The 144,179-nt window shown below is 39.8% G+C and overlaps 1 protein-coding gene across 1 annotated transcript; it reads left to right on the top strand.

Annotated features, from left to right (window-relative positions):
- Positions 1-37,295: 37,295 nt before the first annotated feature.
- Positions 37,296-136,513, top strand: TRPC6 (transient receptor potential cation channel subfamily C member 6; the record flags this gene model as incomplete). Its single annotated transcript, XM_084271844.1, has 12 exons — positions 37,296-37,438; positions 102,778-103,552; positions 110,401-110,586; positions 111,934-112,098; positions 116,159-116,372; positions 118,190-118,417; positions 121,754-122,018; positions 124,514-124,709; positions 125,584-125,787; positions 133,333-133,416; positions 135,688-135,763; positions 136,362-136,513. 12 exons carry the CDS (start codon positions 37,296-37,298, stop codon positions 136,511-136,513), a joined length of 2,688 nt encoding a protein of 895 aa, XP_084127970.1.
- Between the last annotated feature and the right edge of the window lie 7,666 nt (positions 136,514-144,179).

Genomic DNA, 144,179 nt, shown 5'->3' with positions numbered 1-144,179 from the left:
CCCCCAGTCCACACTGTGCACACTGCTGTCATTTGCAAAGCTGGCCAAATAATACAATCCATTGCTGATATTACCTTCTCTACTCTCCAATCTCACTGCCCTACCCAAAAAAATGTTAAACTAGTCCTGGAGCCACACATGGCACATACGTGCTGGCTCTGAGCTCTCTTTTACCTTGGGTCACTTGTCTTCTATTGCATGTCACCTGTCTCATGTACAATGTTGGAGTCCTCCCCATTCCTCATCAGCTTCAGGCTGAAGGAAGGACTGGCAGTGTCTCAATTTTCTTGGCAAATGCTAATTATTCTGAAGGGTTAATTCTATTTTCTAGTGGGAGTCCGCACATCTGCCTCTCCTGTGGCCATCCAAACCAAATCTAATTGTTTAGCCACAACACTGTCCTAATGACTGAGAGCTGGTAAAAATAATTGTTAAAAAATCCACACTAGAAGCGTAGCTACCCTCCGACTTCTTGCTTTTATGCTGCAACCCACCGGTGGCAGATTTGGAGTGATGTGAGTAAATCTTCTCCACATTTCATGAATGTAAAAGCCAGCAGAGCTTTTACCCTCACCAGTCTTTCTCTCAGGGTGTTGTTTTCATCACCATAAAACTGACTCCCTATTATTTCTTACTGAGCAATTTTAAAAAGGCATTTCACCACAGGAGCATGACTCATTTCCATCTAAAATAATTTGTCCTGAACATATCTCAAGGTATTATGTTGCAAAAAATTTCCAGGCTGTTGATTCTACAAAGTACAGACAGAACTGCTTAAAAGCTTTACTGCAGCAGGGTCGCACATCCTGTGAAATGAAGTGCTGGTATCATCCTCTTTACATTTCTTTAGATCTGGCACGGTTATAAGAGTTTAACTTCACCTACCAGTGATTATGTCTCAGTTAATAGCAAAGTTTAATTACTTAACCATTTAACAAATGTGTTCTGATTAGTGTCCACAAAGGCGCTTTACCACTCTATACATCAAACTCCTAATTTTGATCCTCTGATGAGGAGACAGTAGATGTGTCATTCCCTTGAATCCCCCATTTAGTATGCAAGTCCTGGTCCCCAAACAGCCATCTGTTTGCAAAAAACATCTCTGTGTTGAGGCATCATGTTGCCAGTTTGTGCCGTGAGTACAGGAGGCAGTAATTTGCCACAACATGATCCACAGTGAAGTCTCATAGAAATATGTACCTCATATTTATTACACAATATAGTGACAGAGATTAAAAATCCCATTTTAAACACGCTTTGGATATTTTACTCAATTAAGGGCAGGTGATAAAGATCTAAAATAACTACATCAGTGTTAATGAAGCAATTCATCCTCAGCAGTATCAGTTCTTTTTCTTCTTCCGCTGTTATTTACAGAGCATTTGACATTTTTGTAGAGTTTTATCCAAAATTAACTAGGAAAATCATTGAGTAGTTTTAAGAAGTTGAGTATTGTGATGATATCTACCACTCCAGGTGGATGTGAGCATGAGTTCACCTGACATTCCACTGAATCAATAATGCTTTATGGGACAGTAGTTAAACATCTCCGTACTTCACATGGGGCTCCCTTAGTTCAGCTTAGTGGACTTTTCAGTAAGCCTCGCTATAACAAGTTATACCAGTAGTAAAGTCAAAATACAAACACTTAGAGAAATAATGCCATATTTTTCTCTGACTGAAATTAAGAATTCATATTTTGTTTACTTTGATTACAGCTCTTTCTTTGGTTTTTCTTTTTTTCTTGCCTGCGAGCAAGCCTTATGCCATAACAAGATTTGTCTAGTTTTTTCACTATTTATTGTCTGTTTGTCTGGTTTTTTGACTGTCACGAGAGCCTTCTTAAATTGCCAACTTGCTCAGCAGTAACAGTTTTAGTAGTGTGTAAAGTATTGGCCATAGTGCCTATATGAAGCGGTCCAAATGTTTTCCCAACTTGGCACAAATCACTATCTTTTAATCATAGAGTAAACGTTTCAGCAGCCAGCATAGAAATGAGGATACCCCAGTGCTATACAAAACATACATACATTTAAATATTTTAGTGTCACGTACACATACAGAATTTGGGGGGGAAAAAAATCAGAGTAAAAAGCAATTTATAAAAGCCTTCTATTGAAATCCTGATGGTACAGCCATCACTGGGTCTCCTTCCACTAGCATGTCTTGGAAAGATGATGGCTGTCCAGGTTTCCAGATAGGTCTAAGCTATCCGCAGTCTTCAATTATCTTCATAAAGTGCAGCAATTCCTTTATACCCTCCCCATAAGATGGCTCCCATTACTTTCTAACAGTGTGTGCATTCCCTGTTTGCTTCTGGGGCAAACTGCAGAGAACAAGAAGCTTCCCCAATTAACTTGACAACCCAAAGTTGTGCAGCTGCCATTTTTTCCAGTGGTTTCATTCAAGAAACAAGGCCATGATAAACACACATTGAGCATGGGGAGTTCCATGTGAACATAAGAGAAAACATTTTCGCTGTGAGGTTACAGAGCCCTGGGACAGGCTGCCCAGAGAGATTGTGAAGTCTCCTTCTCTGGAGACATTCAAAACCCGTCTGGACCGTTCTTGTGTGACCTAACCTAGGTGATCCCACTCTGGCAGGGGGGTTGGACTAGATGATGTTTTAAGGTCCCTTCCAACACCTGACATTCTGAGATTCTGTGATTCTGTGATACCCAATCCTTAGCCCAACAACTTTTTATCCCCTTTCATCTTTACTGCAGGAATTCAGATTTTGCTTGTCCAGACATGGGCTCTGTTTCCAGCTGAGGTACATGACATGCTACAAGCTTCCTTGGGGTTGGTGTCCATTTGAAAGATTAAAAGGCCTCTGGTCCTTCTTTGGGGCTTTTCAGAAGTCAGTTCTTAAGAAAAATACTCTCTGCTTCCTATGTCAGAGTAGCATCGTAGAGCTTCAGACATCTTCAGGAAACACTGTTTTGCATCTATTGCAAATGCCTTATGGATCATTCAAGAAACAATGTTGTTGAACGTGGAATAGAATTGTTGACTTTGGAAAAGAAAAAACAACTACAGCGTTCCAGATTGATTTCAGTTCACAACAGCAGAGTTGGAACCATGCTCTTCTGCTGAGACAAACCATATACATACATCAAAATATACATATAAGCAAGCCCACTTTAGAAACTTTCCATGAGCAGTTGATGACTTCAGAGCATATGCACTTGCAGTTTTTTGCTCCATTCAGTAGCAAATGCTTTTACTGATGCCAGAACAAGGGCTGCTATAATGAATGTTTTGTCCTCTTCACTTCCCCCCCCCCACAAAGCAACCTAAGAAGTACAAAGTTATCCTGTCTCTGCAAAATCTGAAGTATTTATGGCCCATCTGGGACAGCATATTTTATTTATAGTAATGTTTTAATCTACTGCTGTAGAAATAGCTGGATGCAGATGCTACACTATACTAACATATTCCTCACAATCAATGACAATGACGTATGGCAAACTACAAAATTGATCAATAAACAATTTTTGGAGTATACATTTACTAATAATCACTTGAAATAGGCTTGAAGAAGACCTCCTGCATCATTACACTTCAGCTATTGAATTCACCATGTCATATAATCTTCATCATAAATGTATTATTGAATTTTACCTAAAAGTAGGTTCATTTTTTATGCCTCTCCTCATAGCTCCAAGACTAAACTGGTGGCCATGTTTAAGAAAAGCCTTTGGATTTTCAGCCATAATGTAGTCATTTCCATCTTATTCTTACCTGGTTTCATACATCTGCTCACCTTACTCTCACCTTGCAGCATGTGCCTTAAAGATATTTATAAACAGTCACAAGGGATTCTTTTTCCTGGAGGTTACAGATAGATGGAGTGAGTCTGCTTACTGTATAAGAGGTCATTTTTCCTTTAATGTACACACATCATTCACAGACAAACATGAAATAATTTGCTACTGATTTTAAAATGACTGACAGTCTTAGAAACTTTGTATAGAAAAATTCTCTGAGCATCAAATGCTCCCTTTTGATGACTTTTTCCTCTTATATCATGGTTCATAAATATTCTCTGTACTACTCCTGTGTCCTGGTTTCAGCAGGGATAGAGTTAATTTCCTTCCTAGCAGCTGCTGTAGTGCCATGTTGGGGATTTAGGATGAGAATCATGTTGAAAACACACTGATGTTTTAGTTGTTGCCAAGCAGTAAAGGACTTTTCAGCTTCTCACACTGGAGAAAGTGGGGAGCACCCAAATAGCTGGAAGGGGACACAGCCAGGATAGGTGACCCAAATAGGTCATCAGGATATTGCATAGCCATGATGTTTTCACAGAATCACAGAATTGTAGGGGTTGCAAGGGACCTCCAGAGATCAACAAGTCAATCTCCCTGGCCAAAGCAGGTTCCTTAGAACAGGTTGCACAGCTAGGCATCCAGTTGAGTCTTGAATATCTCCAGAGAAGGAGACTCCACAACCACCCTGGGCAGCCTGTCCCAGGGCTCTGTCACCCTCACTGTGAAAAAGTTCTTCCACATATTGATGCAGAAGTTCCTGTGCTCCAACTTGCAGCCATTGCCCCTTGTTCTGTCTCCACAGATCACTGAAAAGAGGCTGGCCACTTCCCCCTGCGTCCCACACTTGAGTTATTTCTAAATATTAATAAGATCCCCTCTCAGTCTTCTTTTCTCAAGGCTGAACAGGAGCCTCTCCAGGAGGTCCCTGTCTTTTTTATACCAGGGAGCCTAGAATTGGACACAATGCTCCAGGTTGGGCCTGACCAGGGCAGAGTAGAGGGGGAGGATCACCTCCTTTGACCTGCTGGCCACGGTCCTCCTGATGCACCCCAGGATCCCATTGGCTCTCTTAGCCACCAGGGCACACTGCTGGCTCATGGCCAACCTGTCATCCACCAGGACCCCCAGGTCCTTCTCCACAGAGCTCTTCTCCAGCAGGTCATCCCCCAGCCTGTACTGATACAAGTGGTTGTTCCTTCCCAGGTGCAAGACTCTACATTTGCTTTTGTTGAACCTCATCTGGTTTCTCCCTGTCCAGCTTTCCATCCTGTCCATGTCTCACTGAACGGCAGCACAGTGTTCCTGCGTGTTTGTCGTGTGGGGTTTATCGCTGGGAGTGGGCTGAGGGGCTGTGCAGCTGTTGGGGAGCTGGAGTGTCAGTTAAGGGAGGGTCTTGCACAACATTGAGTTTGGGGTGATGGCTGAACATCTGCTTGCTGATGGGAAGTGGGAAAATGATTCCTTGTTTTGCTTTGCTTGTACTTGTGGTCTGAGAGCCTGGGCAGCTTGGGGGTCTCATGCAACAGTAGCTGGGGGTCTCATGCAACATCAGCTTCAGGTGGAGAAAAGTTGTGCTGTTCATCACTTGTTTTGTGTATATATTAGTAGTATTTTTAATTTTTTTTCCTTTCTGTGTGTCCCATTAAACTGTCTTTATCTCAGCCTACGAGATCTCTCACTTTCACTTTTCTGATTCTCTGCCCATACTGTTGGAGGGGAGTGAGCAAGTGGCTGCATGGTGCTTAGTTGCTGGCTGGGGCTAAACCATGGCACTCTGTGATCGATGAAGATCCAGGCTAATAGAGATATTTTATGACTTTCTGAAGTACTCAGACCAAAGGGTGAACATTTCCAAGGGAGATAAATCACATCTTTAATGGAAGCCTTTGCTGTTCTTCTGCAAGTCACAGAAATTCACATCTGTGTGGCTATGTCTGGTTTTCAGTACAGCATGAGTGGTTGAGACTGTTTTGGGATTATTGGTGGACCAGACTATCACGTGCCTAGCCGTAGGGGGAAGATTTAAGAAAGAGGGAAATTGCAGCAGGCCAGGAAGCCCATCAGCCCAGTTCCTCTCAGACCCATATATATCAAAGCCTGGTGGATGGGAACTGATACAATAGCAAGACCTCACAGTTCCTTCTCCAGTGATGAGCGCAGAAGGCAGACCAGCCCTCGGGAGGAGGTGAACTCTATTACAATCTGGTGGATCAAAGGGAAGAGCAATGAAAGACATTGATGGACAGGCCTAAAGCCCATGAATTTTGCACATGCTGTGCTTGTTTTGAAGACAACCCAGCTGGACTATAGAGCAACCCAAGTTACAGCACTGTGAGAGCTCAGTGTAATGCTCCCTTGCAGAGCTTTGCATTAGGGCGACAGCATCAGCAGCAGACACTGCAGGGCAAAATAAGGAGGCCTTTCAGAACAGAAACAGGAACAGGAATTCAGAAGTCTTGTGGTGAAAAGATGTGTTTTGTTGGTGCAGGCCAGGGCCTGACACCAGCAACAAGCAGCAGCACAAGTTATGCCATAATATCAGAGTTACTTCTTCACCCATCTCTTCAGACTTCTCTTTTTCCTCTGACAAAAATACCTGTTACAGCAATTTTTTAAGGCTTTTAAGGAAAATTCACTCATTTAGTATCAAAATATTAATTTAATTTCCCCTTATTCCCTTTTTGCTGGTGAGGCACAAATCAGCATGTTAGCAGTAAGAAACCCCTTTAAATCTAAACCTGTCCCATTTTGCTTCCAGTCAGGTGCTGCCAGAGGGTTGTACACAGTATAATGAACCGTGGCTTTTGTGATTAAACACATTAATCTTCAATGTATATTTTATCCTGAACCATCTCAAGAAATAGGCTGGGAAACAAAGTAAGGGCACAAATAAGTCTTTAGGAATATTAAAACCACCCTGCATACCAACATCCAGCATGAGTACCTGTATATTGTCCAAAATGAGGTTTACTTGTTACCGCCATGAGTCCTTGAAGTACCTCTTCCAAAAGCATGGATCCAGCACAACAGTGCTAGAAATATTAGTCACTGTAATTATGGCCCATTTCATATGCAGAGATGTCAAGTAGGAACTGAATTTTTCCTACTTACCGCAGCGGTGGGTGATTAATTCTCACCTAATTACTTCTTGGAGCATATGTTTGTGGTCTCCAAAGATCAGGAAAAAAATCTTACACTGAGTTCAACATCATAGTTCCCCAGCCATCCCTGTTACTAGGCACACAGTAAAGAACGACTGATAAATCCTGACAGCAATCTCATGCAATTTACAGAGCTGCTACAATATTGCTTTCATTGGTGCAGTTTACCCCCTCCTTTAGTTACTCCGTTTCACTCTTGCTTCAGTGTTGTCTTCAAGCATCATCTGGTCTGCAATTAGCTTGGAAAACATGCTCCCAGTCCTGAGTAGGTTGCACCTGGGCATTTTCTGATTTTTGTTCAACACTTCACTAGCTATTATGTTTTAAATTGCAGCAGCTGGCACAGAGAAGAGTTCAGCAGAACCAAAAGATTAACAGCTAGTACTATAAAGAACAGCTTGGCCACTATGTGTCATTAGGATGTTACTGAGCTTTACTTTCATAGCACAGAGCTACGCCTTACTCCACTTAAACAGATACTTAAATCCACTTAAAGTGGATTCTCTCCAGACCTATCCCTGGGTGCTCTGTGGTTCTCAGCTTAGCTGAACAAGTGCTGCTGGATTCAGATATTCTCTTAGCCCATGGGATAATATGGAAATTAAAGTTCTGTTTCCCACAAATTTGTATAGTGATTTTCTTTCCTACAGTCTCCTAGGTTGATGTTGTGTCTAGTGTTTCCAGAAAACCCAATGCCTCCTTGCCTCCACCAAGTATTTACAGAATTGTCTGAAATATCACCAAGCTGCTCTGGGAAACAGCTAGAGAAGTTTATGGAAGCATCATCCAAAGTGCTGCAAGGATCCAGGCTGCTGTCTCTAGGGTAACAGCTCTTAGACTGTCCCATGTTCTCTGACTTCAGTCTCTATTATGAATTATTTTTCAAGGCAAAAGTCCCTATGCCCTCCAAAACCCACTTAGATTTGTTATTTTGGCCTCCTGCAGGAATCTAGTGCTGCATTTGCAGCTACAGAGATTTTTCAGGTGACTCCACGGACAATCTGATCTGTGTCACTTGAGCGCTGTAATTGCACATGAATTGAGGCACAGGATTTGCAAGAAGGAGCACAGGGAGAGATACACGTTGCAAAGTGGTGAACGTGTTGTCCAGCAGAGAGCAGAGCGGCAAGAAGGGGCTGGCCTCTGGGAAGGTGAGCACTGCTGGAAGGGGGGGGAGATAGAGTATGTGGCCTTGTCTCTGAGAAAATTGGTGAAGCTTTTAAGAGTAAGAGGGAAGTTAAAGACAGCAGACTCTTTGTTCAAATGTACCTTAAGAATGAGTTAGGCCATGATTTGCAGGGTGTTATTAAACATTTAGTGCATGGACAAGTCACTGGGCTGAGCCCGGACCTGACTCAAAAACATGAATAATGTGGGGTCATGTATATCAAGAACTTATAATTGGCTTCATTCTATAACAGCATGGTATTAATCTCTTTTCTTTCCCCCCACTTTTTAATGAAAAATCCAAGGAAAGGCTAACATAGCTAAAAATCTTTAGCATTTATTTGCAGTACAGGAGAATTAGGATCTAGTGTAAGATTTAAACTAGTGGTTTGAACCTAGATTTTGCTTCTATTTTAGATAAACATTGGGTAATTGACTCTTGTAAAGATGGACCTTCAGTTTGTCTTGTTGTTCTTTCCCACTTCCCTTTTTCTCTCTCTTTCATTCTTTTATTTTGACCAAAAATTTTCTGAACAGAAAATTTCATGTTTCAGGGCAACATTTTTGTTTCATTGAAGAAGTTCTCTTCAAGTCTATTTGACATTGCAAGAATATATTCTCCCCAGATATTCTGTGGGGAAAAAAAAATTAGTTTTAGACAAACACAGCAGAAGAATTTACCTCTTTGTGCTCTTGATTCACCCATTGGTGGTTATCGTCAGGGTACTCCACTTCTGCTTCTGTTAATGTCACTGGTTGCACTGGGAATTGTTGAAACAAACAGTTCTCATCTGTTGAGGCAATGCTGAAATGTTTTTGTTTCACTTTTTAAATCAGAAAAAAATACATGTTTTAGGGGCTTTTCACCACAGGATGTAACATTTTGCCATTATCAGACTAAAAGTTTTCAGTGCTGTCCAGTTTTTCATGATGGAAAAAAAAAATTGATCACACATTCCAAATTGAAATTAAATTTTAAATTGCATTTTATCATGAACTTTTTTCAAAGAGTTTCTCCTTCAGGGCCAAGTTAAGTCAATTTATTCCAGCTGTGAGAGGCAGAAGAAGAATTTACCCGTAGATCTACATGAGCAGTTTTAGTAGTCTTCTAGAGACTTCAAGGCTAGATTACTGCTCAAGGCCAATTTATGCTCCTAAAAAGAGGAACAGGCAAGTGGAGGAATTGCTATAATCCTCTGAAAGCAGTTAAATACTTAAACTGCTTTTGAAAATTCCATGGCATGCTTGCTCTACGTTGTTAGATACACACATACTTTTGAAAGACTCTCTATTAGCAATTAACAGTATGACAACTTCTTTAAGCTCACATTACCCCACATCTCTTTATAATAAAAATAAATATAATTTGGAATTTCTGTACTTTAAAATTTTGTTATTAATCATAGTTCATACAAGTGTGCAGGAGAATGGCTGAGCATAAGTTGTAGTTTCTTTTTTAATTGATTCAATTGAGGATTTGAGTATCTTTCTTCTTTTCTTAGAAAATGCACTTGTGAATATTATCCTGATAAAAACAGATATTCTTATGCATTTTAAGAGTATTAAAATCCTTGAGTGTTGGTACTGCTCTTTTCTGCAGTTGGCTGACAGCGGAAACATTACACAGTGTGTCTAAATCTTTCCTTTTTAAAAGATACCAAGTAGACAAAAATTGGTATTTTTGAAGGCTTTAAGAGCTTTTTACCAATGAGGATGAACATTATATAATAAAACCAAAAAGATCATCTTACCTTTCAGAACCCCTTAAATAGTGGCTTAAACTGGATGTGCAGAGTAATTATTTGGCACATGTTTCATTTTTCAGGCTGAGTACAAGAGTCACAGTGAAGATCATATCTTGCTCCAATAGATTATGTGTCAAACACCAATATTTTGACATACCCATCTCTGACAATGGGTTTCTCTGGAATCAGAATTTTAAACCTGAAATAATAGCCTAAAAGCTTGTAGAAGAGTACAAGCAGAAAAGCAGAGATGTGTGATCACTTGATATTTCAGTTTTCCAGCAAAATTTAACATGAAGTGTATTTGATTCACTCAATAAAAATTGCATCAATTAAATTAAAAAAAAAAAAAAAGAAAGAAAAAGAAGCCACCAGAAAAGTGTTATGTTCCTTTTTGGCCCAATTGCTCATAATAAACAGTCAGGAATTTAAAAATTTAGGATCAATTTTAACTCACCCAGGTATTCTTAAAAGTATCTTCCTTTTCCTATGCAAGTGGTCAAAATTATTGTGAGCCTGACATTTCCATGTTTTTTGTTGCCTTTTTGTTCCACCCTCTCAGAACAAGTAAGCATTTACTGGAGCACATAACTGGGCACTGAGGTCCCAGTATCTCATTTCTGCGAGGTCTGATCTAGTGGGGTAATGTATTATTTGCCTTTTATTCCCCCTGCACTCACTGAACATTTTATAAAAATTCTGAACCATCCAGCGGAGAAATTGAAATTAATAGTGAGCCGGCTAATGATGAGATGTACAACCTTCCTTAAACACAGAAGAAGAATTGAATCTAGGTGTTTAATGACATGGGGGTCAGGAACTGGAACAGGCTCCTTAGGGCAGTGGTCACAGCACCGAGCTTGGCTCAGTTCAAGAAGCGTCTGGACGATGCCCTCAGTCCCATGCTCTGACTTGGCTGGCCCTGCCAGGACTTGGGCTCAATGATCCTTATGGGTCCCTTCCAACTCAGGAGATTCTACAATTCTGCAATTCTCTCATATTCTGAATTTGTGATACAACCTTGTGGTGGGTTGACCCAGGCTGGAGGCCAGGTGCCCCCCAAAGCTGTTCAGTCCCTGCCCTTCTCATCTGGGCAGGGGAGACAAAAGGTAACAAAAGGCTTCTGGGTTAAGATAAGGACACAGAGAGAGGTCACTCACCGGTTACCCTCATGGGAAAACCAGACTTGACTTAGAGAAAAAAAATCTATTACCCAGCAAAACAGAATTGAGTAATGAGAAATAAAACCAAATCTTAAAACACCTCCCCCCCACATCCCTCCCTTCGTCCCAGGCTCAACTTCACTCCCTATTTCTCTCCCTCGTCTCCCCAGAAGCATAGGGGGATGGGGAATGGGGTTGGGGTCAATTCATCACACATTGTCTCAGCCACTCCTTCCTCCTCAGGGGGGTCACCTGCCTTGGCTGTGTCCCCTCCCAGCTTCCTGGGTGACCCCACCTTCTCATTTGCAGGCAGCATGAAAAGCTGAAAAGTCCTTGGCTGCTTGGTAACAACTAAAACATCAGTGTGTTATCAACATGTTTCCCATCCTAAATCCTAAACACAACATTCCACCCTCTGCTAGAAAGAAAATTGACTCCATCCTAGCTGAACCCAGGACAAATGTTACTAATGTTGGTTAGGACAGGAAACCAAATACAGAGGGGACACCTTAGAAAGGAATGTAGCAGAAAATCAGGAAACATGCCAAAGGCACTGGACTAGAGAAGTCTCTTGGGTCTAGGAGGTGAACATTAAGAATTAGTGATGGGAGTGTTCTGTCATGCAGGAACTAAGTGAACCAAGGAAGTCCTGAAGTCTTCTGAAATGTCACTTGTGCTTCACAGGAAGAACGGAATATTTTAGGGAAAGTACAGGGATTTCCTTTCATTCTAAGATGGATGAACAAGTTCTAAAAAATGGGATCATGACTGTTATTTTACTCAGCTTGACTCTGAGGGAAAAGCTCTTCGCTGATCTGCCGAATTAATTTCTGATGTAGATGGTGGTTTGTTTCTATTGCACATGACAAGATGAAAGATTCAGTTAATTCACCCAACAGAAATCTACCCATTAGTTAATTTTCTGCCAGGTTGTTCTGAATCAGCTTGCAGGAGGATCTGCAGAAGTTGCCAGAGGCAGCAATAAGGAAATAGAAGGTCAAGGGGATGGAGGAGTGTGGAGCTGAGATGAGGGATGGAACTACTTGGAGGAGGTGAGTAGTTTGGTTAGCTCATCTTTCATGAATCAGCATCTAGAGTTAGGTGACACAGATGCTTCATGCCCGGAACTGGATTTATAACTTCAGTTGTCTGTATTCAAACAAGAAAGTCCAGACATGTGACAAAACTGCTGTACATGGCCAGCAGTGTCCAGTTACTGGGCAGATGCTGTAAAGCAGACTCCCTGGCTCAGCTCTGAAGAGGGACAGAAATAACAATCACTCTAGTTTGACTTTGTTAAATATCAGGAAAACATTATTACATTTCGAATGGCCATGCATAAGTGTGCACTATCACTTCTCAGGTACCCCCAAATGATCAAATGAGATTCCACAAGGCTTTTTAAGAAATTGGGTTTTTTGCAGAGAAGGTCTTAAAGGGAGTTTCAGTTGACAGTATTGGGAAAGTTATGCATGACCCTTTTAGCAGACCCAATGACGAAGCACTGGACTTTGAGACAGGCACAGGTTTGTAATAGCTGCTCAGATTCACTAAACTGTAATAACAAGATTTTGAGAGCTTCATTAGGAATTTATTGATTTATACGGTGATGGGGGGTTTGGTGAGGTTGTCTTGGAAATGTGCTCAGCAAAAATGCAAGAAAATTTACAAAGGTGGCTGGTAATGACGTGTGATGCAGACATGAAGTGCCTTGGGGTCCACCATACAGGTGAGTTTACGTAAAACATAGAGCAAAGGTTGAAACAGTCTTGTCCTCCCAGCCCTTCTGGGGTGTGGGGATGGGACTAGGTCACAGACTTCGCAAGCATAAAAAATCTCAGCTGGAGCAAGTGCTACATGGCAATGGAACTGTGGGCAGGAAAGGCAGGAGAGCTGCAAATGCTTCTAGGGAGTTTTTATTGCCATCTAGCAGAGTTTCAAAGCATACTTTGGTATGAGGTACTATGTAGTTATACAATGTTGGCTTTTCCCTGGGGAGGCTGACCTCCACTTTTTAGATGTTATTGCAGACGCGACCACTTTCATGTCCATTTGCCTGTTATTAAAGGCAAACTCTGCTCCTACAAATGGAGAAGAAAATCCTAATTGTCCTGTGACATACCTGATAAAGTCCCACTGGATAAATATTTGCCTCTTTTGGACCTGAAAATGTTAATTTCATTCTGCAGTTATTTTCTTAGCTCTTTGCCAAAACTATTCAGTGAAATATTTCTCTGTCAGAACTGTCAGAGGCTTGAGGTGGGCACTGTCAGCTCTCTCAGCTTGGCTCACCCTCTCTAGATAGGGTGGGATGTGGCATACTCTCTGTAGGACTGGGTGACGTTTTTGCAGAAATTGAACAGGATTCAAGCGTTCTTGGGAGAAAGAAACATTTCGGGTTAATCTGAAAATAAGCTTTTAAGAATCTAAAAAAAAACCAGCTAAAATATTCCCATTTGATATCAACTTTGTTTCAGCTGTTAGTTTTTTTTTTTTTTTTTCAGTTGGGCATTGGACTAAAGAGGTATTATTCACACAGCTGTACATTTTAAGTCTCTTGTATATTTTACAGAACACATACCATCATAAAGAATAAAGACTTTTGTGTTTAGTCCTTTCTAAACATTGTATCTTACTGTGTTTGTAAAATGCAAGCCAAGAAAAATAATCCAGAATTTGAGTATTATGATATTGCTAGGAGAGATGAGCATTAGTATCTCTGGGTTTGCAGATGGAATGCCTGAAGTCCTTGGAGATAATGAAACTCTGGGCTACAAAGATAACCCAAATGGGACCCCACATCTGTGTTTGCTTCTCTGTAGAAAGTATAATTATAGAAGTTTATGCAGGTAAAATTTAGAGTACATGTCATTAAATGCTTTTTTGGTTTTGAGGGGTTTTTTTCTCCCTGAGGTGTGGGAAATCAACCTAAACAAGCAGCACATAGCAATCAATTTATGCTGAGTTTTTACTAAAGTCCACCATATTTTTTGGTATTACAAATTTTCTTTGTTTTATGAAATTGCACTCTGCAACTTCATGATTTGGATAAGAGTACATGAAGAGTTGATCCAGCTCAGGAAATGCATGAAGAAACACCCTTTCATCTTACTCTATGAAAAGTTTGTTTATTGACGGGTTTTCAAGCAAACAGAGGCTAGTGATGCATAGAAGCAGCCTCATACATTTCTTTATTCTTGTTTTACCTTTCACTGTAGTATTTCCACAGTCAACAATTTGATTTATATTTGTCAGTTCCCATTCTTTTCCTTTACAGGCAAACCCACTATTTAAAGGCTCTGTTCACTTTACGTGTATTACGGCCTGTACATTTCTATCCATGGGATGCATTTTAAATTGTCAGTTGAAAAAGCATTTCAAGAAGTACTAGAAAAATAAATTCAAATGTAGTGAAGCCACTGTCAGCTTGTAAAACATTTCATTTTGGGAATGTTTGTTTAAAAAGGAAGTTTCCAAAATACCACATGATTAACTGAAACGTAAGTGTAGCCTGCTACTCTTCCAAAGCACCACGACAACCAGAAGGAGGAGGGATAGTTCTGCCAGAAACATTACTGATTAATCATGGGTAAATCATGGCACTTTGTTCTTTCTCCATTCTTGGTTATAGACTGTAGATAGGCTGGATCTCATAAATACTTGATATGCTTAGAAATATATCCTTGTAATCCTTTATAAAAGTGGATATAGAATAAAGCTCAGATAGAGTTCGCATTCATTTTTTAGGAAATGATAAACTTTTAAAAAAACCCAAACCCACCAACTTTTTCAAGTTTTATTATTCTTTTCATGAGGAATATCTGTAATATCTTCAAAACTTCCAGAAACCATCTCCCCCCCAGCCCCAAAATGCTACATGTAACTATACATAAATTAAAACCAAACCCAGATTTATATAGATTGTATAGTTTGGTGTCTCACATGCTACATAATGATCTTTAACTCTCACCTAATTTTGAAAGATATTTGCTTGTGCAAAATAATATAAAAAATAGCAACAAATGATGGAGATTAAATTTCTGATTTTTTTTTCTTCAACAAATATTTTATCAACACCAAAAATGCTCAGCCACGTCACAGAACTATAAACATTTCAGGCCAGTAGCAGATCTGCAGAAAACCACAAAGCATGAAATAGTTTCAAGGAATTTGCTGAAAATTATTCTAAGGCAGTGAATGCTTCATCAAGATGGGAAAATGAGCAAAGATTAAGTCAGTAAAATCAGACTTTTGTAAAATATTGTTATCAGAAAGCTGCATTGTTGCATAAAATCAGTGGAAACAAATGTGTTCTTATCACTCAGTACTTGAATTGTTGCTGTTGTGTTGGTGCATCATCCACAAGTCTGTGTGCTGAAAAAAATGGAGCTGAGCTTCTACATCAGCCAAGCAACGGAATGATCTGTTCCTGCTGCTGTAAAGACCATTTGCAGCTCTGACCAGAGCAGCCCTTTCTGTCAGAGACCTAGGATGGATGATAAGGAACAGTTAAGATATATCCCTTTGGAGGACAAATAAGTCTGTCTGGAAGCAGGATTCCCTCTTAAGAAGTAGTTTTACACCTGATGGTAGCTATCTAGGCAGGGAACGGTTGCTGTTATCTGTCTTGGTTTGGGATTCACCTCAACCAGCCTCAGCTACCTGAGCTGTGCAAGTTGTCTAGTGTCAACAGCAGAATCAATATGCAACAGGAAAGGAGCTATGAAGAAATAATGGAAACAGAACAATCTTAATCCTTATGTGCCATCCAAAGGAGAAAGTAGACATACTTTAATGAAGTTTTAATATTTGCTTTTTAAAGGTTCTTTCTTAGCAAAACAATCTTTTAAAATTCCTTTAATACAATATAAACAAATATGCAGTGTCCTATTAAGCATCGAAGAACTGGTAGAGTTTAGGACTGTTGATCATAGCAACACTTCAAAAACACAAAGATAAACCTGAAAGAGTCGATGCGCAACAGCCTGCAGAAAGATAAGGCTTTAAAATTCTAATTACACAGTACTGTTGTGAATTAGTATGAAATTAGATAAACAATTCTTACAATCTCAGACAATCTAACTGGAAAAATTAGCTTTTCTTTAAGTCAAATGCTTGGTTTGTGCAAATCCCACACAGAGCATCAGCTGTTTCTGTTTTTCAAAAGCTAACTACTGAATACAGTGATGCAAGAAAATAGCAAGAAAATTTTAAAAGAGTAATGGTCTAAACCTGATGCTTTTCTGCTTTTTTATTCCTAGGTGGAAGCCCAGAAGAGAAATAAATGAAACATTTAGATGAATTCCTTAAGGATTTTCCCTACACCTCTGGGGGCTGTGATGATCCTGTTGGATTCCACTAGGCCCTGCACTCACAGGGAACAAGCATCTGTTTATTAGCCCCTTGTCCAACCCGTTGGCAGTTTGAATGGCAGCATTTTTCTGGAAAGCTTTCAGAGGAACCAGAAATACAGATTCACAGAGAAACAGATCAACACTTCTGGTTTGTGGGGTGGGGTTTTTTTGTTTTTTTCTCACCATGATTCTAGTAGTGAAGCATGAATAACAAAATGTCTCCAGGCTCTCTGCAGATTAATGAATTCAAAACACCCAGAGCCCTGAATTTGTGCTGGATTTAGATGTCTCCAGAGGAGGCCTGTGGAAAGGCCAAAATGAAGCAGAGAGAATGCAGTGTTGGCTTGTTCCCCCTTCTCTTTTTTCAGATCATATTCATATAGTGGATGCCTGATGCACAATCATCTGGACATGGGAAAAAACAGAATATGAACTTCAGAACCTAATTTAATACTTCATTATTTTAGTTGAATTAATTCAGAAGCCTTCACTTCAGTAGGCCAAAAATGGTTCTAACACAGTGGAATCTCGTTCCCCAAAGTGAAATTGGCATATTTCTCAGCACTAAGAAGATCAAGAGATGCTGATGAGTGAGTGGCAATTGGTTTAATTTTGAATGGCTTTGGCCTGATTATTTTGTTTCAGCTAAAGAATTTTATTCTTTTTTTTTAGTGAGAAAACAGGATCTCCTGAATTTAAGTGTGATAATTTTAAGTGCCTGGTTGTATCCAGATATGTTAAAGCGCTCATTGCCTGTCTAAAGGATTGAAACACATTTGTATGGACCATATTGCATTGCATTAGCAAAAGTGTGTGTGTGTAGCAGCTTTCTGGGTACCATGGCCTGAATGATTATGAAGGGGTAGGTCAATATTTTTTTTGGTGCATTTGTTTGATTATTGCTATGTTATGAAAAATATGTTTTCACTACATATATTACTATATTTGTCATAGATACCACATCTTTCCTATTTAGGGAAAATAGATTGAGATGTTTTGTTTATTATTTTAATTAGTACAATTACAAATCTGTTTACAAATACATGCATGTACTGGTTGCAAACTTTCTATGGGCCTTTATTACTACATGTTTTGATTTCATACCTAGTCAGCCTCTAGGTATAAAATCAAAATCTACCTCCCTCATTTGTCCCAGTGGCTTTGGGAACACAAAAGCAGGATGTAAATGATGTTTGCAATCCATTTCAAACAATTTTACTTCATTGAAGTGGTGGAGAGTGCTCTTTGTAGGAGAATCAGGACTGATGTATGTGGATATTTTGTAACGAATTTATCACAAACGTGATTATCGCTGGGACAATATTAGGCCAGCAGGAATGTGCTTATATATATAATTGAGGATTGCTGCATTTAACAGGCTTTTCAAGCAAACACTTATGTCTTATAGGAAAGATTTTTACTGCCACGTGGACAACAATGGTAAGTCATGAAATGGAAGGGACAGGAGAAGCTTTAGTATTCATAACAGAAACAGAGAAAATGTATTTGAGTGAGTTGCAAAGACAAGTAGGAATCTTGATGCAGACAATGCTGTTCTTCACTCTGTTCCTTGTTTGCTATTGAAATTTAGGAAATCAAAATTCTTCTGTGTGTCTTCATTTATTCATAATTCATTCCTGTCTCTCAAAGTTGCTTCAAAGATTCATTAATTAATTGGTGTTCATGTAGTAATTAAAGTCCTTAGCTGAAGTAATTTGTAAATGTTGTCATGAAAGAAAAAATACATACTGGATCTTGTAGAAACTGAGGGGGAAGTTCAGCAATAGTGCTTTTTATCAGATCTGAAAACAGGGATTGTGGGACTGAAGGCAGTTTTATTATTTAGATTGTGTGTGAATGGGACTATAAAATAAAAAAAAAAACAGATATAAAATTAAGGGAGTAATTGTATGTGGTGGAAACTAACCGTAATAGTGCACCAATTTTGATATTTTTTTTTATACATGGCATCTCTGAAATGCTAATTCCCCTCAATTAATTATATCACAGATGGTTGAGTTATTCAGGTTTAAGAATATAAAACCATGCATAACAAAACTTGTGGTGTGTTACACAAGAGGTGCTAAATCCTCTGGGACAAGCCCTGAGATTTTTGATTTGCCTTCAGTTAGGTCAAATTCTCAGTGGAAACTTTTAGGGGAAAATCTGTTGAATGCCAGACTGGAGCACTCTTGGAAGATTTTGCAAAAGCTGAAGAAGGTTTAGCTGAAAATCAATGTCTTTTGTTTAGGGTTTGATGACTAAGAGAGGAGAAACAACATTCTTAAGCTTTTCAGATCTAAGGATTTAAAAGAAAAAAAAGGGTTTGGCCAAGCTGCTCTTCTAATACCTTAATAATAATAATTAAGAATTAAGGTTTTAATATGACAGATTTAATGTGTATACGTAAATTGTGATGCAGCACTAAGCACATAAAACCCTGGAACAGACTCATAAAACATTGAGGAAGGAGTGAATAATAACTGTTTAATGCTGTGTTTCAATATCTTCAGAAACAGATTTCATAATGATGACTTACTGCTAATGGATGATTAATCAGGAACATAGATTGCCTTATTTAAATACCATATATCACGAACTCAATTAGGGCTGTTAAACGAGTTCGGTCTCTACTGTATACCAGAGGTAACATCTAAAAGCCTAGTAAAGCCTAGTAAAAAATAGTCAATATGCTTGGGAAATGGTATGATGGTATGAAAACCCACCATCATTTCTAAGCTTTTGTCACAGCCTCAGAACTGCCAGCGGTTTCTGCCTAAATGATACAATGAAATAGCTAACAGTACTTTAAATTATTAAGGGTTCTTATTCAGATAAACTTTGCTATCCCCTTTCTTTCCTTGAATAAGATTAAAAAAAAGCATCTAGTTCATTTTCAGTATTATTTTTTGGCATGCCTGAGACTGTTATCTGTGTTATACAGATGGAGAATTTAAAGCATGGAGAAACAAAACGATTTAACGTCACACAGCAGTTAATGGCAGAGTTGGGAACAGTTCCCAAGTCAGGTGCCAGTAGGTCCCAAGCCAGTGTTCAACACAGTCGACTGTGTTTCATCTGTTAGTGAATGCCTTTTGTGAAGTCCATATAAATGGCTTCAGAAGGAATGAAGATGAGAATGGGAATCCTTTCCATAACAGTCCTGAATGAAGGCTTTGTAATCCCTCTGTTGCTATGGTGGTAAATGAGAACCTGTGCATCCCATGAAAAAGAGGGATAAATATGGCACTCAGAATCCCTTTCTACTGAGGCAATCAGTATACTTGAACCTGAATATTAGTGTTTTACAGATGACCTTTTCCTCCTTCAATTTAACCTGTCACTAGCCTTGCCACAACTTGTCATTCCCCAGATAAGTGCATTATTTGGGGTCAAAAGGGAAGAAGGTGTTGCTGTTCAAATGAATCATATGAAAATCACTGCCACCAAAATAGCTTGGAGAGCTGCCATATGCCTGTTCAGCTCAACCCTCCACTTCAAGCAGGACTGCTGCAAGAGAAGGTTTTCCAGGTGGAAGTTGCAATTCCAAATGGGAATATAAGAAATTTCACTTAAAGTAAAATTTTCAAAAGCCTCTAAAGTACAGCTTCAGAAGCCAAGCTGCAAGCCTGTGACTGTACTGTTATTTGTACCTGAATAACAGAAAACTAATGCCAATACTCCTTTACTACTCTGTCATCAGAGCAATGTCTGATCTGTAGGCATTCCTTAGGAGATCATGGTGTTTTCGTGCATCGGTCAGTGCACAGGAATTTGTCCCACCTTCAGTCTGCTTGGGCTCCAAAATGAAAACATAAATCTTGAAATTGCTTCTTGAATGCTTTCTGAGAGTCTGTCCAAGACATATTTAACTGGGAGGGAGACAAGATACAGAAGAGAGTTCCTGATGTGTGTCATCCAAATCCCATGAGTATCATATTGATTTATCTCACAAGGGGCAATGGTTTCAGCCAAGCAGAATTTAGGAACACTTTACATCTAAAACTGAAATGAGATATGTAAGTAAGGAGCCATAGGAGAAGTAGAGCAGAACTAGGATCAAATTTTAAATGAAGAGGAAAAAAAAATCTGGGGAAAATGACTTCATGAAACCCCTTGCTAAAGTATTTATGCAGCAGAGCTGAGTGTCGGGATCATACCATCTCAGATAGATTTGACCAAGAGAACAGAGATACTGATGATGATAAGACAAGACCATGAGTTTCAAATAGCATCAAAATACTGAGGGCCACCAGCTTACATTCATGTCCTATTCCAAAGCCTGTGCTCCTACCCGGGCACTCAGTCCCCTTCGTGTTTTCCCCATCACAGTGTAGATGGCTGTGAAAATAACTTTATAGATACGGATGACAAGATGCTCTCACCTTTGGGTTCTCTTTGCTCCCCAGCTTGCAAGCTCCTTCTCTTCTGTAACCCAAATGAGTATCAATGCAGATATTTTCATACAGAATAGCTGTAATTGGTCTGAATAACATAATAATAATAATTCCATTCATACTGTGACATGACAAATAAAAAGATCAACAGGAGGTAAGTCCTGCTAATGTGCAAGAATGAACAGTTCTGTTGCAACAAACAGAGCTGGTGCATCTAACATGCTACACAAGTGTCAGTGATGATATATTTTTAAGATAATTGTTAATTCTTCTCCCTTTTTTCCATACAAACTCTGCTTGTTGCACCTGCCTCTTGATGTTATAATTTTGGCATCTGGAGTTTACATCACAAAATTTGATTCATGGGGTTTTAATATTTATATTCCTTTTTGTTGCAACTACGTGGGCATATTGTGATTATGATTCATCATTATCAAAACCCATTGCATCAGTTTGGAGATTTTGCACATCTTGCAAATTCTGGTTTGATTCTATGGGCCAGTGCCTATTCTTTTTCATGTTAAAGATGAACAGGAAGAAGTTTTCCTGCCTTCTCAGGATTTTCAAGTTTTCCAACATTGTGTTTGCTTCATGATGAAATTTTAAAACATTCTCCATTAAAAAATAATTGAGAATAGTTTTGTATCTACTCTTTGAAAATTAGATTCAGATCCCTTGTTTAGATCAGAGACTTGTGTTTGACTTTCATATGTTCTTTCATATTTTTCTTCTATTTATTTTATTTCATTTTTTAAAAATTCTACTTTCCAATCAAAAAAGCTAATTGGGGTTCCTCTCCTTCTTTTCACCAAAAAATTCCCTGCCGGTTGCACAACCTATTTTTAACATTTCCTTTTAGCATCTTGCCCTTAGAGAGAAGAAAGCAAGGAAATGGTCTGAGTACAGTAGGCATGGGTGAGGTAGTGAGCAGCCAATTCTCACAACCAAACATACTGCAAACTGAATAGAGCTATCCAGAAACACAATATATTTCCAAATGAAGATCAAGAATATTGACTGGTACGTAAGAAACAGGACAGTGTGCTGAATCACCCAGAAAGGATTTTGGTCAACTGGTGACCCTGATCACTTAAAAGGTATGAAAAAAATTTCAGTTGGCTTTCTGTGGTATGACATACTCTCTGCAAGACAGTGCTGGTTGCTGGTTGCTAGGCAAATTAGACTGAACACTCAAACTACTTACACTTGGAGAAAAAACTCCAACTATAGGGAAAAGATCTGGACATCCAACCAGATGCCAAAGAATAATTTTCAGTGATAAGAACAGAGAAGCAACAAATTATGAATTTTTTTAATGGTTTTCACCAGGTCTTATGGCATTCAATATCTGTGTTAGAAATCTTCAGTGTGAAGAGATTTAGTTATTACCTGTCCCTGAGAATACCTTTAAGCTACCTCAACATGATCAGGTACCTGTCCTTGCCACTGGGACCCAGAGCAGATGGGCTGTGAGCAGGGACTCCGGACACAGACATCCTAGAAACACAAAGAAAGCATGTCAGCTCAAAATACAAATTTAGCACTTCTTGCGAGCGTCTGGGCAAAGGGTCAGGGCTGAAGCTTTTCCAGCTGCACCATTAGGCATGGTGCATGTTCAGATAGCTGTTTACAAAACAGCAAGCAATTAAAAGGGGTTCACAAAATGATCACAACCATAGGCATATCAGCTCTGTTCATACCTTGGCTTGGGATAAAACTAGTTTTGGACTTCTGATCCACTTGCTGCTTATGGCTTGTGTCAGTTGTATCTGTTTTCTAGAACAGGTGAACTTTGCTCTCAGTTACTCAAGAGAAGACAAGGCACTTGGGGAGGGTGGGCAGCCTCACCACTGTGGTATGAGAACACTGGTGACACCGGCCAGTGTTAATTACAAAGGCTGCTGCCCTGTCAGTTCCCCTAGGAAGTAGTTCTGGATTATATTATTACAGATCTGTTTTAATCAGGAAGAAAGTCAAGAGTATAGGAGAAAATATTTACTAATATCGCTAAGAGGAGGATTTGGAACATATGAACTGGGGACTATCTAGTTGTCAGAGACATAAAGCATCACAAACGCAATATTACATTGTGTATTGTTATATTTCCCACTTGCATCCCATGTAACGGAGCAGTATCTCTGAGTTTGGAAATTTATACTTTCTTTTCTCCTTGATCACCCAGCTACAAGCTGTTCTCAGCAGGGCTGCATTGCTTAATGTACAATTTTAAGCAGAACTGTATAATTGTACTGACTCCTGATAAACTGTGTAGATTTTCTAAATCTATTTTGACGGATTGTCAGAGCAAGCTTAAGACTTCTCAATTTCACAACTGGAGATCCAGGTCTTTTGACTTAAATCCCCAAACCTGTCAAAAGAGCATCTCAGGTCATCTCAGTTGCAAGATATGGCTTTGAAGAAGTATTCCAGCTTTGAAGAAGTATTCCCACTTTGAACACACCACTTCCTAACTGAATGGAACTTAGTGCTAATTTTAAACTATGTGAAAAAAAGCTTCTCCTGAAGTACTGTTGGAAGGACTCAAAAAGGCCTTCTCATTGCTTCATCAGTGGGTAAGAACAGAGGACACACACACAAGGAACTTCCAGAGTTGTTGTCTCCAAACTGGAGGTCAATGGCATTTATTCCCCTTGTAACTGGAACCAGTTCCTGCTCTGCTTGAAGTCAAAATTCTTTTTAACATTAAAACCTCAAGATTATTTCTGACATTAAACCCAAGTGGATTCTTATTTTGAAGTCTGTCTTTGCAACCCAGAGGACTAGAAGCTTTTTTTTCTGTGAGAAACCTCATACAAATAAGATACCCAAGAGATGAATGAAGAAGACAAGCAGATTCTTTAAGACTCAAGTTTCTAAATAACAATTTTCAACATTGCAACACTCTGCTCAGAGAGAAGTAACAGTTGTCTTGTGGTTCAGAAAGCAGTACCATGGGAGTTTTATCCAAGAATTTATTAATCAGTTAAGCCAATTAAGTTAAGACAATTTATTGTCTCCAGTGAAAACAAACTTTGAAGCAAACAGTAGCCTGAAAAATCTTCTCAGGAATGCCATTGTGGTCTTGGAACCCTTAGAACTTCTTATAAATCTCAGTGTTTCAGAAAAAGAGAAAAAAAAAAGAAAGGAGCAGAATCTGAGGATTCATTTTTGTAGAGATTTCCTAGTTGCAGACTTGTAACTCACGTTCCTTTCCAATGGAACAATATAGACTCTCAGGAAAGTATTATAGTTGAAACGACTTATAAACTTTTATCCATTTTTATACCTCAGCACAGAAAATGCATATAACTCATTATTAAATATGGGATTTGGAGAGCAATTCCAAAGACCTTCAGTCCTACAAAGCTCATATATTTAGCTCTAAGCATGTACTTAGTGCCACCACAATGAGCAAGGTTGCCTACATAGACCTTAAAAACCCCTACTAGGTTTCAGGTATTGCTAGGTGTAAAATATCATGATATAGAAACCCATTAGGTACTCTGGAATGTGTTGGCTGGATTTACAGCTCATGATTCTGGAAACATCCATTGAACATTCCTGATTTTACAGAATACAACACTGAAAGCACAAATAGTTCATACGATGATAATTTTTAAAGTAATTTTCAACAATTCCCAGTAAGCAAGGCCAAAACACTAAAACAGAATTCCAGTGGGCTGCCTTGCAACCATGGGAGAGTTTTTGGTATTACTATGAATTGTTAATAACACAAAGATGCTGATCTGTTTCATCCAGGCAGCTGACATTTGCTTAAAGCTTTTGTCCCAATCCCGTTTTACTCAGGATAAACTATTTGTTCTGTTGTGGTCCATTAGTGGCACGATTTCCACAGATTCCGGTGGGATCAGAATTTCATATCAATAGTTTTCTGGTGGACTACCTAAGGATGGTGACAATCATTACTTTCTTTCTTTATTATCAATTCAAACAAATCAAACTGTCACCGTCTAATAAGATAAAAATCTTCCAGTGCTTAATTCATTAGAAAAAATAATAGGATTATATGGGCCCCTGAATTATTTCACTTTGAGAGGATTTGAAGTACTCTATTCTAATTTGAAATTTTCAAATGTAATTGCTAAAAATGAAAAAAGCTATCACACACAAACACAAATAAAATCAAGGGGCTACATTTTGAAGCAATCAAAGATGGCTGGTTTTCAGTTGGGGATTTAATTGCTTTCTGAGACAAAAAGAAATGCCAACCCACAACAACCGACCTGTCAAGTAATAAGTGACCATGTTGGAGACACTGGATGTGGTGAACGTGGAGAAAGAAGGGTTTTGTGTGAAAAGTTTCATCAGCTTTAGTCAGGATGTAATTGAAATTATGCAGATTAGCTTTTATATCTTGGATAAGATTCAGCATTTATTTAAGTTTTCAATATCTTTTCTTTATTAATCTTTCTTAGAAGTTTTTACTAGGGAGAGAAATTGCTTTGACAGAATAAATGTGTCTGCTTTTGTATGAATTTATTGTTGTTATTAATTAATATTATGAAAACTAGAGGCATTGCCTATTTGACACGTCGGATAATTTTGTGCGCTGTTTTTTTTCAGGCAGACACCATATAGAGTTAAAAATGCAGTCGTTCATCCACTTATATCAATGAGCAGGATTTTTCTAACCCAAAAGAGGATACTAACCCATGATGGAAGACCCAGACAGGATTAAAAATATATCCTATGACTGTGGCTGCATATAGGTGGCATGGAATTTCTAGAGTCAGGGCAGGACAGTTACATATTTTTTATTACAAATAAATATACTGGATCCCAGTAAAATGTAATTCAGTAAAAACATCTCAGAACCGAGCTGTGGGCAGTAGATCACTGCTGTAGTTTGCATACAGTTAATGTATTTTTCGCAGCCTGTTTTCTTAAGGAATCAGAAGACTGGTGAGAATCAGAACTGTGAAGTCTGGGACAAGATGTTTTGCAACTGCAACTTGTCTTGCAACTTCAGCTTGATGAAGAAAACACAGAGACCTGCTGACTAAACAATTAAAAATCCGTTAAACTTTACCTGGAAATAGTGAGTGAATAACTTCAGCTTGTCTCTCAGTAGGCCTGCTTCAGGAAAAATGATTTTTGAAAATTTTTTTATTCCCCAGAGAAAATTTCTCTGAGAGAGTTTCTTCAATGTATTGAACATCAGTACTCTTCTAAACATTGATCATGTCCATAAGACTTAACTTTCAATCCAATCTTGCTTTTTACATACATATTAATCTGTTCCTCGTTAATCTTACTTGTCAGGAATGAACTAAATACCCCAGATTCCTTTTGTTGTGTTTGTGCATATTGATACTTTGCAGAATCTCATTACTTGTTGTACATCTGGTCTCCGGGGATAAAAGAAGATTCCTGCATATTTATTGAAAAGGAAATGAGCATAACAATTCAATGCATTCATTTTCACATTTTATTTCTTTGCTAGTGTTATTTACTAATACACCAACCATAAAGACATTTGGCAAAACCTGAACAAAAATATATTCAACTAGATTTTAATAGTGCTGTTTTATTAATTACCTCTACCAAATGAGAGATCAGGATTTTGGGAAGATTTCTTACCACATATCACTTGTTATAAGAAAATGGAGAAAAAACCCAATTCTAAAGATGATTTTCTCCAATTCTTAATGAATATCTTTAATCAGAAGGAAAAAATATTATTCCCTATAGCTGCCGTGTTTGTCTTTCTACCCTACCTCATCCCACTCCTTCAGTAGCTTAATTCTGTGTGAAAAAAAGTGTCTACTAAACCCCAGAATTCTTTTTTTTTTCTTTTTTTTCCTTTTGAGGGTTAAGTGACCATGGCATGAAACACAGATAATATCTAACCATTGCCATGTGCAAAAGGGGACTCTGGAAACAAATACTCCAGTTTAACACATTTACTAGTTTTGGGTGTCATGATTTCACAGGACATTATCTATTGCTACAACTTAGTTTAAGTTTTATGTGATGATTATTGTGTGAGGGTATAAAAGATAATAGGTGAATGCTGAATTGTGGAGCAGAATTTATTTTGCTTAACTTTTACACATTTTCACTATAAAAGCATCTGCTTCTGAGGTAATCATCTAAGGAATCATTCTTCCCTGAAGATTGGTGGCAGGAAATTTCTGTCTGCTGCATGCAATTATTCTTAACCTGAATAGGGAGACAATTATCTATAGAAGAAGTCTAAATACCTAGATGACTATGTTGTAAACATCTAAAGGTAAGTGAAAATTACTTTCCACCCATATCATATTCTTAAAAGTCCAAGGATGCTTCCAAACATAACTTCCCTCATCTATTTCCAGGCAGTATCACGTCACTGATACTGCAGATGGTCTGATAAAGGGTTAGGCAGATGAACACTGCAACGCATTTTGTAAAGTCCATCAGGAGGAAAGTTTTCTTTAGAGAAACTGTGGATGTGCCATGGTCAGTTACATATTTTAACTTTTCTAGATTGAAATAAGTATTACTTACATGATGAATTAATGTAAGTACATGTGCAGTGAATGCATTTCTTGTAACTTCCCACGGACTGCAACAATTCTGTATATGCCTTAAATTTCTTAGTTCCATGTTACAGTGGAAATCCCTCCATACTATCAGTTTTTCACAGAACAAATAATAGCAAATTACTCAAAGTAAACTTCCTGACTGCACAATAGAAGCGATCCAGTTGAAAAGATGTCTTGTATTCTTCAGTGGAAATGAAAAGTCTATGTTAAAGAGAGGGCTGTTTTATGGGCCCTGCCCTTATTTCTTGGATGTGTTATGGAAGAAAACCCTCAAATCATTAGACTTTACCATTGCTTATAACATCACAGTTACATCAACACTGGAAGTAGCAAGCTTAAATTTATCCATAGTTGAGCCAATAATACCAGTGTAGGACATACACAATGGTAGAAGCAGCTTCACCTGAACATAGGAGTATAAGTCATTGCAATTTTTTTAAACTAAGTGATTTGGTCTGGATCAAAGAAATTTCACAAGTTTTATAAGTAGTGACCATCGTTCCTGAAGTGCCATGATGTACAAGTAGTATGAAAATGTTATGCATCGTGGTGTAGTTGAACCAGAGTCCTGTGACATCTGTGAATTACAAAAATAGTGTAGTCAACAACAGTATACAGTATTTTGTGACACAGTGGTGGCATAGCAGACACAACAAACCAGCATCTTGCATAAGTACGTCAACGATGTAACCTCTGAAGGGGATAATAATTTAATGTTTCAAGAATGATCATGTTTGACAAGATCAAGCAATCTGTCAAACCCAGTGTTCTGCATCTGACTATATGAGATGCCTGAAGACAGTGTAAAATAAGCCAAACATCTACATCACCACCATCCCTGTATTTCACAGAATCACAGAATGTTAGGACTTGGAAGGCACCTCAAAAGATCTAGCCCAACCCTCCTGCCAGAGCAGGATCACCTAGATTAGGCCACACAGGAACATGTCCAGGTGGGTTTTGAATATCTCCAGAGGAGACTTCACAATCTCTTTGGGCAGTCTGTCCCAGGGCTCTGGGGGCAGTGTTCTCCTATATTTTATGATTTAGCTCATAGAATTCAACAATTAATATAGATAACGAAACTAGAAATCTGGTTTTGTGGGTTTTTTTCTAAAGTTATAAGCAGCAAATAATTACCCTATTTATGAGATTATTTCTTATATGTGAATGAATGCTGGATTTTTTTTTTTAAGGAAAATAACAGGAAATGAAGGCTGGTAACTGTCTTTTTGCAAACACTTAGCCACATGTAATTGCTGATGTGTGATTACAGACATGAATTTTCTCTCAAAACAGATGATCTCCAGAGGTTCCTTCCATCCCCTACCATTCTGTGCTTCTGTGATTCAAACAAACTCTTGCTCATAAACAAATATGTGGATGCCAAATAATGGAAGCTGTGAATGTAGAGGAACCAGAGTCACTCAGAAGGGAAGACTGATGGTGCACCACATTATGGAGGGGAGACTGCAGAGCTGTTTTAGGTGATGCAACCCTTTATACAACACAACATCCTATTCCTATCTTCCAAACAAAACAGAATAGGCCAATCATCCACAGCAAGAAGATAGAGAAGATAGGGTGACAGAACTACACTGCAAACACATAGAATAGAGACCTGCCTGCAGGAGCCAGCAGGGAAGGCCTCCCTGATCATTGGCAGATATATAGCACCAACAAACAGAAGGACATGTCTGAGTTCAAAGACATTCTCTGCTTTATGCCAGTTGATACTTAGAACCTTAGAATTACAAGAAAAACAACACAGCATCTTATGTCTCAGGAGGTGGAATCTCCTAAATTAGTGCCAAGAGCATTAAAGCCCTCTATGACTGAAGTTACTGAATAAGATTGGCAGCATCTGCTTGTAGCAAAGGAAACAGAAATCCAAATTGGGAAATCATTCCAGACTGAATGTTTTTATTTCTTGTAGTATTGCTAGCAAGAAACTTGGAGTAGAAACTGATTTACTGTAAAGGAACACAAGGCACATATGTAATTCAGAAAAAAAAACATAAATAAGAAATCATTTGTGGATAACATAGGAAATACGTCTTAGACAGATAAACTGTTCTGAGGGTTTTTTTAATGCAGCAGGATAAAAACAGCGGGACATCAACAATTATAGACTCCAACTTGAAGGCAGCATTACAACACTAATATCCATCATGTCAGAAACTCTAAATGATAAAGTCAACACAGTAGTGAGATGTGCTCAGGGGGTTACAGATAGTCTGCTTTTCAATATAATAAGTCTCTTTTATTGGTATCCTGTCAACATATTTTTTACATTTTGTGTATTTATCTACTTCTCAAAGGAGGCAGAAAATTGCCAGTGTTATGCTAGGCAGGTAATTCATAACTGTTACAGGACTATCATCAAGAAGCATGGGGAACATCCCTCCCCAGACCATAAATCCCAATGCATGATATTTGGTTTGGGAACTAGAGTAACTACTGGTGTCATCTCTTAGTACCTGAATGTTGAACCAACTAGAGATTTCTAGAACTCACCAGAAAAAAATGACCATTCTTTTCTCATTATTAGAAGTTTCACACCTTCAACTTAAAAAGATCATTTAAAGTAAACTGAAGAGGAAATAAAAAGTGTTGAAACTGTTATGAACCACATCATTTATATGGCAATATGTGATCATGCCACACTAACATCTCATTTGTACAAATACACTTCTCTGCCAGTAAAGGTTAAATGTCAGCAATAGCTATATATATAATAGCTAAAGCTCTATTTTTTGTCTTTATTATACTTTTTTGTCCTTTATAAATTGGTAGGCCTAAATATCAAATCTCCAAGATGAGTGCCACATACTGGTTTTGTGTTCACATGAAAGGCTTTGATGCATCATGTTCTTTACTCCCGGGATAAAATTAGGCAACAAGTGGGGATGGTTTGAATGACTTGGGTAGGACACAGAGGTTAATATAGTATCTTGAGTGCACATGGAACCCATATAGAGAAGCTCTTATCTTAGTAATTAAAAGGACAAAGAGTTATTAAAAATATTTTATTTCTTGATGTGATCACACAAGACAGATAAAAGAAAAAAAATTAATTTTGATGTCGCTCATACTGATTTAATAATGCTTTAATTCTATTGATTTCTGTCAGATTACTCTTGCTTTTCACAACATACCTGACCTCTGGTCGAGGATCCCTTTACATACACACTCTTTCTGGAAGGTTAATACTTTTTCACTTGGAAACTTGCAAGATATTTCCCACTGAATTCTATCTAGTTTTGACTTCACATATCCTCCTACTCACTTATAATACAGAAGGAGTATCTTATTATCTGCAATGGGGATAGGGGCTTGATGACTAGTAGTGTTCTTTATCTTTGAGCAGCATGCCTCAGACTACTGAGTTGGAAACTTACTATTTATCCAAAACCTATAAAATTCTGTGTAATGAACCTGCAATGGATTTAATGACAATATTTCAGTTGCACTGACTGTCACAGTGGGTGTTAGTGCATTTCAGATCTTTAAAATTAATTGACAGTAATTAATTATACCATGTAAATCAAGACAAATGTAGCATGACAGACCCTATGTTTAAGTGTGTAGAGAAGTATGTTTCTGACAGCAAAAAATAGGATAAGAGCTGAGTGGGATCCTGTAAGTCCTGTGTGCGTACATGAGTATGTGATGGAGATAGGAGCATCCGTGGCAGTTCAGCAATAATGATGCTCCTAGAAACCTCTGTCTCCCCAGAAACTAGAGTCCTGAGTATAAGGAATATAAAGAATATGAAGAGAAACTTTTTCACCGTGAGGATGACAGAGCACTGGAACAGGCTGCCCAAAGAGGTTGTGGAGTGTCCTTCTCTGGAGTCATTCAAACCCTGCCTGGATGTGTTTCTGTGTGATTTAGTCTAGGTGATCCTGCTCTCCCAGGAAGGTTGGGCTAGATGATCTTTTGAGGTCCCTTCCAACTCATATCCTGCCCCTGAATATCCCAAAGGCTTCTTAGCCAAGAAAATTTGAGCAGCTTTTGAAAATGCTTCTACTGTTTCTATGATCCAGTCCCAGTGCTCTCATCTGGGTGCCAATATCCACTACCCATCTGAGCCCACCTCTTCATCGAGCTCTCCTTTACAGAAGAAAAGTCCAGCTATGATTTCTGACAGTGATTAAAATTTGCAGTTCAGTTTCATAAATGTATCCTGGCAGTATTCTGTAGGAAGAAATACAGGTATGAGAACCACATGTAAAGCAGTAGTTGGATCATGGCCGGAAGAGACAATTCCAGGGAAGATTTTTAGACACAGGGAAGGCTTCTTGGTGTCATAACATGATTTTGGCCTCATTCACATTTAGGCAAAGGAAGAATTTAGTTGTGATTAGAATTAGTAGTTGACAATGGTTACTCCATTTTTTATGGAGAGAACTAACAAGTAGCAATGATGCACTTTGCGGGTTTTTAAAAGCAAGTCTTGAGTCCAGTACTGTGCAGCAGGAAGGAATTCCAGCAGGCAGGTTACACATCTTTCACACCTCAAAGAAACCAGCATTTCTTCACTGTACAGCACACACCTTTCCAAGTGATGCTCACACCCACAGCAGTGATACTGCTCAGCCATGGCACAATTGCAGCGACTCGTCCCTTTCCTGCTTTACACAAGGGAATCTCTGACAGCCTTCCCAGTGCAGAACAGAGAGCCAGGGAACGGTGACTGTGGTGTCATAGTACCTTTGGTAGTGTGATCTAACCAGCTCACATAACGAGACTTTGGTTAAATACAAGTAACTACGCATCATTCTATGAATCCTTGAAAGTTTTCTGGCTACAAGTACAGGTTGAAGTTGCCATTTGCTTTTGTTCACGAACAGGTTTAGATTAGTCTGCAAGCGAGCAATATAATTGCACCTATATTTTGCTGTATAGAGATAACCTTTATGTAAGTTATTCAGTGAGGCTGAATCACAGTACTGTGCTATTTTGCATGACTTCTTTTGCAGCTTTCATTGCCATGGTACCCAAGTGACTTCTAGTAGTGCATTAAGCAATGTGCGTGTGTTGTGGTTTAACCCAGCAGGCAGCTAAAACAACCACACAGCCATTCCCTGACTGCCCCCTCCCCAGCAGGATGGGGGAGAGAACTGAAAAAGAAGTGAGAAAAGTAAAGTGTTGAGATAAGAACAGTTTAATAGGTCAGAAAATGCAGATAATAATAATTGTAATAATAAAAAACACCCCAACAACAACAACAATGCACAAAAGAAGTGATGCACAACACAACTGCTCACCACCTGGAAGCAACGTTCAGCCAGTTCATGAGCCATGTCACCTCCTGGCCAACTCCTCCCAGGTATACACTGAGCTTGACATCATATGGTATGGACTATCTATCCCCTTGGCCACCCTGGGTCAGCTGCTCTTGCTGTGTCTCCTCCCACCTTCTCTTTGGCAGCGTGAGAAACTGAGAAGTCTCTGACTGCTGGGCAACAGCTAAAACATCAGTGTGTTATCAACATGAGCCTCATCCTAAACCAAACCACAGCACTACAGCAGCTGTGAAGAAGAAAATTTATCTCTATCCCAGCCAAAACCAGGACAGCCTGTCAGGCATCAGGCAAGTTCACTTTGTCTCTCATCCTTTCCCCGACAGACAACAGGAGTTTTCAGTTTCTGGTTTTCATCTTCCTGAGCAAAATACCTCAGTCACTATATTTAAGTGAATGATGAAGATTGTAACTTGCTGTAATAAAACCAACTGAGCCAGTTCTAAACTAACACTTCTGTTTCACACTAAAATACATCAGTACCTTTTATCAGAGAAGACAGATGTATTTTTGGATTATGTAATAAAAAAGGTGGACATAAGGAAATATTAAGCAGAGAGATACTGCAATTTTTTTCTCGTCACTCAGGGTTATAAATCTTTTTTATTTCAAAAGAACAAAAGGTTAATATGTGCCCAAGTCAGATAAAGACTCAGAATAAAACCCTGCTCTTTCATCTAGTTCTGTATTCACTCTGATTTAAAATACATATCTGGTTGGGAAAGACTGAGGTGATGATCTGATAACTTTCTACAGAACACGTACAGTGATTTAATTGTAATTTGATTTGCAGTTTAAATATCTAATGAAGCACTGAATAAATATTCATCATGATAAATTAATTAAAAGTAGCGTATGTTCTTTATCTTTGCAACAGAAACACCAAGACATTAGCAAAACCATAAGAATATATAAATTTCATGTTGTTGTTGTAAAGATCTATAACTATAAAGAACAGTTAAAATGATCTCTTCTCTCTCTTGCAGCAAAGCACTTCTTGCTTGTTCCAAAACAATTCTCTGTAACCTCACTAGCTTTCAGATAGTTACCAAGCAGACCATCATCCCTAGATTATTACTCAAAGAAGGAAAGAGCTGAAAGTTCACTCCCATATCCTCAACCATTCAGGCACAAATGCATAAGTGCAAGAGGACACATAGTTTCACCTGGTTTTCCATCAACTTGTGATTTTTGGAAAATCCTGTGACCTCCAAATGGAGACTTTGACAACTGTTTTTGGCTTTTTTGTTTGTTTGTTTCATTTTGGCTTTGGTCTTTTTTCTTTTTTTTTGGGGGGGGGGGGGGTCGGGGGCGGGGTGGGGTGTTAATCAAGTTGTAAAGATTCAGAGTTTCAGCTCAGCATCTTTTTTTTCAAGGATGATGAACATTTTTCGTTCCTCTGACTCGATCTGGCTAATGCTTCTGAAAATTGTGACCTATTATAAAATTGTTTAACTTAGGAAGTCCTACCAGTCCTTGATGAAACAAATCAAAGCTGTGCCACACCGAGGTGGTTTCCTAGAGATAATTTGTGCTTGAAAAGCATGCAGGGATGAAAAAGCAGAGATACTTCATTTATCAGCAGAGTGAATTAAAAAAGACAATATCAGTACAAGCTTTTTTCACTGTTCCCAAGATAACAGGTACTTTTTCTATTCTAGAGAAAATGTATTGTCCAGTGCTTTGCAGTTGTCTCCCTGTAAAGATTCCTTTCTGTGGTGCATCTGGATAGCAGTGCTATGAAACACAAAGGATGGAATAAACCTACTTGTATTACAGAAAAACGACCCCAAGCATCACAGGCTGTTAATCTGAAACAGTGAAAACGCTTGTAACGAGATGGCCAAGAACTGGAAGAGTTCACAAGGCTGCCATGGCTCTGAGCTATCAGATACTGAGAAGCTGCTGTTTGGGGTTAACTTTCAGTAAGCACTCACTAAAAACACTGATGTAAGCTTCCCTGTTGAAGTTGGTTGATATTCTCATGGTAGAGTGTCATCAGTTCTGCAGCATGCACAAATAAAAACACCATGCTGTTTTATTTCACTTTTCATTAGTGCCACTGCTGTGGTACGATCTGAAAGAAACCATGAGAGTCATCACCACAACCTATGAGTGTGGCTTCAGAATTTGTGGAAGATTTCGGAGAGGTGAGAAAGTAAGAGTGTCTGGTGTGATATCAGAGTTTATGAGCCTGAAATAAGAATGACAACCAAGGAAGGCTTGGTATCTAGGGAGGGAAGCACCTGAGAAAATGACAAATGTCGCCTGGAAGCTGAGAGAGGTGCAAGAGTATCAGGGGAAGATGTAAAATAGTCCTAGGGGCATTCAAACTGTAAGTAAGTAGAAGCTTGAAAGAAGCAGCAGAAGAAAACAGAGAAAGCGGCTGAACACGGTCTGAAATCAAAGGATCTGCAAACCCATTAGCACAGTCAGTCAGTGTTTAAGAGGCATTTGAACAAAGCCATTAAAAACTACTTCAACATTTGGTCAGTTCTGAAGTGGTCAGGCAGTTGGACTAGATGGTCCTTGTAGGTCCCTTCCAGTTGAAAATATTTTATTCTATTTATTCTAAAGTTGTGTGGTATGAGGTGGGGTTTTGGTTCTTTTTTGGTGTTTTGTTCGTTTGTTTGTTTGTTTTTTTAATAAATATACCAGAGGATGAGCAAGAAAGAACAGGGAAAAAAAAAGACCTAGAAGAGGGAATTTGAGGCACCAGACTAGTATCAAATAGAGCAGTTGAAATAAAATGAAGAAATAAAAAAATCTGCAAATATTTGGAGAATATACAGAAAAGACCAAGCAGAGAAGCACTACGTCTTTGTAATTGAGTAGGACGAGTGAAACAAAAAGGTATGGACAAGGACAGTGGAACACATTAAAATTCCCCCCATCACAAAGCGCTCTGTCACTGGCAAACAACTGTCTCACAACAAAAACAGGCGGTATTATCCACAGCATATTTCTCAAATGCAAAGCCTGCACATCACTTTACAGTATCTGTTTTTACAGAAATAAGAACTAGCATGAGAACCATAAAATGCACATGGTAATGTTGCTAGTAAACCTCGTATTTAAAATAAAAAAGTTCTATAACAGAAGAAAAGGAAGTAATATTTTGCAAAGAAAGGAAGATTTCTAGAACCCATTAGAGTCTAATTTTAACAGCCATAACCATGAGGACAAAGACATTTCAGAAGCTGTGAGCAACTGTGCAATTACCAGTGACGGCGAGTGTTTCTGAACCTCATCTAAGGACCACGTAAAGACTGTCCTAACTGCAGCGAGTGTGGATCTCTGTATACACCTCTTCCTCTGGCAGTTCAGTCAGTGCACGGAGTCTCAGTGGCCGAGGCAGTCGCTAAACCTCAGGTCCAGCAAAAGCTGGTGGGGAGCCCGGGCCATGTCAGCAGCCTGCCTGCCTGCCCTGGAGAGTGTTGTGCTGGGCTTTGCCCGGAGAGTGCCTTGGGAATTGGGTGTGCAGGCCTGAAGAGGGACAGGGGGCACACTACTCAAACACAAACCCTGGCAATAGTTTCAGTATGTGGACAGGGCTGGGGACAAGGGAGAGATTTTACTTGGATGCACTTATTTTAACTGCACATATACATGTAGTTATGAACGGGTACGAACGATGCCCACAGGCCATACGTTATTTCTTCAGAGCCTTGCAGTTTTTCATAGCAAAAATGTAATTATTTTAATATATTATTAAAGCTATTACAGTCTACATGAGTAAAACATCATCGAAGTGCCACCATCGAAGCAGAACTGAGAAACACAAGGTGCCTGAGCTTCGCTGGAGTGTGTTATTCCTGCAGAGCTACCGGTTTTCTCGCCAAAAAAGGAGGCATTTTTCCTCGGCTCTCAGCTGAGACTGCTACAAACTCACCCCGCTGTGAAACAGGCGCGGGGGTCTGTAAAGGGGCACGGATACAACATCCGCTGAGGGCCCAGACGAACCGGAGAACCTGCTCCCGCTTCCCCGCGGGAGACAGCGCCCGGCTGCGCGGTGGCGGTCCGGCCGCGCCCCGCGGAGACTTTCGCGTGGTCCTCTCAGCCCTCCGCGGGCTGCTCCGCACAGCGCGGCTGGAGGTGAGCGCCGTCCCGAGGACGGAGCCCCTCTTGTTGCCGGGCTGTTTCGGAGCGCGGGCGCGCACGCCTCCCCTCGGAAGGCTGCACCGTGCAGGTGAGACGGTGTCACGGCGGCGGGGCAGTCACCGCGGCGGCCGCCGACCCGCGGCTCCGCTGCGGAGCCGGGCGGGGCGGGATCGCCTCGGAGCGAGGGCGGCGCGGAGGGGGCACCGCAACCCCTGCGGGGAGGCGAGCGCAGTCCGCCGCCCTCCCACCTCCCGCCCCTTCCCGCCGGCCGGGGACAGCCGCGCCCGCTGACGCGCCGTTAACTTTATTGCCCCCGTGCCGAGCTGCGCTTCGCCTCCGGCGCTGCGGGCGGCGGCGGACAGATTGACATAGTAACCCCTCGCCGGGTTCGGCGGGGCGCGGAGGCAGCCGTCCCGTCGCGCAGCGCTGCCTTGCTCTCCCCTCCCCTCTCTCCGCTGGGGGCCGCGGCGCTGTGAGGAGGCAGAGCCGCAGTGCCGCGCGCCGGCCGGTTCCGCGCTGCTTCCGCGGCGCCCTGAGGGAGCCGCCGCGCCTCCGGGCGCCTCAGCCGCGGGACAACATGAGCCAGGCGCAGCCCTACGCCCCGCGGAAGAGCGGTTCCCCGGCGGCCGGCGCCCGTCGGAACGACAGCCAGGACTACCTGCTGCTCGACGCGGAGCCGTGCGAGGAGAGCGCCCTGCCGCCCTACGCTTTCTACCCTGTGTAAGTCCCGCCGGCCGGGCCCGGGGGGGACTCCTCCTTCCCTGCGCGGGTGCGGAGCGGTCCGGGGCGCTGAGCTGCTCGCTAACTCCCGCTGGGGCGGTGGAAGCGGCGGCGGGACAGGCGCCGGCGGGCGGTGGGCTGTGGGCTGTCGGCCGCTGCCCTCCCGCTGCGCTCCGGCCCGAGCAGAGCCCGTGGCGCGGACCCGCTCCCGGGCAGCCGCGGTGGGGATTTGGTCACCTTTCCTCGTCACCCCCGGTGTAGGAGCGGGGTCACTGTGTCTGCCGAAGGCGGAGGGGCAGCGGGGGCACCGCCGTGCCCGCCGGCACAGGTCTCCTTCCTAGGCACGGGCCGTGAGAGCCGCCCCGCTGTAGGGGAGGCGAAGGGTGGCTTCAGGTTGCTGCGGAGACGTCGGTTTTACTAAAGCTGTCGGTATCGAAAGTCTTTAGTGCAGTTACAGGAACTGCAACTCCTAGGGGCAGTTGCTCCCGCAGACACTGTGCGTTCCAGGCGTGCTCCTAAAAGCATAGTCCTGTCCTTCCTGCAGCCTGTCAAAATCCTGTAGCCTCTAATTTCATGCTCTTAAGTTTTCCTGGAGAGTTGTCATTTAAAGTGGGATGTAAGAGCATCAGCACTAAAAACTTAATGAAACACGAATTATGACAGTTGCAGGAGCCGCGATGTTAAATGGCCAGGGCAGCTGGCATTCGGGGTTGACAGTGTCCCTCTGGTTACGTGTGCTGTCAGCGTGACTCCTATAATTACCACTTGTTAATCCTGCTGAAGAGAAGCTATCCCACAGAGGGGGAAATGGGTATTAAGCCAAGCAAGATGAGTCCTAAAGTCTTAGGTGATTGCCAGGAGGTGTGGATTTTCTTTTGTACAAATTATGTTTTATCGCTTTATTGGTAACCTGCAGTTACCTACTTTGAGTTTTTGCTGTTTTATCTGTGAGTGACTTACTGACTACCTGGGCGCAGGAAGGGAGTTACTGCAATGAAACAGGCAACGCTCACAGTGCTTGATTATTTCTAAACTCAGCTAAGAACAACCAGAACATTCAGAATTCAGTGCTGGATTGCTCTTCCTAAGTGGCATTCGTGAGTACTCACACAGCTGTAAGAGCATACAGGGTTACACACTGGACTCTAACCCCCCACTCAAAATACATGAATTCTTGAGTCAAATGAATGCTTTCCAAAGAGGAACTTCGTGACGATTAGTTTGTAGACTGGTTCTGAGTAGTGGATTTCAGCTTGGAACTAATATAGCAATTCTGAAGTTCCTTTTTCGTGTACTTATCCAGAACGGTTGTGCAGCTGTGAAAGGATGTATCTTGCTGTGACAAAGCATCATTCTAAAAGCATCTCCTAAACCAAAATCTGCAGGATTTGCGGGGTACTGATATTTTTACTTCCTCAGTGTAAGCCTATGCTAACGGCTCTTGGTCCAGCACACAAGTGTAGAGAGTGACTTTTATCATCTCAGAGTGGTGATGAGGAAAGCTTATGTCCTAACCAAGTTGCTTTGGTAGGGTAGCACTAAATGCAGGAATTTATCTCAAATTATGCCACGTTAAGGCTTTAGATGACTGATTCTGTGGCACAGGTAGGTTCAGCACCCAGGTGTCCCTCCCTGATGACAGGTGCTTCCATCAGTCTTTGAGAGAATAGACAGAAAACTGATCTGAGTGGTGGGTATAAATTCGAGGAATGTGCCCTTCTCAAATTTTATATAATTACTAATAATAAAGGTGCTTCAGTGAGCAGTGCTTGTTTTTTTGATGCATGTTAGGGATGGGGAAGCTGTCATTTGGGACTTCTCTGCATATGGGAGATACTGCACAGGCACCTGTAGGCAATGCCTACACACCACTGCTTACAAGGACTTCCTGGGCTGGCAGGGGTGACTGCAGTGAGCATAGGCACCTCCGGGACATGGTCATTACTAAGCAGAGGCTTTAAATTTTCAAGGCTAAATTTTACCTACATCTCATTTAGGTACATTTCTATGGACCTGTCTTTTCAGCCAAAAGTCATTACTTTTACTGGTGGCCTTTGTATGGCCAAGAACATAATCCGATGGCCCATACTTCGGATATACCATGGATAGTCTTTGCTTAGGATACACCGTTTATAATCTTTGTCATCTACATGCAGTAAGAATATTTTTCTCTACCTTATTTGAAAATCCTAAAATAACCAGGATTTCCCAATGTTGTTATGGTAGAGAGTATCATATGAATCTTACATTGTATCTAGAATCATAAGGTCTCTGGAGATCCCAAGAATACTGCTAATGAAGGGCATGTATTACTTTGACAGATAAATAATGTAAAATCAGTATTCCACGTGCTGTGAATGTACTTGGACTCTGTCCTAGGGAGCTGCTTTGGCAGGGGTGTTGGACCCGATGATCTCTCGAGGTTCCTTCCAACCCCTACAATTCTATGATTCTATGTAAGTGCCTTATCAAGTCTCTCCGAGCTGTTAGTGCTTATTCTTTTAGTTACTCCTCCAGAAATGTGGCAGCTCAGGGAGTTGGTCATCTTACCAGGTGCCATCTTTTCCCTTAAAAGTTCTTGTATGAGTTTTTGGTGACTATTTGCCTAAACCATGGGTCTGTCCATAATAACTGAGACAGAGCTATGTGTCCCTTGAGATCAAATGGTATGTCTCTGTTTAAACATGAGCCCAAGAAAATAAACCTCTAGATTACATCAGCTGTTGTATTAAAATGTTTTAAGTAAAGCCACTTATATTTTGCTTAGAGTGCTTCTTGGGATATCCAACTGCTAAGGGTAATTTTTTTCAAACTACCTGGAAAAGATAAGCATTGTTTGCATGTGCAGCAATGCCCCAAGAACATCTTGTGTGATGGTGATTAACGCAGAACAGTAATGTGGAGTACAGCTGATGTCCAAAAAAATCTGAAGTGTGCCTCCTTTTAAACATTACTGAGAGGGTAACATGCTTACTGGAGTAATATGGCATGTGACTGTCACTTGGAGAGTAGTCTGATACAGAGGAACAGTTTTCCTCAAGTAGTGATGTAGTGCTAATGCTGACATTACTATGTATATTGTTTGTTGAACATGTTTTTCATGTGTTGTTTTGTGACTGCCTTTAAGCAGTGTAGTGGCTGGGCTCTAAAATAGCCATTTTAAGAGTAATATTTGTTGTATTGGTGGTAGCTGAAGTCCTAATCCATCAAAGTACTGTGTTCAGTGGTGTTACTCCTGAGCCTTTATATACAGTCCCTTTATAACAGCAAACAATTGTCTGTTTAATAAAAGACAGTGACTTTGCCGTTTTCTTTTCCCCCAGATGCTTTTTCAGATGATTCATTAATTGTAAAATAGCGCAGTCACATTAAAAATCAGAATAATTGTCAGTGATCAACCAAGCTTGCTTGATGTTGTGTCATCAGCAGTGCAGATTGGGTTATTCTGTCACATTTAGGCTGAGACATTATAGTGTGCTTAAATATTAAATGACCTGTAAACTGGAAAAATATTTGAAATACTGACCTGTCAGTGTTAACTGACTCCACGAGCAGCAAGAGACCTGGCAGACTTAGATATCTGAGTGTCAGTACTCGTGCTTAACAGTGTGGATCGTATTGAATGAGCATGAACTGAGCACCGGTCTTTCTGCAGAACAGCCATACTGTGTCCAAGATAGCTGCTGCCTTAACTGCAAACAGGACTTCAGCAAGGTTCCTTGGGCTCACCAGCTGTGCCAGGCAGGGTCATGCAGTCTTTCACAGAGGATAGAAGACTCTTACCTCCACTGGCGGTCTGGTTCGAAATGAAATTTAAATGGGATTTTGTATTAAAAAATCTTGGTTTTTTTTTTTTTTTTAATTCAGAATCTGTGGCAGGAAAAACACACTTCAGGCTATCTGCAGAATTCACAATTAAATGGTTTCCAAAAGATGAGGCTACATTTTAATAATTTAATAATGGTATATTAGAAATTATATGCAAGTGCATACTTTCTTTATAGAGGTCCTCTTCCACCTAGTCATCAAGTCTGGCCTCTAATGTATCCAGAAATACATTGTGACGTGTGTCAGAAGAGTGTCTCCTGAAATACAGAAATGTGGATACTTTTTTGTTCCCTTCCTCTTGCGCAGGTGTTCCCTTGGCAGAAAGCCCAGCAGAAAGTGTTTTAAGGTCTAAACCCCAATTCTCAGTGCTGATCTGCAAAGGGATTTGAAACTGAAAGTATTTGTATGTAAACTTTCCTTAAAAACGTTACTGAAGAACAGATTGCCAGCATATGAAGCTAGCGAGAATACACTAATGCAGTCAGACATCTGGTTATATTGCTTTTTTAGGCTTTGAAATATTTTGCATTGTTGCTAAGAAATAAATTTTCTTATACACGTGCGGAAGGACAACTGTGCATTCAAATATCAGTTGTAAAGTAAATGAGGCACACAAATTATCAGATGAAAACAAGGGAAAAGGGGGTTCTGATGGGTGTAGCTGCCTTGGGGTGTACATTATTCCTTAGCTTTTGTGGTTTTCAGATGAAGTGTTTCTCAGTGCTATCAAACCCAGTGCATACTTCAGGCCCTTTTCTTTGTTAAATAATACGTTTAATAATTTCTTTCCTGCCTGCAATATAATAGTTTCTGCTGTTGGAATGCCATCATTTTTATCTCCAGCCTCAACTATCTTGCTTGAAATGACCTGTAAAATTATCTTCCAGGCTCTTCATTAGACCTAATCTCTTCGGGGAGCACTGTGCAATGTGGCAGCTGTGTTTTAGATTGCTGAGATGCTGTATCCTCTGAAAATATGTTGTAATATTTTTGTTGACAGCAAAAAGGTAGTATGGAGGGGTGTCATTTCCTTTTATAGCCTAGTGAATGGAACACTTTCCTATGGATTAGGACTAATGGATCTACGTCCTACTGGGCACAGGAAAAAAAATCATGCCTGGATCTCTTGTATTCTGGGTGACTGAATTTAATCCCCCAAGTCTTGGGGGATTTGCCTCAGCAAACCAAGCTTATAGTTTTCTCTGCACTTCCTACAAGTATCTATAAAAGAATGCTTCACTTGGAACTAAAGATATGCTGTATGTTGAGTTCTGCTTTTTTTTTTTTTTAACTTAAATGTGATTTTTTTTTTATCTGAGTGAAGAATAATAACGAAGTATTTTGTTTTAAATCAAAAGGAAATGTGCCTATTTTGCTGTTTCAGCCTGAGAAGTTAATTAGTAAAAAAAAAATAAATAATTGACACAATCTGATAATTCCCACCTTGTCAGAAATGTGTTTTGAGGGGGTAAAACATTCACTAAAGGTTTCTTTCAAAAGAGGGGCGAAGCAGATAGACAATATTTATTTCACCTTGGAGATTCAAGGTCTGCTGCTGGTGAATTCTCCCCTAGTTTACCCCTGCAGCTCAGACCATGGAGTACGTGGTCCTGGCCAAGGATAGATGCTGGTGTGCTGGTCTTCAACATGCTGCCTTCCAGCACATCACTGCAGCAGACGCTGTATTATATGAATCACATTTTCTACCAAATCATTTTATGCTTTGAAGCTGTTTGAAAAAATAAGTTTCTTCAGAAGCTGGTACACAGCCTGAAAATTACTTCTGAAAGGTGCTTTGAACCACATTTGTTTGGTAAAGACTTGCAGGTTTTGTTTGGTTTAATTGTTAGCTGCTTTTGTATTTGCTGCATATACTCACTAATTCAACAGTGAACTTCCTTTGGACAGCCATTCCTGTGTGGTTTCCCATGGTAAGACTTCATAATCTGTTTTGCTTGACCTGTAGTAGTGTTTCTGTAGGTTTCTTTATACCTGCTCTTAAGAAAAGGGTGTATTTGTGGATCACTCATCTGTAGTTACCGAACAAATGAAAGTCGATTCCCTGTGGGACCTAATTTTGTAAACCTGGAAGATTTCCACATAAATGTAAGCCATTTGTTACATTTGCATGAGGAAGGTGGAGTAGTGATTAAGAAATGTGTGGGATACATATAGCATACTGGAAATGTTAATAACAAGTGTGTTCTTTGTCATACACCCTCCCAGCACCATTAGCCACTGCAGAAGCTGGAGGTTATAATAACTGGCTACTTGAAGAATACCTGCCAAGTAGCAGTATCCCCAGATAAAGGTGACTTGGCGTGGTGGGTTGACGTCATCAAGCTGTGTTTAGACTTTTCAGCTCTGCAAACATGACCAAAAGAAAATTTTGGCAGTTAAACTTTATTCATCACATTCTTTATAACCAGCTTGCCTACCTCAGACTGTGATGCAGTGAAAGGCAGTGACTTGGCAAAGGGCTTCCATCTTAAAGTGTGTAAAATGAGTCTTACATACGAGTTTGTGCACATACTTGTGAGGGTAGATGCTCCCACAGAGCCTACTCAACCAGAGGCTTAAAGGATTTGGGTTGATAATCAGTTATTTCAATGTAGGTTTTGATAATTAAACGTGGACAAAAAGCTTAGTGATAATTAAATTACATGGAGTTCTCTCTGGAACGGATTAACATTTTCAACTTGCAGTAGATTAGTTATTATTTGTTTAGCAGTGACACCTTAAATACATAATCAAGTAGACTATTTTTAATGAAGTAGAGTTATGGAATATAATGTGAAGATGACTAATTGAAGTCTGGGTTTGTTTTCTATACCCATTCCTATGCAACTACACTTTTTCATACCATTAGTACAAATGATAGCACAGCTCTATTGTGCCCCCCACAAGCTAATGTATCTAAATAAGTGTGTGTCAGTGTTTAAAACAAAACAAAACGTGCAAGCTTTGGCACTAGGGGTGAAACGTGAGATTGGGTACAAGAACCCCAAGTAAGTGGAGTAGCAGAGAAACTGCATCTCAACAGTCATTTTGGGTGTGTTCTCAAAGCTACATGGGAAGTGTGGACAGGTTGTTTTCTGCAAGAGCTGGATGTTATTTCCTTTTGGTTAAAAAGGTTAGTAATTTGAAGAAGATGGCTGTGTTGTGGATGTGGATTTGCTGGGTGAAAACTTTGTTGGGGATGGACCGTTTTAATGTGGAATTAGGGATGAAATAAAAATGAGAAGTCATGATAAGTAAATAAATACATAAGAGTAATTGTGAGTCATCAAGAAGTAGTTGTGATGCCCGCCTCTTCGCTCAAACAGTCCTTCAGTAGTGTCCTTACTCATGCTGTTCTCCCTTATATATCGTTAATTAAAACTAAAACTTGCCCACTGCCAGCTCAGAAGAATGTGACTGGTGTTCTTTTTTTCACTTAGAAATTGATTAAAAACTGGTTTTGATGTCACTATTTACCTTAGTGAAGAGACTAAAGAAATTAGGGGTTTTAAAAATTGCTTGGTATCTGCGGGGCCTTCCCATGCAGGTAGAAAGAAGGATCATGAATCAAAAGATCATGGTTGATGCAAATTTGATTTAAAAATATCCCAGATTACGGAGTAGAGATCACAAGGTCTGTATGATGCAGCACTAGCAGTTTGATAGAATAGTCAGGCTGGAGAATTTCCATGAAACTTTGCTGCTCTTACAAACTCTTGAATGAAACAGTGCATCTCTACAAAAGACACATCATATTCCTCTAACTCCTGGTTTATTGAAGGTAATGGGAATGTTGCTGGATAGCCCAGATGTTTAGGAGGTTTATATTACAGATTGACCTCAGTAGTAAATGAACAGCAGCAGCAGCCCCTCCTGACTATGTACACAAAGAGCTCTTCCAACAGATTTGGGCTTGGCTCTATGGTATGCTGATTGCTATGTAGAATCCCAGAGCTTCACAGGAAACCTCATGTATTTCTAATCAGATGCTGGTTAATTGCTGCTAATAAGGCAGACTGCTATGGAGCCAGTTGAGTTGTTGCTTTGAAGAGAGAGGACCTTGATTTCACCATGTCACCCACCATGTGCAAGTGGGCAGTGTCTAACTTGGAGCTGGGCAGTAACTAGCCTGAGACCAAAAAGGTTTGGAAAAGTCTTGGCAGCCACAGCTGGCCTGGTTCCCCCTGAAATGCTATTTTTATCCCTCCTTATCAGCTTAACTAGCAAATAGGTATGTGCTCAGCAGGCTGACAGGGTGGGCTACAGTGATGGTCTGTTGCCTCCCATCTTCTATCAATGCTGGTGTTACTTCAAATACACATTTGTTTGTGCTGATTTTCCTCCTGATGCAGTCTGGGCTTCTGTTGTGCACATTTACTGAATGTAGGAATGATGACTAAAAGGGAAGATTCCCTCATCTTTCAGGAGTGGTTTATATTTTCTTCCTCTTCCGTAAGACTTTTTCCTGCGGTGTACATCTTTCAGCTGTTCTAGACATGATATTTCTCTTCTTTTTAGAACAGGTAACCAGTTCAGCCTGCTAAACTTTGTTAGTCCTGCTCTGTGTACACGTCCTAGGCCTGCCAAGTGGTAATAATCCAATACTTGGCGATCTTTGCAAGGCTTCTGAGGTGCGTTGCACACAGGCGCGCCGCAGACAGTCCAGCTGTCAGCCTTCCAGCCTCTGGGTGCTTGGCAGCAGTTCTGACAACAGCAGTGACTTAAATCAGAGATTGCGTCAATTGAACACCTCTACAGCACCTGGCACATCGCAGGAGAATGTGACAGTGCTGACACCAGTGTGAATCCAGGAGAGGCTTTTAACTGACGGGCAGGCTGTGGGATGATGCTTTGGAAACTGGCATTGCAAAGCTCAGAAGATCTGTGCCATTGAAGCTCATGCCCCAAATGTCACAATTACCATTTCTGTAATCATGGTGTGGGAAAGTGCCCTCCTTACCCCACGTGCCTATGACATGCAGAGTCGTGTAGCAGAAGCACACTTATGAGTGGGCCTTTTCATGGGGATGGTGTCTGATAAGACTTTGCTTAGCAGTGGGCTCCCACATCCATCCCACATGAAGCAGCTGAGCTTAAGAGAGATGTGTGTTGGCTCACAAGCCCCAACAGGCAGGGAGCTTAAGCCATGTGTTGTAGTTTTGTGTGGCCAGGGTCCGGTGGAGGAGGGGGCTGCAGGGGTGGCTTCTGCAAGAAGCAGCCAGATCTCTGCAGGCCTGACAGAGCAAACACCAGCCGGCTCAAGGCCAGAGTTGTTGCTGACCAGGGTCAAGCCCATTAGCAATGGTCACAGCACCTCTGGGAATCACATTGAAGAAGAAGAAAAGGCAAGCAGCTGCTTTTTGCCACCAGAGAAGGGAGTGAGAAGATACAAGAAACTGTGCAGGCACTGAGGCCAGGGAAGGCGGGGGAGGAGCACTCCAGGCATGGGAGAGAAAGATTCCTCTGTAGCCTGTGGAGAAACCCATGGTGGAGCAGGTGTCCCCTCACAGCCCATGGAAAAGGCCAAGACCCCACCTGTAGCCTGTGGAGAGGCTCCACGCTGGAGCAGGCGGAGACATACAGGAGATGTTGTGACCTGTGTTGGAGCAAGCCCCTGCCAGCACTTGCAGCCCATGGAGTGAGGGAGAGACACAGAGATGAGTGAGAGAGAGGGAAACCCACACCAGAGCAGGTTTGCTTAGGGTGAAGGCTTGTGACTCTGGGGGAGACCAGGCTGGAGCAGTCTGGGCCCGAGGTACTGACAGACATTCCATGATTTATGACTGTACCACATAGGAGTGATCCACGATGGGGCAACTGGTGAAGAGCTGAAGCCCCATGGGAAAGGACTCACATTGGAGAAGACTGTCTCCCATGGGTGGAACCCCATGCTGGAGCAGGAGGAGGGTGTGAGGAATGGTCCACCATAAACATGTAACCACTGGTCACATTCTATAAGTTTCTAACCATGTTTAGTGATTTTTGTGGGAGCAGAACCATTGTGTTGATTATTATTTTTTGTAATCCTTTCAGGAAGCACTGTGAGCCTCTGAGCATTGTTCCTAACCATTTTTCATGATTGAAAATGATAAACCAATTTTCCCTTCTGTTTTGCAAAGCAATAATTGATTCCCTATATTAGCTTAGTTCCACGCTGCTAAGCTTTGTTTTTATGCATTATTTCCTTAAGCTAATTTAAAATTACTTTCAATTTTCAAATGTTTTTTAAAATTTATCAATGAAATATCAAATGTATTAGGAATTTCTAGTTATATTATCTTTACCTTCTTTTTGATGGATTATAAAGGAGTTGATTTTTTTTGGGTTTTTTAAATGGATTTATTAATTTGTAGTTAATTTTGGTAAACCTACTATGACCCAAATATATTAAGTGGAGATGGATTTTGAAGACGTCTTTCCATAGGTTAATATAAATGTGTATAGTACCGGTGGCATTTACTCAAAGGGAGGTCCTTTGCATGGTAAACCCTCAAGCTTCTCTTAGCTTCTTCAAACTGAAGTGTGAATCTGTATGGATCTGCCTGCACCATGTCTGCTGCCTGGCTTTTGCTTTCCTTTGTCTTGGTAGGACCACATGGACTATGATGGTTGCTTAGGGGCATCAGGCTCTGTAAAAGATCAACATATTCCCTTGTACCGGGGAGGTGAAGTCAAATTAACTCTAGTGCAGTGGGTTACTTGGGGGTATTTGCAGCAGAACTACTAAAATTTCCACCGAGACATTTAAGTCCTGCTCTGACTAGATTATGTGAAAAAACAGATGAAGAGTGCAGGCTGCTGGATGACAGCAATGACTCTTCCTCTTTTCTAGCTCTTCTTTTCCTCTCCCTGTATGAACAAGTCTCATGTCAATTTCTCAAGCCAGTTTTTGAAGGCTGCTGCTTTCATACTTTCTCAAGTGAATCTTAGAACCTTACTTCTCCCCTTAAAATGTACTACTGCATTTTCCTCTCTCTCTCTTAAGCATAAAAATCAATGCAAAGACCATTAACAAAGAATGGATTGAGTGCAGTAATGCTAGCAAAGGTTAGTTAAACCTGCTTAATTTGCAGGTAGCGAGGATGGGATGCAATTTTCCAAGGATGCTAGATATTTTGTATGGCCTCACTTTAGTATTCTTACTTCAGGCTCTTAAAACCACACAACAGAAAAACTGGTGGAAAGTTTGGGCTGCAGTGGGTGTAACTGAGTCCTGTGGAGGTTGGTGAGGCTGAGAAGCAGCCTCTTGCTGGCCAGGAAGGGCTAAAGTGTCACAGCAGCGTGGCAGATACTGTGGAGGAAGAATAGAACTGATACCTAAGCAACAAATAAAACAAGCAAAAATTAGAGTGGGAGAGGAACATCAGTTTCTGAAGATATGGTCTATATTACTTAAAACATTTTGTACAGCATTGCTAACAAAAAAGCCAGCAATAGCAGTATCTCCAGAAGGTTCTCAGAATGGGCGCTGCGTGCAGTGAGCGGCAGTGGAAGTTAATGTTCTCCTCTTCAGAACAGAATTTTAGAGGTTTAAGTCAGAAACCTATTTAATCATTTAGCGAAGTATGATGTGAACAAGTTGGTAGGTAAACAGAGACTGATGTGAATGTGAAATTTCAGCTCTGCTTTTTATGTTAAAATAATAATGATCTTACCTAACAAGTTGATATATAAAATATACACTGGGATTTCTTACCCCACAGCCACTTCCAGCCTAAAATCAGCAACAGCATTTAATACATTACAGGAAAGGAAACTTAAAAAAGTAATCTAGTCAGGGATTCAGAGACAGCAAGGCTAATGCCTCTGGTCTTACAAAGCTGTCTGAAGATCTTTAATGGCCTGAGATTTCTGTGTTACTGACTTTTTCATCAAATCTGAAAACCAGCAGAAACATCCCAAGTTGTCTGTGAGAGCACTGATAGGGCCGTGAACGGAAAGAATAACCTTTGTGGATTAACCAGCTTCAGTTCATCCAGGATTTGTGACATGTTTCCCTGAGTCATTGAGGAGAGTGCTGGTATGGTGTAGAAGTGCTGCTGGGTGTCCATGTGCCTTTTCTGACCTCTGGCTGTAACAAGACTGACTTACTCCATCGTGCAGGTCTTGCTGTTTCCAGTGGATCTGAAAAGGTATGGATGTACAAAGCAAGGAGGAGGAGAGATATGGGGACTGACATTGCAGTTCCTACCTGTATTTCTTCTTCATTGAAACTTCATTATGGGGTGGGAGGGATGGTGCATGTACCACCCCAAAGACAGCATGCATACATACAGGAAGGTGCAGAAACATGGCAGCATTCCTGGTGTTCATAATACATGAGCAACTTCTGACTGCTTCATGTTCCTGATCTTTACCTCTCTTGGAAGAGGATTTCATGAGTCCTGAACTGCCAGATCATGTCCTTGGTATTGCATATTGTGGATAAAGCATAGTAGGACTGACAGAAACTCCACATCCATCCATGATTTGTTTTCCATCCTATACCCTTAGTAAAAAGTTCAGGAATTTTACCATATTCTTTTGCTTTTGTTTTAGATGTGAGATTTGAAGTTGGAAGGTGGAAATCCTGTTGATACCTGCTGTAATCTCTGTGGTGACCTTTTGGATTTTCCCTTAGCTGAAGACTGCTGCTGGCATGGTGGGCGTGGGAACAAATGCAGGACAGGCTGAGGGGTTTGTCTGAAATGAAGCATCCAGCCTGACCTCGAGGTCTGGGCCCCTTCTGTGGTTCATGAAAGAGACAAGGCCCTTCAGAGGCTGGTTCATCCAGTCTGTTGCAAAACTGGGTGAATCATGCTGGTGACTAAAAGACTGTGGAGGGATTATTGATGAATAGCAAATCTATATTCCATGTGCTGGCACTGACTTTGGTGGGATATGTGTTCATATACCTGTGGAGAACATTATCCTCCGTCTTCAGTATCCTCAAATGTACATTTTGTCATGTGTTTTGCTCTTTGTGTTGTAGTGTGTATCAATGATCATTTAAATATGGAAGAAAAGTCGATGTGGAAAGACTGTGGAAATGAGAAATATGTGATATACAGTGAAAAACCCCATGCAATTCTTTGACTAAGGCTAAATTCTGACATTTAGAGAGAGATAGATGGATTTTCTGACCTTTGGCTACTGAGCCAGACAAAATTTAGATTGGCTTAATTTTTCTGAGAGAAAATTTTGAGAGAATAAGGAGGGATATTTTCCATGTTACTCATCCGCACTGCATTAGCAAACAGGGGCAGGGACAACAACATGGCATATAGATCCTGACACCTTTATCTTTTAAAAAAAGAATATTTGTTTCAAATCCTAAATTGAAATTTGAGCAACTCAGAGTGTAATCCTTTATCTTCATTAAAAGCTTTGCTTGCAAATTGCAAGTATTAAACCTGATTATTGTAAAAATAAATCCTAAGGATAGATTCCATATATATTGCAAATGATTTTACAGAATTTCTGTTCCTCTTTCCTGATTTTTTTGGTTGGCTGGCATGGGTAAAGTGGTATTATTAGTGGTGGTGTAACTTTGTCTCAAAATAGAATTTCTTACAATGAAGGCTGTTTACTAACATTCTGTGATGTCAGATTGCATTCTTCCCTCTTGAGTTACACACGTGGCTCACTGACATAACCTTTAATTAGTTTAATGCTTCTACAGTCTGCATGCAAGCTTGTACAGACTGAAGTTGAGAATCACCTCAGTTGTAAACAAGATTTTGTTCAGTGATTATTTAAAATTATAAAATATTAATTGCATAAAATTTGCATAAAGTTTACGTAGAAAACCGGAATGTTTTCTGCTCAAGAATGAATGAAAGTCCTCATTTTCAGTATCTTGGTGACCTGAGCGTTCAGCCAAAATTATTTTCCTCCATTCACAAATTGTTTACTTGTATGCAGGTGTTTGTTTCAAGTGGCTCACAACTGTCTGTCCCTGGGGATTAAGGGAGGATCCTGCCCACTGCTAATGGTAGGGTAGCATGTTGTTTTCTTCTCAAAGCTGAGGCACCAAAGGTAAAAGCCTCATTGGAGACATGAGGACAGTTTTGGAGCATCACAGTTGCACAAAAGATGCATCAGCAAAATGTCTTTTCTGAGTATAAGGTAATTTCTAAATATTTATTGCTTTGTCTGGAATAGTTGATTTAATATCTCAACGTTATATCAGGAGAGGAGGTATGTTGTCCCAAATATGAATTATCAGCCAAACCAGCCCCTGGACAGTGGCATAGTACGACTGTCTGCTTTTTATTTTAAGGAATATGGAACAAGATTTGGAGTGCTGAATGCTGCTGAAAATTCAAGCACGTCCTTCTTTGCAAGCTCACAGTGGGACTCGGCTGCAGGCTGCTGCTGCACTGTGGCTTGTAAGGGGCCTGGGGATGGCTGAGTTGGATCCTGCTTCTGTGCCTGTTGGGGTTGTACTGCCACACTCTGTGCTGCTAGCAGACAAGATTGTTGTGGCTTTATCAGCGTCGTATCCTGCCTGTTTGTGCTAAGTAAGCAGATTTTTCTGTGCTGTCCCTTGGGCATGTTCACAATTTGCTATCCTTAGAGTGTTTGTCCTGAGCATAGGCAGTGGGTCTTTAGTCAAATGTGTTCAGTGATACCCACTGCAACATTTGGGTATGTTCAGCAGTGTAACTGTCCAGACTTTGCCCTTAGGGATTGAGACCTTCACTTGTGTGGGTTGGGGTTTATACTTCTGAACCGCTAGCATCAATGTAGTGAACTGTTATTTTATCACTTACTATCTTATGGGAAACTGAAAATTAGAGTTCCCATAGAAGTTCTGAATGAATTAGCATGATCCCATTTGGCTCAACCTGGGAGTGTCTTTATAGTCTTGGCTGAAGAGTAGGATCACCTCTTGCCCTGCTTAGTAACCCCTGAGCTCAAAGCTGAGACACAAGGCAGAAGAGAACAAGAAAGCATCTATTTGTGCTATGGATACCTGAAAATATCAGTTCTGAGAATGTAAGAGGGACCAAGTACCAAATTATAACTGCTAAATACCTTAAAGAAACCAAAACAAGGCAAAAAAAGGCACAGTCGTACAAATTATATAACTGGAAGGAATATTTTGAAGGAAGGATAGGAATGTACAAAATAAGAATGACCTTTTTTGCCACCTGTTTCCAATCATCAGTCAACATCTTCCTAAAAATTCAAGGTCAATTCCAGGAACCAACAAAGCCAGCTGAAGCTGCTGTATGTTCTCATGCCCTGGAACTGGATGTTGTGGGCTGTGGGGGAGGGACCGTGAAACTATTTTTGTGGTGCTTTTCATATGCAGCATCTGGAGAAACAGTATGTTGACCAGACTAGCTTTATATATAGAATATTAGGAAAAAATCTGTAATATGAAGATGGTATATCAGTATGGCATCTCATTTGGTCCCATAGATTGTGTCCCTTTCAAACCTGATCTTCTACCATTGGCCATTCATTGTCACAATCCATACCTTTGCTGTCTGAGGCTTGCGTGGTGTGGCTAGAGCATGTGGCAGTGAAGACTGAGGCAGAAAAGTCCATGTGGGTCTAAGAACAGTCTTTGACAAGTGGTGGTAAAAGCTTCTCTATGTTACTCTTGTCATATCCTAACTGGACAGCTACAATGACTAATGATATTGTGAAATATACTAGCTCGGAGATTTCTTCCGTGGGATCAAAGGCAATGTGGTGATTGAGGGATGCCTGGGATTTTTATTTTTGAGATATGGAGGAAGTAGAATGTATTGGAATCATTATTACATCTCAGGCTGGAGAAAGGGAAATGGTCTTTTCCTGCTGGAATACTGTGTGAGACTTGCCACCAATTCTGTTTTCACTAAAAGTGTCCTTGAGGTCCCCAAGGTCAATATAGCAAATACTTTATTTGGGTATAGCCAGTAACAATAAACATCATTGTTTCTTTATTCTTATAAAGTAATTATTTTTTAATAATGGTAACTACAGATATTAGAGGTAAACCAAAGTAATTTCTTTTTTTAACATTATTTTCTCTTTTGAATAAGCACGCATTTAAATGATAAACACTTCAGCAGTGACTCTTCTGTATCCTGAAGGTTTAATGTGCTGATTTTTAGTGGAACTATCATTTTTTTGGGACACGTTTTTTGAAGAACACATTTCTTCACCTTTCTTTGCAGCAGAGAATGGGTAACATCTACAGATACAACTCTGCTTTTCCCTTGTTTTCAAGGAATTCAGTTTCACTGTGTTTTAGTTTTGTTCTGGGTAACACTACTCAGCTGTTTTTTTCTGTTGAATACCGCTTTTAAGCACTTTTAAGGTAAATTTTATCATGCTGCCTTTCTCCTTCCATTTAATTAGTTATACATAACATTTACATGATGAAAATGACTTCTTCATAAATAGAAGTAGGGAGAGTACAGATTAGGTACATTTAATTCTTTTCCCACAAGTAGAAGAGGTAAAAGAAGTCTCCTGGATTAGAACTAGAATTGGTGTGGAAATCTTTGTTTTATCCAAGAAGGAAAAAATGATTTAGATTTATTGTTTTTTCTGAACTTGTTTAAAAATAAAGTTGTTAGTTAGTGTCAGCATTTCATCATTGGTTAAGACACAAATGATGGTTTTCTTGGTTAGACAAGCGTTCTTATTAGCTGGTGGACATGTTTTGTTCTGTTACACACATGAATGAACAAGTGGTTGAATATTTTAAGATGCTTAAAAACATCAAGTGTGACTCTTAGGGACACAAACTTACCACCTTTTTGGAATTTTGCTTGATGTATTATTGTGTTTCTGTTTTATGGGAAGCACGGTTCTCTCCAGGCTAATTGCTGTCATTCGTACACTTACAGCCTGGTCTGTTTTTATGCCAAGTGTGGATGACTTACTGTCCCTGCTTCCTCCGGTCCTGAGCAGAATGTGTATGTGCTGCTTCTGCAGAAGGGAATTGGGAATCACTAAACCCTAGTCACATGTGTAATTCCAGCAGGTTCTCCTATTGCAGTAACTTTTTCAGACATTTAAAAGACTGTTGGTGCTTTTCCCCTTACTTTAAGCAGTCCTGAGGTTGTCAGTTGTCTTTTTACTAATCAGTAGTTCACGTCTTTTTTTTCGTATCAGTCCCTTTTATCTACTCTTGCATCCCCTCATAACTTACCATATTAATATTTTTCTCCTTCAATCCCATGGGACATTTCTATTTGGCATGGAGGATCCATGATGTTAAAGTCTATATTTTTCTCCCATCCATTTTATTGGCAATTTGCTGTAGTTCAGAGCCCTCACCCATGACGGGTCAAGACCCATGAGAGGTACAAAGGAGGATATCTGGGAAGATATTACATTTTTAAAAAAAGAACAGGATCTTAATAATATTTCAGCATGAAGAGCTCTGAATTTAGGGATAGGCTTAGAAATTGATGCTATTTGATGAGATCTTAGAATTGTTTTATTTCATATCTGCAGCTCTCTGACAAAATCAGATAGACTTATCATCAATGGTAGTGATGAGTGGGTTGGATTGATTTCAGCTGCATTTGATGTTGATAGTCAGGTTTTCGAGAAATAAATAGAGACTGAATAGATCTCCTGAGGGTAATAGAATTACTCAGGTTTTGGTTACAAGCCAGAAGCTGACAAATATGATTAAAGCACAATTTATTCCTGTATTGGAGTGTAAGTTTAGTGCTGTCTAGAGGGCATGCTGGCCTGTCCATTACAGGCTCTCTGGTTTGAGTCATACACGATAGGTTGTATGGATAAACCGTGCATGTGTATTTCTCTATATTCAGTTAATAGTTTTTTTGTTTTCTTCCACTATCTTCTATCTTTACTTGCATTGCATATGGAAATATTGGGGTGATTTTAGCTGCCACACTGTTTCGTGTCTAGAATTCATACTTTGCAACTTGATGGGTTTATATTGTCAAGTCTGCTATAGAGGATAAGAACTATTCTACTGAGACTTTTACTTTTTGTGCATGCTTTTCTTAAAAGTTCCCCAGTAGTCTCAGTTTAGAACAAGCAATAAAAAAATTGAATAGCTAAAATTAATAAAGCTTTAAAAAAATAAAGTGATAGTATCATATTTAGATGTCTCACCTCTGGCAACATTTCTCTGATGAAGTAGCACAGGACACAGTCAGCTAAAATAGATTTCTGCAAGGCCTTTGACATAGTCCCTCACAACATCCTTCTCTGTAAAGCGGAGAGATACGGATTTGATGAGTGCACTGTTCAGTGGATAAGGAATTGGCTGGATGGTCACATCCAGAGGGTCGTGGTCAATGGCTCCAAGTCCAGATGGAAGACGGTGACAAATGAAGTTCCTGAAGTATCTCTGATGGGACTGGTGCTGTTTAATATCTTTCTAATGATATTTACAGTGGGATTGGGTGCACACTCAGCAGATTTGCTGATGATGTCAAACTGAGTGCTGAACTTGATGTGCTGGAAGGATGGGATGTCATCCAGAGGGACCTGGACAGGTTGGAGAAGTGGGCCCAGGTGAACCTCATCAGGTTCAACAAAGCCAAGTGCAGGGTCCTGCCCCTGGGTCAGGACAACCCCAGTTATCCATACAGGCTAGGAGATGATGTGCATGAAAGCAGCCTGGAGGAAAAGGACTTGGGAGTGCTCATGGATGACAATCTGGGCATGAGCGACCACTGTGCATCTGCAGCCCAGAAGGCCAACCACATCCTGGGCTGCATCAAAAGAAGTGTGGCCAGCAGATTGAGAGAGGTGATTCTGCCCCTTACTCTGCTCTGGGGGGACCTCAGCTGGAGTACTGTGTCCAGCTTTGGAGGCCTTAGCACAAGAAGGATGTGGACCTGTTGGAGTGTGTCCAGAGGGGGGCCACAAGAATGATCAAAGGGCTGGAGCACCTCTCCTGTGAAGACAGGCTGAGAGAGTTGAACTTGTTCAGTTTGGAGAAGTGAAGGCTCCAGGGGGACCTTATAGTGACCTTCCAGTACCTGACAGGTGCCTGTAAGAAAGCTGGGAAAGAACTGTTCATGAGGGCATGTAGCAGTAGGACAAGGGGTAGTGATTTTAAACTACAGAAAAGTAGATTTATGTTGCATATTAGGAAGACGTTCTTCAATATGAGGGTGGTGGATCACTGGAACAGGTTGCCCAGAGAGGTGTTGGAGGCCCCATCCCTGGAGATATTCAAGGTCAGGCTTGATGGGGCTCTGAGTGACCTGATCTAGTGAAGATGTCCCTGCTTACTGCAGGAGGGTTGGACTAGATGACCTCTAAAGGTCTCTTCCAACCTAACACATTCTATGATTCTATGAAATGCTGTCTTGCTAAGGCATTTTACATTACTTTTATCATCCTTTTTTCTAATCCTCTTAAGCTCTTCTGTTGGAGATGATTTTTGTGTTTCTCTGGCCCTTTTTGCTGATACTGTACCCTATTGCCCAGAACTACAACTCTGTATAATAAACTGCAGTAAATGGCAATGGTGAAAATTGTGTCTGACCCACACCAGCTGTAATTCACATCACTAGGAGAACAAGGAAAGGGAGGAAAAGGTGACCTTAGTGAGTTGGGTCTGAATTCCATACCAGTGTTTCACACTGTGTGGAATACATATTTGATTTCCTTCCTTTTATAAACATATATACCTCATATATCTGTAACTCAAACATATTAATTTTTAAAAAAAAGATGGCTTTAAACATAATTAAAGGAAGTTCCCCCTTGTCATTAAATGATCAAGGCTGTGCTAACTCAACCAAGCTCTTGGCAACAGCAGCACAGACTTGTTTTATCCTGTCAATGTAGCATCACGTTCCTCCTCATCTACCGAAGGGCTGTGTGAGTAGATGGTGGCCGGACCTTACGTGGTTATGAATATGTAAAGGCAGTCTGAAGTTTCTTCTCCCTCCCTGTCACATGGCACCTCCGAGGGGAATTGCAGCTTCTGAGTTAAGGAAATGTGTGGCACTGCTGATAGGATACCCTTTGGCAGGTTTACTGACAGATGTGGAGAAAGACAGGGAGAAAATAGGATCATGTCTGTCCCACAGGTCCACAAAATGGGTGGCCAAGGTACCCAGCCTTGTGGGATGCAGAGCAAGGGTTATTTTGTAACTGGACACACAGAACTGTTTTATCAGGGTTAATTTTTGAAATGGGATGTTAGCCAGTACATGCCAATTCACATCATTTAAAGGCTCGGAAAGTTTGAACATGAGTTTAGGGGGAGCTGACATGTCCTGGCATCACACCTGTTAAATAGAAGCAAGGTCTGAAGACCTTTTGGACAAGAAGGCCTGAAGCAGAATCCTCCACAGTGCTGGAGCACCCCCTCACTATTGCAGTAATACGGCTGGGTGCCTTGCTCTACCATGGGCAAGGTGACTGCAAACAAAAGCAAAACACCTGAGTCAGGAACATTGTCACACAAGCCCCTACAGATCTAAAGACACAAATACTTACAGCTTGCACTTAACCCCATTGTCTGGAAAGAAGAGAAGACTTGGATTTTTATGTTGACTAATGTCCTGGTTCCGGTCAGGATGGAGTTAACTTCTTCTGTAGCAGCGGCTGGAATGCTGTGTTTGGGTGTTAAAATGGGAGCAGTGCTGATAACACCCTGATGTTTTTAGTTGTGGTCAAGCAGTCAAGGACTTTTTCAGTTCTTCATATTTCCCTATTAATGAGAAAGGAGGGACGAAGCCAGGACAGGTGACCCAAACTGGCCAAAGAGAGTATTCCATGGCTATTCCATCATGTTCAGTATAAAGGGGGGCTGATGGGAGGAGGAGCAGGGGCGGCTCCAGGACGCACGGTTTTTGGGGACGGTCGGGTTCCGGGACAGCTCTGGGTGGCACGGCCTGAGTTGTGGGTTCGGTGAGAAACTGCATTGTGTATCAACAGCTTCATATATTTTTTTCTCTAAAGTCCTGTTAACATTGTTATATTTTATTTTTCTACTATTCTAGTAAACTATCCTTATCCCAACCCACGGGCTTTTGGTTTCTTGGTTTTGGGTTGTTATTTTCCCCTTCCTTTTCCCTTCCCTTCCCTCCCCTCACACCCCCTACCCCCCCTTCCACTTCTCCCCCAGTAGGCAACTGCATGGATCTCGGCTCTCAGCTGGGGTAAAACCACGACAACTAATCATAAAGTTGGGGAGGGAAATGCTGAGAGTCCTAGCAAGCATCGTCACTGCTGGATCTGGTTTGCAAGCCTGAAACTGGTTGTATTTCCTCTGGTTCAGTGTATACTGGCTGCTGTTTTTACACTGAGTTTCTGTTGCCAAACATAAGATGCTATCTGTATGACTCCCCAGGTTGTTATGTCTAGGAAAAGAGAGCACTCTGGAGAACTCACCTACTGCTGCTAGGTTATGACATCAATAACAGGAGCAGTTAAATGCTGTTTAATATTGGAAAATAAACAAAAACGTAAGTGATGCAGCTTGTGAACTTTTTTTTTAAAGAAAAACGTGCTAACCCTAGTGCTGCTGTGCTGAAGATGCAATCCAGCACAATGCCATAAAATCCAGTTTGACAAAACCAGCAGTAGCTCTACAATGCAAATGTTAAAAATGGAGAGTGCCACAGTTGTTTGTCTGATTTGTTCAGTTCCTTTATTCTGCTTAATCAGAGATGCCAGACAGAAATTTTTTGTGCCTGAGGAGGCAAATGCCCAGGCCTGGGAAAAGGGCAGGTGGTGTTGCAGAAACTGCTGCTTCTTCTGATGCTGGCTGTGAGTATGGGGGCTCCATGCAAACAAAATAGTGATTAACTTCTGACTAAGAAAGCATGAAAGGATTTTTGCTAGTAGTTCAAAAATGTGAGAGGATTATGAGGCACTTGCCAACTACTAGTTTGTTTTGACAGATGTGGTTATATGTGCTTAAATTGCAGCTCTGTAGAATCTTCTTTTGCTTTTGAATTCATCCGTACATGAAAAGTGTAGGGAGTAGTGGAAGTAATAAGAAAACTTAAATTATCTAAGTCTACCCGTAAGCTTGAACACGTATTTAAGATTCTTCTGATTCAGAAAGTACTTCAGCTTGTCATTAAGTCTTAATAGTTTCAATGGAACTAAAGTGCATTCTTAAGTGAAAACCGCAGAGCTGCATTTATGAGCTTAGACTATCTACAGAAGATGAAATGGAAGGAACCCATTCTGATATTTTACTCCTCTTCTGCTCCTGTAAACATTTTTTTCTAGTTTCATGTGTGGCACTTTCATTGTACAGAGCTGAAAGAAAAATATAGTTTTAAATATATTAAAACAACTCTTTTAGTTTTCATACTGTGTATTTTACATCACATTCCTGAACCTAACTCTGGCACACTGTGTTTTAAAATCTTTTAAATTTGCTGATATTTATTTTCTTTAATGATTTATTAGATTGGGAAGCAATTAATTAAGTTTTATATGGTATTTATTTGAATATTAATCTGTCATGTAATGGAATTGATAATGATTCAACATGAGACATAAAAACAGAAGTTCTGATATTTAACATTAGTGAGCAGTGTTCATATGATAATGTTAGAAGGATGGTTAGGCATAGATGCACACATTGAACTGACCTCTTTCTGTATGTGGGTTTTATAAAGCATGTTGTAAGACTTCAAAGCACTTAAAAGTTTTGCAAATTTAAACGGGGATAAAAACCATTCATGAGTTAATTTGCCTAAATCTGTCATAGATGTTCAGTGTGTCTTTATCTGCTAAGAGTTTCTATCAACTGTAAGGTATTGGAATGAGAATTGCTTTCACACTGATGCTTTCTTCTTGTTATCTGAGATGATTTAAACATATGAGCACTGATTAGTGGTGCTAACTGGCAGCAGAGTCACCACATTTCATGCCTGGTTGAAGAACAAGAATTTGAAAACGATCACTGCTGACTACGGGTTAAAAACCAGCCCCTCATTTAATTTAAAAGAGCAGATGAGAGTACTTAAGCACTAAAACCCGAACCTTAATAAATCTGAGGCAGTGTTTAAAAACATAGGGTGTACCTTGGCTGTAGTCAAGTTGTTGAAGAATCTGATGCTAGAACTTGAACTGTTCTGACAGAAGACAGTGAAGATGGGAACACCAGTGCTGTAGTTTTATAGCTCTCCTGGAGTAGCCCTGAAATTTGTGTTTTATATTTTAGAGAAGTAAGTTTCAGCTTAAATTAGCCATCAAGCATCTCTCCAGTGTACTTATCACAGCTGAGCTGCATTTGACTAAGTATTACATAAGACTTTCTTTTCTGGTTGTAAAACATGTGGTATGTTTTCTGCACTACGGATACGTACTAATTGTCTCGTTGTTGTGTAGGCTGAATGTCTGAATAGATCGCTGCTTACCTGGATGGCTTTCATTCTTACAGATATAACTCTTCTGTGTGCATGTGCATGGTGGGGAGTGTTTTGTTTTGGTTGAGAACCTTGACAGTTTGCATTTTTAGCAAGTATGACTGGATGACTTGTAATTTGTGAAACTACAACAAATAACTTCACCGTGATCCACTTTCTTCAGTGACAGGTCAGACATCTTTACAGTTCCTGTCACTTTACCAAACCAGATCCTTACGGTAGTGCTATGGGCAATGTCATAAATGCAAGTAAGTGAGATGGAGAGAAGTGGTGATAACGGGAGCTCTATGCCCATCAACATAACTGGGGAAAGATCAGCAGTTTTCTGGCAACTTACACCATCAGGAGGTCACCCAAATTTGTGATGTTGGCTGATTTTGAACAAATTTTATATGGATGGGCAACATTAAAAATATTGTATTTTAAAACAAAATTATTATTAAAAGAGCAATGTTTTTTCACACATGCAACACCCCCCCCCAAATAAGACAGTTGTTTTAAAATTACAAAGATTAGTCTTTCTGATTATGGATTTTCATTTTATAACATCCCTTTTAGAACAAGGAACGTGTGGTATTGCTAGCTACAACTACTGTGAAAGTAAATGTCTTTGATATTTATGTCTGATGTCATTGGATTTATGAGATTTCCAGTTTGAGAATTGTACATTAATTTGCTAAACAGCCTCAAGTTTTGATAATGTTGGCTCTGTGTGACCATGGCAATATTTTTTATATGTGTTCTGTCAAAATTTATACTGAATCTGAATATTATATGTACTGATGTGTCAGCGGTTCAGCACTCAGCTACATCTGTTCTGTTACCAGTGTAATACTTCAAGGGCAGTTCGTAGTGACTTTTTGAGGTGTGAACGACACTGAAACATTCTTTATCTTGAAGTTGCATCTCAAGATGTATAATACACTTACTTAGCAGCTGTGAGCTTTCATTCAGGATTTCTATACTGTGAGTAGATATTATTACTGGGTTGGTTTAGGTTTGTTGTTTGGGGTTCTTTTCCCCACAGTTGGTGAAGTTTTTCAACTCAGGGCAAATTGATACTCTTGACACCCTTATCCCAAGGTGAATTTAGTGAGGCAGACACTATCTATGCTTTCATTATTAAAAAATGTACTTTTGAGTTTGATAAAAAATTTTGTTAGGGCCTGAAGGCATCATCTCACTTGACATGGTAATTAGATGTGGAACAGTTAATTATATGCTTTCCACATACAGCATTCATTTAATGCTTACAATATTTAATTTCGTTGCTCAGAAACTGGGGCAGCTTTCAATTAAAATAGGTTCTACTTCTCATTCTCAAGGCTGATTCTGATCTGCTTTGGAAGAAGCAGAGCCCCCCACTGACCTCTGAGGTCACAGGGCTCATAGGCCAGATCCTGGGAGAAGCCTGAGAGTGGAGTCAAGGTATGAATATCATGCTTCATACGTGAAACTTCACAGATCTGCAACAGTTCTCAAATAACCTGACTATGAACAAAGGTGAGAGTGGAGTGTGTCTGGCAGTGTTTGTCATATCATTTGGCAAACTACTCAAAGATGCTGAAGTGCTACATTGAGGAGTCCCCAACAATTTTTTAGAAGTGACACATTATTCAAACTACAAGTATCAGGGAGTTATAGTGCTGTTTAAATGGTAGTACAGTAATAATTAGCAGAGCCAAATTGTTATAAAATTAACATGTGTCTTCAAAGAGCTGTTCTCTGGTCTAGATCAAATTTTCATCATCACAGGACATGACTTTTGTCATCACTTCCCTCAAAGAACAACAGCTTGAAATGTATTGTGCATAATATCATTGATATAATTAGTTTGACCACTGGAGTTACCCTAAGGTTCCTGCATAATCAGTAGAGAGGTAGTTATTTTTAGTGCACTGTTTACATCAGCCTAAATGTAAAACTCCAATCTGTCTAAAATAGTGCAAAGTAGGTGAGCTGTACCCCAGGGGTTTCTGTTCTGTCAGTTGCAGTGAGAGCATGTGGTCCTTTCCACATTGTACTTACTATGGATATGTTATTTAGATAACTCTATAGAAATGCAAAGCACAGCATAACTCCATAGGGTTGTACACATTTATTGTCTTTAATCTTTCAGGCACATTGAGTGGAGTATCTTACCTCTGTGAATTTATTCCTGCTTCACAGTAGAAAAGTTCTAAAATGCAATATGCTTTTTCATATACATACTGAAATGTCAAAGGTGATGTAGAACACCCAACTAGGCAGTGCATTAAAATTAGAAGCTCTTTTGTCTTGAAGCAAGCTTGAACATCTTCTGTACATTCCATAAGTAGAAGACCTATGAAAGGCTCAGCTCAGCCATATTTTACTCCATTATGTCAGTTAAATTTGACACATGGAACAATTTCAGTTCCAAAATAATCCGTTCAAAACCTTTTTTTATTTTTATATATGTATCTCTATGTTTTGATGTGAATCTTTGCCGACCAAATTAGTCTCTTTTTCAATACTAGGAATTGTGATAGAATCCCAATTGCAAGTATCTTTAATTAAAGGTCAGTGAAGACGGATGTAAGCAGTACATCAAGTATTTTAGGATTCCTACATCCACTGTAACTCTCTGTTGCAGTATAGTAGACAAAGATTTGTCTTGGTTCCTTGCTTTCAGTTACTGTGTTTTTTGGTATAATCTCTGACTACTCTTCAGGCACCTTCAAGCCTGAATTTCATTTTTTCCCCCCATGCATTCTACTTCTGTTTTCTCTTTTTATAAAGTTTCTACTCTTTCTTAGCAAACTGCCATTTCTGTTGCTAGAACTTTCCTTTCACATATCCAGAAATGCCCATGCCAAGTTCAAGATGATCTATTAACCATTTTATCTTCCACGATAGAAAACCATGAATGTGCCAATAATATTTGCTCTATTTTACAATCATCTCCTAGTTCTCCTTTACTCCTTTTCCATTTAGATATTTTTCCAAGCTCTTATTTGCTGTTTCTTGAAATATATCCTGCTGTAATCCACTCTTTTTATTTTGCCATTATTTTTCCTTCTTTTATTATAACAACTTCCCTCTTCATTCATTGACAAGGCTCACATTTTCCCAGCTCAGGCAATTTGATCGGAAAAACATAAAATTAATTTTCTGTTGCTCTTCAGCTGCTTTGTAAACACACACAAAAAGGACAGGTGATTGAAATAAACCTCTGAAATATGACCAATGTAAAATAAGCTGTATTTCAGTCAGATACAAGTTAAAATGAAATTTCATGCTGGTAGAGTTGATCCAAAACATGTTGTGAAAGGAATAGGAAAAATACTACAATCATTTTTTTCTGAGGCTAACAGAAGCTTTCAGCTGGTAAAGGCAATCTTTCCTTTGCCATTTCAGGCTTTAATAGATCTATCAAATAGGGGTGATATTTTATGTTTGGTGATTAATGAATATACTAACCCTGTTTTAGAAACAGTACACAAAATTTTAGAAAAAAATTGAAGGAAAGAATAATTAGTTAAAATTAAATAAGACGAATTGCAGGCTAGCACAAGACTAATTTTATATGATAGGAAGGAAAATAATTTATGAGAGCTCAGTAAAGCATTTGATATAGAACATTATTTGTTAAGTTGAAAATGTTGTCGTTGATGGAATTAGTTTAATGGAATACAATAGAATGTAGATTTGTGGTTTCCAGATATCGAACTCTCTACATTTTATAGTTGTTCTTGATGTAACTCTTTGCCTAGTCCCAGGAAATAATAATTTCTTTCCTCTTTGAATCAATACCTGTCTGAAAACTGGTTTTCATAGTGAAAGTCTTCCCCAGTTGAAAACAAACAATCCAGTTCCTTCAATCATTTCTCAAGGGCTCTTTTTTCATCCTCTAATAATTTATTGCCACACATTTACCTGGGGTCATTGGGTCCCTATTGAATCATTTGCAAAGGAAGTTGCCTCTTGGAATCAGTTCCTGTTTCCTGTTTCCATGATTCCAAAATATAATTATTTATTCATTTTCTAGGTAGGAAGAGAAGCCTACCTCTAGAACAGTAAATGAAACAGCTTCTGGAAACATTCCTGAGTACTGGAATGCAGTCATCTATACTGTTAAATTGTTCGTAGAATCACCAAATCATAGAACAGTGGAGCTTGAAAGGGACCTTTCAAAGTCATTTGGACTAAACTCATGCTCAGAGAAGGTCCAACTAGATTGTGTTGCTCATGGCATTATTCAACTAAGTTTGAACAGTTTCAGTTTCCAACAGTTGAAGATGCCATGATTCTCTGGCCAGCCTGTGCCACAGGGAAGATTTCTGTCTCAGTACTGAATCTGAATTTCCTGTGTGGCAGTTTCTGCCAGTTGCATCATCCATCCGCTGTGCACTCTTGAGATAACTATGGCTCAGTTATCTTTCCATCCTTTTTATATCTTCCAGGAAGTCTTTGTAGAAAAACAGTAAGATCTCCTCCTCAGCCTTCTCTTCTTTAGGTTGGCCAAGCCTAATTTTATCAATTTCTGCTTTCATTTCTTGTGTTCCAACACAGTTGAACTTGTCCCAGTATGTTCAGGTCTTTTTTTTTTGGTCCTGGGGATTGCAGAACTGGCACAGAACTCCAGATATGCCCAGTAGAATCTTACCAGTGCCCAGTAAAGAGGTTCACTTACCTTGACCTGCTGATAACACTCCTGCTGATAGAGTGTCATACATGGTTGATTGTCTTTGCCACAAGGGCACATTGCTGAGTCCTTTTCACTGTGAGGACATGCAGGTTCTTCCTGGAAAGCTGTTTTCTGCTCAATTGTTCTCCAGCCTGTTGCACGGGGTTAATCCATCCCAGATACAAGACACTTTACAGTTACTTTGTTGAACGTAAAGTCCATTTGGCCTATTTCTCTAGTCTACCCTTTGAATATCAACCCTATCCACCAATGTTGTCAAACACTCCCCAGTATCTTGGTATCATCCAAGAACTTGCTAACAGTGCACTCATCATCCATATCATACATTAAACACTACTGACATCATTCCTTGAGGGATGACAGACGAGCCAGCTGCAATTGCACTTTGCAGTGCTTAATTACCCTTTGAGGACAAACATCCTGTCAATTTTCTGCTCACATTATCATGTCCTTCTTCAAACCATATCCTGCCAATCTTCCTGTCCCACAAGTTGGAAGGTTCCCTGGCATGCTTTTTGCCTTAGCCATCTACAGTCTCCCAAACATTTCCCTTCACAGTTTGTGAGTTGAGAGTGTTGTTGGAACTGTTCCCAGTTGGTTTTCATGCAGCCACCATGTTTTCAGCAGTGAGAGAGCTGGCTGGAACTGGGAACAGTGGCTGTACTTGTTGACTACTAGATGCCAGCCAGCCTGAGTGACCTGAAACATCCATGGGCATTTTTACTAGATGTGGATGTAGTTACCCTCACAGCCTGTGATGCAAACACTTGACAAAAAATGCAAAAGGTTTTGTTCCAGGTAGTGCCCATGGAAAGAACGTTTCTTTGTTCTGCAAAAGCAGCCTTTCTTTAGCTCTAAAAAGGGGAAGGTACAGAACACATGATAGAGAAATGTAATTGTTTTAGATTGTGTGCATATATTCCTCACGTTCCTCCAAGCACTTAGCCAGTCAAAACCTGGGAAAGTTCCCTGACCTGGGAAAGTTATATATAGAGAATTTTTTGCTGGTGAGAAACAAGGGGTCTGCCTGACCCCCTAAACCCTTTGTTGCTCTAATGGGTTTCCTTCCTCCAAAAGTTTTCTATTAAGCTTAAGTTTGCTCCATGCTGATTTGAAAAGGAAAGCCTGAAGAAGTAGCTCATACTCTTTTACTCTGTCTAAACTGGTCAGTGCAAACTTGCAAAGCCTTGCATGTAAAATGTGTCCTGGAAGCTTCCAGGACCATAGTGTCCTTCCCCCATCTCCACCTTTCCCACACCCTTCCTGTTTCCATTTGGTTTTATAGGAAAGAAACTCTTATATGGAGATTGGGAGGGAGCCATAACTCTCTGGACTTTTCTCAGTGGTGAGTTTTGATTTAGTCTTAATAAATACATCTATGACAGTTTAATTTAGCTGGATGTTATAGCCAGAATATAACCATTGAATAAAATAATCTCTGACAATGCACTGAAAGGGAATGTATTTATATTTGTACAATACAACTGTAAATGTGTTCTTGATTCCATCTAATGAAATCAAAATATGTCATAGAATCATAGAATCATAGGGGTTGGAAGGGACCTTGAGAGATCATCAGGTCCAACCCCCTTCCGAAGTAGCTCCCTAGCTCATATTGCACAGATAGGCGTCCAGACAAGTCTTGAATATCTCCAGAGAAGGAGACTCCACCACCTCCCTGGGCAGCCTATTCCAGGGCTCTGTCACCCTCACTGTGAAAAAGTTCTTCCGCATGTTGGTGCGGAACTTCCTGTGCTCCAACTTGCAGCCATTGCCCCTTGTCCTGTCTCCACAGCCCCCTGAAAAGGGGCTGGCCAATTCCCCCTGCATTCCATACTTGAGATATTTATAAACGTTAATAACGTCCCCCCTTAGTCTTCTTTTCTCTGTCGTGGTAAAACAAACCAAAAAAAGCCCAGAGAAACACTTAGGAATTTATGGTATGGGTATGATAGTATTTCATTGAAAATATATTCACAGTGTTCCAGGTAGAGTTTATGATTTATTTTTTTTTGCAGTATAGCCAATGGGTGTTTTACTTCCATTAACTTCTCCATATGGTACTTCTTAAACAGTACCCCTCCAAATGGTACCCTCTCTGTAAGTTTACTGAAAGTACTAATGAAGTTTTTGCATTTGTAGGGATGAGGTTTAAATCTGTGTATTGATGTAGTTCTGGAGCAATGGGCACCTCAGTCTGGATCAGGAATCCTCCTCTGCCATGGCTTGTACTGAATGGGAGCCATAACCTGGGAGAGGTCAAAGCTGGCTCCTGCAGAATGACCTTCTCAGCACCAGTCAGCATTGTCAGAGGGACATAGTAGCTGGATACTAAGTGATACATGGGTACTGGCCAGTGTTTGTTCCATTGCTGAAGTCAGTTATTTCTCATCTATCCAGAGTGCTGGAACACTCCAGGAGTCCTGTGGACTCAGTCACTTCTGTTATTGAGTCAGCATGGTAACTCTAGGCTGGCTTTGTGCAGTTCAAGCTGCTGTATGCCTCTGCAGTACACGCCCACTGTGCATGTTGTTACAGCTTTTTCATTATCTTCATCATCTCAGAGCGCTAATGGGAGGTTGGCTGTACTATGTAGAAATACTCGGTTGCAGAAAATGGAAATTGTTACTGTGCAAGGGATTGTGGAAGATTTCCTGAAGATCTAAGTAGCAGCCAGATCATGACTGAAAGAAGTATCATCCACAGGTCAAGACACATATGGGGTTCATAAACCCTGTCTTTGTGCTGTGCAAGTGTTTCCTATTATTATTTTTTTAAATCTTATTTTTATGTGTAATATGGATACCCCCCTTGTTAAAAACAGGTAAAGCAGAAAATATTCTGAAGGAATAAAGTAAGTAATTTCCCAAGAAGATACAGACTTCTCCCTTTTAATGGAGGAAGCAAGAGCTGAAATAGTTGTTTTGTGCTCAGAGTAGGACACATTATGTAAGGCTATAGAGAAGGAGAATGGTAGGTGCTTTCTGCTGTGTCCTCCAACATCCTGATCGCTGTCTCTGTCTAGGCTGAGGACCTGTCTGGAGCATGCTGTGGTTGCCTTCCAGCCAGCAGACTCTCATTTACTTTCTTTCACATGGGCATGAAATCTGAAGAAAATTCTGAGTTCTTTGTTCTTGTTCTGACATGGATAATCAGTGAGATGTATGACTGGGAACTGGGAAGAGCTCTAAGGTTCTTATTATCTTATCTTATTATATCTTATTATATCTTATCATCTTCACTAAAAAGAAGGAAATATGCTGGGGCCACTGACACGAGCTGATGCCGAATGTCCCATGACCGTTTCTTAATCTCTGTTAGTTACCAAATCAGGGTGGCAGTGTTCAGACTACCTAATGGAAATTTTCTATGGCCTGGGTTAACTCTTGACCAGTGCGTGGGAATATTTGGGAGCGCTAGTTGGCTAAGCCCACAAGCATACCAGGGACCATGCTAACAATTCAGCTGTACAGACGACTGAGTTCCGCTGCCCAGGAACATTCCCTGGCACTTACTCATTTATTAGTACAGACATAGCCTAAAGACTCCAGTCATTGAGCAGGAACCCTTTGTTTGAGATGCTGTCCAGACGTTAGAAAACACAGTCCCTTTGTTATCAACAGATTTATGAGGGAGACAAAAATATAAATTCTGTTTTGATTCCCAGTACCTACTGATGCTGTTTGCAGGTGTTCTCTGAAACTCCTGGGTACTCACAAAAAGTTGAAAAAGGCACATTGGGTCCTGAAAGAAAAATGTGGAGAGTACAGATGCCCAAGAATAACCCTAATAAAGCTCCTGTGTTTCCAAAACAAATAATAAACCTTGCATATCCCAGGAAACATGGCTAACTGAAAGACAAGATTTTTATTTTTCCCCTATATATTTCCAAAGACAAGCAACGGAACGAAAAAAAGAGGAGGAAAGAACGCTGTGCTGTTATTGATGGATTTGAGAGGAGAGGGAGACAAAAAAGCCTGAGGTCTCACAACTATTACAGATATATAACATTCCTAAAAAAAAAAAGTAAAATCCATTCTACCAGAGTTAGAAGTAGTTTTTTTTTTTCTAGTATTTAATTCCTTTTAAATCAATACAGTTTTACAACTATTAGAAAAAGAAATTAGCCATCTGTGGTTTTTTTGTGGATATCCTGTTTCCAGTATAAAAATGTAAATATTATTTTACAATTAAAAGATAGTTTGCAACCTAATAAAAGAAGGAAAGTTTCTGCAGTAATTTATACATAGAACCTGAGGATTCTTTAAAGGGGAGTGAGTTTGAAGAATGGAAAACTAAAACATTTGAAAGAAGTTGAAGCTTCACCCAACAGTGATGTCTCTAGGATTATAATTATTAAATGTCATGTTAAGATATTTTCTAGAAAATGAAACAGAAAATGAGGAAAAGTCACCCAAAAAGGTGACAGTAATTTTATCATAACTAATGGCCATGTCAAGATCCTTTGGGTCTTTTGAATCCTCCTGTGTAGGCAATTTGCAATTTATAAGCTGTTTAAGTAGGTAACCAGTGGCTGAATGGAAAAACAGCACAGTAAGAAGAAGCAACGGGTTTGAAAATATTCTTAAACGTGAAATCAAACAAACCAAACTTTAAGGAAAGGAATGGTTTGGTGGGGGCAAAAGTTTATAATCAATATGTTACTGACAAGTGACAATGTAGTGCCTTAATTAAATTGATGTAGTGGTAGAAGAAGAATGGATCGTGCACCTTTAATCTCTGGAGATTCTCCAGTAGTAGAAGCAGCCGCATTGAAGTTCCTGGGCAGACACATTAATGGACGTAAAAAATAACACTCCGGCATCTGTATAATCTTTGCCTGCAGGCGAGTGTTCATTCTGCTGACTTTCTAAGCTGGCCTGATGTGAACCTCCACCAACTGCAAAGCTGAGTAACCACAGCTAACCCAGAAGTTCAGTCTGAGCCATCTGCCTGCCAGCTGAGCTCATAACCCAAATGCTGCACCACACCACTGGCAGTTACAAGATAAGAGGGAGTCCAGGCCAAGCTGGCATCCACGTGTGAAGGCCTGTGTATGCATACCCATGCAGAGGTTCTCTGGGGGAGCAGTAAGCCATCTATACTATGCATACGATATGCCTAATTTGGTAGACAGACATTAGGTGCATATATGCTAATAGTACCAGTGGAATTAAAATGAGCATGCCAAGTAATTTCATACAAAACCAAACCAAGATGCTACTAAAAATTGAGAACTTAGATTCCTGAAGTTCCATCAAGAATGGCATTTTTAGCTAGACAAGGGTCTTGTGCACATTTTTTGATAGCATTTGAAGTGGTTATACAGAAGTATAAATCCTTGTAGCCTGTCACTACAGAATCTCACTGGTGCTATGCAGTCCTCAGGGAATGGTTTTCGGGAAGGTTCAAGTGCCTTCACTTTTCAGCCGGGAATTTACTGAAGGAGGAAAAGAGTCTTAACCTTTTCATTGCCTCAGTCTCATACTTTGTTGCAGTGCTGCTTGGTCTTAGGTTACCATGAAACACTGGACATAGTCATTCAGATCCAGCCTCATGTAATAGAAGTTATTTATACAAAAAGATGAATCTTGAACAACTTTCTGATTGAAGTTCTTTATACTTCTCTGTTGAAACCACAGTCCTAAGATAGTCAACCACAACTGCCTGTGTACACTGTAAATTAAAAAATAGTAATAAAAACCCTGCTTTTGAAATCTGTGGATTGAAATTGAAAATTTTTAAAATGAGATCAAAATATTTCATGAAGTATTTGAATCCCTTTGCAGGGTTTGAATGAGGGTATAGGGTAGTGGTGAATGTGGCTATTTTCAACTCTGTGAGAGAGACACTAATTGATTGTTTCATTGACAAAGTTTATTCTCTTGCCAATTTGCATTACTAATCACCTTTAAAATTTTGGTTTAGAAATTAATCTAGAATTTATCTGCTGTTTTTGTCTCCTGCAGAAATACAATAAAGCATATTCCAGTAAGTTTTTGGAAGTCAGTAAAACTTGAAACTCCAGTTATCTGTGAACATTTATATCTTAATTATAGAGTTAAAGCCAAGTGCATGCCTCTACCAAAATTGTATGATATACATTTTTTTCCTAAATTTATACAGATTGACTTATGCTTTACATAGTGCAGCAAAGCAGAATACTTTTGTCTTCTAAGAGTTGTAATTTTGATTATTCCTAAATCATACAGTAAAATCCCATCCTTATTAAAGTAAGCAGCAAAAGTTTTTAAACTTTTGTCTTTGATGGAGTAAGTTTATCGCAGGGTTTTTTTTTTTCTTTTGTATTTTTTGTTTTGTTTTGATGTTAATGTTCTAATACAGTATGGAATCTAAAGTAAGATGGCTGCTTATTTTAATAGTGATTCATCTGTTCCAAATAGATAGTATTACTTCATCTCATCACAGGACTTTTCAGACCCTTTTTGAGCACTAATGGCCCAGACCAGTTCCCACACAAGTCACTAATACTTGGATCTGATCCGAAGAGATGTTTGGCTTTATCTAGCTTATGCTGACATGGTACAAATGCAACTGCCTGGGGAATTTTCACATCATTGTTTGACCTTTTACAAAAGCTTAGACTGAGTATCAGAAAACTATGTTTTGAGAGGGTATTGGTTCTTATATAAACCTCTGGGATCCATGCTTTAAATCTAATTACTGCTACTACCTCAAGCATAGTTCTATGTATTCTACTTTATGCATAGTGGCACAGTTTGCAAAACTAATATCCTTCACGTTCCCAAGGCAATGTTGTTATAGTCAGAATGATTGAGAGACATTGGCAAGGTAAGGTTTGTGGATAGAGGTGATACTTTTCTTGGGCCAGTTAGTGTAGACTTGAGTCAGAACATGAAATAGTCTTAATCTTCAGTTTTAAACTTCAGCAAAGTATATATAAGCATGCTTAACTCATTTTATATTCAGTGGAGATAAATAGACACTTCTGATGTGCAATTCAATTTAGAGATTTACTTGGGGTGATGAATCATTCTGTGGAAGGGCTTATTTCTGTCCATCAACTGTGGTGGTGGTTTGGGGTGCCTAGCTCAGTTGCAGATGTCTGCATTGTGTATGTCTATATTTAGTCAAATCAATCCCATCTGATTGTGTCACACATAATGGGTATGATTACACATTATCTCATTTTCCAAGTCACTTCTGGTGTCAACATGAGTATACTCCATTAAAAGAAGATACATTATTTTCCTCTCTGCTGAATGACTAATGTTTAATTTTTTTAAAAAAATCTACACCGTACTGACAGTGTCTTTCATACTAGTGGATTTCTTGTGCAGCTTGAGTCAGAAAGATCTAGTGTAGTAATGTAGACTGTATACAACGGGAGAGAGCATGCTTGGCAAAAGAGCTCCCTCCAGATCTCATTAGTAGTAGAAACATGAGTGTGAGTCCTATCAGGGAGTACTTGGAAATGCTTGAGGCTTTCTGCTCAGGTGTGGTGAAATCAGCTGTGTAACAGCACGAGTACTAAACTTGGTCCTTCTAGGCAGAGTTGCTGGCATCCAAACAGCCCTTCAAAAATTCCATAGCCATTCAAAGGGAAGTTATTAAAGATGAGTTTCATCAGTTCTATCAAGAACATTTAACAAAATCAAAAGAAGATGTGGTAAGGAATTTGTTGTTCTTTGAGTTGCAATTAAAAGAATAATTCAGAAATGAAGTTTTTAACATTATAGACTTAATCATACTAAGCTCCTCTAAGTTTGTGATTTTAATTTGATGATATGTTTATGTGTTTCTACCAAGTTATTGCCCAGTGTCTGGACTTCAGGACTGGAAACAATTGCAGTGCTTGTTCCCTAGACACCAGTTTTCACATCCTGATTCCTGCACATCGCGTTAACACACAGATGCCTCCACATCCTTTCGCTGCTCATTTCCCCTATCTAAAAGTAAAAGGGTTCAAATATAGGTGTGAAAGGAATGGAGTGGAATCCACTGGTGAACAGAAATTCCCTCTTGCCTAAAATGTGTGTATATGAAAGCTTTAGCAAGGAGTCTGTAATGACCTCTAAAGAATGGATTGATGAGATATTTAGAGATCTTGGCAGGTGCTCAAACATAGAATCATCACGGCTGGAAAAGATGTTCAAGATCAAGTCTGACCATCAGTCATACACCACCATACCCACTAAACTATCTCCTGAAGTGCCACATCTGCCCATTTTTTTAACAGCTCCAGGAACAGCGATTCCACCACTTCCCTGGGTAGCCTGTTCCAATGCATCACCACTCTTTTGGTGAAGAAATTTTTCCTAATATCCAATCTGAACCTCCCCTGTACAACTTGAGGCCATTTTCTCTTGTCCTGTCACTAGTCACTTGAGAGAAGAGGCCAACACCTGCCTCACTGCAACCTCCTTTCAGGTAGCTGTAGAGCGATAAGGTCTCCCCTTGAGCCTCCTCTTCTCCAGGCTGAACAGCCCCAGCTCCCTCAGTCTCTGCTCATAAGACCTGTTCTCCAGACTCCTAATCAGCCTTGTTGCCACTCTCTGCACTTTCTCCAGCACCTCGATGTCCTTCCTAAAACTACACACAGTGGGGCCTAAAACTGCACACAGTAGTCAAGGTGCACCCTCACCTGGGCTGAGGACAGGGGTAAGATCACCTCCCTGGCCCTGCTGGTCCCACTGTTCCTGATACAGGCCAAGATGCCATTTGTCTTCTTGGCCACCTGGGCACACTGCTGGCTTGTGTTCTGCTGTCAGTCAACACCTCCAGGTCCCTCTCTGCTGGGCAGCTCTCCAGCCACCCTTCCCCAAGCCCGTAGACCTGCCAGGGGTTGTTGTGGCTGAAGTGCAGGACGAAGCACTTGGCTTTGTTGAAACTCATACAACTGGCTTGGGCCCATGAATCAAATCTGTCTAGGTCCCTGAATGTACCTACACAGCCAGTTTCTACTCTCTGAAGTTAAATGATATTAAGGACACCTCAAAGATAATAAATGTAAAGGTGTGTAATTAAAATAAGTTTCTGGTTCATAAAGAGCAGTGTGTCTCTCTGGCTCTGACTCACCCTGGGGCATCACAGGGCCTGGGTAAGGGGGATTGCTGCAGGTAATCTTGGTGAGGCAGATCATCCCATCGGTGCCCACCAGGGTGCTCAACGGTCATGCATAGGGCAGGCAGTTTGGATTTGTCCCTTTATGATCTGAGCCAAAGATTGACCTGCTTACTTTGGGAATTGAGATGATGAATGGTTATCATGGGAAAATTCACTGTAAAGTTTCTCAGAATGAAACCTATGCTGAGGCAAGTTAATTAATGATCAGAGAAGGCCTGTGTTGGACAAATGGCCATCGTAAAGGTCCTTTGTAACTTACTCTGTGGGTTCGAGGGTGTCTGTGGAGCAACCAGCAAAATAAAAATTAGGAGACGTTAGATGCTACATCTGTAAATCATGGTAAGGGCAAAACCTTTCTCCTAAAAGGAGTGAAATTTACTCTAGTTATGTGTAGTATTTTCAAGTAACTTCTGTCACATTATTGAATTCAGTGGACATGAAATGGATGTTTTTATTCTGGCGGAGTGTCAAAAGGGGTTTCAGTGCTCACCTCATGAAAAGAGCTGTGGCTGCCCATCATAAAAGCAATTTCAGAAGCTCAGGAAATAGAACATGAAAAGCAGTGTTTCACAAAACACAGGGCCTTTATTAGTTCTTTACCAAGGACAGTGTTTAGGACATACTTCTTTAATCCTAGTAAAACAGGCAATTTGGGTACATTATTTAGCTTCTGGCGGTGTTCAACAAAAAAACACCCTACATGTAGCAATGCCTACTGCCATGGAGATGTAAGAGCTTGCATTTTACTCCCTTGCATTTTACTGCTTTGTGATATTTATTACTCAGCCTCTAATAGCTTTGCTTTTGTAAAGCCTGAGGAAAAGTGCACTGTTGCTTAGGAATCTGGTGTCACAATGATAGTTTCCAGAAGCAAAAGCAGACAAGAATTGATTATTACATCTCAGGGCCACTAATACCAAGTATGAGATGCTAACATGAGACTTATTTTTCCTTTTAAATCACAAAGGGGGCAGTTTGGCAACTAGCTTGTGAGCTTGAAGAATGGGATTAAATGCTGAGTAAAACACTTAAGGCTCTTTTAAACTTTGGACTGACGGGTGTACCAAGGATTGCAATTTAAGGTTTTGCTGTCTCCAGTCACCGGAACCTTTGATTTCATCACTAATGAATTTTAGGATAAAAAAAAAGAAGTTCCTCTAGAAAACAGACTGCTTCACCTGTTAAGTTCCTTTGGTCCTGTCCTAAATATGTTACTATCAATGGGATTTTTTTTTTGCTTTTCTTGTCTGTGTGTCTTGGTTTTGAGGGGAGCAGAATCAGCTTAAATTGTTACTTTTTTGAGAGAAACAGAATCAACTAACAGATAGAAAGCCAAATGGATTATAGAAGTTCAAGTCAGCTCCAAGGTCCAGGTAATGACATCTGCAAATTTCCTTTTTGCAATTTCCTTACTTCCTTTTTTCCCTCCATCTGAGGTGGGAGGTCAGCTTGCAGGTTTTCAGTGGTTTTGTGGAAGTGATAATAAGGTCTAAGAATCCTTTCCTGGGTAATAGGTAAGGTGAATTTTGGCTGGCCTAAGAAAATATGTTCAGACTGATTCCTTATGTGTCATCAGTGTTGTCCATGATTTCATGTGAAAATAATAACCAAAATGCTATTTTAAGACACTGAATGTAGCAGTACAGCTGTGAGTAGAGCCCGTGTAATCCTGCTATGCCAGAGAGGGACTGAAGTGTCAACCAGGACCTGTGTATTCATTCCTTTTCTTGCAGTCCATTTATCCATAAGGATTCCTACGTACAAGCTTGTACAGCATGAATGCTGGGAAGTGGCATTTAAAAGATGGATATCAACAGGTCTGCAAATCTTTCACTATTCTGAAGAAGTACTCTGTACTTCTGGGAATGGAGAATGGGAAAGATTATTTTATTTTTCTTTATATCTCTCTAGCTGTGTGGTGGTATAGTGTGGGGATTCCCTCTGAATATGCAAATGTGATGAGTTTGGACAGGGTACTTTCACTGGCATTGAAATCCAGTGAAAGGTCTTGTAGGGCACAGAAGTTCTTCAACTAAAAAAAGCATAAAGTTTGAACAGAGTTGACCAGTGTGGTTTGTTTGGTGTTTCCCCCCTAGTCCCTTGCTCCTCCTCCCTGCCTTTCTTTATGGATATGTGTTGATTTGATGATGCAAAAGAAGGAGGAGGACATGCAGCCAGAAAGGGCCAGACAGTGCGCTCTCCTGGACTGTGTGAGATCCAAATTCAGGCCAACTGTGACAGCCGTGGATTTTAGAGAGTCATCCAAAATCATATACTAATTCTGAATTACTATTCTTGAGTAATTTCCTGACATGAGATCCCAGTTGTTATATTTTTGCTTGAATTTTCTCATGCTCTCCCCTATTTAAAGAACATTTTTCCCCTTTGGATCAACCAACTGTCATCTTTTCATTTTTTAAGTGCCTTAAATAATCCAGGTGCCAGCATGAGAAGAATGTTTGTAAGTCGAATTTCTTACATTATTTTCCTTCTTGTCAACAGTGCTTCCTGATACAGTTGTGGAATGATAACACAACCCTTTTAGGTCATTCAACCAATTTTTTATGGGCCAGTCCATAAGTCCTACTCAGAAAACTCTCAGACTTCATTCAGTTATGGGTTGGGTTTTTTTTCTGTAAGAGAAAATCTCTAAGGAAGATTGATGTTCTTTCAATTATATTGTCTGATACTTCATTATTTGTTTCTGGTCATAACTCATTTAAAGGTATTTTTCCCTTTCCTGTTTTATGTTAATGTTTGCTTTTCTTTTTTTCTTAACTGAAATGAGTCAAAAGCTTGAAAAATTACACCTCGTAGGTGGCCGAAGCGAAAGGTCACTCTCTTGGGGCTGGTTTTCTTTTCTAATGAGTTTGCAAAAGGTTTAGCATCCTGTCAACAACTTCATTATTGCTATTGTAAAGCCATGGTGATCGCTCTAGCAATTACAGTAAACAACAGTGTCAGCAGAGGTACAGTATACATGGAAAGTTGCGCAAAGGAACACTGTAGAGTTAGACCATGATAAATAGTCAATTGTGGCTGATGATGCAGGGAAAGGGAATGTAACATATCCAGCTTATTTTCTGCCTCCTGTAGCAAAGGAAACACATTAATTTTCTTGGAACAGATGAGGTTGAAACAGCATATAAATATACTTCTGCTATTACTGACCTATTGAATGAAATAAACTAAAAAGAAATACAACAAATTCGATTAAAATCTGTGGCCTGATTTTCAGAAAGTTTGTAGAACTCATGGGTAGAGACCAGTGTAGAAACAGATGAAAAGAGAACAGGAACAAGTAGTACAACTTGTATATGAAGGCCTAAGGACAAGGTTCCTACATTTTATATTTACGAGTAATTTTGGGGCACTGTGCTATTTTCCATACAAAATATAATAATCCAGAGATACGTAAAAGTGAATGAGTTTTTACAAGGAACATTGAGTATTCATCTCTTTGCATCTATTATTTCCACTGTTTGTTCTTTATTTCATATCTTCCTTTGAAGTTATTTTTAATTGACTCAATTCTTTAACTCTTTGTGTAAATTTTCTCATAATGGATAATAGACGTCTGTTCTCTTCTGCAGGACTCTTCTCAGACTCTTTCATAATGTCTGTTCTTTTTCCCTAGTAGCCTTTTCCAGTATTGTCTTATGTTGTGAGAAATAGAAAACACAATATCCAAAAGCATGCAGACCTCCAAAAGGTTCATCAACCTTATTTTTTACTTCTGTTGGTGCCAGAAATTGCACAGCCTTAAGGGGTCACAAAAAGTGCTTCAGAAAGAAACTCACTCACCTTGAAACTAAAGGCAGCATTAAATAAATCTATTCAATTTTTTGGATAGCTGAACTAGTTTTTGTACAGTGAACTTGGCCCAGATGCTTCATATCACTATTACTTATTCATAGGTAAAAAGTAAAGTATTTTTAGAAAAAAGAAAAAGCTAATTCTTTGCTTACAAGAGTTCTTTATTTAGGTCACATAAAAAGAAGGAAATGTGAAATTTCATACAATATACATGAAATGTGGATAAGTTCTGGCTGTATTTCCAAAGAGAACACTCAAGATTCAAGCTGCAATGAGATTTTTAGAAGATAAGGAGAGGGTAACAGTTACACCAAACACCAACTTCTTTCAGCTAGGTTCAGGGAAGCTCTAGGTGATCTGAATTACCTTTTCTGCTTCCACAAATGGGCTAGACTGATACTTTTTTCTTCTTTCCTTTAGTCTTAAGTACTGAAGTTCTTTGGTTTTCTGAAGAGAGATAATTTTCTGTTGCTTGTCTTCTATGTGGGGGCATCAGGTGTCTCTAGAAAGGTTTTCTTCAGGCAGATTACAGGTGGTGTGTGGGGAGGTTTTTATTTTAGGCATAAAAACTGTAAGTTTAGACTTTGGGATCGTTCACTTTCTCTGCTTACTGCTAGAAAAAGCAATCCAGGGTCAGTCCGGACTATTGAGCAGCTTGACCAATATTGAACTTCTGGGCAGTGGAATAGGTTGATTAGATACCTTCTAAAATTGTCTAATACATTTCCTTAATATTGTTTGTCAGTGGGGAATGGAAGCATTGTACAGACTCCTGGAGTAATATGACAGATTTTTTTTTCTCATTCTCTCCTAGTTGATATTCCACTTTTATTATTTACATATCAAAATATCTTGCATCCACTGGTTTTTCCACCTACAGAAACCAGTGTGCAAATGAACCGATGAAAGTCAATCATAGAATCATAGAATAGACTGAGTTGGAAGCTCAGTGCTGTGACCACTGCCCTGGGAAGCCTATTCCAGTGCCCAACCACCCTCTCAGTAAAGAACCTCTTCCTAATATCCAACCTAAACCTCCCTTGTTGCAGCTTCATACCATTCCCTCGGATTCTATCGCTGGTCACCATAGAGAGGAGATGGGTGCCTGCCCCTTCTCTCCCCCTCATCAGAAAGCCACAAACCACGATGAGGTCTCCCCTCACTCTGTCAGAGTTCAGCACTCAGCAATGAGGTGGAATGGCCGCTCCACTGGCTCCAGCAAAGCCTTCCGAGTGGAGTGGCCTAGACCTATGGTGCTCTTCTCCTTAACAGAAGGGTTTTAAATATTTGAAAACCTGTTTGATGAGAGCTCTCATGGACTTTGCTTCATCCCAGTCTGTCAGCATATGTTCACTTTTTAATTTATTCCTGGAAGGTCAAGACTCACATGGATTTTTGATAGATTTATTGTTTGTATTGTGTAATACAAAGAGAAATCTACTAAGCAGAACAGAGTTTGAGATAGACAGTAATGGTTTAGTTGTTCTCAAATACAGTTTAACCTTGCACCAGCCTGAAGTACTTCAGAGTGCCTTTTACTTGCACAGGCAATGTTGAACTGATTCTTTTCAGTCTCCATATATCTACTTCATCTCTATATCAGTTACATGTTTGTGAAATATGTTCATGTTGATTGTGGGTAAAATAAGAATTTGCATCAGGAAGGTCCAGCTAGGGACCTGTTATGTTCTGATTCCTCTGCATCACCAGTAAGCTGTGAATGCTCAGTCAAAAAAATTAAAGGCAAGAAAATGGAATGCTTTAAAAGGAATATGGAATTGGATGTATTTTTTATAAGCTTAGCTAAACAGTCTTCAGAATTAATTGCTTGAGGTGGTTACTAAATCTAATGAAGAGTAATGATTATGGTACTTTTTTCTCCCTTTTAACTCTGCAGAGAAAGTAATGGTTGTCTGCGCTCAATATAATACCTAAATTATTACATAGAAAATGGCAAGTAGCACTGGAAGATGACCTGCTCTTTGTGCACATTTAACACTGCTTGCTATAAAATCTGTGAATGGAAATTTGGCATTCTTGGAAATATAGAGTCCAAGCTCTGTATGGCAAGTCCATCCAGACATATAGCTTGTGTTTCCCCTGTGTTATTTCCACTTCTTGTACTTCAGTGGCCATCGTTCATTCTGTTGCTGTATCATTCAAAGGGAAAGAATGGTTCATGGAAAACCAACTATATACACTATACATAACTATAATATTTTCATATGATAAATTGTATGTTCGGTGAGCACTCTGAAGTTTCTATGATGTGAGAAATCAGAGAAGCCCTGCAAATACATGATTTATCTATCAATAGCCAGGACAGTTTGAAACAAGAACGTAAGCCTTGGTAATATTCTTAAGTCCTTTTTAAGTAGCATAAAAATGTTGATTCAGCTAAGTGATATTCCTTGGAGCGTATTTGTGTTTTCTAAAATCACTGACAAGATTCCTCGCTGGAGATTATGAGCTGTGGTAAAATGGTGTTGAGTGAAGATGAAACAGGATTATTCCCAGGAACCAAGAAACAGCCATAGATGGATCCTTTCATAATGGATAGGAGCTAATAACGGAGTAATCTATCAGCCTATTTCTGTCAGGAGGGGGATTTTATTATACTGCTGGGCTTCTTTCTGTCTCAGAGGCGAAAGACAGTTGAAGAGTGGTAATAACGCAGAGAGGAGAGACATACACTGTCCTCCATCCTGAAAAAATCATACCATGTGCTCTGGGAAAGTAAATTCTTTATTTAAAGAATTGGAATGGAAGTGGGAGAGGGTCTTTTTTTCCTGAATATAGAATCTGGTTGGGATTTACAGATTCTAGGGGTAAAACTTCAACCTTTATTTCTCACAGCTGCACAGCAAGATTTTGAGCCCTTATTACCTGAGTGGATAGTTATCTGACAGAATCTGGTCTATCTCCATGGAAAGTCTGTGCAACATTTCCCCTGTGTGCATTCCCTGGGGTATGTCAAAGTAGGGTGCTTTTCCTGCATGTTCTGCTTTGCTTGTTTTTAAGAGCTATCTCATAGGCTCAAACCATGTAAATTGTAGCTGATTGCTGCCAAAATAGCTTTAATTTTACACATAGAACCAGAGAACCCAAAGCATTGGCAAGAGCAATGTGTTGTTTTTCAATTTCTGTTCTAGTATTTTAATTTTATTGTATATTATTATTTCCAGGCAATTTATTAATATCTTCTGGCAGGGTTTGAATATGGATAAAGTAGGTGACAGTATTGTCTCTAATGAGTGTCCCTTTAAAAATAAATGAAGGAATTAAAAAGGTGCTTGGGGAGAAGCCTTTCACAAATGAGGTTAATTATCACATATGTCAGTAAGCAGTTCAGTTTATGAAAAAAAACCCAGCAGAATGAACAAGGGCTGTGGTAAAAGGTAGAAAGGTAGAATTAAAATAAACTGAAGAGGAGCAAAACTAGCGTGAGTGTGAAATTCCTCTGCTTTTAAAATGTCTTCCCGAACGTGGCAGCTTTACAAGCTGAAGTGAAATTAATCTTTAAACATGCAACTGCACTGTTATCAGAAGACTAATGCCTCAGGACCATAATAGGACATCTCTTCATATCTGAGGCACAACTTAAATATATCTTTCCCCAGCATTGCTCGAATTTTCTTTTCCCTTTCCAATATTCAACCAGGGCTTTTTCTTGTCCCTGTGTACAGCATCCCACAGATTTGCCTGTTCTAGCAAGCAAACCAGAATACTCCGTGAGATACTGTTACTAAAGGCTGCCCATGGATCGGGGCAGTCACGGCCCCTGCAGTCCCACTACTGTTGTTGACTACTTCTTGACAAGAGATGGACACACTTTTTTAGTAGAAGTATGGTATGTAGCACTTTTTAAAAGAAAAAAGTGTTTTGTGCGAGTGTTCTTAAATTGTGGCATTTATGAGTTTTCATGTAACCAGGTAAACAGATGGTCTTACACTAGTGACATTGTTATTTTTTAAAATATTAATATGACTAGTGACCTTTAAAAGCCCCTTCCAACCCAAACTGTTCTGCCTCTATACTGATGGTGACACTTTCCTGACTGCAGCAGCCTGAATCTGTAGCTCCACAAAGCATGACCTACGCAGTTACTACAAATTAGATGTCTGAGGTTTCCTGACTTTTTTCCAAGATCTCCTGGTCCCAGCAGCGTTAAGCTTTACAAGTAGTAAAATGTCACAAAATGGGATCGAATGTACCTCACTGAAATGCTGTGCAGTTGCATCTTGTGGGTTTTTTCCCCTCTAAAGTTCCATGCAAAATATGTTTCATACATTATTGTTTGTACTGTCCAGAAGAGGGTAACTGCATCTAGAAAAAGCTTCTGAGCTGTGCTGTGCTGTCAGATAGTTTAAATGACTGGAATTTCAAACTGGCATTAGAGAACACAAGGGAAAATTTTCCTCAGCTGAATTTTTTACAGTTAATTAGTCTTGTAGGTGGAAGTTCACCGTCAGAATGCCGAGGCTTACATCTGTGTTCATCTCTAGCTGGGAGCCACAGTTTTATATGGTTTTACAAAAGCAAGAAGGAATGGTTATGGAGGATGATAGATGATGGTACAGTAAATCAGTGGTGCTGCAAAGTTTATAGGCTGTTGCTGCAGCATCAAGAGTTCATGACAATGAACTTTGACATTTCAACTCTGGAATTAGCTAATGAAGAATGGGCTGTGACATAGCTAATCAATTAATGGTCGATCTCCCTGTCATTCTGCTACCTTGTACTTAGATGGTAGTGTCTTTTACAGCTGTTTGCTTTCAGACTTCAGTATCTCTGATGATCAGCAGACTGGCACACCTCTCCTAGGTGAGACACAGGCTGAGAGAGTTTAGACTAAAAGAGGGGAGATTTAGGTTAAATGTGAGGAAGAAATTCTTCCCTGTCAGGGCGGTGAGGCCCTGGCACAGGTTGCCCAGAGAAGCTGTGGCTGCCCCCTCCCTGGCAGGGTTCAAGGCCAGGTTGGATGGGGCTTTGGGCGACCTGGGCTAGGGGAGGGTGTCCCTGCCCATGGCAGGGGACTGGAGCTAGATGATCTCTGAGGTTAATTCTGTCATTCTATGGTATTTATTAAAAATTAACCAAAATCAAGATCAGACGTCTGAACACTTGAGTTCTTCAGGTTCTAAAGAAAAATTACAACTCAGGCCAGTTTCTAATCCTTACCCTTATTTTTGCTGGTCTATTTAATGTATTTTTCTCTGAGGTGTGAAGTGATTTTATAAACATGAATCCATTAATTGTAAATTACCACTGTACTAAATCACATTCCGTGTCTCTCTGATAGATTGGGGCTTTACTCAGAGGAGCAATACAAATGTAATTTTGTCTCTAGTTTATAGATGTACTTTCCTGTTGCCTGATTTAATAATCTTTATCCATACTCAAGTTTATGTTACAAAATGTTCACTCAGAAATGAATTTTTATTAAGCTACATTGTTACAGCATGTACACATCCAGGTGATACCTACAAATGCTAAAATTATTGGCTTAAATCTGAAGCTATTTTAAGTCCTGATCAGAGCCGAAAAAAGAAGCAGTGTTTTGAGGAGGTTCCTGTCCTTGCTTTGTTTATGAAGCACGCAAATGAAAGCTGTTCACCTTTTAGGGTAAGCAGAACAGCCTCCAAACCCTAGAGAACATGCCATTGCAATGTGCTGTTTACTGCTGTGGGGATCGCAACAGATTATCACAGAAACTGTGAGAATCTGCTGTGGGCTATGCAAACAGCTACAGATGTGGGAGTGTCTTTAGTGTAAAGGATGCGATGCAAAAGGCGAGCTAGTATCTCTCTTCAGTGCTACCTGTGGTTCGAGAAAACCTTTTGAGTCAGGCACATATATGCAATTTATATATGACTAGGTAAGTAGATTATTTTATCTACAAAAGTATGTATGAGGGGTAAATTACAGACCTCAGTATCCAGTCTCCAACAGGGACCAAAAAAAGGTCTAAAAAAGACTATGAGACTCAAGTTTACAAAGACTACAAAAACTTTCTGTTTAATCTCAGCAGTGGGATTCTGTTTGCTGGAGTTGGGTCATTGTCTCTTGAAGCTATTGTTAACTGTTAGTACCCATAGCATGGTGTGGCAGGTCCCACATGTTAACTTTATGGTATAAAGGTGTTGTAGTTTTGCATGGCTGGGTTCTGGTGGAGGAGGGGGAGTTGCTTCTGCAAGAAGCAGCCAGAAGGTCTCTGCAGGCCCAGCAGAGCAAACACCAGCTGGCTCAAGGCCGGAGTCGTTCCCAAGACCAAACCCATCAGCAATGGTCACAGCACCTCTGGGAATCACATTTAGGAGAAACAAAAGCAAGCAGCCGCTTTTTGCCACCCGAAAAAGGAATGAGAACATGTAAGGAACTGTGCAGACCCCAAGGTCAGGGGAAAAGGTGGGGCAGGAGGTGCCCCAGGTGCTGGAGAGCAAGATTCCACTGCAGCCTGTGGAGAAACCCATGGTGGAGCAGGTGTCCCCCCGCAGCCCATGGAAAAGGCCGAGACCCCACCTGTAGCCCGTGGAGAGGCCCCACGTTGGAGGAGGTGGAGACATACAGGAGACACTGTGACTCGTGTTGGAGCAAGCCCCTGACAGCACTTGCAGCCCGTGGAGAGACAGAGAGAGAGAGAGAGAGAGAGAGCCACGCTGGTGCAGATTTGCTGGAGGGGAGCGGCACGGGCATGGTCATGGTGTGTGACTCTGGGGACGACCAGGCTGGAGCAGTCTGGGCCTGAGAGACAGAGATATTCTATGATTTTTGACTGTACCCCACAGCAGTGACCCACACTGGGGCAGCTGGTGAAGAGCTGAAGCCCCGTGGGAAAGGACTCATGTTGGAGAAGTTCGTGAAGGACTGTCTTCCATGGGTGGGAGGTGGGACCCCCCACTGGAGCAGGGGAAGGGTGTGAGGAATACCCCACAGGACAAGAAGGAAAACAACTCCTCAGGAACTGACTGAAAGCCACATTCCCCCATTCCCTACCCCTCCCTGTGCCAGAATGGTGGGGGTAAGACTCCTAAGCCTCTCAATATCTATTTTCTCCTCTGTCCAGCTGAAAAGGGAAGTGATAGAGCGACTTTGATGGGCATCTGGACTCCAGCCAGGGTGAAACTACCACAAAAGGAGTACCTCCTTTTGCTTGTTTTGGACCAGTTATATGCTAATTTACTTGCTGCTCTATTTTCTTTAGGGAAGAGTTACAGGCTCTGCTTGTACTTCTTGGGAAAAAAAAAGGGAGAACAAGCAGTATAAGTCATCAGCTCTCCCTCCAAGTGCTATTTAAAAACATGCCTATGTGTGGTCAAAATCAAAGTCATGACAGAAGGAAAATACACGCTATAGAATTACAATGTTGCGTTGCCAGATAGATAGTTTTAACCATGTTCTGTCAGTTCATTGGTGTATGCTCTCTAGAGGGAAGGTGTGTGTATATGTGTGTCAAAGGGCCTTTGCTCTTTCTAGAATCCTAACCATTTTCTTGGTTTGTCAGTAGCAAAAGATCTGTAGTGGCCTTATGATGACTGAGAGATTTAAGCAAGAAAGCCCTGCATGAGCTGTCCTGGGGGCAGGGAATCAGATAAGAGGGCCACAAGTGTCTGCATTTGTGAACTGTAGACAGTGAGCAGATAGTAAAGCATTTCATGCTCAGAAAATATCCTGGCCCTTCTGGATCCATAGGTTTCAACCTGTTTTCTGTTTACTGTTAATTAAAACTAGAGATGTAGCTGTTTTCAGGTTTAATGCAGTGCAGCTGAAGGACCACTATTACTGATTTAAATATGAATAATATTCCCAGGTTCTGTTTAGGTGGTTGTGATGTGGGCAATCACAACACAGAGCTTGACAAAGAAAGTCCACATGAAGTTACATTATCTATTCTGCTTTTCACTTTTCTTCTGGACCATCTATTTATTCACTTCATGAGTGAATACAAAAAGTTGACTGAAGAAAAAACAGTATGTTTTGCATTACAGCCTGTTGGTGTGCCTAATAAAGCTCACAATATGAATGTAATGTGAAGCAAAGCAGGACAGAGGGGAGAGCACAAGGACATAGTGACATAGACCACTATTACTGTAAGATGTTTGTGAAGTACTGTTAGTCTGTGGATTTCCATGCAATTCTAGGTGACTTTTAACAACCACTGTCTCTATAAGAATCCAGTCTCCCTCTCTCCTCAATCCCTGCTACTGATTCTTGTCCTCATGTTGCCTTCTACCATAGGCCAGAACATGTGTTTGTATCTGTTGAGAAGCTCAGCTTAGAGTAAGCATTTTTAAATGTGTTTGTTATTTCCAGAAATGTTCATTTTCATTTAGATAATAAGCTCCTTGATTGAGGTCAATCTGGAGGTGCCCCAGTATTTATGTCAGAATAACAAATGGCATGGTGCGGGAGTGTTTCTGCAAGAATGCACATGAAACAACATCCTGACCTAATTTGCTAAGCAGTTAGCAAAACTGCTGCACCATATAAATTATGACAGTATAGAAATTATCCTGTTTAGTTGAATAGGGACCAGTTTTAATCCTTTTGAAGCTAAAAGATATTGTATTTGCCCCTCTATGGGATCAACTTTTTGTGTCATCACATTTGACTTGGAGAGATGAAACACTGAACCATGTCTGTAACATACAGTTTGAAAGACAATTTCTCTTTAAGAATCTTGGAGTTTCCAACAGGGGAGTACCAGGATCAAGTTGCTTGTATATAATAGAAGTTTGCTTTGTTTGTATCCAGTTTTAGCATTGGTACAAGTATCCACGTGCTATTTTAAGTGTTTTTATTTATAACCAGTGGAACACAGCACTAAAGCACATACTACAAGGTAGCATAACATTCCAGAGATCTATATGAGAAGTGGGTTTTGCTTTTATTTTAACTTCTTTTCACTTTGTTCTTAAGGAACTCTGAGAAGATAACAACGGCTATCTTGTTGACATCTGCTACTTCATTACTGATGTAATAACATTCTGTTTATGGAGGCATGTTTGTCATAGACAGCCAGCTGTGCTTGTGGTCCAGTCATTATATTGATTGTGATTGTTCTAACTGGACAAAGTTTTAGCTTCATATTAAAAGACATGTGCTGTTAGCTTTAGTGATTTAGTCTATAAATCATGGAGAACAGTCTTAGGATAGTAATAAAAATTAATATTAGAACAAAGTGACATTAGGATAGTTATGGAAGTTTCAGTGGTGGATCTAAAATGAATTAGACCTTTTCAGTGGGCTTCTACCTAGGCAAACATATGGATCCTGAATTGCCATCTCAGGTAAAGTCAGACCTTGAATTTTTAGATTGCTAGCTGAAGTATCTTATTAACACAGAAACACCAGTGCTAATGGAAAGGAGAAGCTTGCTTGAGGCAGCCAGTCACCTAGCAATTGTTGTCTGCAGTAGTCTTTGTGATGACAGGGACTACTGATAATGATCTCGTAATGAGGTGAGTAAGGAAAGCCAGTAACTCACCAGAGATTGTGAGCACAGCAGGCACAGCACATAAACTCTACAGTATTAATAGATCTGCAAAAGGCAGCCCTTGAACTGGACAGCAAGCACTCGACCAGAAGACTGAATTTCTGAAAGGGGAAATAGTTTGCAGCACTAACAGAAGGAACCTCCAAAAGAAACATCATTTAGACACTTCCTGGAAACTGAGAATGGAACAAAGCACCGGGTGCTCAGGCTTGCAAAACACGCAAGCTCAGATAGACCTGTGCAAATAGTTTAAGCCCCAATTCCAAGTGCATATCGGTACCTCCAGCACTGCAGAATGATGTACTTAATCTCAAAATGGCTATGCATAAAATTGTAGGAATAGAAACAGAATTTAGCATGGCCTTTGGAATGTATTGGAAGTGGGATATATCTATAAAGATGTGGTAATGAAGGTTGTGTTGTACTTTAGGTGTTCCGTATAAGAAACATGTATTAGCAAAGTAGCCGGCTGTTAAATTTATGCTGAAGTCATACTTTGTATTTCATTTGCTTGTAACTTTACTTTTTTTTTCCCAGTCTGGTAGCTAAAATGCTACCTTTGATTTGAATTGTTAAGACACATCGATCTTTGTTTTAATGCTGCTGAAGCAAATAAACTTCGGACGCTCTGTCTCCAGAGGGGTAGAGGATGTAACAAAATTAGGGAGCAGTCACCAAAGGTACATCCAGGGAAACATGTAAGGAATGTGGAGCTGTAACTTTTTTATTGACAAGTTGGGTATAGAGGGGAATGCTGGCATTACCAAGTGCCAGGCTTAGTAAGGAGTTCCCTCTGGTGGGCACATACCAGTATTCTTTGCCACCCACTGCAGGAAACAGTCGAGAAAAAAATGTTCCCTGGCTTTAAACAACTTCAGAGTAGCAAATTGATCAAATAGTCTGTGAAACTAGGCAATTACACTTACATTACAGTATGTTTTAAAGGCTGAATGCATTCAGGATTTTTTTTTTCATTTGAGGAAAGGCATTTTAGCAGTTATGCTATAAATACAAAGGAAGTAGTTTTGCAGACATGGCTAGACACCGTTCAGAGCAAGGTCTGGAAAATGGCAATTTGAGTTTTCAGTAATGCCCCTAAAATTAGACTTCAGAGCTTATGTTTAAGGCTTGTTGTCAAAAATTTTCAGCAACCAGCATGAAATTATGCTTGTGCTCAGGTACAACAAGGTCTTCAGACCTACAAAACCTAGTTCCATAGAAGCTATCTAAAGTTGAAGATTGTTAATCCTTACAGGAAAATGATGACAAAGTTAGATATCTATCTTTTGCTGCTTCATACTAAACAGTCTCAAGCCATTTCTTCATGTCATCTGTCCCGCCTTACCATCCTATGCTGTTTTAATCAGCTCTGTTTTCTTTGCCTTGCAAGCATGGTGTGTAGTAGGTGCTGGGCTAGTAGAGCGCTGTCTCTGCTCTCCTTTTTTATTCTTAGGAAATAATTTAAATCCTCTTTCTCTGCTTAAAAGCTTCAAGCAATGAGAATTCTCCCAACCTTTTATTTGTGGTTTCTGATAAATCTCTTTTAAGCAGACTCAGTTACAGTTTTCCAAGTTGCCTTTCCACTTTGGAACATTTTTCTCTAGACACTGTTTACCTTATCATTTCCCTAAACTTTTCTATTTACTTGTCATTCCTGTTTCAGTGTTGGGCAGCTGCAACATCAATAACAAGCCACCAGTTTTATTGCTGGAGTGAAAGAGCAGGGTAGAAACTAGGGAGAATGCAAGTGAAATGAGGAGCCTGGGAAGTGATTGTGTGCTTTCCCTCCATCAGCTGTTAAATGGTCACTGAACTGCTTTCTTGGGGAGGGAGAAAAATCCTTTGCTATTCCCTGAAGAAAATGTTTGTGGACCACTACCCTTCCACGTTCATATCAACAGATGTGAACTTTTCACCAAGCTGTGGATGGGGAAATGCTCTCTAAAATAAAAGTGGTTTTATCTGCTTCTATGAAAAGCATTTTCACAACATAATAAATCATCTTAGGGAAAAGACTTCTCAGCAGTACGGAAACAAGATGCTACGACAGTTCAGGTCTCAGAAGTGCCTCCAGGGCAGTCCCAGAAGATGCATCAGTTTCAACCATAATGTCAAATAACAGTCTTAAAGATAACATGTTTCATGCTTGGTGTTAGATGTGCATCTTCTGATAAAAACTCCAGTAGAAATACTCTTACTTGTACCTTTCAAGTGCTGCAAAATGAAATACTTAGGGGAAGTTTGTTATGGGTTTTTCTCACTTCTAATGCAGTCATTGATCATTTGGAAATTTTATTGTAAATGGCCACAGCTGTTTTTGTCTTGTTATTGACAGCGCTTCAGCTCTATGTTTTAGCACATAAAGATGTAAGAGGAATAGAGGAACTGTGAGCCTTTATACTGAAGTGGATGTTACTAAGAGACTTTTCCCTATCATTAAACAGATCAAAAAATGATCAAAAATCATTCCAGTTAGAAAACACCAGCAAGAAAAGTCATCACACAGGAGTATTGTGCTGCCGTTCAGTGAGACCTGGACAGGCTGGAGAGCTGGGTAGTGAGAAACCAGATGAGGCTTAATAAAAGCAAGTGTAGAGTCTTGCACCTGGGAAGAATAACCACTTTTATCAGTACAGGCTGGGGGATGACCTGCTGGAGAGGACCTCTGCGGAGAAGGACCTGGGGGTCCTGGTTGATGACAGGTTGGCCATGAGCCAGCAGTGTGCCCTGGTGGCTAAGAGAGCCAATGGGATCCTGGAGTGCATCAGGAGGACCGTGGCCAGCAGGTCAAAGGAGGTGGTCCTCTCCTTCTACTCTGCCCTGGTCAGGCCCCACCTGGAGCATTGTGCCCAGTTCAGGGCTCCCTGGTATAAAAAAGTCAGGGATCTCCTGGAGAGTCCAGAGAAGGGCTACAAAGATGAATAAAGGACTGGGGCATCTCCCCTATGAGGAAAGGCTGAATGAACTGAGGCAGTTCAGCCTTGAGAGAAGAAGACTAAGAGGGGATCTGATCAATGTTTATAAATATCTTAAGTGTGGGACACAGGGAGAAATAGCCAGCCTCTTTTCAATGCTCTGTGGGGGCAGGACAAGGAGCAGAAGAACTTCTTCACAGTGAGGGTGACTGACCACTGGGACAGGCTGCCCAGGAGGGTTGCCCTTCTTCAGAGATAGTCAAAACCTGTCTGGACGCCTACCTGTGTGACCTGTTCTAGGGAACCTGCTTTGGCAGGGGGGTTGGACTCGATCTCTTGAGGTCCTTTCCAACCCCTATGATTCTGTAATTCTGTGATCGTGCTGCATAGAAAAGATAAATGTCTCTCTGACGCAAGCGCTGCCAGGCATGCCGGGCTGAGCTCAGACCAGTAGATGGTAATAACCTGCTCCCTGACTCAACTATCCAGTCCTGTGAAATGGGCCTTTATCAACACTCAGCACTTGGCATACCTTCAATTTTCTCTCCAATGTCCCCCCTGAGCAGTAGGCTGGGGGTGGGAAAGATCATGGGAGGGGACACAGCCAGGACAGCTGAACCCAACTGACCAGTGGGATTTTCCACACCATGTGATGTCTGCTCAGTGATAAAAGCTGAGAGATAAGGGGAGGAAGTGGTGGACATTTGGGTTTTTTTTACATTTGTCTTCTGGAGCTACTCATACTGAAGTCCTGCTTCCTGGGAAGTGGCTGGACACTGCCTACTGATAAGAAGCAATAATCTTGTGCTTTTGCTTTGCTTCCATGTGTGGCTTTTTGCTTTGGCTGTATGAAACTGCCTTTATCTTGACCCACAGCTTTTGGATTGTTTTTCCCACCCTATTTAGATGGAAAAATTATTTTTAGAAGATAAATCTTATGAAGTGTGGGAGTTGTTTAGTCTGGAGAAAAGGAGACTGAGGGGAGATGTCATTGCTCCCTACAGCTACCTAAAAGGTGGTTGTAGTGAGTTGGGGATCGGTCTCTTCTCCCTGCTAGCTAGTGACAGGACAAGGGGAAATGGTCTGAAGTTGCATCAGGGGAAGTTTAGGTTAGATATTAGGAAAAAATTATTTACTGAAAGGGTGGTCAGATACTGGAACAGGCTGCCCAGGGAGGTGGTTGAGTCACCACCCCTGGAGGTGTTTAAAAGAAGAGTAGATGTTGTACTTGGTGACATGGTCTGTGTTGGACATAGTAGGGCTGAATAGGTGGTTGGACTCGATGATCTTGTAGGTCTTTTCCAACTGAAACCATTCTGTGATTCTTTGATTATTTTTCTCCCATCCCTGTGCTGCTGAGGGGGTGAGTGATAGAGCAGCTTGGTGGGCACCTGGTGTTCAGCCAAGGTTAAGCTGCCATACCATTCCTACTACATGTTTATATCAGCTTGTTTGTCAAGGTCTCTGGTAATGGAGAGCACAGGTTTTTTCCAGATACTTCTTTCCAGTTGTTCACTGTCTTTCCATTTAGTATTTTAATCTAATCTTCTTTCTACAGGCTCATTTTCTCTCCTGTAGCATGGCATTGCATAGAGGTTCAGAGCATGTGTCTAAGCTCACATCTTATCTCTGATTGGATTAAGTATATAAGCCACTCACCATCATATATGAAAAGTCATGCCAGTCATGGAAAGTCCCTGGTGACAGGAAGAAAGGGAACATTGTGCCCATTTTTAAGAAGGGTAGGAAGAAAGACCCTGCAGTCAGTCTCACCTCTGTCATCATGGAACAGATCCTCCTAGAAGCTGTGCTGAGGCACATGGAGGACAGGGAGGTGATTCGAGGCAGTCAGCATGGCTTCACCAGGGGCAGGTCCTGCTTGAATAACCAGGTGACTTTCTATGATGGGGTGACTGCATTAGTGGACACAGGAAGGGTGATGGATGTAATCTGTATGGATTTCTGTAAAGCTTTTGACACAATCCCCACAACATCCTCCTCATTAAACTGGAGAGGTATGGACTTGATGAGTGGACTGTTTGGTGTATAAGGAATTGGTTGGATGGTCACATCAAGAGAGTAGTCATCAATGGCTCTATGTCCAGATGGAGATCTGTGGCAAGTGGTGTCTTTCAGGGGTCCATACCGAGACCGATGCTATTTAATATCTTCATCAATGACATTGATGATGAGGTTGAGTGCACCCACAGCAAGTTTGCAGATGACACCAAGCTGAGTGGTGCAGTTGACATGCTGGAAGGATGGGATGTCATCCAAAGGGACCTGGAGAAGCTGGAGAAGTGGACCAATGTGAACCTCATGAGGTTCAACAAGGACAAGTGCAGGGTCCTGCACCTGCGTTGGGGCAAGCCTCATCATCAGTACAGACTAGAAGATGATGTGCTAGACACTAGCCCTGCAAAGAAGGACTTAAGGGTGTTGGTGGAAGAGAAGTTCGATACAAGCTGACAATGAGTGCTCACAGCCCAGAAGGCCAGCTGTATCCTGGGCTGCACCAAAAGATCTGTGGCCAGCAGGTCAAGGGAAGTGATTCTGCCCATCTACTCTGCTCTGGTGAGACCTCACCTGGAGTACTATGTCCAGTTCTGGAATCCCCAACATAAGTACAGAGGAGGGCCACGAAGATGACTAGAGGGACTGGAGCATGTGTTTTGTGAGGACAGGCTGCAAGAGTTGGTGGTTTTTAGCCTGGAGAACAGAAGGCTCCAGGGGCACCTTACAGCAGCCTTCCAGTACCTGAAGGGACCTACAAGAAAGCTGGGAAAGGAGTTTTCAGTAGGGCATGTAGTGATAGGATGAGGGGGAATGGTTTTAAATTGGAAGGGGTTAGATTTAGATTGGATATTAGGAAAAGATTCTTCACTATGAGGGTGGTGATGCACTGGAACAAGTTGCCAAGGGTGGTGGATGCCCCCTCCCTGGCAATGTTCCAGGCCAGGGTGGATGGGACTTTGAGCAGTCTGGTCTGGTGAGGGTGTCCCTGCCCATGGCAGGGGGTTGGAACTTGATGATCTTTGAGATCCCTTTCAACCCAAAGCATTCTGATTCTATTTATTTTTTAAAATGCTACTATGTGTTATATATTTGTTAGTATATAATTTAATAACATATATATAGCAAATTATCAAATATTTTATATAATATGTATGTTGTTATATTTTTAATATAGGTATATGGTAAAGAAGGTTAGAAGAATAGAACATCCAGATAATCCTTTCTCTGAAATATTTTCTCACCACCAAATTTTAGGAACTTTGGGTCTACAGGTTGCTTACCAATCCCAGACTTGAACAGGGACAAATGATTCCCTTTCTTTTACACGCTGCTTTGTGCATTGTCTATCTTCCTTCAGTCTTATTTAGATTAAAAATAATGTTCTGTGGCCTTTTGAGTTTTCTAGAAGCTCACCCACAGAAGTGATTCAGAGGTGACTACTAATGGTTTCAACAATTGTTTCAGCCAGTTACTTGAGTTTCAGCAAGCAGTGGATGCTATTGTCATGCTTAGTAATTGGCCAGGTTTCAAAATTCTTGAACTTCAGGAGTTTGAGTCACTTGTGATTAATTCAATGTGGCAACATAACTCTACTTTCTCCATTTACTTTGTTCTGAGATTATCTCTAGGACCAAAATATTTTTCTTTAAGATGCTGCCATTAGTCTCAGCCCCCTTTTTCCCTGCCATGCTTCCAGCCCTTAGGCTTGCATTGCTAGAACTGTATATGAGTACATGTTTATATTCTGTTTGAGAGAACTGCAGGCATTATATCTGGTTTTGAATTAATTTACACAAGCAAGGGGCTCGAGTGTGGTGTCTCTTACTGAAGCATGGTCCTGAAGACAGAAGCATAATCAGATTTTGTGAATTTGTATGTTCTAATTTCCTAAGAAATTGTATAGTCCTCTTCCAGAGGTAATAAATTCTTGAAGGTAATCCAAACCTCAGTTTAAATGAGTTAACAGAGTACTTTTACACGGTGAGCTTAGATGATAATAAACCCTTTTACATGCGTAAAGGGAAAAGGAGGAGGTTATCCTGTCACTAGCAAGCTCGTTCAGCCTCTTAGCAGCTGTTGCAGACTCTCCAAAAAATTCTTTTGACTTTCCGCTCTAACGCTGTGGATGCTGACAATTCATTCCCACTCCTGACCTTTCCAAGCTCCACAACATGGCAAAACTTGAGGGTCATAATTGGTTCTATCATGCAGTTCTTCCACTTCATAAGTCAGACACTTACTGTCTGACACTTGATGAAGGAAAAATCAGAGAAGGCAGAAGACTTATCTCTGGCTCACAGAGGAATCCGTCATGTCTAAATGATTTCCTGGATGTAAATGCAGGAGATAAATAGCCAAAGATGTCGAGTTTAACACAAAATGATTGCTTATCATTTTACTGCAAACACTGACATGTGGAATTGCTGTGTAGGTCAGGATGGTGTACTCAAAGTGGGGGGTTCTTCTGTGGCAAATTTAACTGCATGGACATAGCAGGAAATGAGATGAGCTTGATTTAGCTCGGCATAATGAAGTTGAGAGGGGATATGATTGCTCTGTGTTTGTGTTTTGCAGGTAACCATTGTCAGGGGAAAGTGCTGCTTAATTTGAAATGCAATTCTGGTTCTTAAACAAACACAAATATATAAAAATTGGCCATTATTAAATTTAGTCTGAAAATTAACGGTTCTAACTTCTAGAACAATCAAATTCTGGGCTAGTCTTTCAGTGGGATTAGTGAAAGAAAATAAAATTCCAGCAAGACAGTAATTTCCTTTAAGACAGAGCCTGATATTCTAATGGGAGTCATTTGAGGTGGTGTCTGTACTTGTAAGGGACTCCATTATCCTTCTGTGGTCTATGTTCCTACTAAATTATATACATTAAAGGAGGCCTTAATCTCACCTGATCAGCTAGAATTCTTTTTTTTTCTTTTTTTTTAAGCAATGCAAAATGTAGGTGAAAATTGATGCTGTCCTAAAATTAATATTAAGGATAAACAGGAAAATTGTCAGACCTTGATCTTCAGAGTATGACTAATTTATACTGCAGTCCTGTGGTTCTTATGGTAGAAGTTGAGATGAGTGGAATACCACCCTATATAATTGACAAAATCAACATTATTATGCTTAAAAACATGGTAAAGACTGTGGGAAGACTGCTGCTCTCTTGCATTTAATTTCTTATTTTGTAGACCTCCTTCCTGTCATATGGTATCCAAAAAGTTGATGGTATTCCAGGCTTGGTCATGCTGGCTCTGAAGTAATAAGTAGCAGTAAGTACGGTCATTTAGACCGCGTTTCTCTCAAAGTGCATCAATAATCTACTGCAACCAACAGGAATTCGGTAGGCTGGGAAAGTTGAGGTTTCAAGTGGATTTAAGATTTATGTGGCCAGAATCTGTGACAATAGATCCTAACTTGGGCATCTTTGTGATAAAAAATGGACTGAGAAGACTTTAATAGTGGTGAAATACGTGTAAGAACATCAGAACATAGCAGGACTGAACATGCTATTCTAGATCATTGAATTCCTTTCCCTACTCCTGGAAGCAATCAAGTATCTTATACTCCTCTTAAAAACCTACTGAGTTCATATTGACTGTGGGTATCCAATTAAGCAGAAATAATAAAGTAGAACAATTTGCTTTCACTGTTACAATTAAATGTATTTGTAGTCTTGTGCTGCAAGAACCAGTTTTAATTACAGACCCTTAACTTTAATTAACTGTAATTGCAAATGGGCAAAACAGGAAATTTATTTCATACATACAGAATATATCGATGCAGAGAAAATGGATTAGACTGAGATTCTCGAGCTCTGCATCAGACGTGCTGCGGTCCAGCAAACAGTGCAAAAATCTTCTATTTCATTCTGTATTAAGTTCTACTCCAGAAAATGAGCTACTGTCTAGGCAATATATGGAATGTATGTAATCTGTAATTTAAGCAATGATTTTCTTCTAAATCCAAGCAAGGAAAGAGGAAGTGCTACTGGACAAACAAGCTGATTCTAAGTGTGCTTCACTAGCCATGATTACTCTTTGTTTTGCTAAATCATACTGAATGTATTGCTGGAATAGAAATATCATCTGTTTCTGTTATTTGAAAAACTGAAAGTGTTTAATGAACTGCAGTTTTTATCTGGTTAACTGAAGTTGTTAACATCCCAGGAAAAAATAATGGCTGTGATCCTGTTGAAGAGTTTGTTTCCCTGTATAAGGATCCAATGCTAGGAAAATAATTTCGTCCTGGTTTAGTTTTTCAGGGCACATGAAGGTATGTGTTTTAAATCAATGATATTTTTATTGTCCCTTAGTTTAAATAAGATCTGAATCTACACTGGATACATTTTTAATTTTTTTGAAGGAGTTTTGCAAAAATATGGTGTTTTATGGGCTGAATTTATCATCTGCTCAAGCAATCTTCAGTATAAATTATTTAAATGATGTTTAGCAGTAAATGATTGCTATACAGATCATGAAGAAAGAAGCAGTTGAAGATAGATACAGAACTTGCCAGCGTGCTGCTCAATAGGGTGTTTCCTGCACTTCAGATTGTTGTGCTGCCGCAGTTCAGTGATTAGTTTATTCAGAACAGGAAACTGTTTCCTATGAGTAAAAAATCTCCCTCTCTCCACTTTAAAAGGTGATACAGAGTAGCCTTGCAATGACATCTACCTTCTTCCTCTGTACCCGTGGATGCAGGGTTTCAGTATGGTGTGTCCAGTTGGCTTAACTATAGCCCAGGTCAGCCTTCTTAAATGTAGGTAATGCTTCACTGCTGAGGACCTTTGAGGTCTGGAGATGGACTTCACTGGTGAAAACTGAGGACAATAAAATATTGAGTACACAGTCTTACCTATGTCCAATTTCTTTACTCTTCCTTTTGGTTCTCATGTACTTTCAGAAGACATTTTTTGCTGAACTTCACGCTCTTTGCTACATTTAATTCCAATGTTTCTAAGAGTTGAGCTGATGTGGGGAATTTAGGCTATTTATCTTAGGCTAACATAAACATAACACAGCTAATGTGGCATTAATGATGCTAACCATGCTACATACAGTATTTAATCTACAAAGAGATGGAGTTCTTGCTCTGAATCCTGGTCTCATGGTGTCTGCCTTTACTGACTGTAGGAGCTGGAGATATTAACCTCATGAAATTAAAAGTCTTTGTGAACATGTCCCATGCTATGGAAAGAGATACAGCATGGCATTTTGGATATTAGATCCTAGCAGGAGGAATTTTCATGTACACAGTTGCAGCATATATGGAAGGAATCAGAGAGAAACAGATGGAATAAGGACTGAAGGGAATAGACTCATGATACAAGTTGGAGCAAATCAATATTTCTTAAAATGATGGTTTGGGTCTTTATAACGAATCGGGTGAAATAGGTAGAGGGAGTGTGGATGCTCTGGAGATTTCCACGTGTCAAGATACTGCAGTGAATTTTGTTGGAAGATGGTCATCAGATCTTAAAGTCTGAAGAGACCATGGAGAGGGAAATTGCAAGTGAGTTAGTAGATATACAAAGACACTTGTAGCAGCTGATGTGTTGACATATGGTTGTGTTAATTATAAGCTTTAAAAGCCTTCTCTTTGCTAAACCTAAGAAGCAAATTAAAGATCAGTACATGACAGACACTGGTTACTTTTCTCATTGCCTGCTTCTGCTACAAGTTGAGTCAGCTGCAAAACTTACACTGGGAAAATATTAACAACTATATTGGCTTTTATTGAGCAAAGAACTATGGAGGGGGCTTAATACTGCATAGCTTCAGAACTGATCAGGATATAATTTCATTAATTGGCCTGGGAACTCAAAGTTACGTGACGTGTCCTACTGTTGCTTTCAGTTGGAGTTCTCCATTGCAAACACTGAAGAAAAGAACCATTTGTTTGAATAATAGAACTTGCATTTTGTTGTTGTAGTGGGGCTTACATTTGACATTAAAAAAAAAAAGAAAGAGAAACTGAGCAACTGATACTCTGAAAAAAATCTGATTGTAACATTTTATTCAATTCAAGAGCTAAATCGCACGGTGCCTTCCCAGACAGAGTGGATGTTTTCACCTTTTGCTACCCAAACTTGATTAGCCCTGGCTAATGGCATTATAGCTTCTACTGTGAAAGAACTAAAGAAAATGCAACACAATTCAAATGTAAGTCAAATAAGAGGTTAGCTACACAATATCAAGGCAATCTAAATGATGGGAGAACAGTTATATCTACATGTAGCTACTACATACAATAATTGGGTTAATTATTTAATATATTGTAGGAAATAGTTTTTCAAAATCATTAGCAGACAACCATTTCCTCTTCTTTCAAACAACACGACTATTTAAATGCCAGTGGGGCAGAATTTAGTTCTATGTATAAATTCAAAGTAACCTTTTTTATTGATAATAAACACAATCCTATGAACTGTGGAAGTTAAAAAAAGCTGTGTGCTCTTTACATTTATCCCATATTTTCCTGTATATATATGTTGACTCTTGTAAGATTGTTGTCATTTTCTAAATTGAAAAAAAAACACCTCAGAAGTATTTCTTTCTTGAAGTAATCATTTTAAATGTTACCTTTCTTACCTATATTTTATCTGCAGATGCTCTTTTTTTTTGTCCAAAATATGCTTTGTTGTTCCTGCTTGTTTAAGGCTTCTTCCTATGATGACTTTACTAGTTTCTTGCATTTATACCCTTAACGATAGAATAGAAAAAGTGCAAAGCAGTGTGCATCAGAGAAACAACAGGTTTATTCACTAGAAGGGCAGAAGAATAATTAAAAAACAATTTATATATCTTAGTGATAGCTATCCAACCCAGGTAAACTTGTTTTTCTAAATATCTCCTAAGAAAGAGTAGCAATTCACAATTCATCAAACTCCTGTGACATCATATATAGAGAGTCTTAAAAACACCACAGTCAAAGGTTTTGTATCCATTTTTCATAAACGTGTTCTTTTATATTAGAGGAACTTGAATTTTTATCAGTTAAACTGTAAAGCCAAACCATGTATAATAAAATTTGTTAAGCGTACAAGTACAAAACGTGTAACTACAGTGTGAATTTGATTTTACTTTATCTCTGGTTCATTTCACTGTAAAAATGTACTTTGTTTCCCAAGTGATGCACAATGTGGATATTCAAAGACATTGCTGAATGAATCAGAATGAACTAAACTTGTTTTCTTAAAATTTTGAGCCTTTTTGCCAGGAAGCTGTACACCTCAAGAAACATGTAGCTCAAAACCATGGACTATAGGATTAACTTTATTGGGGTATTGAAGTGCTTTGGGTTTAGAGAACTAACTCTTCTGTGGAAGTTAAGGACCTTGTGTCCCTGTGGTCTTGCTGTGGTCATCTCTTAAGAGTTATCCAGTCCACATATCTTGAAAATCAGCAGGTTTTAAAATTTCTCTTTACATTCTTTTTTTTTCTCATTCCCTCCCCCCCTGCCCCCCTTGTCTTTAACTTCCTTCTCTCTCCTGTCTCATGGCTGAGTGGCACCAATACACTCTGATATTCTATCCTTGAAGAAACTTTTTGGAACCACATTACTGTCCTTTAAGATATAACTTTCAAAACTGGGGAGTCTGGTGTCTGCTCCTCCTGCTGTGATCTCCCCTTTCTACCATTTTGTCCCTGTTTCAATTTAGCACACACATTTCCAGGTGGACACATGTAGGTTTAACAAAAGGCTGGCTTCTCTTCAGTGAATTTCAGGTTTTGGCATCAATATTGTTGCCAATGCCAGTAAGCTTTTTGCACTTTCAAATTTCATGTTTTTTATGGAATGTCTCCAAAGGCTGCCTTTTCAACAAATAAAAATATTCTTTGCTTTTAAAATGTGTGAAAATACTTGTGGAAAAATTTCAACCAGCCATATAGCATATTCACGTAGAGATGCTTGCATATACCCATGCGCTGTCATACGCCTTGACCCATGGTAACTGAGACAGTCCTTCTGGAGATCTGAAGAGTAGTAGGGGGTGGGATCCAGCTTTATTCCGTATAATGAAATGACATAATCCAAACCAAGGCAGTAAACGTGCCCTTGTAGTGTGTTAGTACTGTGTGCTAAACAGCACGAGAGTTGTTAGTTTTGTTTGCTTCTACATGCCATACCTCTGATAAGTTATCCTGGTAGATTTAAGGCTTTGAAGCATTTCCAGTGCTGCCGAGGACTGTATCTCCAGAGCTAAGAAAGCAAGAGGCAAAAAGGAAATTTATACTGAAGCTAAATATAAACAATCTAGAAGAAATAATACCTTGTAATGTTACTGTTTGTGAAGACATTTGGAGTTACAAAGGACTAATTTTTTTACTTAAAGACTTAAATTCATATTCATTTGTAAATACTTAATGAATAAAATATTACTAGTTGTTTTTATTTTGTAGCAAATACTGAAAATAGTGAAGTGCATTTGAGTTTGTGTATGTAAAGAATAATTAAGCTGCCATTCAAAGAGAAAAAAAGATGCAAGTTGTAGTGAATATTGTGTAGTTTAGCAGAGTAATTGTAGGAAAGAAAATTATTTGCAATTTAATTCCTATTGAAGCTTGGGATCTTAGTTGACTGAAATAAGAGTCATGGATTATATTTTCTCCTTACTAAAGAGAATGTAGCATATTTTATAGTGTTCGTCATCAAAATTAGCTTTGATATGGTTCACTGTATATTTGCATAATTAAATAAGTAATTAATAGGTGATAAACGGATGAGGGTTTCAGAAGGAGAAAGAGAAGAATGGAAATCATTTCAGATCTATCATGAGGCAAGAATTGGCAGGATTTGTTGGCAAGCCACTGAGTGGAGGAATAAATAGGTTATCAAGGTTATGAACTGCAATAATGAAAAGGATGGTGGAGATGGGAAGTAACAGATGCTGTACAGTGTAGTCGATATTCTTTTATCTTGTGCAGATTCAATTTATGACTGAGCATTCAATTCAGAATGCCAGGAGAACATCAGCAGGGCGAAAAGGAGAAAACACATCCAAAATATGTTAGATAGTTGCTGAGGGATTGATGGGGGTAAGAATAATATGAGCAAGTGAAGTCAGCCTGCCTGCTTTTCTGAGGCAGAAGGGAATTTGGAGTATTTTTGTGCTCATGTGCCCTGCTGTCCTGTGCAATCCCTTGTCCCTCATCCTACTGCTGCTGACTCCTTTCATATTGTGACTTGTCTTCTCTCTGAGCTGTGACTTAGCACCAAAGTAGAGTTTTGGGTGAATGGCATCCCAAGGGGATGGTGGCTTTCAGAAGGGCCACCTGAGGGTATCCAGGCTCATGTGGAGTCACTGGGACTCCTCCTACCAGCTGAACTGGGTTATTCTCACCAGCTTGTGCTGTTGATACTGTCTGTCTCTGGACTGAGGCAGTCATTGCATGTCATCACTATTCTCCAGGTATTTAAACAACAAACTTGAGATCTGGAGGTTTGGATGGGTTGGGTTTTTGGTTTTTTTTTTTTTTTTGATACCCAGTTGTTCCAGTGAAGTATCAAAATATCTTCTAGGTCTAGCAAAGGTGCCAGAAAGTAGTGTATTCATCCAGAGAAAATGTAGATTGCTTTTGCAGCAATTCTCAAACGTACCTGAATATTTTCTGTTGCAAATATCCTTGTAATCAGAAAGCGAAATCTTGGCTTGTAAAAATGTTACAATGCTTTCTTCTTTTACAGATTAAAATAGGAAGCACTTTTCTCGTGAATTGATCGTATGTATTAGAGGGATGTGTGGGATACCAAATGGTAATAAGTTGGGATAGAAGACTGCTGGAAAAGCAGACAGAGGTTTCTGTGTAAACCTGAGAATAAACATTACCTTTATAATTGTTATTCTACCTGTGTGACAGGAAGCAAAACCTGGCTTCACTAAAAGTTGTGCAAAAGTTTCAGAGGATGAGATAAGGAAAAAAAGTGTCCTCTTAAATGCTGATTGACCAGGGCTTTTTCTTCTTGTTGAAAGGAAATGTAACTGATTCCAGGGATGTGTAGTGACAGTGGTTACAAAGCGCATCAAAGTCAGGGTTTCTGGTTTCCCTGCTGCGTTAAATATATCCAGCAGGTAACTGATTAAATGCTTTTATTAATTATTATTTAGAATGGATATGTCCTCTCATACAACAGAACTAATAATTTCTCTCTTTCCCGCAGCCGAGGTAACGAGAACAGGCTGGCACTGCGGCGACAGACCATTCTCCGGGAGAAGGGGAGGAGGCAGGCCAGTCGAGGGCCGGCGTACATGTTTAATGACCACTCAACCAGCCTTTCTCTGGAGGAGGAACGCTTTCTGGATGCAGCAGAATATGGAAATATTCCAGTGATTCGCAAAATGCTGGAAGAATGCCCATCGCTCAATGTGAACTGTGTGGACTACATGGGGCAGAACGCCTTACAGCTGGCGGTTGCCAATGAGCACCTGGAGATCACAGAACTGCTACTGAAGAAGGAGAACCTGTCTCGGGTTGGGGACGCGTTGCTTTTGGCCATTAGCAAAGGTTATGTTCGGATAGTGGAAGCCATCCTAAGCCATCCTGCGTTTGCGGAAGGCAAGAGGCTCGCATTGAGTCCCAGCCAGTCGGAGCTGCAGCACGATGACTTCTACGCATACGATGAAGATGGCACCCGGTTTTCACATGACGTTACGCCAATCATTCTGGCGGCTCACTGCCACGAGTACGAGATCGTCCACACTCTGCTGAGAAAAGGAGCTCGGATCGACAGGCCGCATGACTATTTCTGCAAGTGCAGTGAATGCAATCAGAAACAAAAGCATGACTCTTTCAGCCATTCTAGATCCAGAATCAATGCCTACAAAGGTCTGGCCAGCCCTGCTTATCTGTCTTTGTCCAGCGAAGACCCTGTAATGACTGCCTTAGAGCTCAGCAATGAGCTAGCCGTACTCGCCAACATTGAAAAAGAATTTAAGGTGAGTAGAGGGATACTGATTCTGACAGACACAGAATTGCAAAGTTCAATCAAAGGTCAGCCTTCCATTCCTTGAGCAGTAAGAGATCAACATCATCTTCATAAATCAGCGGGATAATGTGGAAAAATATGTAACTGTTTATTGCATGGAAGGTTTAAATCTTTGGGAATGTCTGATTGCTCTGTGCTGATGGTAATTCATCCCGCTTATGTAGAGTGTGCCACTGAACTCATTTTCCACTTCCTGTCAGACAGGAGTGTAAAGGAGGCTTTTCAAACCCATAGCTGAAGCTGGCTTAGGACAGAGGAAAGAAGAAACTAAATTGGTACAGTTTGGTCACTTATGCAGGACAAATTGTACAGTTCTTTTCAACTCATGTTTCTCATTATTTTCTCATAGTTGAGGTTTCTCACTCCTTGCAGTGCTTTGCATTTATTCACAAAGAGGACTTTAAAGTATGCCCTTCTTTTCCTTTTTTAATGTGCTGCCTTCCTCTGGAGTTTCTACTCATGTCTTCCTGTTATTTACTTATCTGTAGTTAGATATCTTTGAACTCTGTGAAGTTAAAGACTTTTCCAGTATAGTACATAGAATTAATGTTTCACAAATACAGGATTTTGAAAAAAAAAATAGAGACCCAGGATTCAAGGTCCCTTAGATCCTTGAAACATGAGTGTTCTTTGGGTTGTTAATTTTTGTTACATAGATACCATAGTGCAACCTACAAAAATATTTACCACAGTTTATTTGCATTAAGGCAGTAAGAATGTAAGCGTTTTGCTCTCAGTAAATGCAGAGTCAGGCCTTGTGCAAATATTGCCAGTGTTCATTATGAGCTAGGTTAGCTAACATCCCTTGGACTTGGGTTACCTTATGGGACCCTGTTGAAAGCAGCTGCTAGTATATTATACTACTGTGACAGAGCAAGATATGTAGACTTCACTAGCAGATCAAACCCCTCCAAAGCAGTAAGAGAATAATTTCCACCATTGTGTTAAGAAGAGTTTGAAGTTGCAGTGATCAATATTTAATGTAAATCTTAGCAGTGGCACAGTTTGCAAGGCCATGAACCTGTCTCTGCTCAACCAACCTAAGATATTGGAATTCTGAATTAATTACACATGACTTGTGCTTATAGATATATCTTCATGGCACCAATCCGTTGTAAGAAGCTGAAATATTTCTTGGGGAGGTTGAAGAATCACAGAACATTATAAAAGTTAAAGGAGGAGGAATGTACAAGGGGATCTTAAAAACAGCAGCTAAACAGCTGGAATAGGAGCAAAGGAGAATTTTTATTTTGTATCAATAAAAAAAATGCTGAGAAGACCATATCAGCTTAATGCAGGGGATGAATGCCTGCCTCATGAAGTCCCTGGCAGAAATCTCTAGGACCTCGGTGGTCAGAGATTTCATCTACTACTTTTATGTACAGTTCAGAGAAGAGTATTTAAACCACTTACTCTTTGTTTCTCGTTAGCAGCTGCTGAAGATGTGAACAAAAGGACTTGATTAACTTGGAGGGGAGTAATTTTAGAACAGAACAGAAAAAAATTTTCATGCACCATGAGTGCAGCCTGTTGAGTTCACAGCTATGTTAAGATAAATAGCATGTCTGATTGGTAGGGACTTACAGCTCTGTTTACCACAGTTGGAATGACACAAGCGAAGACTATTATAAAGATAAATAAAATCATTATCTGGGACACTCAGCTAGAAGTGTCCTTCAATTGTATGCTGCAGTACACAGCCAGTGAGCACAGTATTTGTCCCTGGTGCCACCAGAGCAGGGAATGGAGCACATGGGTGAGGAAAGGTGGGCTGGTTCAGAAAGCTCATATCTGCAGCCTGCCCTGGAGTGCCATGAGGAGGTCCTTCTTCGTCATCACCTGGCTCATCCCTGAGTGACTGTAGGGTTTTTAATTCCTCCTTTGCCTCGGTTGCCTTCTGTAAAATTAGAGCTCTTACTCCCAGGGTGTTGTTATATAAAGAATTGCAACAGAGATTTTGAGGTACTGTCCCTCAGCAGAAGCAGGAGACTAGGCAAGAGGCAGAGCAGCTCTGTGTTGCTGGGGCTTAATCAGCCAAGCTCTGCTGGGGATGTACAGACATGGAAATTTAACTCTCCCTTAATGTAAGGTTTCACCAGGAGCTGGTGACTGGCAGCATAAGCTGTACTGGGAACCTTTGTGTAGGTACTAAAATCATGTGGCAGTTCTGGATAAATATTAAAGACCATGAGCACCTTTATATGGGTACTGACAAGAGTTAACATTTACACTGTTGGTAACATTTACAATATCTGCACAGTCTGAGAGCTTGACTGAGAAATACCAGGCTTAGGTTCAGTGCGGGCAGTACAAAGGTTGTGAGTAGAAGCTTCAGGAAATGGATGGTGTTGTCTTCACTGAGTCTGGGCTTGTTAGTGCTCCTGCAAGATCATATCCCTGCCTGCTGCAGTTTATTGAAACAGTTACCCTTGCTTTATTTCAGAAGTTTGCTGCAATTATACAAATAGTGTAGCCCCTGAGTACAAATGTGGGGTTTGTAAAAAGGTGGTACAAGTGTTAGCATAATCAAAACAAGTGTATTTAGTGCATGTATTAGCTGGATGTGGCACATCTTTAGCTCCACCTAGGATTTACCTGAGCCTATTAAAGTATTTCAAACCTTACCTAAATGAAAATTGAACTTTCTGGTAATACATTGGTTTAAAAGTCAGCTCTTTTATAGTGCTGTTGGGGTACTGTTTCAGGGGAGCCTACAGCAACCAGTGGCTCCAGGTCTTTCTCAGAGGCAATGGAAAGGGTTAGTGATCAGCCTCTTGATGCTGATTGTTTAATGACCTGTAAATCTTAGAAATCACTTCTCTCTCCTGTCTTACACCTACAGTTAATGTTATACATAACACTGACCGTGAAACCAATTCACAGAGAATAGGAAATCTCATGATTCGTGGAAACCACCATTCTCTGGAATAAACTCCTTTCTTCAAACCTGTAGCGGTGTCATCTCACATTACATGCCTGTTATGTTTCCTTGCAGGCTTTGTTTTTATAACTGTTTTGGAGGATCATTCTGTATTAGGAGTGAAACCAGAAAAAAGTAGAGGATGACTTGTAAAGGAAGAATTCTTATATACTCATGTAGCAGTGTCTTGGCCTCTACAGTTCACTAAGCAGGGCCACGTCTGGAGCACTGCTCCATCTCACATGTGTGGTTCAGTGCCAGCCTGTGCCCTGAGAGTATTTCCACCCCAGGCACAGGAGGAGGCTGCACAGAGAAGGCCCCTTTCTTCTGGAAGAAACAGCTGTGTTCTTTTGCTCTCCTGCTCATGTGGTCAGAGCTAAGGCAAGATCATGGTCAACTGAGGTTTTCAGAGTGGCTGTAAGCTGCTTGCTCCCTTACCTGGGACACCAAGATAGCCTGAAGCTGCTCTTAGCATAAAGGACAGGTGACTGCCCTCAGCAGCAGCCACTGTCACCCCTCTTGTCATTCATCTGTCACCAGCATCTTGTTCCCCTGGTTCCTCATCCCCCACAGCACTCATCCCAAATCCTCATCTTCCCTTGCAGGGTCAGAGCACCCAGTGCTGCCCCCTCATCCTCGATGTGGCAAAAATTTTGCAAAATAGGGTTTTTCCTAAACTGCTGAGGAGCCCTGAAACAATGTTGTCACATCCTTAAAATAAAGCACACATGTGCATGATTGCAGAATTAAGGCTGATTCCTTTTGGAGCCTCCAACTGTAATTTAATTGCTAACTACTTTCTTAAGTCTCCCAGGACGACTTCTTTTAATTCATTAAGTTTACAATTTGCAGTAAAGGAGAACTCATGGAATTATCCGTGTGCCGTTGGCCATTTTCAAAAGTAAGTTAAATTGCTGTGTTCCCATGGCTCACAATGGTAAGAGACATGGGAGGCTCTGGGGAGTGGGAACTTTCTGGGCATGCGTGACAGACACACTGAGACAGTGAGAAAAGTGTGTTAATCATTTTTGTTGTAACTACACACTGAACTGGACCAAGGAGACAAGGGGCAAAAGGCTGCATATGCAGGAGTCTCTGCAAATTAACACACTTGATTTCTTAGAAACAAAATTGCCTGGGTAGAGCTACCTTCCTGTGTTCAGACCCTGACACATCTCCCCTTAGCAGTTTGGACATCATCATCCCATCTGTCCTCCCTAGGAGGATCAATTCTTCAGAAGTGACTATGTCTCAAGACCAGAAGCTGAGAATTGGAGCATGGGCAGGGACAAGAGTTGCCTTCAGCTGACTCTGCTGTTAGAGATGTCCCGTGCTGCGGTTGGGGCGATGACAGTGATGCTGAGCACTGCACAAGTCACCAAAGCTCCTTTGCTGTAACCTGACTGCCAAGGAGATCTGGGCTCTGCTTCCTCCACTGATCACAGCTGTGGCAGTGTTTCACAGGAGGGGAAGCTGTTTCATGGTGGTTTCAAATGAGAAAATAAACTGGTGGAGCTTATGGATGACTTTACTGGGTGCTAATGTAGACTGTGGTACTGTGCACAAACCTGAGTTCAGAAGGGGTAATTCTTCAAAGCGTGAATGGGGGTATCTGCTTATTTTAAAAAGTGCCCATTCAGTATTCATTTTGTTAAATAGGACTGACTACACTCAGAAAAAATCATATTCTTAATTTGAATAAATGATCTTACATGCTTTTTATTTTGAGACTCCCCAGAGGCATTGGACTGCACCATGAAGTAATGGGCACCTCACATGCTGTTTTGAAAATCCATGTCATGTGTCAGTCACCAGAGCTGGAAACCACTGTGGGAATATGCATGTATATATGGATGTCCTACAAGAAAAAAGGCACATACTGATATATTAGAAACATATTACAATATTTTTTTGTATCTATGAAGGCCAAATTATATTATTCCTAAATTTATTGAAAAGTGCTCCTTTTTTCATGTGATGTTCAAGGGTCAGATATCAGTTTGGAACAGTTCATGGTACCTAATTGTACAGGGGAGAATAGGGTGGCTGTGTTTTTCCTTTGTGAGTCTCAAAGGGCTACTTTTCCTTTCATTTTGAATAGGATATTTCTGTATTAAAATGTTTGAATACTGAATGTTATCTTAGCTACTGCTACAAAAAAATGAAAGCCAAACAGAAGGTGATTTATTGCTCTCAAAAAAATGTCTTTTTATAGTGCCAAGAAGTCGAGATTTTGGTTATTCTTATCAAGAGAGGGGAAATAAATAATACAGTAATAAAATATAACGCATGCATGCCACAAAATGGTTAGTTTTAGTATTTAGCTTCTGTTGTCTTTGTAGTGAAATGACATTAACATTCCTTTCTCTTTTTATGACAGAACTGAGCTATCGTGCTTACATTATTAAAAAAATAAATCACTAGCAGTTACATGTAAAAGTACAATAGTGTCTATAACTATTTGTCTGTGAATGTTTGCATCCATATAAGTGAAATGTAAAACTTGGATACAAGCCTTTAATATATACAAGTAATAAACTGATATTGTGCTGTTGTGGGTAATAAACACAAACATGCATGTAGTACACCCTCGACAAATCAATTGGGGTATTCTGTATACTCAAAATAATGGTTTCTCTTCTGTGGGGTGTGTTAGATGGCGTTTAGTAGGAAGGAAGTAATTAAAAAGAAGGGACTAAGCAGAGAGTTAGGAGTGGGGGAAGAGGGAATGCTGTGAAGAACACACCAGAAGAGGGGGAAATGTGTCACTGTAGTGAAAGCATGGAAAATAAAGACTATATGAGCAGTCCTGTAAGGCATGGTGGTTGGGGTTTTTTTATTCTTTGGGTAAGATGCTATAGTAATTTAATCTTTTAAAGACATTAAAATTTGCAGAGATCACAAAACCATCAGAAGTTGTTGACACATGCATGAGTAAATCCCTTGTGAGCTCAAGAACAGAGGAAATATATCTGTACACATGTTTTAGCTTTATATATACATCTGTATAAGCTTTATATATACATCTGTATATCCATTTAACTGCCTATCTGTCTAGCTATATTCATATTTATGACCCAACTGCAGCTGCAATTAAGGAATTAAAAGTTAAATGAACTACGGGTTGCAATGATCACAATACCTTTTTCTGCTTTGACTTAGGCCTTTTGGAAAACAGTGAAGATTGAGAAGAATATTTGGTAGTTAAAGCAATAAGGGACTGAACTTGCAGGTGTAGGTCAACATTTTGGCTTACACAGCGAAGTGTTTGAAAATGAGAAGGATAAGATTTACAAGAATAATTCAAGGTCTAAGAAATTCAGTATATTTATGTAATTCCCAGGGAGGTTGGGAAGTTGTTTAGATGTGTTCTCTCTAGGATACTCATCTTGTCGAACTGAGATCTCGACTTTGTACCTCTGAGCTAGTTATCTAGATTTCTCTGACAGTCAGTGAATAGAAAAATTTCCCCTGTGCTACTTACCTCAAATTGAAATAGTCATTAAGATATGTCATACAGTATTTCTGAAATGGTTTAGGTTTTTTGGGGTTTGTTTTTTGGAGAGCTTTTTTTGGTTTTTTTTTACTTTAAGTTGGCTCTAAAGCAAGTGTAGCAAAGCAACTCACATATAAAAATTGATACTGTAGATGTCCAAGGTAGCCATGCTGAGGTGAATCCCACTCTTTGAATGTTCTGGGGAAATAGATGCCTGATTACAAAGTGCTGTTAGTCTACCAGAAAAAAACAGCCCCACAGCCAAACCATAACAAGATGCAAACAAACTACTGATACTCACAGATCTGTAGCTGGGATGTAGAACTATTTCTCATGTTACGTCTAAACAACAACTTATCTTCTTTCTTTTTTCCTTTTCTAGAATGATTACAAGAAATTGTCTATGCAATGCAAGGATTTTGTGGTTGGACTCCTTGATTTGTGCAGAAATACAGAAGAAGTGGAAGCTATTTTGAATGGTGATGTAGAGATGAGCCATAATAATGGAGAGCATGGTCGCCCCAGCCTTAGCCGCTTAAAACTTGCCATTAAGTATGAAGTTAAAAAAGTAAGCAATTATGTTGATCAAACAGACGTGTCGTCATGGTGGTATTGATTAAATGTTTATGTTTTGGTAGCCTCTGACACTTAAATGGATATTTAGGCCCTTCTGCACAGTGTATTTTACAAACAAAAGAATCCTTGTCCCAGATACCTTGCAATATAAACAAACAGATACATTAGATACTGTTTACAGTGATTATGAGAGCAAATGGCTCTCAAACATTTGTAACTATATGCAAAGTGTTAGATATTTACTTGGATTTAGTTTTAATCTGTTTAAAAAAAAAAAAAAAGATGGAAGACATTTACACTACTTCCACAGCCTGGAAAATTATAAGATTTAATAAAAAACCAGAGGATAGCACAGAAGTCTTGTGTGCTGCTTGATAACAAATATTGATACACATTTTTGTCAAGCTGGTGTGCCTTACCCAGAAAGTTGAGAAAATTTAGGGAAATTGAGTATCTCACAGGAGGTATATATTTGATCAGAGACACAGTCTAGGAGTAGCAGTACTGCGGCTCTCACTTGTGAAGAGCAGTGGGCTACAGCCAGTGTTGAATACAGGAGTTATCATCCCTTCTTTAGCTTATTTCCATTCCTGCTGTCTGTTTAATACTCTGGTCTGCATATGAAAAGCACTCAGTGCAAACAGCTGAGTTAGTAGCTGCACCAAGACCCATAAAACTTCTCTTGGGTAATATAAGTTGTAAAGTTCCAAGCCACATGTGTGTGAACCACAGCGAAATGATTTGCATGATGAAGTTTGTACTACTTGAAGGTCAAGAGGATACGGAGGATACAGTTCAGGGACTTTTGCACTTCAGAAGCAAGCTACCCTAAAGTACAACTTCTCCTGACAGAGTAACAGGATCTTTGATAAAACATTTGCTATAGAATGAAATGGATCAGAATAACAAATTAAAAAAAAAAAAAAGAACAGGAATGGGGATTCTTAAAAATCTAGTATGGACCAAATATACAAATCTTAAACATTTGTATATGAGGAGAATTTATGTGTTTGTGAGGGGAAGAAAAGAAGGAGTTTGACCAGATAACATTTATGATTAATTACACTTAGGTTGAAATTATTAGTTTGTGATTGAACACAGTGTCAATAAAACCCCATTTTTTTTTAATTGAAGGATTTATTGTTGCTGATGGCAATATGCCTGCATGCTGGGAAATTATGCTTATCAAAACACTTTTTTTTAAACCCTTGTTAATGCTCCTTTGAATAGAAGTTGAGTTGGTGCTGTTCCCACATTCTTAATGCGCTTCATGCACCTTTTACTGTAATAAAAGGTACTCTGATAGGAATGTTACTTTGTTGTGCTCCTTTTCTTCCAGTTTGTAGCACATCCAAACTGCCAACAACAACTTCTTTCCATCTGGTATGAGAATTTGTCGGGTTTGAGGCAGCAGACCATGGCAGTGAAGTTTCTGGTTGTTCTTGCTGTTGCAGTAGGACTGCCTTTCCTTTCAATGGCTTACTGGATTGCTCCTTGCAGTAAGGTCAGTCTGAGAAATCCTGTGGTGGCCTTTTATTAACTCCTGAGTCATCTGTATGTAGATTCCTGTCTGTCAAAGATGAAGCATGACTATCACTTACTGGTGTGCTTAAATAATACTACAAAACTGTGTGATTTTAGAACTGAGTTATACTGGAGTGGCTGCAGGATTGCATGTTCTGACACTTGTAATTGAAATGGGTAATTGCACTGTGGTAAATGCAATGTATTGTAAATTAAATTACAATGGTTGAGCAAGATTTGCCTTGTAGAAACTGTAAATTCGAAACAATGACTCAAACTATTTTTAGTTTACTTGTTGCCTTAGTTAGGCAGATGCAGGGGATCCTCATTTCCCACTGATTTAGAGCTAGACTTAGGTACAAGCTGTGGGTTGATTCCAGTTACCTCAAAGGCAATTTTATTTCTGATAATAGATTAACAGATAAAGTCACTTAAACATGAGTGCCAGAAATTAAAATAATCATCATCAGTTTTCTAGAAGTCAAAGTGAACTGTGTTGGCTTGTCAAGTCACTGCTAATCCTCATCAAGTTTCAGTCACACAGCCTCCCCTGCATCCATTTATAATCTGCTGTTTGTATTTGGATGCTACCGTTGGAAGCTGGTTCGGATGATGTGTGCCATGGAAAGCCTTTCCACTGAAGACAGGTTGTAAGCTCTTACCTCTGAACTTTGTGGGGAAGTGGTCACTATCCATTTTAAATGGACACTGACAGAAAACTTCCCTGGAGAGTATACAGAATCCTGTAAGGATTATTCGACAGGCTATAGCATAACATCCATGATTTTAGCAGGTTGAATCCTGTGCACATACAATGATTTAAGGGGGAGATGAAGATTGAAAGAGAGGACTGAGGTCTTGTGGTTTGCTTTCATTTTCCTGTCCTCTGAGACTCAGAGAAAGGCGGGTCTTTCCATATTTTGCCATATTTTTCATTTCAGTCTGGACTGTAAAAATCAGTTATCTCATTTTCACTTTTCTGTATGGTGACTAGGATTTTTATGAATACTTTTGTCTTAAAACACACCTTGAGATTCAGTGTACTTCAGTAATTGGTTTTCAACTACAGGAGTGACTTGTCTATTAGTCATTTTCCTTTTCAGTGATTTATTGGATATTAAAGTAATTTTGAAACATCATACATTTTGAAAAAGCTATTTCAGAGTAGCTTTTTTAAGTCAAGGTTCGAGGGACAACATCCTTTAAAGTTTCACTTCCTCTGTTGCTATTTAATCACCTCATTGGTTGATTTATGTTGAATGCTTTTTGCTTCTTTATATTCTGCAAATGTAAAATGTAATTCACTTTTTTTTCACCAGCTTCCGTTCCTTGTCTTGTGCTTTACTCATTCTTCTGTTTTTTCAAAACAAAAATGTTCACTGCTTAATTTCAAGATAGGATGGCTTTGATACAGAACTCTCTTATCATTCTGTGTGAATTGATGGAATTTTATAAATATCTTCTCCTCTGACCAAGATAAAGTACCCATTCTTTTTCTATGTTTGGTACTTAGGGCACAGTGATAGTAGAGAGAGAAAATACAGAATTTGTGGTGAAAGAAACAGCTCGCAGTGGAGTTGTATTCTCATGCCATGGCTCTGAGAAAGGCAAAAATGTCTTTTATGACATTTGCAACATCTCAGATACCTGTGTAGCTGACCAGTTCCTTCTTTAGGGAAAAATTAATTTGAGCTTGGACCACAGAGAGAGAGTTTCAGATCTGGAAGAAATTTAATATAAATATGTGGACAAAGTCCTGTTCATTTGGCAGGAATTCACTTTGATGATCTTCAAAGGTCTCTTCCAACGTTGTGATTCTATGATTCTGTGATTCTGTGATATGTAAAAGATACTTTCCTGTCTCCTCTGAATGGGTGGGAGGGGGGGGTGCTAGGAGTTCAGTCTTAATTTTTTTGTCCTGCTTTCAGCTGAGATGGAGTAAAACGTTCTTCCTAGCAGCTGCTATAGTGCTGTGGTTTGGATTTGGGATGAGAATCATGTTCATAACACACTGATGTTTTAGTTGCTGCCAAGCAGTCAAGGACTTTTCAGCTTCTCACACTTCCCTGCCAAGAAGGGTAGCTTTTCAGAGTAGCTTTTATAAGCCAAGGTTCAAGAGACAAGATCCTTTAAAGTTCCCAGGAACTGCCCAAGAAGCTGAAAGGGGACGCAATCTGGGCAGCTGTCTCAAACCAGCTAAAGGGATATTCCATGCCACATGAAGCTATCCTCAGTTTATAAGTGAGGGGTTTGCCAGGAGATGACATGGCTCAGGAACCTGCTGAACCTGTTGGTTCTAGGTGGTGAGCAATGGTGCTGTGCATCCCTTCTTTTATATATTCCTTTTTTAAATTTTTTTTTCCTTTCCCATGAAACTGATATCAACACGTGAGTTTTACCCCTTTCTTTTTGATTCTTTCCCCCCAACCCACTGTTGGGGGGAGTGAGTGAAAGGCTATGGGCTTGTTTTAGCTCCCAGCCAGGTTAAACCACAATTTTTATTTTAATTTTTATAATCAAGGGGTATATTAACGTTACTTCCCTCAGGACTTTTTCTTCTCTTCTGGCTATGTCTCCTTCTGGCCTCTATCTCCTAACTCACCTGCATTCATCAATGCAAGTATAATTCGTTTAAAGGGACACTGTCAAGGTACTTCATCATTTTCCAGCTCTGCTTTATTGTGTGCTGTTTATGACTGTTCCTTGCTAGCTTGAAATAAAATCTTTCCCCATGATGATTACCTGTTCTCTTTATAGTTCACACAAAATAATTGGTTGTTGAAGTTTGTCTCATGAGGCTGATGGAATATTTTAGTTAGTAAAAGTTAAATTAATTTTGTTGAGTGGGAAACATAACAAATGGTACATGCTTGCAAAATAATAAAAAGGAGAAAGTAGATCAAATTTTGTGCCTGCTAACCTTGACAGTGTTCCTTTAACAGTATCTTCTTGTCTAGATTTCTTAGTGTTATCTGGTTTTCAGACCTTACCATCACATCCCTGGCTGCACCCTGTTATTCAATGTTTCTGTAAAAGCTGATTGAAAGGACAACAAAACTGCAACTTTGATATTGAAATAAGTGTAGCAAAATTACAAATAGAAATAACTCACCTTTCTGCTTTCCCCTCCCTTTTCCAGACCACAGATTGATATATGTTTCAGCTCAGATCCGTGACACTTGCTTTCAATTCTTCCCAAGGAATTTTTTATCAGATGCAGATATTGTCTGCATCTAAGATAAAAAAGTATTTTTCTGCTGGTGCTAACTAAGTGAACAAGCAAAGACTTTTACTATTAATGCAGGCATCCTCAAAAATAAAGTAAATAATTGCTTAAAGTTCAGCCCTGTATGAGTTTGTATGAAACTTGCAGATATTTTAAGTGTTGTGCTAAACCATTTTAAAGTTCTTAGACATAAGAGAGTTGGGAACATTTGCATTGAAGGAGTCAAGGATTAATTTAAGACACTTCAGAACTATAAACATAACAAAACCTACAGAGCTATAAATATAACCTCATGACTTTTGTGATAGAAGAAAATAAGCTGGGAAAACTGAACAATAACTGTGCTAAATTGAGTAACCTGTCAGTAAGGAGACAGAATTCTTTAGTCGTAATTTACTCCTGGTGGTAATTGAATTATTTTAGTACGTGTCAAAGTCTTTTTTTCTTTGTTGCCTAATAGAGCTGACTAGTGTGTAAGAAATTCTATAAGAATTCTAAAACTATAATAAAATTTTCTTTTCATAACCTATAACAGACACAGATGCCCCAGAACAATTACAGAATTATTTAAAAACACTGAGGTAAAAATACATATATGGTGAAACGGATAGATTAATCCTCTGAAAGCAGCAAATAAGTAGAAACTTTTAAAAGTGACTGTCAGCATGGTATCTTAGTATGCCAATTTTTCCAAATATTTGTTCCTGTTTGGTATGGAAAAATCAGTGTTTCTCTGTGTTACTGTTCTTTTTACACGTTTTTATTTTGGAAGAAGGCAATGCTCTATCCTTGTGTTTCATAACCTCTGTTGCAGCTGGGGAGGATAATGCGTGGACCATTTATGAAGTTTGTAGCCCATGCAGCCTCTTTCACCATTTTTCTTGGTCTGCTTGTCATGAATGCAGCTGACAGATTTGATGGCACCAAACTCCGACCTAATGAAACAACAGGCAACGTAAAGCAGCTGTTTCGGATGAAAACATCCTGTTTCTCATGGATGGAGATGCTCATTATTTCTTGGGTAATAGGTAAAGATTAATTTTTGCTTAAGTATGTCTTGCTATGAATTCAGTGAAGCTGGACACTTATTTAGTCTTTTGCTATTAATGTTATGTTTAAAAATTGCAAGAGAGGGAGTTGATTCAACTGGTGGCATTCCCATAGTGGCTTTAGATGTCAGCAGGATTTACATGTGCCTAGTTAATCACAGACATTCAGGTTAAGGACTTAGGTGGACTGAGGTGAAATCTGCATCACATGAATACGAATAAATTCAGTTTTATAAATACCAAAGGCAACCATCCACCAGTTACTCAGGGGTTTTGTTTGAATCAGACTGTAGCAACTCCCAAGGGGAAAGACTTCCACATCATGGGCTAAGGACTTTTGTGTCCCAAGTGTCTCTTTCTGCTAAGATTAACTTATTTTGAAAGTATGTTTGCAGAATTCATAGCATATAGCTGAATGAATTATTGACAAAAGAGAAGCAGAATAAAGACCCTGAATATTCAGCAGAAGATTTTTCCATCCCAACATAGGGATGAAATTAATACTATGAATAGTTTTCTGAGCTAACCCATTCTATTCAGTGATGCATTACTAGTCAGCAGAAGAACATGGGTACAGACCTTCAAAAATATTTTAGCTGTCTGATCCATATTTACAAGCCTAATACCATTTATTCCAATGGAGTTTAGATGCCCAAATACTTTAAAGATCTAGTTGCTGGTTGTTACTAAAGTCAATAATACGGGAAAGTCAAATTCAAGCTAAGTAAAATCTGTTCCCATTCAAGAGCCTGTGCATTTAAAATATTTTGCTTTTATGAACTTTCTGAACCTGAACAGCTTATTTTTAAAGCTTTAAAATAATTGGCAATCTTTATTTATTTCATCCATATAGCTGTGTACAAATTAATATAATTATTATGGGAATGTCAGTTAGATATCCAAATTTTCTATAAATATTAGTGTTTTCATGTGATAACAAAGAAACAAATAATAATTTTCCAATTTGAAGTTCTAGTTTGCTAATTCAATCTATTTTTATTTATTTCAGTGTCATGAATAAGATGGTTTATGAAAAATTAATTCAGTGCATACAAATGTAGCATTGAGTTTAATCACTGTTATTAACATTATAATTGTCCTTATCTGAAAATGATAAAAAGTTCCTTCAGACATTTTTATGAGTGGAAAAAATAATGACAATATTCCAATTCAGGCTTTTATTAATTTGTGTTAGAATTGTGGATACATCGTTCATGATTAAATACAATTTATCTGAAAAAAAGAAGAGAATTTACTCAATAAATAGGATTCCATAAACTAATACTGTATTCCTATATTTTATTATTAACGGAATAATTATGAATCAAACATATACCTTTGCTATACTGAAGAATTATTATGTCTGATTCTTAATTTCATGCTCATTTGTCATATGTATTTGCAATTTGAGTAAAACAGACTATACCCAGGGTACTCTGCAAATAAGAAAATGTGAGTTCTGTTATTAGTTCTACCACTATATGATCATGCCAGAGAATTTCTGCTCTTCCACTCTCTTTCTGTAACTGATGGTAACACTGACATCCTATTCTTCTCTTTGAAAGCTGTTGCAGTTGTACAGGAAAAGCACTGTGAAGGATTGTGTTTATTACCCACACAAGAAAGAAGTACTGGAATGTATATGAATTGGCAAGTTCCAGGATTTTAGTTTGTGTTCAACCTCCCACTGGCCAAAATGGTTTTGAGCTACAGCAGATCCTATACATAATAATATACCAAATAAAATAAATGTGAAGGTAAAAGATCAACTGTTTTTTCTGTTCTGTCTTATACAGGCATGATCTGGTCTGAATGTAAAGAGATTTGGTCTCAAGGTCCAAAAGAATACCTTTTTGAATTATGGAATATGCTTGATTTTGGTATGTTAGCAATTTTTGCCGCATCATTCATAGCAAGATTTATGGCATTTTGGCATGCATCTAGAGCCCAGAACTTCGTTGATGCAAACATGAAAGATCTGACAAGTCCAACACTGGAGCCCAACATAAAATACTACACCTTGGGTGAGTTGATTGCACAATTAAGACTTTGGAGCCAAGATTAATTGATTTGCTGCTAAGAAGTCTCCAATACTTATCTCCACAGTGTACTCCTTAACAAATTCCCACTCCTCCTTCTCTTTCTCATACCTACTATACTATGTCCAGTTCCCTTGGCTATGCTTATACATCTCTTTAGGGAATGTTCTAGACATCAGGCACTGAAATGATCTGAGATCAAAATAATCCCACTCTCACCCCACCCCTTTTGAAGATTATTTTACTCCAGGTTATTCCATCTGTGCACTTACACAGTGCTATCCTGCAAACACAACTGCCAACGTGACATACTGTAGTGCAGGGGCAGAACTCAGAAATGAGATCCAGGAAATTCTTAAACCTGCTTTGCCAACATAACCAATGTATTCTTTTTATATTCTTTGCACAGAGACTCTGTTACATTATTTTAATATTTCTCAATCCTCTCTCTTTACTAGTGAGAGATAAAAATGTTGATAAACTTGCTTCTAGTCAGTAAGAATTTACTAGAAGCTATTTCGCCCAAATGAGAAAAAAAATACCCTGTTTACTTGTGTTCACTGTCAACACTGCCACATCTCTCTTGCCTTTATTAGATATTTTTCTCTAGATACTAAATTGCATCAGTTTTTATCTCTATTCAATGCCTCAAATATTATTTCTGATAGGGTTGCATTTCTTCATTTTCCAGGCTGTCTAAAAAGCCAAGCAATTAATGTATGTGTTCTGAAACCCATTAAACTGTAGTCCTATAAATTTTACTGCAAAGTTAAAAAAAATCACATAACTTATAAAAGCAGTTAGTTAAATTTTAATTGAGTTTCAGTGACAGCCACTAGAAGAATTTGCAAACAGGGACTGTTTACGTTCACAGTTCCTGGGTGTGACAAGCACAAGTCTTGTAACTCATTTATGCCATGTAATACTGTATCATCTGGCAAGGAAGTTTCCATTGACTTCAGCCATGAGTTCTGTCCTTGTTATGCACTTAAGCAGAGTTGACCCATTTTTTAGTGTATAGAATCAGAACCATTTGGGTTGGAAAAGACTTCTAAGATCGAGTCCAACCATTAACCTAACACCTCCAAGTCCACCACTAAACCATGTCCCTAAGAGCCACATCTACATGTCTTTTAAGTACCTCTGGGGACGGTGACTTCCATAGGCAGCCTGGTCCAATGCTTAACAACCCTCTCGGTGAAAAGTATTTTTCATACTCTCCAATCTGAACCTTCCCTGGCACAATTTGAGGCCGTTTCCTCTTGTTACTTGGGAGAAGATACCAACACCCACCTGGCTACACCTCCTTTCTGTGACTGAGTACTGGCACAGGTTTCCCAGGGAGGTGGTGGAGTCTCTACCCTTGGAGATATTCAAATGCCATCTCAATATGATCGTGGGCCACTGGCTCTAAGTGGCCCTTCTTGAGCAGGGGTATTGGACCAGATAACCTCCAGAAGTCCCTTCCCACCTCAGACTTTCTTTGATAGTACAGCTCACCTGTAAACCTAAAAGACACCTGGCTTCTAGCCCATACTGAAACATCTGCCATCTTTGATTATATAGTTATCCATGAAGTCTGAGGTAAAGCTGATGTAGGTGTGTCTGCTTATGTGAAAATATGCAGTCTTTTGCCATACAGACATTTTCTTATTTGAGTATGGTGTGTAGTAGGCTTTTCAGTGAGGAGCTCAATAAACAAAAGAATATACACACACCTACAAGAAACACAGAGTGGCTAACAGGAGAATGAATATGTGCTAAGTGAGCCTTGTTATGCCTACAGAGTCATTCATTAACTTGTCATGATATGTGAATACTGGCATGGCAGTAGGCTCCGTAAAGAGTATAATTTTCTGATACTTTATTAAACATTTATTTGTTAGTTAACATCTTAAATTAGAGTTTTTTCAAATGCCAGTGATTGCCTTCATTGCAGTACAAATTATTTGTTTAAATTTTAGCATTTATAGTAGGATAAACACAGACAACAGCAGTCTTCTGGGATGTAGTAAAGCTGTCCCTGGTTAACCTCTTCCCTTTTCCTGAAGCACAGGAGGGAATTGAACTTAAGCCTCCACCTCACAGGAGGATGCCTTAATCTTCATGTAGGAAGTATCCTGAATGCTATTGCTGTGGGTTTCTCCTTCTGACACCTTTCTATAAGTATTTCTACAGGTTTGAACCTGAATGTTCCCCTGTAGAGTTGAATGTATTCCTCATCAACAACGGTGTCACATTCACTCATGATCCAAAGGATGTTCTAGTAATTCACACAAATGAAGTATCTTCAACAGAAGAGATTGATAGAAACAATAGAAAAGGTGATAGAAATGTGTATATCAGGAAAGGGCTATTACTATTTCTCTATGAGTAAAAAGATGGAGTAAATAGAAAAAGTAGAGAAACATTGTTTCCATAGTTTTGGAGTTGTGAGTGGCATTTAATGATTCCAGATCCCCACATCAAAAAAGTTCATTTTGGATAGTTCAAACAAATCACATTTCTGATTTAATTTATTCAACATTCCTCACCTAACATTCTAAGCTGAATTTTAGTTGCATTCTCTAATAGGTTGAGATTCAAGTCCAAAAAAGTTACTTCAGTGGTGTTACAGCCCAGCTTTATAATCAGTGGACATCTAATGGGTACAGTCAATAGAGCTGTGAAATAGTTTTAGTGCTACCTGTCTCACTTCAACTGGCCAAATATAAGTGACTGGTGACATTTGAATTGCCAAGGTGCTGCTCCAAAAAGACCTTGCACAAACTTGTACAAATAATCTTGGATACCCTGGGCATCTGACATGGCAGTTAATGTCTTTGTTCAGGTCTCTGCATCAGGCTCCAGGTGCTCATTAGGCTGTGCTGACTGTACCTCCCATTTGGATAGTTGTCTCTAGACACCTTAATCTCAACTGAAGCCCACTCATGGTTTCTTCCAATTAAAAATTATACTTCTGATGAAGGTATAATAAAAAGACAGTACAACATAAGTCAAAACGTAAAGTCCTTCCCCAGCCCTAGTGTAGTAGGTGGAATAATATCCCATAGATTTTCTATGTGTTCAAGATTGAAAGGGTAGAACATAACTGCTCCTTATTTTTAGACAGCAATGTCTTAGAATTGTGAAAATATCTGAAAATGCAGGATGCCATATACGGTAAAGGAAAAAGGATTAAGACTACATCTTGCCTGCTCTAAATTTGCATAGCACCATGGCATTCAATGCCAGTTTTTACTCACCAAAAGAGAGTACTTCAGTGAACAGCCTAAGGTAGACTTTGAAATACTGACTGAAATTCTCATCTTTTGTTTCTAGCCAGAATAAACTGGGATCCTTCTGATCCTCAGATCATATCTGAAGGCCTGTATGCCATTGCGGTGGTATTAAGTTTCTCCAGAATAGCCTACATCTTACCAGCTAATGAAAGCTTTGGACCACTGCAGATATCACTTGGCAGAACTGTGAAAGACATCTTCAAGTTCATGGTGATATTTATCATGGTGTTTGTGGCTTTCATGATAGGGATGTTTAATCTCTATTCCTATTATCTGGGAGCAAAGCAAAACGAAGCATTCACAACGTAAGTACAACCAATTAAATGGTAATGCTTGTGGGCTGTTTTTATGGAAAGTTGGTTGCTTCCACTGTATGGGTTAAGTTTACTGATTCTTTTATATATCTCTCAAAAATGTCTTTGTCTGGGATTAAGTAGTAATTTTCTCTGATGTTCTGGTGCTTAAAGGATATATTTGAAATCAGAGAGTGAACTCTTGATCCCAAGAATACCGTGATAGATCAGGAAAGACAGGCTCAGAAGGCGAGATGTAGTTAGCCTTTATGTGACAGAGCAGCAGGAGTGCCTGTACTTCTGCCTAGGGGTAAATGATGAGACAGCAAGATTTACAGATCAGGATTAGAGGGAAGACCATCATGTTGTAATGGATGCCTGCTGTGGAATGCCTAATCACATAGCAAAGTAGATGAGACCTTGTTCAGACAACTGGAAGAAGTCACACTTGCAGTCTCTGGTCCTTATGGGAAATTTTATCCACCCTGGTATCTGCTGAAGGAACAGCACAGAAGGGTACAAGCAGTTCAGGACATTTCTAGAGGGCAGTGACAGTAAATTCCTAACACATGTGCTGATGCAGAGGGGAGCTTTGTGACATCTGACTTTTACAAACAAGGAAGAACTGCTTAGGTACATGAAGGTTGGGAACAGCCTTGGCTGACCATGAAATGATGGAGTTCAGGTTGCTGAGAGAACAAGGCAAATAACAAGACCACAGCCATGGACTTCAGGAGAACAGACTTTGGGCTGTTCAGGAATCTTATAAGGCTCTGAAGAGGGGAGTCCAGGGAAGTTGGTTGATTTTCAAGAATTGCCTTTTCAACACTCAAGATTAGGCCATCTCAGTGGGCAGAAAATCACTCAACGGTGTCAGGAGGCTTGTATGGATGAACAAGTGTAACTGATAGGCCAGCTCATTGTGATGCCACACAGAAGGACCTAAACAGTCTGGAGAAATGAGCCAACACAGACCTTGTGAAGTTCAACACAGGGAAATACCACGTCCTGCCCCTGGGGAAGAATAACCCCAGGCACCAGGACAGGCTGGGGTGACCAGCTGGGAGGCAGCTTGGAAGAAAAGGACCTGGGAGTCCTGATGAACACCAAGTTGACTATGAGCCAGCAGTGTGCCCTTGTGACAAAGCAGCCCAACAGCCTCTTGGGCTGCATTAGGCTGGGGAGGCTTATGAATAAACAGAAATACCTCAGATGCTTTATGCAGCACAGGTCACATACATTGGGTGACCTGTCTGGGGACTTTGGGACATAGTCTGGGTCAGACCTTGAGCCTGCAGGACAGCATCCTGCCTGCAAGGGTGGTCAGTGCTGGCACTTCAGAACACAGCGTGGCAGCTCCCTGCAGCATGTGGGAGCAGGGCTGATTACTCTATCAGCTGCTGCTGTCATCTGTAATTGAATCAGGCTAATCACTAGTGTCATACACATTCTAAAATACTTGCCATTTAATTCAGATAACTGTGTATTCTTTCCAGTCAAAAACCCCTCTGATCCCTATTTTAACCTCTGTGCCTCCATAATTTCCAGTGGCAAGAACCTTGAGAGGAGAAAATAGATTCCCATGTTTGGATTGGTTTGATTTTGGGTTTTTTTTTTACTCTTTGTTTTCTTGGATATTCTTTTTTTTCATCTCCCACCATAAAAAGACAAATTCTGAATTTATGTCAGGGGTTATTTGGTATACATTTGTCATACCTCTCATTTTTATATGATTTTAGGATAAATCCTTTAAGTGGAAACTAATTCTTTTCCACGCTCTGCACCCCTTACCCACTCAATTTCTGTCTGTGATGTGATTCAAGCTATAGCTGTTATGAAGTATATTCAGCCAGAGAACAAACGTGGACAAGAGAAAAAAACTTGTTATTACTTCTTTATTTATTGTTAAGTTCACATAATAGATACAGTACATAAAACTACACTCACAGACAGAATACTTATAAAATATTACAAGCAGAGAAGCAAATTCACACCTGAAAATCACAAATTTGTTTTAACTTTTTAAAATAACAGGACAATAAAATCTTTTCTTAACAATAACATGGGACAATAAAATATAAAATGTACTTTGCAATACTACTTGCATTTTGGGATATGGGAAACAGATCAGTTCAAAGCAGGAGAAAATATGTCTTCAAACAGGTGGAACATTCTTTACATTCACATTACCAACAAGCATTTAGTGTGTAGATTAAAGTAGTTAACGAGTAAGTCATTGTAATAGTCTATTTTAGGACATACTCACCATTTCTAAACTGAATCAGATGCGTTTTGGGTCAGTCCTAAGTATTAGAAAACTTATACCAGGAAACAGTCTGTACCTATGAAATTAAATAGTCGTCTTGTTCTGCGTAATTCCACAATGATAGTGTCCTGTGTTGTGATAATGGAAAACTTTGTATAAAAATTATATCTGGCAATTTATACAATAAGAATATGCAGCCTTTCTTCTATAACATATGCATGTGTCCAATTTCTCCTTTTAGTGTTGAAGAAAGTTTCAAGACATTGTTCTGGGCTATATTTGGACTCTCAGAAGTTAAATCAGTTGTCATTAATTATAAACACAAATTTATTGAAAATATTGGTTATGTCCTTTATGGAGTCTATAATGTTACCATGGTCATTGTCTTACTGAACATGCTTATCGCAATGATCAACAGTTCATTCCAGGAAATTGAGGTAAGTACTACGAAACTACCACATTTACTGTCACAACTAATGTTTGTAAATCTCCTGGACAGTACTTTTTGTGGACATCATAGAAAAATAACAGGCTTTGGAATGCATTATCAGAAAATTCCACTGTACATTTTTATTATAAAATACCTGGAAACTACCCAGCTGCATGTACTTGCAATAGTAAGAACTACACTGGACTAAGAAACTGGTGTAGAACTGTGTTACGTTCCTGAAGAGGATGGGCTACGTTGTGTGACTTCGTGAATCATTCATTTGCCTCATTTGTAGTTATAGTTTGAGTAGTGTCCCTCTTGTTGCAAGGGTGTTCTTACTTCCTATGCCTGCTGATCTTGCAAGTAAGTCTACAACATGCTGTTTTATCCATGCAACTGTTGCTCTAGTCCTCTTCAGTGAACATCATTTTACTTGACAAAGTAATCAGCAGGGCTACTGAAAATCAGCATGAACTTTTATGTGCCATGGAAGACAAAGGGCTAAATCATTATTACTGTTTAGGGGGAAAAGAAAAAAAGGAAGCAGCTCTCCAGGAGCAATCTCAGCCTTTCCCAGGTGGCACCCTTGCCACAAAGCAGCAGACTCAGGTTGCTTGATACTGCTCTGTTCCCAAGTTCTGAGCTCTGGTTTGGGGCTGTAGTGTTGTCCAGCTTGAGCAGACTATTAGCACTCACTCTGGAGTAAGCAATGTTTGCATAGAATGCAGTTTGTTGTTCTGTAATTGCACTATTTAAATTTGATTAATAAGGACAATTCCATTCAGTGAAATTTAGTTTTCACACATTATAAAGGTTAGCTAAAGCATCTTTAATAGTCAAGGTGGTATTAACAGTTAATTCTTTTTTTTTTTTTTTTACAGGATGATGCTGATGTAGAATGGAAATTTGCAAGGGCTAAACTTTGGTTTTCTTACTTTGAAGAAGGGAGAACACTCCCAGTACCCTTCAACTTAGTGCCAAGCCCCAAATCATTGCTCTATCTCTTACTCAGAATCAAAAAATGGATTTCAAAACCATTTCTGTGCCAAAAGAAAAGCTTCCAGGAAGATGCAGAGATGAACAAGGTAATTGTACAATGTGTATACTGACTGCTAATTTTAAAAGATTAAACCAATGTTAACTTCATTTTTTTCTTGTTTTCCTGTTTTTCTGATTAATTTCCTAATACACTTAGTCCATACTGAAGTCAGTCACTACATACAGGCTGAAATTCTTGCTTTTTTTTTTACTATAGATGTTTGTCTGCATCTGTAATGAGTAAAGTCAAAAATACCATTGCAAATTCACAGTTCTTCCTGCTTCTTGTCACAGAATCCGAGAATAACTCTGACTGGGAGGGACTTCAAGAGGTTTCTGATCCAACCTCCTGCTCACAGCAGGGTCAATTCTGAGGCCAGGCCAGGTTGCTCAGGGCTTCATCCAGTCAGGTCTTGAAAACCTCCAAGACTGCACAACCTCTCTGGGCAGCATGTGCCACCACATGACTCTCCCTTGTGAGGAAAAAAATGTCATCTACCTCTTGTTTGAATTTGCCCATTGTCTCTCATCCTTCTGTCCTGCAGCACTATGAAGAGCTCTGCCTAAGACTGAACAAGCCTAGATTCCCCAATGTCTTTTCACAGGGCAAGTGCTCCTGCTCCAAACATCTCTGCTGAACCTGATGCAGTTTTATGATCTTTCTCACTGTGCACCATGTCCCCTAGGTCCCTTTTTGCAGTGCTGCTCCAGAGCCAGCCAGTCCCCACCCTGTGCTGTTGAAAGAGTTACTCCTTCCCGTTTATCCTTATTGAAACTCACATGGCTCCTGTCAGCCATATCCTCCTGGGTGGTGTCCTCAAGCCTACCAGTTTCCCACCCCCCTAGTTTGGCTTTGTCTGCAAACTTTGCAGGAGTGTGCTTCAATACCCCCAGTCATTTTATCTCAGAAGGCCATCTGTCCAGTCAGACAGGTTTTACTCTTCATAAACCCACATTTACTGTTCCCAGTCACCGTCTGCTCTTCCAGTTACCCAAAAACATTCTCCAAGAGGACTCTAACCACTGTGTTGCCTTTGGATGATTGTTGGTGAAGCATGAGGTAAAGAAAGCATCAAGTCCCTCAGCCTAACCCAGGTCTCCTGTCACTAAGTCCCCTGCCCCACCAAACAACAGGCCCACATTTCCCTTCTTCAGCCTTATACTGCTGTTGAGCTGTAGAAGCTCTTCTTACTGCCCTTGCAAATGTCAGCTTAAGGTGAGCTTTGTCCTTCCTCCCACCACAGTCATGCCTGGGCTTAGTTTCTAAATTCCCCCTTTGTAGCCTGTCTCTGCTTCCACCAAAAATGTATCTTATTGTAAAGCATTCTTTTATCTGTTTTATTTACAAGACAAGTACAGTAAAAAGCACTTGAGTTGATCTCTTGCTGTATTATTTAAAGAGTTTATAGTTTTTTCTTGCAGTGTCTTTAGTACAAATCAAATTAATTGCTTTAGGAGAACACGGTGCATAGCACATGGTGTTAGGTGGTGCTGGAAGTGTAAAAACTGGCACTGTTGTAACACGTTAGGGAAGAAGAACTTTGCAAGACAACTGATCTGACGTAGCGAGTGGAAAGGTGAGCATATGGGAACATTCACACAAACAAAGAACTTACAGGTTTGTTTTGTCGTGGTGGCAGAAACAAATGTGTCATTTATGGAAATTTTAATGTGGAAGGATCTTTGTTAAAATAGCAGCAGTCGGAGCAGAGGCCTGTTCAACATTAGGAGTTCTTGAGCCTGTAGTCAGGTGTGATTACTCATAAGCCTGGAGGCCAGTAAAGAATTTACATGGGTCTGTAAGCTCCCTGTTGTCAATGTGGCATGGACTTTTTCCATCATAGTTACCAGATGAAAAGAGAAACAGAACTGATTGCAATCCTAGAAGGAAAAGTGGAGCTATAGGGAAGAATACAGTGCCTCTGTCAATCCTCTGCCTCTGGTTAAGTTCATAATAGTCTATAAAAACAAACAGATATTACAAACCCTCACCAAAGTCAAGATTGTTATTAACTTCAGATTTCTCATATGTGCTACCAGTAATTTTTCTAGCATTTCACAGCCCCGACAGAAGTGGCACTGCATTTGCTCAAGATTTTAATGACTCTGACATTTGCAAAACTTTTAATCAAGCTGTATGCTGCAGATTGATTTCACAACTTCTGTGAGTGATAAAATCATCACTGAAAAATCATGACTTTAAGGAGAAGCATATAAACTTCAAATTGAGTGATGGTGAGAGGTAACAAATCCAAGGATGTTTCTTTCTAATTCACTTGATTTGTGACTTTGAAAAGCACAGAAGTTAGAGGCTTATTTTTAATGACTTTAAAATTAAATGTATGTTTCCATAGAACTGGTACTCTTAAAAATCCCATTCTTACACAGTAAGGAATGAAACTGGATTTTTACCAGTCTTTTCCAAAATTACATTCAAACCTAGTGCTTCAGATGGCTACAAAGTGAAATTGTGGTAGTTACCAGTTCTAGATAAAAGAGAAATAATTGTGTGTGCTGTTACAGCAGTCCCCCTGAAAAACAGCTGTAAGGATGCAACATCTTTTATCAGATTTATCCCTACTGGAATTAGTCTTCAAATATTAATGCTTTCCACTCACTGCAGGTTGTAGTATAGCTAATACTAAGTGAAATGTGCTTATTCTCCAGCCAGAGAAGCTATAAAACTGCAAATCAAATTAAAAGGAAAAAAAAAAAAAACAAAAAACAACACAAAACACTTTTACCCTGAAAAATACAGAGCAGCTGAGTCACATCTATTCATTCCTCAAGCTTTTCCAGCAGGGGGACTGATCCTGCCAGATGGTTACGTTTTTACTTACCTTTTGGACCACCACATCCTGTGGAGCTGACTTTATCTGAATCTATCAGTTGCTGCCACCATTCACACTTCTAAAAATTAACTGTATTTTTGTGTCACGTTTTGGCCCACTGTTGATTGGTTATTGTTGAGGCTGTATCTTGGTATTGTCTTGAAGGTATCCTTAGGCTTTTTGGGCTTTGGCTTTGGACTCATCCTGTGGTGAGCAGATTGGTGGTGCTGTGACTGCTGAGCAAGGAGCTACTTGTGCAAGGAGCTGCTATAAATGCAGTGAGCTGTGTAAAGATAAGAAGAGATTTGGCAAGGCCAGACTGAAGACTTGGTGGCTTTGGCTGTGCTAGTAAATTAAAATTTGACAGGGAACTTCTTTGGGCACTGGGACCAGTCCAGGAATGGCTTGCTCCTGTTTAGGTAGTTTTCCTCTCAAAACAGGGGTTGTTGCAAGCTATTGTCCCCAGACCATTCTCTGTGCCTAGACAGCTGCTCTGGTGCAGGTCCTAGTTGGGAGGACACAAAATGTTTACTGATGGAGGACATTGCATTGTGGTACCCAGAAATGTCAACACCCACTCGAGCTGACTGATTCATCCCCAGCCTGTGGGTTTTTCTCCTGCAGAGCCTGCATCATCTTAGCCCAAAAGCAGCAGCAGCACCGGGCAGGGTGTAAAGACAAGAATTAGGATGGGAAGTGGGGAGATTCTGCCCCTGGAGCCAGCTCTGCCCTGATTACTGCTTGCAGAAAATGAAGGCAGATGCCCTCAGTGCTAAGTGGAGAATGATTTGCATAGCTGTGTTCAAAGTGTGGCATGCCAGAAACTAATTTCTTGAGACATATCTACATATAATGATAAAGGCTGTAATGATTTCTTTCAGGCTGTTCAGTAAAACAGACAGTTTTCTTCTGTTTCAGGCTAGAATTGGTGTTTTAAATATCAAGTGAAGAAGAAATTCAAACCAAAAGAGGAAGAAATAAATTAAGAAAATGGAGAGTTTTAAAGAAACCTACTTTGAACTTTATTTCTAAATTGAAATAATTGCCTTGTGAATAAGAAAGTTTATGGTTTAAGAGTCACAGAACTTGTTCAGCCTCGTGAACTAAAAACCTATAATGTCAGATGATATATTTAAGGCATTTTCTGAAAACGTGGCCCTTCAGAATAGAAATAAGCTTTAAGCCTTCACTCAGACAATAAAAAATATGTTAACATTTATCCCTTAGTATAAAACAGTGTCTCTAAATTTTGCAAGTGGCCTCTGCTTATGGGAGCTCAGTCATTTACTCAGAACCCTCCCTTCTCATCCAAATGCATACAATTAATTGGCATTCAGAGTCATCAGCTGCTTCTGAAAACAAATGTTTAAGATGTTAACAAAGTGCTACACAAAACAGGGATGGTAATCACATTACTATTCTCATTGCATTGAATTTTAAGTAATACTAGAGAACAATGACATGAGAAGCAACTTTAAAAATCAGGTGTTTTCTAAGAGCAGTGGTCTATGTATGCTGCATTTCTTCTTTCACACAACACCCCCAGAGGAGTTGTGTTAGGGATTATATCATTATTTTATTTAAATATTTTTTTTCCCCTTCCAGTTACTCATGTGTGGATGTTCAATAGATATTTAAAAATATATATTATAGCTCAGCCATTGATGTGACAGGCTGAGTTGACTCTAGCAGTAATTTTTGGGGAGAGAAAAAACTCATGGGCATGGTGCTTAAGGAGTTTAAGCATTTCGTGCAAAAATGAAGTTGTAACGAAATCTTGGCAATCTCTGCCACCAAGTGGCCATGCAGCAAGGTACAGTACATGTTCTGTCCTGTTACTGTTACGCATGAGCAGACCTCTGGAAGTCATATGCTTCGGATTTATCTGCCACCTTCCAAGGTGCTGTCTGTAGCTAGTCAGAAGTACATTGTTCTGTTAAAAAATACAGAGAGCTGAAGGGTCGAAGTTACGGTAAAGGCATTACAGTGTGTCTGGTTTTGCAGATCTGCAGGGTCTCACTTAACTCATTTCACCTCATATTACTAATTTTGCTGTTTCAAGTGGAAATCAGGTTTCAATTAAGCATTGGATTAACTTTTGAAATGAACCAATGTAAAGTAAATTGGAAACTGGTAGTCAGCATGACAGATTACAGTTAAAATACATAATAAAATACATAATACAATTAAATGCGTTTGTAGGTTATATGTAAATTGATCAGTAACAGGATCTTGAATGGTACGACAGCTACCAAAAAGGTCAGAGAAGCAGAAGGGCTGGGAGACCAGCCACTCATCTGGAGCTCAAGCTCACACCACAGAACAGCTTTGGCCAAGGCGTCTTTGCTCTGCCATGGCAAAGGAAGTGTATGTACTCTCCCTCTTACGCTACTACAGTACTGTGTGTTAGTAAAACAGGAGCTGAAAACCAGGAAGATTTTTTTTCTCTTTCAATCCAGTAATAAAGGTGAGGCCAAAGAGAATACTGTTAGTTCTAAAACTCTGAAAGACATGGTGATTATATGGTCATTTAACTCCCTAGCCACGCTTATTTTTATAAATCAGACACATACTCAAAACATTTAGATGAACTTATATTTTCTAATACATGTTTGAAACATTTAAGATAGATAGCTTCATTCAAGCAGGAAAAAGCAATGATAAGTTGCCCTTTTTATACATCTGTAATTGAATTTCCATTCAAATTCAGACTAATTAGAGATAAATATTAGTTATATATTTACATATTTCTATGTATCTTCTATCACTAATTTTGCTTCATCAGATAAATATAGTCTGAATAGATATATAGTGTTTCAAAGAGTATGCATATATAGATACTGCAAATCTTTCTAAAGAACAAAAAGAAATTCCAAATTCAGTGTCAACTATGTATTAATTGCAAATTAATATAATTTGTAATGTGTAATATTTTATTTGGGAAAAAACTACCAGAGTGCAAACTTGATCCTACAGTGAAAGATGTCCATGGCAGGGGTGTTGGACTACGTGGTCTTTAAAAGGCCCCTCCAACCCAAATCATTTAATGATTATGCAAATGCTAAAGAAAATGTAAAAATATTGAAATTATTCCCTGTTTTCAGATTCATTAAGACTTACTTGCTTTACTGTTAAAGTGAATATAAAGTTATTTGGAATGCTGGAAAACTAGAAGACTCTTAAGGATCAAGCTCTGCAGCAGCTGAGAGAATTGAGAAATGTAGTCGATGTCCTCGTTGCTGGTTAAACCACTGAATCTGATGGCTCATTCAGTCTTTCTATGCCTATACAATTCTCAAGTTTTTTTATGTTAGCGTTTTTATTAGTACCTGTATGTTGGAACAAAGGCCTGGTAAAGCTCTCTGCCTATCTGCTTTCATTTTCTAATTTACATCTGTTGAATATTTATCACATACTCCATCTTCCTACTTCTGATTATTTTCAGAGTTCAACCATGAGAAGTTACAATTATACCTCAAGGGGTTGTAATGATTTCAGTTGCAGAAATGGCTACATGAAGGCTTTAGCTTTCATTAACATCAGGCATTCTGTTGTCAGTACCCTTGATGTGTGCCATACCAGTACATCAGTATCTAACCCTCCCCTTCTTTCCTCCCCATCGAACTATATTCCAGCATATCCCACATATTACTTAACCAGGCTTCAAAGTACCCCAGTTTGCTTATGTGTAGGTGCTCAATGCATTAAAACATGGAGAATGCCAGCATGGAGAACCCCGTTGGAAGTACACCTTGAGCCCACAGATCTGAGACATGGCATTGATAGCCCCGTGTTTCCAAACAGTAAAGCTTCTATTGGACCCTTTATAACCATAAAGAACTAACTTTTTAGTGACAGTCCCACCTATTCCTCATCCAGATCAATCATATTTTACATTTAATCAATTATGTCTCACTTTTTTTTTTATTTCTTGCACTCATTGCTGATTGGACTGGCCCTGTTACCAGTCTAAAGTAGTATCTTTCATTTTATTTGGTCGCTATTCACTCTTACTGCAGCCTGGTCAATCAGCTGGAGTCTCAGTTCACTGTTTTGTGATGCTTTAGTCCATCTCAAAGATGTAAACCAGTAAAGAGGCCTGCAGACTGCATCCTCGGTGTTTCATCAGGCAGTGATGTCCTTTTCTTCTGCATGTGTAGTAAAGAAGGTGCTACTCAGAAATGTCAGTTGATAATGTTGTGGTCCTTGGCATGAGCTGCATAACCAATTACTTTCACCCATTAGTGCAAGCCAAGGGAAAGGAAACTGCTCGTGCACTTTGTGGTAGTGGAGGTCACATTAGGTAAGGGCAAGTGCTGTGAAAGAAAGGAAGGGGAGAACGCTGCCTTCCAAGAACGCTGTCCTCCTTCCTTGGCTTCTCCCACACCCTGCCCTGAGTCTCCTTCATTCATTGCCTATAAAGCTGTGCTGCAGTGGTGCTGCCTTCCTCCTGACCTGGATCCACCTCCTGTGCACCTGAGGCATGAGGGAAAACCTACAGCTCTGCTCTGGTCTCTTGAGCGTGTCAGGGGCAGGGGAGAGGCATAGTACAAGAAGACCTCCCAGTCCTCACTTACCTACACCGCAGTCTGAAGGGGGGTTGTTTCAGCTCTTGTGATGACATTCTGCATAGGTAGGAGAATTTACCACAGTAATGTAATACTCCCCAAATTGAGCTTAACAGGTAATGTTCTGTCATGAGGAATTTCACTATATTGTTCTTCTATTTATTTTGTACTATAAGTAGTGTTTCCATTTCAGCTTGGCCAGAGGAAGCAATCAAGTATAAGAAGCTCAGATGAAATCCACTTAAACAGTTTAAACAACCCTCCAAGGCAATACCAGGTAAACCCCAGTTTATTTTAAAACAAAATCAAGCAGCAGTAGAACTGGCAGATCAGATGACAGGTCAGACTGACAGCATGAGGACAGTTTTGAATTTATGTTAAACAACGTGAATTAAGAACAAAGCCACAGACCTTGTATAGATCAGAAATTAATGCAGTGATTTAGGTATTTGCAGTATAATCTGAGGGTGTTTTTGTCTCCTCTTTGTTTCTTAAATGCTGCCCTGATAGTACAATATTTTAAAGTGTTTGAAGAATGTTTTTAATTTTAGAGATAAGTTGATTCCTCAACAGCACAGTGAAAATTCAGAAAACTAAAAGGAAATGCAAAATCTTCTCACTCCTGAAGCAGTTAGCATATTATGCTGTGTCGCTGTATTCTGACACCTCAAACAATGTAATATCTTTCAGCCTCTATGCCATCAATATAGTCTGGTTATTTTTTGCCTCCTGAACAGTTTGCAGCAAGACTTTGTGCAGTCAAGCATAAAGAAAGCCAGTAGAGTCCACAGCAAGCCCAGCTGGTTTGGTCCAGAAGCTGCTCCTTTCCTTCCTGTAACACTACAAAGCAGGAGGAAATGAACAGGCAAGAGCTGCTTGGGCAGTGGTGGTTTGACTCTGGGAATTATCTTATGAGACCTCTGCTCCCCATCATTAGCCATGGGCTACAGGGGACAACCTGCTTCACCATGGTCTTCTCCATGGGCTGCAGGGGAGTCTCTCTCCAGCACCTGGAGTGCCTCAACTTCACCCTTCTCCTTCTTCCCTGGTCTTGGTGTCTGCACAGTTCCTTACATGTTCTCACTCCCTTCTCTGGTGGCAAAAAGCCGCTGCTAGTGGGTTTTTTCTCCTAAATGTGATTCTCAGAGGTGCTGTGACCATCGCTGATGGGCTCAGCCTTGGTCAGCAACGACTCCGTCCTTGAGTCGGCTCTGCCAAGCCTGCAGAGAGCTTCCTGCTGCTTCTTGCAGAAGCCACCGCTGCAGCCCCCCCTCCTCCACCAGGATCTGTCCATGCAAAACTATGACAGCATTAGACCAAGATCATCTGAATGCAAAAAGCTATAGAAAATGTGGGGGAATTAAGTATCCCTTTTTTAATCATAAGACAAAACTAAGTTTTTCCCCTTGGGCAGGCTAGCTCTGCATCATGTCTACATTATGCAGTGTCTGTACAAGTCTGTTCCAAAACCTCTGCCTTTTCACAGATGATTTCATTATGATGCAGTGATAGATATAACAATTACAATTTTAACCCATAAACATGAGGATGTGTGGCTTTCTGTTTGAAACATTTGGGGTTTATTGGAATAAACAGTACAGCAGCTGACCTTCCAAGCGTGACTGGAGTGATAGTCTGGAACCACAACCCTGACATGATTCACTTTGCAGCCACCTATTACTGTGGACACAGAAGCAGCCACATAAATCTACATGTATTTTCTATTGTGGAATTGAAAAATAAAAAGAATTGTGTTCTCATGGGTTACGCCCTATGAAAATATTAAAGCCAAAGTTAAAACCCCAAAGGTAGTTAGATACCTTGTTCTTATTCAAGTAGAGAATCAGAGGCAGAATTAATTTTTCCTGGAAAAGTAAAATTTGCATCTAAATTTGCTGTCCTAGGTTCCCTTTATTTTTTGCAGAGAGGCTAGCCCCTGTAATGATGTGATTTGTTGGATCAATTTTAGCAGTCTCTGATGAACTCTCCCCTCAAGTTTGCTCTTGGTCTCCACAGAGGGAGTTAAAGGTGACTGCCACAGATACGTTTGTTCTGTATTTGGTTAGATGAGTCCCTGCGAGGTGATTAAATGACTTTTAGAATATGGGTCCCATTTTCTATAAGCTTTATGTTGGGAAAAGATAACTTATCACATAAAATATTAAAAAAAAAAAGGATTAGCATAAGCCAATTGCAAAAGGGTTTAGCAATTACCACTGATAATCAGGGTCATTATCCTCTTCTGGTAGCAATAAGGGCTAGATGGTTTCACCTACATGGAGATTAAAGCTGTAACTATATTAATCACTCTCATGGGAGTAGATGAGGCAGCGTGAATGATCACATTCATAGTGTGGTTAGTTTTCTAGAGTAGTACAGTCTGAATACCTATATCAGGTGAAAGCAGAGATTTTTACGTTATATTCCTTTAACCTGATGTGTCCTATACTGAAATGTCTGAATGCAACAGGAGATAACAGAGCTCACAGCAATACTAGAAAGGCCAACTACTAAAACTCTTTTTTTTTTCTTTCTTTCTTCTCTGCAGAAAATAATGAAACGTCTCATTAAAAGATACGTACTGAAAGCTCAGATAGATAAGGAAAGTGATGAAGTCAATGAAGGTGAGTATGTTGATGAATTCCACTTGTGGTAATGCCCATGCATTTCCCATAGGGAAGCTGCATTTACTGCGGTGGCTGGTTTGGGGCACTCTGGCAGGAATTCTCCCTTGTGTGGGAGATGCATAAATGGTGATACACATGGTTCAGCCTTGTTTTCATATGGCTTAATAGCCAGAAATAGATGGTGAATGTACTTCATGGGAATGCTGTCTTCTGTTTGTACCCCTCTGGTGTTTGAAAGACACAGTACAGCAGGAAGAAGAGAAGACCACGCTCTTATGGACAGTAGGAGGCCTTGTTGCCGGCCACAAGAACTCAGGCAGCCTTGATCTGCATGATCTCTCTTCTGTCTAAAAGATCCTTCGGATTTTATGAATTGATGTGATTTCTTACAGAGAGAGATTGAGATTTGTTTGTTTCCTGAGCTGCATCTTCAAATTCCTATCCATAAGTCACCTTTTGCCAACAGCCCTCAGAACATGCACTTCTGCTTCAACAAAGAAAACCAGAGAAGTCCCACAATAACTGTGAGATATTTGGGTATGCTGGGGTTTTTTCCTTTGTTTTTAATAGTGTGATCTTCTAATGTCTCTTACAGGTGAACTGAAGGAAATTAAACAGGACATTTCAAGTCTCCGTTATGAACTCCTTGAGGAAAAATCCCAGAATTCTGAAGATCTGGCAGAACTTATACGAAAACTTGGGGAAAAACTGTCAATTGAGTCCAAGGAAGAAGAAAGCAAGAGATAACCTGAACATTTAAGAAATGCAACAGAACGTTAACAATTCACTTAAAGCCATACTTCTGTTTTTCTCAAGTCTAGCTCACATTTCTACAAGAGATTCAGAAATTAAATCATTCCAATTCTTGTTGAAAAACCACAGTGGCAAATCCTCTGTGTCTATGGTAGAAATACCACTTGAGTAAAGATATTTATTTATTCTTTACCTGTGAAGAAAAGTTAATTTTAGGTCATTTTAATATTCAATTTACCTCTGTAGAATTCCAGTGGAATCTTGATAAGCCCAGTCATGAAAGATTAAATGCATAAATTTAACTTTTCCTACATTAACTGCTTATTTTTGCAAATTTCCTTTTGTAGACATTCTTAACATATATTTTAGTGAAACAAAAGAGGAAAATTGCAGACTTTTATGTATTTATACCAAATATTTAATTTTTCAAGCATTCCCAACCAGCAAAAAATAAGAAAAGAAAAGCTAACTGCCTTTCTTAAAAATACATGGGATGGTAAAGTACTTTCTTTGAACATTTTCTTGACAAGGTAGATAGCAGAATATTCAGAACACTGTGTTACACTCTTCCTTACTTACCCCTGTCACCACTGAACTATCCTGAAAGTATTAAGAAAGAAATATTTTTCACCGAGTTTATTGAAAAGCTATCACTGAGGCCTGAAGAAAATCCCTTTAATCCATAATAATTAATCTGTGAAATCCTAATCTGATCCAGAATTCCCAAGTTCTCCAGCTTTTATGTCTTGAAATAAAACCTGCATACTGCAGGGAAGGAGTTTGAATGTAAAGCTGGTAGCATGTTTATTTAAGGTGGAAGATACTGACATGTTAGCTCTAAAACCTCTCTCTGAACTCTGGGAATGTCATGCATTAGGGACCATGTTTTCCCATAGTTAAACTTGTTTGCATTGCTGAATTTTGTTTAGATCTATCCTTAGCAAATGAAAACATGTTGCTCCAAAAGTTGATGAAACTGTTATCTATGGATTTGCATCCCTTGTACTTTGTTCCACCAGAGAAAACTTGGTTCCTGTGCTGGATTCCCCAGAACTCCTTCAGTGCAGAACCTTTACTCCATGTTACCATCAAGAGCCTCCAACCCTCCCGCCCTGCTCACTGCAGTATGTTTTTGTGTCTCCAGTGTGTTTACCTGGATGAGAGGTAACCCATGCCATGTCTGGCTGGTAGCGACTGACCACCTAATACAGACCTTCAGGACAGTCACCTGGTTTTTGTCTCTCCGGATAGATGGAGCTGAAATTCCATCTGATTTTTGTAATACAGTAATTTGGTTTTCTCTCCCCTGAAAATCACCAATGCTGGGACTGTTGGAAGCATGTATTATATGAGCGATCTGTGCTCCTCTTTAAGCTTGGTTGAGATTAGTGAAAGGGCTATGAAAAATTGTAGCAGGAACATCAGATGTCTCACACACCCGTACAAGTCTGTATGTTTAGGAAACAAGGCTGAAAATGGCTTGTCAGTAATTGCTTTTAAATTAGCTTTGTGAAATGTATTTATTTTGGAATGTATCAGAACATTTCTGCCTCTCCCTTTTAGGCTGGAGGTTATTTTTTAATGGGTTTGGGTTAGTTTTGAGCTGAATTTACTGATTGTCCCTTTTTAAAAAATTGTTGGGGAAATCACTGTGCATTTTCAGGGAAAAAAGAGGGGTTTAGAGAGGGTTTTGAAATCACAGGGAAGCAGATGGTAATGAGATGCTCAGTCCTGCCTGGAGAGCAATGGAAGCTGCTGTGGAGGTTGACAGTCCCAGAGGGTATTTGCCCTGGTTTGTGGAACTGCTCAGTCTTCTGCTTGGCCCCTTCGTTTAGCCACAAATGCAGTGTGTGGGACAATCCATGTCCAGTGGGCCTCAGGCATAATGAACTCAGGGTTTAGAACTTTCAAGGCTTCTTCCTTTGAAGGAGGAGAAAGGAAGTGAGATTTTCAAAGGTAGTAGAGCAGTCTGTATTAGAAATCACAGTGTGCTGGCCTGAAAAACTATGAGATCCAGAATAGCCGATTTCATAACTCACCTTTGCTCGTGGAAAAGCCTTACCTCATAACCTGCAGAATGTCCTGCTGCAGTCAGCAGCGGGTACTGCACACTCTGAGATGACCTACTGGTTGGTCTTTGGCAGAAACACCGTGGTTTCTGTGTCAGCTGTTGTGTTGGAAGTGAAGGCAGTTGGGGTGATCTCAGACTAGAAGGCGGTGTGAAGTTACTGTCACTGCCTTATGGCTCCTGGCTGGCTCCTACCCATTTCCCTTGGCCAGGGCTGGGCTGGCTACCGGTTTTGAGTTACTGTTTGAGTATTTTGGGCTTAGTTTTTGAAGCAGTGAGCACTTACTTCATCTCCATTGAATGACTGCATAAGAGGCCATACTGCTCAAACAGATCTTCCACATTTGACAAGCTTTTTGGAAAATCTGTAGGTCAGAATTTGAGGTAACAAGGACAGTCAATGTTTGGTTTCAGTAATCAAAAAATCTCTAATTTTGTTGCTTGTAACATACAGTTTGGATCTGCAGTCTAGTACTAGAAGATGGTAGAATCTCCATAAACCCAATGGAAGGAAATCTGTAAACACAGTTTAATATCCAGGCACTTTTAAATTTGAATATTTTTATTACAGAGCTAAAATGGACACTGTGAATTTCTTTAAGCCCAAATTTTGACTTACCTTAAAACTATAAGATCATAGTGTATATATTGTATTTCATGAAGAAAATACATATGGATTTTTTTAATTCAATGAAGATATTTTATATGTAGCTATTACTCATGGAACAATTTGTTAAATATATTTGAAGAGGTCTATTGCCAAATGTAGTGTGACAAGCAATGTAGTATTTAAAATGAGCACAATACCAAATATACTATTCTGATTAAAAAAAAAATAATTAAATATACCAGACTCAAAATCCCTTTGTGATGCATTGTATGAACACGCTGGTCATGCTGGGACACTGGGAACCTCTAGCTGCTCTTGCTTGGAAGAAAATGGTAAAATAATTTGTTAGCAACACTAATACAAAAAAAATGTTTGGCAGAAAGAGCAAATGTTATGTCATATTTGGTTAGACCCAAGGTCAAGTATTTTATTTGCTGTAACTAACTGTTACTGATAATAGATGTTTCAAAAGAACCCTGTAGTAGGTAACAGATAATTTGCGTCCTACATAGTTCTCCTTTTCATTTCTAATACAAAAAGATTGACATAACTTTGATGAGGAAGTGTTTCCAGAATTTTTTGTGAACTATTAGAACAATATAGTCTTGCTTAATTGTTTCTTTAAATCTTGTTAATTCTTGAGCTCTGCAATTCACAGTTTCTCCAGCAGTTTCAACATCTAATCATTTGGGTTTTATATATATTTTATATATTTATATATATTTATATATTTTTATATATTTATATATATTTATATATTTTCCCTGAATAGGGCGTTCTTAAGTTTAAATTTTGAGACATGGTAAGTGTAATCTGTCATCCCTTAGATATTCCTCTCTCTGTTCTTAAAAATATATTTAACTAAAAAATACAGGAGGACTTAAAAAATTCTGAACAGAGGAAAATGCAGTAAAAAAAACCCAGATCAACAAAGCTTTGCCCAAGGGTTTCTTTCACTCTTCTGGATGAAACCAAACCATGTCTACCTACATCATGGAAGACTGCAAATATCAGAGTAATACTTGACTGGCCATGGAAGCTTAAGGTACTCAAGATTTACAGTAACAGCCCCTGAGTAGGAGCTACAGGGTTTCACATATGAAGATTCAGATATTCCAGGTTAAAATCTGTATTTCACTCTTTTTTGGAGCACTGCCAAGCCAAGCCAATGAATCTTACTGTTTTTAAAGTGAAATTTACAGGTTCATCTGGTTTTAGATGCCAGCCAAGAAGATTTCTGCAGTGGATAGAAATGGTCAAAGACTATCCTAAGGACAAGTATCCCAGGTGAGTCACATAATAGGAGTGACCATTTCTCTCCAATTACTCTGAAGAAGCCACTGTAGCTGTTATCAGTGTTTACAGTGAGGTGTGAGAGGTCCCACCTTGGCAGAAATGAGGACTGCAGTACACTGAAGAGCCATGAACCATCACAACTGCTCCTCTATTTGGAAGTGCTTGAACCAGGAAGCCAGCCATTGAGAGAGGTGGGATCTAACCTGTGGCCACAAGAACCCAGCTGATCCCCAGGGATGATGGATGAATGTGGTTATTCTTTACTCTGGCAATGTTATGGGTTTTTTTCATTCTTCTTCATTATAACTGTGGGTAAGCATAAATTAATTTACCCATTGACTGCATCTACCTGGACATGAGAAAAACTTTGAACTGCCAGTGCACATGGCAACTAAATTCTTGTTGATGAACCATTTTCATAAAGAGAAGTTCATATCCCATGTTTTGGTTCATTGTGGTAAGCATGTATTTCAATATTATGTCTTTAAAGTTTACAACATGCAGTTTGATCTTGGCAGTGCTTCAGCTATAGCAGCTGTACCATGTAATTTACTAAGAACATGTTCTCATGACTTCAGTCTCCCAAAATGGCGTTTAGTCCAATGGAATCTTGCATTTGCCTCAGAGATTTCCCTCAAGCTTGAAATTTGTAACTGAACATTATAATTAATACATTATAAACCACATAATGTGCAATTGTACTCATTTGCAGAGCAGTAGAAATTGTCCTTATGTTGAAAATTGCTCATTTTTCATGTAAATATTTAATGCTTTTTTAATTCATTAGAAAATGCTTGGTGTGAATAATATTTCTTATTTCCAAGCACTTATGTTCCTGCTTAAATTTTAATTTGGCCTGTGGAAAATAGAACTCATAAATTAAAAAGTTTCTGTTTGAAAAAATACTTCAGGAACTCATAAGAGAAGTACGTTAGGTGAGGCTGAAGAGTGTACCTTAAACTCCACGTGCCTAGAAGACCAGGGAATCCCATACCATACACTTCTCTTTCCTATACTATGACCCTGAGTAGCTCATTTCTTGTCTTGTTTCCATTGTTTCCATTGTTGCAAAACCCAGGTCTCCTGTTCCTCTTTCTGTTCTCATCAGCATCCTCAATGTGGCAGTGCAGAAAGGTCTGCAAGGTACAATCTTCCAGTGCTTTCTGTGTTCAAGCAGCTATATTTCAGTAGCATCTGGTTTTGTTTTAAACTCTTTCATACTCACAGATTCACAGCTTCCTGACTGGCGTTTACTCTTCCCTCCTGTGATTGATGGGCCTCAAATCAAGGTAATAGATTGCAAAAGACAGGTTGCATAGTACGCAAAGTACAGTTCAGCAGATGATAAATCATTACCTCTATTGATAGCAATATTTTTGTGCACCTTTATGTATAAACATTTTTATATCACTTGGATATTTCATTGTGCTTTATAAACAACAAGGAATATTTGGCATGGACTGAAAAAAAGGGCATTAAAAAAATGGCAACCAGTCCAGCACCCTTTTAATTGCAGGAAAAACCTACTTACAGTTAGCGAATGGATTCTACAAATAAGTTTATTTTGCCAACAACATTTGTCAAGCCAGTTCATCTCTCTGTTCTTCAGCCTCTTCATTTATGCCAGGTGAGAGTGCTACTAACTGATGTAAATGTAATTTAATTAGTAGTTAGTGGAATTATAAAGCAGAAAACTTCATTTTTTTTTCAAAGGGAGCTTTTCCTTGCTTCCAGGAAAGAATTTGATTAACTGTGCCAGAACTTCAATGGTGTGATCTTTTTCAGTAGAGAAAAAAACACAGAATTTAATGAGATTAGTGTCTTCACAGCAAAAAGCATTGCCAGGGGATTGTTCTTGAGAACTGCACTTGTAAAATTCCAGTTATGGCACACACGGATCCTGTCCTGTCTGTAGCCTGGTTACTCCGTTCCCATCTCCTTGTGGGGCTCTGCAGCTGGTCCACAACGTACTCGATTTTGAATGGAGAAAAATCACTGACACAGTAAATTGTTTAAAAAAACACAGGTCATGAACAAGTCTTTCTGTCGAACAAAAAATAAGGTACAGTATCAGGTCGCTATCAAATCACGTTGGTAGATTCCAGGCTACTTTGTGTGGCTGTGCTCTAACATGTACAATGTCTCCTATGATGATGATTTGGTTTTTCAAAAGAATATGTTCCTCCTCCTCCTGGAACTGGCCTCATGCTTGAATTCATCAGCACCATTTAAGAGTGCTGTCAGGTTTTCCCTCTGGAGTGGACCTTACACTTTTCTCTGCACTTTATTTGAGGAAACTAAACTGCTTGATACAGCCACATCCCTTCAGCAGAGGCTTCCTCTGACCCTGTTGGAGGCCACTGACTGTAGGACCATCAAGAAGGTTAAAGCCAAGCCCTGGATGGACCAGGAAAGATTTTGCAGAATCAGAGTGGGTGGAAATACAGAGAAAATTGCTCCCACAGAGGCTATAGTTCTGTTGTAACCACACATGAGCGTTCCATGTGCCTGGAGATTTTGCGTCTTCTGTTTTAGATACCCACAACATAAATAATTCAGTGAGCCATCTAGGCTTCTCTTCTAGTCTCTGAAGAGACATAGAGAAATTTAGATAGTTTTAGATGCCTAAAATACACCAGCAAAACATGCTTTCAAAATACCTCTTTCTCTCCACTACTCAGGTAAGTCCCACCCACCGTTACACACCCCTAGTTGTCAATGTCTGTGTGAAAGCAAGCACGGACCACCAGCAACTTCTGCTTCAGGACCTTCACACAACAGACTTGGGATGAATTTCTTTACTGAAAGGGTGTCTGGCATTGGAACAGGCTGCCCAGTGAGGTGATGGGGTCACCATCCCTGGAGGTATTTAAAAGGTGTGTAGATGAAGTGCGTAAAGACATGATCTAGAGGTGAACTAGTCAGGGTAGGCTGTGATTGAACTCAATGATCTAAAGGGTCTCTTCCAACCCAGGTGATTCTATGATTCTGATTCTATGACTTTCTATTGCCTGAATGCTGGTTCAAAGATAAATCTTGGCAGAGAATGGAGTCACAGTCTTAGCCCAATCAATTATCTCCAGCTGTCTGTTGGAGACATACAGATTTGATGGACGGACTGTTCAGTGGATAAGGAGTTGGCTGGATGGTCACATCCAGAGGGTGGTGGTCAATGGCTCCAAGTCCAGATGGAAGACGGTGACCCTTGACATTCCTCAAGGGTCTGTGCTGGGACCAGGGCAGTTTAATCTCTTTATTAATGATATTGACAGTGGGATTGAGTGCACCCTTGTCCTGGTTTCAGCTAGGATGGAGTTAATTTCTTTTCTAATAGCAGATGGAGTTAGGATGAGAGCAGTGCTGAGAACACCCTGATGTTTCTAGCTGTTGCCGAGCAATCAAAGACTTTTAAGTTGTTCATATTTCCCTACTAATGAGAAGGGAGGGGACACAGCCAGGACAGGTGACCCGAACTGGCCAACAGGGGTATTCCGTGCCAATTACATCATGCTCAGCATAAAGGGGGACTTGTTGGAGGAGGAGCAGGTGGCTCTGGGACGTGTGGTTTTGGGGACAGTCCGGTTTTTCAGGATGGCTCTGAGCTGTACAGCCTGAGTTGTGTGGTTCTGTGAGAAACTGCATTGTGCATTACCAGTTTTGTATATTGTGCTATAAAGTCCTGTTAT

The sequence above is a fragment of the Gallinula chloropus genome (assembly GCF_964237585.1).
Source record: "Gallinula chloropus genome assembly, chromosome: 1".
NCBI lineage: Eukaryota > Metazoa > Chordata > Aves > Gruiformes > Rallidae > Gallinula > Gallinula chloropus.
The sequence above is the reverse complement of the archived record's forward strand: the minus strand, read 5'-3'. Positions and strand labels throughout refer to the sequence as shown.